Genomic DNA, 127,211 nt, shown 5'->3' on the forward strand with positions numbered 1-127,211 from the left:
AAATCAAATCGTCATTTGACCTCGTGCTGCTATTTGATTTCGCCGAAATCATTATACATTTGTATTGTACAATGTACATTTTTCTCAGAATACATGTTTGAAATAAAAACTTAATATTCAATTATTGACAGTACAGTCATCCCACAAATTTGGATCAGTTTATAAAACATTCAATGCTTAAAAATCATACGAAATCGACAATCGTTCAATTGGTATACGAGCCGACATAAAATTAAAATTTGGTTTTTCAAAAATTCTGTAGAAAACTGGAATAGAAAAATTAAAATAACTTGTTGTTGGAAACGTAAAATTAAGAAGTATTCTATCCCAGAATACATATCTTTAAGGAACAATGATTTGAAAAAGCCGATGAAACCAATGCATCTCTTGTTTTGTATACTGCCCATGTTTTCATAAATGTCTCATATGCAAAAACAGCAAGCTTAGAAAAACACAAGGCAAGTTTGTCCCACACATAAGGCTACGTGGTAACTGACCCTGATCGCATAAATGTCCCATATGCAATTTCATCGCTTTTGAATTATTGATGCAGTTTGGTTCAAAATCATATGTTCTTTCAGAAAAGCCTACAACATCCAGTATTTTTCTAGAAATCAGGAGGAAACTTTACACGTAGCCTTATGTATGGAACAAACTTTAAATGCGTTTTTCTCAGCTTGCTGTTTTTGCATATGAGACATTTATGCGAACATGGGCAGTTTTGTTTCTATGAAAAAAACTGGATTTCTTCTTGATTTCTAATACAAAGTAGGGGAAATTCTCGTATGTTTGGCAGGTTAAGCACTCGCTCCTAACTCCATCCAATTTGCTCATTTTCACTTTTTAAACAAATAATATTGCAAAACTTTTTATAGAAACTTGCATGCTCACTTCTTATTGACTTTTTTATCACTCGATTTCAGTTGAAAACGCTTTTAATGAGCTGTAATTGAATGTCAAATTGCTGATATGGCAACATTTGAGGCACGCTGGAATTAGATGCTGTTCCCCTACTGAATGTTTTAGGCCTTTCTGAATGAGCACACGATTTTAACCCAAAAAGCATCAATAACTCAAAAGTCATGAAAATGCATTTACTGGCTTTTTACATCGAATTCTCGTAATGTGACCTTGTTTAAAAAAAAACTTTAGTGGTTGATTATTTGAATATTTCATCACCGCCATCTTATACTTTAACAATAAAAATCATTTTAGGGTAGTTTTGGGGTCATACTCGTCCTCAACAATCAAAAATAAGAAAACTTTTTTTTTTGATTCGATTGTCCGAAGATTTGATTATCATGAATGGTATTTTTCTGTAAATATTTTTTTGTGAAATTCAAACAAATAAATAACGAGGACGAATTCATTAAACATCTATTTGCTCACAAAAGATTCTTGCGACCATTCGAAGATTGGAACAAACCTCAAAACTCATTAAAAAAGACAGTCGAAGTGGCATAATAACTTAAATAATTTGTTGCATCACTTCGTTTACTATCTTAAATGTTTAACTATTAACATTTAACCCTTACGGAGATGACCTCAACTCAGCTGCTGTATCGTCCATTAACATCCGTAAACTGACATTCGCTTGCACTTTGTCTGCAAAACGAACAGCCGAGGCTGGCTTGTGCAAACATCGGCAGCGATTATAATACAATATTCAACGCATTACCATAAAGTATTGAAATTATTTACAATGGCGATCCCACTTTCCCGCTATTCAATCGAACGTAAAATATATCCACCTATTAAAATTGCATTCGATTGGGCCGAGGAGCGCCATAAAATTTAAATACGCTTCGTACTCAATTAACTTGCGATCATCCACCACGCTGACTGACATTCGCTGTCAGGGAGCGGAAAAAATCTTTATTTCTTCTGACCATCATTACCCTGCCTGGTTGTGCAGAAAACGGTACGGCCAACAAAACATTCAGCAGCAGTTGCGTCGGGGTGAAAAAGCAAAACATTATAGCAGGAAAACGATAAAATATGTATAAAACCGCCACAAGCCGAGGACGCAGCGCAGCCTCCACCGGAGAAGAAAGAGATTTGCTGTGTTGTAAAAGACGCGACCAATCATGGCCAATAAAAATTTACAATTCGCGTGCCCGACTTTAGCCGAAGTTGAGCCGAAGTCGGAAAGCCGAACGCACCCGGTGCCGTGGTGCGTGGCCAACCTCAATCTCCAGGTCCTGGGCGAAGGGAATCGGTGGTCCCCCTTGGGGGTATCTCCAACAGAACGGGTTTCGAGCGAGTCCGTGAAGGGGTCCCTCGCACGACAGTGCCGGTGGCAGAGCAGGTGCGTTTTGAATTCCCAACCACAAACAGAACCGGATCGCGAACCACGGCTGCTGGGCTGTCCGTCAGAGATTCATCTTGTCGAGAGATCATTTAGCCCAGCATCCGTGACTGCACGCCACTTGCAGAATTTGCACTGTAAAGTTGGTCAAACTACTTTACTACTTTTCAATTTTGAAAAAAGAGCCATTCTTATTCAAATATTTTTATCGGAGGAAAGATTATCCAAAGTTTAACATAATAATAGTTCTTCAAACTTTTTTGTGAATACGAGGATTTTCATAAGTTTACATAAGTTTTATTGCAAATCGGTGCAATAATCTCCGTGCTTTGTTGTGGCTGCAATAATCAACTGTTAAGCTTGTTTGAGCCATCTTAGCGGTAAAAACTGTGAGCCGAGTTTAGTTGGTAAACTGGTCAAAATGGATTCACATCTGATATAATTTTCCTTGAAGTGAGACTTTATAAATTGATGCATCCTGTTTTTAACCATTGAAAATCCACTTCAATTCCATTTCTCTGATTTAAATTTAATTACGTAGCATTTATTTTTGATGACTTTCCTTCACGGAGAAAAAATAGTTCCCAAAATCGTGAACAAGCGTTCATGAAATTCGGAACCACGAACAAAGTGTTCAAATTCCATGGTACGATTTTGAAAAACGTACCATGAAATTTGAACACTTTGTTCGTGGTTCCGAATTTCATGAACGCTTGTTCACGATTTTGAGAACTCATTTTTCTCCGTGTTAAGTAATTATGAAACCCTTCACCTCAAACAAGAATTGAGCTTTGAATGAAAGGGTTTCAAAATAAAATAAAAACTCATCATTGAGATACTTAGAAATGGCAAATTTGGAAAAAAAAACCATAATTTTCTCGAGACAACACCTGTTTCACTTGGCCAAGTATACACATTTGCTCCACTGTGCAGTCCATCCTGCGCACAAAAAAACGAGGATAAACGGGGCACAAAAATCAGCCAGAACCGTCGTCGCGGCGCGCGGTCATAACTTCTTAAGCGTGGCTGGCTGCCAATCGCACGAATACAGAAGGTAAGATCAGCCCATGGTTTCTGCTGCTGAAGCTGGCCACAACGAGGAGAGGAAACTCGCTCGAGATGAACTGGTCCTGGGGCTATAAATTAAAGGTTTTTATGCGAATTTATTCCAACTTCTTGTGTTGTTGCTGATGGGCCGCAACGACGACGACGATTTCAGGCCGCGCAGATCCTGCTGAGGAGCGAGATTTGCCTTCTCAGATTGCTCCCATTCTGTGGCTTTTCCCTTTGTTTCGTTACTGCCAACAACAAGTCCGAGGCTGGCCTGTTTGCCTGCCTGCGGTTGAATTGGATATTATAGGGAGAGCGGGGTTAGACGACGACGTGCCACCAGAGCAACGATACTACGATACTGTTGACTTTTTAGCTTTAACTGTATTCCGCATGATGTTAGCACAAAATTCTACTAGATACCATTTTACCCCACTGCACCCAAAGCCATTTAGTCTCCGAGATGGAGCAGGAAGGACGAAACCTCACTCAGGGACTGGATTCGTTCGCGTGCACGCGAATCTTCGCCGGCGCGTGTGTTTATATTTTGCGGCTGTATAACACTAGTTTCGTTTTGATTGGCACACCAGCAAAACGAGATGGGGATGAAGAAAGCAGCAGCATCAGCTTTGGAAGGATTTCGAGATTGGCTTTTTGTCTTAATTCTGTCCCAGAAACATTCCGCAGAGAGCGTGGAAGGATTTCATCGACGACAACCCTGTTGAGAAGTGGGAACCGTTGCGAGCTGATTTTGTTTCAACAATTTTATTAAAATTCATTCGATTGAGGTTACTGATAAAATCCGCTCAGCACGGTAGTCTGCGTGGAGCTTTAGATCGGTCGAGGGGTTCGACAGGAGCAGCAGAAGTAATGGTGACTACGCGCGAGGGGGCTTACAGTCTGCGCCACAGCTGAGCTGCGTGTGACAGACAAATCCTACTGGTGGTTTTATTGCCCTCTGCCACCGCCTAATGAAGATGTTCTCGTGGCGAGCGAATAAGCTGCACGCAAAAAAGTCCGTTCGCGTAAACGTGAACAACGTACCATGAAAATGGAAACAAAGCAAATTTTATGATAAGATTTTGCACCGTGAACAAATGCATGTTTGCAATCGATTTTCATGAACGTTTGTTCACGAAAAACCGTAACGCCTGGTCTGGTTACGTTTTTCTAGTTCCCGTAATCATAAACTTCGTTCATGGTATTAGTAAACAAATCATATCTTGACTTTTTTTTGATAAGGTCCTATAAACAAAAGTAAACATTGAGTGTATCCCGCTTACTCCGATGGACTTTGACATAAGGTGTGAAAGGGATACACTCAATGTTTACATTTGTTTATAGGACCTTATCAAAAAAAAGTCAAGATATATTTCTAGAGTTTTTTTTGATTAGGTCCTATAAACATATGAAAGACAATAGTTTATTGGTCCTTTTCAAAAAAAACTCTGGATTTGTTCACGCTCATGCGAACAAAAAACATGAAATTGTGGGCGTAGCCACAGCTTTGAAACAGAGACGAAGAACGTTCAGAAATTATTTAACGGGAAAGTGACAGTTGTAGGGTATCATTCACTGATTACGTGACGAACTATTTAATTTTGGCTCGTGTACGGATGTAGTTTTCTACAGTCAGTTATTCGGATGGCAAAATTAGATAATTTAACCGATTTTGGAATTTTTGGCCGCAAATGACAAATACCGGGAACCTGCCCAATTCGAGGGCAGCTAACGGACCCTGGACAAACCTGGCCACTCCGGAACGGGTCACCGGTTACCGGTGGCCACTTGGGGACACTTCGGAATTTGCAAGGAACCGGGTCATGTGACGTATCAAAATACATCAAATTAAAAACTGTGACCGTTTTAAGTGAAACCAATGTCCTCTGGCCCAACCTGGCCACTCCGGAACGGGACACCAGTTACCGGTGGCCACTTGGGGACACTTCGGAATTTGCAAGCAACCAGGTCATGTGACGTATCAAAATTCATCAAATTAAAAACTGTGACCATTTTAAGTGATACCAATGTCCTCTGGCCCAACCTGGCCACTCCGGAACGGGACATCGGTTACCGGTGGCCACTTGGGGACACTTCGGAATTTGCAAGCAACCAGGTCATGTGACGTATCAAAATTTATCAAATTAAAAACTGTGACCATTTTAAGTGATGCCAACGTCATCTGGCCCAACCTGGCCTCTCCGGAACAGGACACTGGATACCGGTGGCCACTTGGGGACACTTCGGAATTTGCAAGCAACCAGGTCATGTGACGTATCAAAATTCATCAAATTAAAAACTGTGACCATTTTAAGTGATGCCAACGTCATCTGGACCAACCCGGCCACTCCGGAATGGGTCACCGGGTTACCGGTGGCCACTTGGGGACACTTCGGAATTTGCAAGAAACCAGGTCATGTGACGTATCAAAATTCAGCTAATTAAAAACTGTGACCATTTTAAGTGATGCCAACGTCACCTGGACCAACCTGGCCACTCCGGAACAGGTCACCGGTTACCGGTGGCCATTTGGGGACACTTCGAAATTTGCAAGAAACCAGGTCATGTGACGTATCAAAATTCAGCTAATTAAAAACTGTGACCATTTTAAGTGATGCCAACGTCACCAGGACCAACCTGGCCACTCCGGAACAGGTCACCGGTTACCGGTGGCCATTTGGGGACACTTCGAAATTTGCAAGAAACCAGGTCATGTGACGTATCAAAATTCAGCTAATTAAAAACTGTGACCATTTTAAGTGATGCCAACGTCACCTGGACCAACCTGGTCACTCCGGAACGGGTCACCGGTTACCGGTGGCCATTTGAGGACACTTCGGAATTTGGAAGAAACCAGGTCATGTGACGTATCAAAATTCATCAAATTAAAAACTGTGACCATTTTAAGTGATGCCAACGTTCTCTGGCCCAACCTGGCCACTCCGGAATGGGTCACCGGGTTGCCGGTGGCCACTTGGGGACACTTCGGAATTTGCAAGAAACCAGGTCATGTGACGTATCAAAATTCAGCTAATTAAAAACTGTGACCATTTTAAGTGATGCCAACGTCACCTGGACCAACCTGGCCACTCCGGAACAGGTCACCGGTTACCGGTGGCCATTTGGGGACACTTCGAAATTTGCAAGAATCCGGGTCTTGTGACATATCAAAATTCATCAAAATAAAAACTGTGATCATTTTAAGTGATGCCAACGTCACCTGGACCAACCTGGTCACTCCGGAACGGGTCACCGGTTACCGGTGGCCATTTGAGGACACTTCGGAATTTGCAAGAAACCAGGTCATGTGACGTATCAAAATTCATCAAATTAAAAACTGTGACCATTTTAAGTGATGCCAACGTCATCTGGACCAACCCGGCCACTCCGGAATGGGTCACCGGGTTACCGGTGGCCACTTGGGGACACTTCGGAATTTGCAAGAAACCAGGTCATGTGACGTATCAAAATTCAGCTAATTAAAAACTGTGACCATTTTAAGTGATGCCAACGTCACCTGGACCAACCTGGCCACTCCGGAACAGGTCACCGGTTACCGGTGGCCATTTGGGGACACTTCGAAATTTGCAAGAATCCGGGTCATGTGACATATCAAAATTCATCAAAATAAAAACTGTGATCATTTAAAGTGATGCCAACGTCACCTGGACCAACCTGGTCACTCCGGAACGGGTCACCGGTTACCGGTGGCCATTTGAGGACACTTCGGAATTTGCAAGAAACCAGGTCATGTGACGTATCAAAATTCATCAAATTAAAAACTGTGACCATTTTAAGTGATGCCAACGTTCTCTGGTTCAACCTGGCCACTCCGGAATGGGTCCCCAGTGGCCACTTGGGGAAACTTTGGAACTTGCACGGAACCATGTCATGTGACGTATCAAAATTCTTCAAAATAAAAAAATATTTCCATTTCAAGCGAAGCCAATGTCCGCTGGCCCAACCTGGCCACTTCAGAAAGGGTCACCGGTTACCGGTGGCCACTTGGGGACACAAAAATACAAAAATACAAAAATTCAAAAATACAAAAATACAAAAATACAAAAATACAAAAATACAAAAAAACAAAAATACAAAAATACAAAAATACAAAAATACAAAAATACAAAAATACAAAAATACAAAAATACAAAAATACAAAAATACAAAAATACAAAAATACAAAAATACAAAAATACAAAAATACAAAAATACAAAACTACAAAAATACAAAAATACAAAAATACAAAAATACAAAAATACAAAAATACAAAAATACAAAAATACAAAAATACAAAAATACAAAAATACAAAAATACAAAAATACAAAAATACAAAAATACAAAAATACAAAAATACAAAAATACAAAAATACAAAATACAAAAATTCAAAAATACAAAAATACAAAAATACAAAAATACAAAAATACAAAAATACAAAAATACAAAAATACAAAAATACAAAAATACAAAAATACAAAAATACAAAAATACAAAAATACAAAAATACAAAAATACAAAAATACAAAAATACAAAAATACAAAAATACAAAAAAATTATGTATGTATCGTGAACAATCGCCATATCCACCTCATTTTCAAATGTTTGGCTAGATAATCATAAAGGCCGCCATCTTAGACCCACAGACCCACAAAAAAGTGGGTACGCTCTGTTTGCATGGGAGCAGTCAACTTGTTCCCGGGCTGAGTAAATCACTCACATGTGCCCGCATGGCAACCCCATGTATATGGATCTCAATATGCATAGACATCAACCCCCTGGCACCGCACGCAAACGCGCACCACCGTCAGTGTACAGATGCAGTCTGCAAACCCCTTGTGAACAATTGTCCTAACTTACCAGAACAATTCGAACATGCCCCCAGAAGAAAACCGCCAGAAATCTAATCTTACTTCCACTTTCACTCACAATTTGAATGGCGAAACTCTGACTGAAAATCATTAGCAAACACACGCAGTCTTCACACAACTTCGCTCAACAGCTGGCCAGCACGTCAAAACAAGTTAGCTTTTCCATGCGTTACTGGTCGAATTCAAAAAAGTAACGCAACTTTTCTGCCTTGCACGTGTATCACAACTTCGTGAACTAGTTCATAACATTGTGAAGTGCATATCATGATTTCATGATTTTTGTACCATGATTTCATGAATTTGTTCACGTTTCCATGAACACGCTTGTTTGCTAAATTCGTGATTTTTTGTTCATGGCTACGGGAACGCTTTTTTTTGCGTGTGGGACTGACTGACTGACGTTACATTGTATTATATGTGGCAAACGTAATGGATTTTTACCCGCTGGAATCGATCACTTTTCGAAATGGCGTTGTAAACCGGCTATAAATTACGCTGAATTTATCACTTAAAACAAGCCATAATTCAAATGGAAATGTCAAACAATTCCGGGGATTTGATACTGCAGCATCGACAGATTTTACGTTGATTACATGTGCTAAATAAAAAAATTAAACCATGTGTCACCGAACTCAGTTCAGTTTGACGAGTAGTGTTGTTGTTCACTATCGCTCCTGCTTTTCCTCCTTTTTCGGCCGACAGCACTCCAATACAAAAGTGCCGTCCTTCTGCCAAATTGATCCACCTTGTTGACTCGCGCTGATTGAGTGGAAGAGTGGATGCTCGATCACTGAGCGGAATGGCGTGGTGGCAGATTTGGGATGGTTTTTTTCACCCTCACCACTTCACACCTTTGCAGTTATCCTGCGATCGTGGAGGCTGAAAGTTCTTCGATTTACACCAGGGATGCTCTGTATACTAAATCTGAAATATCCACAAAAGTGGCAAAGTGTTTTACGGAATTCAAAACTATTTAAACAACATCCCACCCGTGTGGATCAATCGGACCGCGCACTGGACTAACAATCCACAATCAATAATATTTTTTAAATCATAAATTTAACCTGACAAAGTTTCATTAAGGGACATATTTTCAAGAAGACTCCTTTGGCACGTGGATCTGCCAGTAACTTCATCTGGGTGAAATTCCAGCACCCCTGCCATATTCTGAGGCACATATGCACACTAGCAGCTTCCCATCCAGCCAGTGATGTCGATGATAACGTTGTTTGTTTATCCTCAGCCCCGAAAAATAAGAGATAACTCCGGGATATTCTGGCCACTAGCACACCCTGACTGGCTTCGCTCGGATGGTGGGGGAGGACCGACGATGTCGATGTCAAGTGGCACTAAAAATATTTTTCGACAAGAGTGTGTCCTGTTAGTTCTTTCGCTCGAGCTTGACTTTGGCCCTTCTGGTCTGCTGCTGCCCTTCGAAATATTCTTCTTCTGGCAACACAACAGAGGAGTGTCGATAGTATCGGACCAACGGAACACGGGATGGCGCTCAGGACTGCCGAAGGATAATCAACTCAAGTGGCCGTAATTAGATTTGGTGATGAAGATGTGCACTTGGTGTCATCTCTTGTAAATGGATATTAACCAAGAGGATGAGGATGTGTACAACACAACGCAGAAAAACCGAAAAAGCAAAAGGACACAAGAGGGTGAGCGCCTGATAAGTCCTTTGAGGGAGGAGAGAGAAAGAGTGAGAGTTCTGACCAGGGCCAGGATAACAACGACGCTGTGTGATAATATTTTATCGAAACTTTGTCCTTGTACCACCATTCCAAGGAAGAAGGGCCTGGATTTGGATGAGCTCATCACACCAAACTTGCCTTTCCTTAGCAGTAAGTAGTCCAAGTCTCTTTTTGGGACGAGCAGAAGGAAGGAGGAGGAAAAAAACAAGAAAAGGGCCATATGTTTGTTATTTTAGGACTTTCGAGCCAATGTCATAATCGCAAATCATATTTCTTTGCTTCGTCGTTTTGTCACCATCTTCTTGCGGTTACCAGCTCCGGGTGGACGTGCTGCTAACCAAGCTGGAACGATGTCCTGGTCACCGCGTCGAAGGACCACGTGTGACTGTTGGCTGTTGGTGAGAAAATTCAAGTGGTTTGAAACTGCAGTAACAACAGATCACAATGTTGAATTGGATTGGATTTGGAAAACTTTCCATTGCACTGCGTGTGTGTACGTAAGTTCAGGACGAGCAAGCCAAGCACGGGTAAATGTGGTTTATGGTTGCAATTTATGTGTACCGAAGGCTTTAGATTGTCGGCAGGAAATGGAGCAAAGTGTTTAGTTGGTGAATGTTGACGGATTAAGTTTTCCATAAATACCACCGGTGATGCAATGCAGGCCTGGCGTGTGATTAATTATTTTAGCATGTTCGGCGAAATTGGAGGGATCTTCCCGTGTTTTCTCGACAAACATTGGAAGTACTTGAAATTGTATTACATGAACGAGCTTGTTTAAATGCGGTGCAATGCAAGGTAATTTAATTAATTTTGGTTTGTATTAGCTTTATTTCAAAATAAACTTCACATTCCAGATCCAAAGATAAAAATATTCAAAGATTCACTTTAATAGATAGCTTTGGTCCCAAATGCAATCATTCTGATGACTACAAATCTTTTGTTGAATTTGTACCAAGTTCAACGACGTCTTCCACGTTTGCCGCAATCTAATGTCACTGACTGGCGCGTAGAGAGGTACACAACTTTCCCAAAGTTAAGAACTTGCCGTCCGTCCAACAAATGTGGTCATTAACAAATTTCTAGCCGTAAATCATTCCCAGCGAAGGGATTAGACTCTTTTTGTGCACCAAGATGGAGAAGAGAGTGGCGTCTTTTGCTCTTGCATGACTCCCACCATAGTGCGAAAGTTTCCGGACTTTTTCCATTTTTCCTGGGGACAAGTTTTCACCTTTTTCACTCGGTAGCTGTTCCCACGGGAGATAACAAGCGGAATCTGGTCTCGTAGGAAAACCCTGTGTCAAAAACGGGGGTGGGTCGGAGAGGTGCGTTGGAATGTACTTTGTTTGACTTGGAAAGTTTTCCACTTCGGGGAGAGGTCATATTTTACTTTGATTTGGCCTTGCTTGTGGCGGCAATGTGTCACTTTGGTTCTAGTGTCTTCGACAGAACGCAACTGAGGGTTTAAGTTGGATACGCCTGGAGAGATTGTTACAAAACTGCAACCGGTTTGTTGGATCGATTGAGACTTGCGAAAAGGAGCGTCGTTTTACTGTAATTATATAGAACGACCACGAAACAGGTTTAGAGGCTCTTTCGGGCAAATTATAGCTAGGAATTGTGATTGGATGTTATCGTATCAATTTTGAGCGCAGCGAATTTTATGTCATGTTCTGTTTTAATTACAGCATAGCTCCAGCTAGCTAGACCAGTTTTCACTCCCAGGCTGATCAATCGACAGAAGCACACAACATAGACTACGATTCTAGACAACGTGTTCCACTTTACTATTGCATAATTTAAGTGTGGGTTTCGATATGTTTGCCAAATATCCTTTCTTGTTGGCATATTTTACAAAAGCATTTTCTTAAATGAGCTTATTATTATTCCCGAATGAATTTCCATAATTATTTGAATTGAAATAACACAAGCATTTTTTTCAGAAACTTTTTTTATGTGTTTATGTGCACATTTGCGTTAAACCTTTTTTTTAAACTGGTAAGTTGTTTGAAAGGTCTGAATCCAAGTCTATGACAGCAGATTTCTACCAGCGTTCACGAGAAATTGAGTGCTTCACAATAAGCGCCAGCCGTCCAACCAATCCTTTCCAACTATGGGCAACCAATCGATCTCCACTAGTGGTCTAGTCTAGGCTTGAACTTGTCGTCGCCGCACTATAATTACTATCGGCGCGAACCAGTTCGCTGCCGCAAAATTGTATGCAAAACGCTGTGGGCATTGTTAGATTGAAAGCTTTGCGTCTGGACCAACTGGTTCGTTCCGCAAAAGTGCAGGTGTTTTGCCAATCTCTGGCCACGAAGGTCAGCCAAAGGCGACGCAAATCCTGGACGCCTTAGGAGTGACCTTTTTCGTCAAAGTGCGCGCCGTCTGGTAACACTCGGGGAATGAATTTGCCGTTTCTTTGTCTTCCGGCCGGCCAACAGCAGCAGCATGATCTGGCAAGAAACTTAGGGAGAGCACAAAAAACGGCACAGCGCTCGAGGATCGAAAGTATTCCGACTTCTGAGGCACATTTATCACGAATTATCATATTAATATCTTGACGTTATCTGATTTGCTGCCTTTATTGAATTTATAATAAAATCGTACTCTGCTTTCCAGTAACTGCTGCAGACTATGGAGGGAAAAATACCACTCCTCAGTAGATTGTGGGAAGCAAAATTCAATTGATTGGAACAGATGGGCAGGCAAAAACACGCATGCCACACGCCAGTGAGACCAGAATTCTCTTGGTTGAGGTCACTCTTATTGTTTTTCTCTTCATCTGTTGTGGTCAAATGAAATCCAGAGAAATGATTTAATAAATGGAATTGTGCTAGTTACGATCATATCCTAGTGAGCAATCGTGATTGATCTTAGAATCTTCAAATCTTCACGAGTATAAATCTTGTTAGGATTAGCTAACTCTATGTTTTTGAATTCGTAAACACTCATTTTTTCCAAAATCGTCAACATTTTTCTCGATTTCACTGCAAATGTTTTCAAAATCGATAACATTGTTGTTCAAAATCGAATAAAAAGTTGACGATTTTGGGAACATTTCCATGTTGTTGAATCCAACAACACAGAGTTACAGGATATCTTTCCGTGTTTGAATCTTTGAATCTTTGAATCTTTGAATCTTTGAATCTTTGAATCTTTGAATATTTGAATCTTTGAATCTTTGAATCTTTGAATCTTTGAATCTTTGAATCTTTGAATCTTTGAATCTTTGAATCTTTGAATCTTTGAATCTTTGAATCTTTGAATCTTTGAATCTTTGAATCTTTGAATCTTTGAATCTTTGAATCTTTGAATCTTTGAATCTTTGAATCTTTGAATCTTTGAATCTTTGAATCTTTGAATCTTTGAATCTTTGAATCTTTGAATCTTTGAATCTTTGAATCTTTGAATCTTTGAATCTTTGAATCTTTGAATCTTTGAATCTTTGAATCTTTGAATCTTTGAATCTTTGAATCTTTGAATCTTTGAATCTTTGAATCTTTGAATCTTTTGAGAATTCGTCGTTTTAAAAGGAACTCTTATTTTCAGAACAAACGCTACATGTTATTCTAGGAATCCATTGTTGTCATCGTCCAGCACTTCTATGGGAAACGATTTGCCAACGAATAAAGCTAGATTTACACTGGTTGAGGTTGTTCGGGTCATAAAAGCGTTCCAAATACCTGTCACGAATATAAATATCCTGAAATATGCCTTCTTTCGTTATTAATTTATTTCAATCTGCGCACAATAAGCTCTTTAATATACTTCGCCGGGGCATCCATTAAGGAGCCTCTTATAGCGCTTAGGAAACAAATTGTTTCTCTCGGGCGCGCGGGCCTACAGCCAACAAGGCAGCAAAAGTGTATATTTGCTTGATGGCACACACATGGACGCCGAGGCAGAAGGCAAACCCGAGCAGGGGTAAATAACACGGGAATACCAAATTTTGGTATTACTTGGGCAAATAACAGCGACCAAAATGTGCTCTTGGTTGCCCAGTAATAGATGGTAAAATACCATGAAATCATACCAAAATCTTGTATGTGGAAGGGCACAATAATACCAAACCATGTTATTCCAAAGGTAAAATAATAGCACAAAATAAAATCATTTCAATACCAACTTGAGGTCTTCTGGATTTTTGAACATTGCTTGAATACCAAAACTTGGTATTGCCATAGTTTTAATTTTAGGTATTCCCGCGCCCTTGGAAAGTCATATTTTGGTATTCCTGTGGTGTTCCACAAACATGATTTTGGTATGATTTCATGGTATTTTACCATCTATTACTGGGCAACCAAGAGCACATTTTGGTCGCTGGTATTCGCACAAGTTATACCAAAATTTTGTATTTTCATACCATTTTTAGTGCAGCAGTTGCAGTTAGTGAAAAAAACGGAAATGATCCATATGCAACAGCCAAATCTACTCACCTGATGATTCCATGTTGTTCTTAGTGATATTCTTCACCACACCGAATGCATTTGTCATTGATGAACGGCCTGTGCTTGAAGTTCTTGAAGCTTCTGAAAAATAACAAGATTGAAAAATAAGTATTATTAAAATGAAACTGGATTGAAATTCACCAAAATTCAATAATATGTTGATTGACTCGTTTTTCAAAGTATTTGGTTATCCCGACTTAGAGAAATTTCAACGCGTTTGAAAATAATATTAGTGGGTATATCACAAAAAAAAATTAAATCAGATTTAACATTTTTGGGTTTCAAGTCCTTTTAGCGCAAAATTAATTATCAAGTCAAAAATTAAAAAAAAATCCATAGTTTCAGAGAAAATTAATGAAACCTTTCAATACCAAAATAATACCAATATGTGGCATCCTGACTTAGAAAATTTTCCACAGTTTCAAGTCATTGCTTTAGGGGGTATATCAAAAATGTTTAAAATCAAGTTTGAAATTTCCGGTTTTCAATGAAAGCATTCGCTTTGAGACATCATTTTAGCGCAAAATTAATTATTTTGTCAAAATTGGTCAAAATTTTCCCATAATTTCAGAGGAATTTGATAAAACACTTTAATACCAAAATAATACCAAAATGTGCCATCCTGACTTAGAAAATTTTCCACAATTTCAAGTCATTTCTGTAGGGGGTATATCAAAAATGTTTAAAATCAAGTTTGAAATTTCCGGTTTTCAATTAAAGCATTTGCTTTGATACATCATTTTAGCGCAAAATTAATTATTTTGTCAAAATTGGTCAAAATTTTCCCATAGTTTCAGAGGAATTTGATAAAACACTTTAATACCAAAATAATACCAAAATGTGCCATCCTGACTTAGAAAATTTTCCACAATTTCAAGTCATTTCTGTAGGGGGTATATCAAAAATGTTTAAAATCAAGTTTGAAATTTCCGGTTTTCAATGAAAGCATTCGCTTTGAGACATCATTTTAGCGCAAAATTAATTATTTTGTCAAAATTGGTCAAAATTTTCCCATAATTTCAGAGGAATTTGATAAAACACTTTAATACCAAAATAATACCTAAATGTGCCATTCTGACTTAGAAAATTTTCCACAATTTCAAGTCATTTCTGTAGGGGGTATATCAAAAATGTTTAAAACCAAGTTTGAAATTTCCGGTTTTCAATGAAAGCATTCGCTTTGAGACATCATTTTAGCGCAAAATTAATTATTTTGTCAAAATTGGTCAAAATTTTCCCATAGTTTCAGAGGAATTTGATAAAATACTGTAATACCAAAGGAAAACCAAAATGTGGTGTTCGACCATTGACAAATTCTGCAATTTTGCAATATCAAAACAATACCTTAAATTGGTATGATACCACATTTTGCTCTTGCATAATCCTCAAGACAAATTTTAAAGGGTCCAGGAATACCAAAATTTGGTATTGATACCAGAGAAAGGTATTATTACGCATTTCCCTTGTTATTTACCCATGCTCGGGAAGGCAAAGCTTTCTGCCGTGTGCGATGCCTTTTTCGAAGAAATCCGCCCACGCATGACCTATAGTCACCCATCATCAGGCCCCGGCCCAGGTTCAGCTCAGTCAGCAGGCCGGCCTGGTGTTGATCCGTGAAGAACTGGTTTTCTGGTGGTAAACAACACACAACGACACCCATTTTTTTCCTCGACACATGATCGACTAGCAGCAGCAGCCGCGGCAACGAGATGTACTTAATCCAATGATTTGTTTCGTCAAAACCTTTTTCGTCAACGCCCGATGGATGGATGGACGGATCAGCGCGGCCGGTAACACCAGTCAACACAAAGGTGCGACCTGAAATATAAAAAGGTTTCATTAGGGTGATTACTTAATGTCTCGAAATTTGTATTTGTCCCAATACAAGGTAAAACAAATTGCATACAGACATAAAACTACGTTTGACTTGTGGAGTTCATTATACGACCACCCTAACGAAGCGTGCTTGGTGCGCAAAAAGCGTTCTTGAGAAATGTTTGCCGAAAAGTTTGCCCTGCAGCTCCACCATCAGTAGCGCGGCAAGACGGTTCCAAGTTTGTCGTTCCGGGTGTCCGGACATCGGCACGGGTTCCGGACAGCAGAGCGCGGTTTGCGGTGATTGACACACACACGCACCATCGACCGTGCAACCATAAATGTAAATAAAGGCTCAATCTCGGAATATCTCGCTCTCTCGCATGTGACGACCGGTTTCTGCCTGGAATCTTCCTCCGAAACGCGGTCGACCACACCTCTGAGGCATTCCGCGGTGCGTTGCGTGATATATTGGTTGGTGTCAGTCCGGGCCGTGTCCCGTCCAAAGGCGGAGGTTTTGAAGGATCTTAATTCCTGGTTGTCCGATGTGTGATTGCTGCTGGCGCTTTCGGCACGAGATGGGTTTGAGAGATTAATGCGCCGATTTGGATACAGCGAACAGAACGGACGGAGCACAATCCAAAGAGCAAGCCGAGCGAGCTTCGTGGCCTGCGGATGCAATTTCCAATTTGCCAAAGTGTTTGGCGCTCAAGTTGTCTGGAAATTTCTGGGAACTCTAAAATAGATGATTGGTCCTTGAGGGGATGACACGCTGAGAAATGTATCCATTCCATGAAATCATTCAGGAGATAACAGCTGTACATTAGATTAGATCTTGGTATGAATTTACTTTAAATCTATTTTAATAATTAGTTTTCAAAAAATCTTGTTGAGCTCTGGAAGAGTCTCCACCAAACTGTCAAATTTCAAGCATTTTTGGTTATTTTCGTTTTAAATGCCATCTTTCAAAACTATTTTCGAAAATAGTTCGTTTAAATTCAATCTGGTTGAATGATGCAAGCACGATCAAAATCATTTGAGTGAATTTCACTCAGAATTTTACGGAAACAGAGTGACATTCACCCGGATCTGAGTGAAATTCACTCAAATCCGACAGATGCCCCTTTACTCATTTCTGAGTAGGTTCGGTTTTGATGAAAACTGAGTGATTTTGAACGTGCGTGTGGATTATTTTTCAATCCATGACTACTTTATTATTTGCCGGGAACCGTGGTGTAGGGGTAAGCGTGATTGCCTCTCACCCAGTCGGCCTGGGTTCGATCCCAGACGGTCCCGGTGGCATTTTTCGTCGGACGGGAAGTAAATGTTGGCCCCGGACTAACCTAAAAGATAGGTCGTTAGCTCAGTCCAGGTGTAGGAGTCGTCTCCCTGAGTCCTGTCTCGGTGCAGTCGCTGGTAGAAAGTTGGACTAACAATCCAAAGGTCGTCAGTTCGAATCCCGGGGTGGATGGAAGCTAAGGTGTAAAAAGAGGTTTGCAATTGCCTCAACAATCAAGCCTTCGAACACCTAGTTTTGAGTAGGAATCTCGCAATGGAGAACGCACGAATATTTTGATTTTTTTTACGACTTTATTTGATTTTATAAATATTTAGATATAATGACATATCATGCATCCCACTCACTCAGTTTTTGTGCCGAACTTCTGCAGAATTCTGCCGAAAACAGAACAACTGAGCGCTCGGCAGAGAGTTCGGCAGAAAATTCATTTCCTCGGTGAAAGCTGCAAATGAAAGACTCTTCAGATTATCTTTTCACTAACCGATTTTATTAAAAATGTTTACCTAGTTTTCAAGTAGAAATCCTGTAGAAATTCGAGTAGAAATCCGGATTAATCCAAAAAACCAGAACTTAGCTTAGCGAGCACTTCTCATATCGAAAACAAATATGGCTACCTCAACATCTACCTCAACATCACTTTCTAGCGAATTTGACAGTTGAATTGCCGAACTCGGTAGGTTTTGGACATGCCGAGATTTTCGTTAAAATTAACTGACGAACTTCGGCATTTTGCTTAGATCTGCCGAACTATCGGTTAAATTTAACCGAGAATATTGGAACAACGAATTTTCTACCGAGATTTCGGCAGAATATTACCTTGCCGAGCACGGTCGGCAGATATTTCTGCCGAAGTCGAAAATTGATTCTGAGTGTGCACTCTTATGCATGTTACGATTAAATGTATGATGCCCATGTTCGCATAAATGTTCAATATGCAAATACAGCAAGCTGAGAAACACGCATTTGAAGTTTGTCTCACACATAAGACTACGTGTTAAGTTTTCGCGAAAAAACTGGATTTCCTCCTAATTTCTAGAACAAAGTATTGGATGTTGTAGGCTTGTTTGAAAGAGCATACGATTTTGTATCAATCTGCATCAATAACTCAAATTTTGATGAAAAAGCATATGAGACATTTATGCGATCAGGGGCAGTATAAGAATGGGATTTGAGGTTTTCCGTCATTTATAAAACGCGCTAAAATCGTTTAAACAATTATTTGAGTTCAGATTACTGGACGAAGTTAATTATATTGTAACCCAGCAAAGCTTTTTTGCAAAATCAATTGTATTCAATGGTGCGTAAAAGTACAGTTCAGTTAGAAACACTAACTTTTTTTAATTCAGGGGTAATCTCAGATTTTAATTTCCTAAGTTTCCAAAATTTTACTGAAATATTTATTAATTTGAGGCTAAGTAGAAAATAGAAAAAGGTAATTAAAAGCCATATGGGTCATTCCACCTGAAGCGGAACACCATTTGAAAATTACCATCTCCGATTCTGCTCAAATTTGGCAGAGCTGTTGAGACTATCAAAACATGCAAAAATCCCGAATTTCATCCAAATCGGACCACCCCCTCCATTTTTGTACCCTCCCAAAAAATCGACTTTTTGGCGATTTTTGAGCGAAATCCCTATCTTCAAACGACGATAACTCAGGAACCACAAATCTTAGAGGGTCGGTCTTAGACTCAATTTTGAAGGAAATTGGACGTAGAATCCATTTCCGTGATCAAAATTTAGATTAAAATATTGTTTCTACCTGTATTGCGCAATTGAAAACTTTAAATGGCCGTATCTCAAAACAGCCCTGTTTATTTTTTAAATTTGACCTCACCATCGTATTCCCCGTCCGATTTTACATAAGAATCACTTATCGACAGAAAGGAATATTTTTCGTTCCAGAGATATCGAATTTTAAAGTTTTAAGTATTTGAAATTACCTATGGGTCATTCCACCTGAAGTGTGCAAGAAAAAATGCAAATTTGAAAATTACCATCTCCGATTCTGCTCAAATTTGGCAGAGCTGTTGAGACTATCAAAACATGCAAAAATCCCGAATTTCATCCAAATCGGACCACCCCCTCCATTTTTGTACCCTCCCAAAAAATCGACATTTTGGCGTTTTTTGAGCAAAACCCCTATCTTCAAACGACGATAACTCAGGAACCACAAATCTTAGAGGGTCGGTCTTAGACTCAATTTTGAAGGAAATTGGACGTAGAATCCATTTCCGTGATCAAAATTTAGATTAAGATATTTTTTCTACCTGTATTGCGCAATTGAAAACTTTAAATGGCCGTATCTCAAAACAGCCCTATTTATTTTTTGAATTTGACCTCACCATCGTATTCCCCGTCCGATTTTACATAAGAATCACTTATCGACAAAAAGGAATATGTTTCGTTCAAGAGATATAGAATTTTAAAGTTTTAAGTATTCGAGATTACCTGTATTTGCTTTATTTGCCGCATCTGCTAGAAGCACTCGGGCGCGCTGATCAATAACTGCTACCTGATTATTTATTGAAATAAGATTTCATCCCAAATAATCATTAGCAAATTAGGCAAAAATTGAATGTACACCACTGTAGGAAACTGCTGTATAATCTTGAATAAAAAAAATACGGTGATTTTGTGTGCTAGCCCACAGGACAGAGCAAGAACGACACGCAATACAGGGCACAATGAAATTCCCGCAGAGCTAGCAGCACTTAAGAAAAAGTGTACGATACATTATCGTGTTAAAAATTATGAATTAAAATGAATAAAACTCTCGTAAAGCATGATTATGATTAACACCTAAACTCCCCAGCTCGAGAAAAGGATTTTCCATATAAATTCCCCCTTTTTCTCAAGCTTGGGAGTTTGGGTGTTAAGGAGGAGGATTTCTGGAGTGTATAAATGTGAAAAATATAAGAAAATCACAAAGATTAATCTGATTTATTATCTGCTTAAGATCAAATTCAGTTGTGTTGATTTCGACACCGTCCGAAAAAAAAATCTTTTTTTTTGTTTGTCAATCATTTTGAAATCTTAGAAGACGATACAGCTGCTGTCCTGTTCCACTGTATCAGAAGTATATGTTTTTTTTTTTTTAATTAAATGTACCAGAATTGAAAAAGATCATCAATTATTCAGATGAAACTGGCTCACAATATAAAAATCGGTTTAATATGATCAATATTTCAAACCGTAAGGCAGATTTTGGGGTTTTTGCTGAATGGCACTATTTCGCTACCGCACATGGCAAAAGCTCTAGAACCCATGTGAATTATTTCATCTATTACAGCTAGCTCTACATTTGTTAATAAAAGAAGAAATAAAAGAAATAATGTGATAAAGTGGGAAGAAATGAGGAATTAGGAAAAATATGAAAATTGTATTGTAAAAACTCTGTAGCATTTGCAAATAAATATAAAAAGTTAAAATTTTACTTAATATGGTTCAATGACACTGAGATCAGGAAAAACAGTGCATTAAAAATTACCCAATAAAAATTCCTTAAACCAAAAATAGATTGTTCAAGGTATTGATTATCTCAAAATCGTATAAAATTATAAAAAAATATTCATCTTACAGAACACCAGGTAGTAATTATTGATCAGCACGACTGAGTGCTTCTAGCAGATGCGGCGAGTGTAGCTGATGTAGGTAATCTCAATTACTTAAAACTTTAAAATTCGATATCTCTGGAACGAAACATATTCCTTTTTGTCGATAAGTGATTCTTATGTAAAATCGGACGGGGAATACGATGGTGAGGTCAAATTCAAAAAATAAATAGGGCTGTTTTGAGATACGGCCATTTAAAGTTTTCAATTGCGCAATACAGGTAGAAAAAATATTTTAATCTAAATTTTGATCACGGAAATGGATTCTACGTCCAATTTCCTTCAAAATTGAGTCTAAGACCGACCCTCTAAGATTTGTGGTTCCTGAGTTATCGTCGTTTGAAGATAGGGGTTTTGCTCAAAAAACGCCAAAATGTCGATTTTTTGGGAGGGTACAAAAATGGAGGGGGTGGTCCGATTTGGATGAAATTCGGGATTTTTGCATGTTTTGATAGTCTCAACAGCTCTGCCAAATTTGAGCAGAATCTGAGATGGTAATTTTCAAATGGTGTTCCGCTTCAGATGGAATGACCCCTATAATATCTACACTCGCCGCATCTGCTAGAAGCACTCAGTCGTGCTGATCAATAATAACTACCTGGTGTTCTGTAAGATGAATTATTTTTTCAATTTTATACGATTTTGAGATAATCAATACCTTGAACAATCTATTTTTTGTTTAAGGAATATTTATTGGGTAATTTTTAATGCACTATTTTTCCTGATCTCAGCGTCATTGAACCATATTAAGTAAAATTTGAACTTTTAATATTTATTTGCAAATGCTACAGAGTTTTTACAATAGAATTTTCGAAAATTTATCATTATTCTATTATTTTTTCTAATTCCTCATTTCTTCCCACTTTCTCAAATTATTTCTTTTATTTCTTCTTTTATTTGAAACGAGAACAAATGTAGAGCTGGCTGTAGTAGATGAAATAATTCTCATGGGTTCTAAAGCTTTTGCCATGTGCGGTAGCGAAATAGTGCCATTCAGTAAAAACCCCAAATTCTGCCTTAGGGTTTGAAAGATTGATCATATTATGTATCATGTATCAGAAGTATATGGTATTGCTTTTGAAATTAAATGTACCAGAATGAAAAAAAAAATCATCAATTATTCTGATGAAACACATTATAAAAATCGGTTTAATATGATCAATCTTTCAAACCCTAAGGCAGAATTTGGGGTTTTTACTGAATGGCACTATTTCGCTACCGCACATGGCAAAAGCTCTAGAACCCATGAGAATTATTTCATCTACTACAGCCAGCTCTACATTTGTTCTCGTTTCAAATAAAAGAAGAAATAAAAGAAATAATTTGAGAAAGTGGGAAGAAATGAGGAATTATAAAAAATAATAGAATAATGATAAATTTTCGAAAATTGTATTGTAAAAACTCTGTAGCATTTGCAAATAAATATTAAAAGTTCAAATTTTACTTAATATGGTTCAATGACGCTGAGATCAGGAAAAATAGTGCATTAAAAATTACCCAATAAATATTCCTTAAACAAAAAATAGATTGTTCAAGGTATTGATTATCTCAAAATCGTATAAAATTGAAAAAATAATTCATCTTACAGAACACCAGGTAGTTATTATTGATCAGCACGACTGAGTGCTTCTAGCAGATGCGGCGAGTGTAGATATTATAGGTAATTTCAAATACTTAAAACTTTAAAATTCGATATCTCTGGAACGAAAAATATTCCTTTCTGTCGATAAGTGATTCTTATGTAAAATCGGACGGGGAATACGATGGTGAGGTCAAATTTAAAAAATAAACAGGGCTGTTTTGAGATACGGCCATTTAAAGTTTTCAATTGCGCAATACAGGTAGAAACAATATTTTAATCTAAATTTTGATCACGGAAATGGATTCTACGTCCAATTTCCTTCAAAATTGAGTCTAAGACCGACCCTCTAAGATTTGTGGTTCCTGAGTTATCGTCGTTTGAAGATAGGGGTTTCGCTCAAAAATCGCCAAAAAGTCGATTTTTTGGGAGGGTACAAAAATGGAGGGGGTGGTCCGATTTGGATGAAATTCGGGATTTTTGCATGTTTTGATAGTCTCAACAGCTCTGCCAAATTTGAGCAGAATCGGAGATGGTAATTTTCAAATTTGCATTTTTTCTTGCACACTTCAGGTGGAATGACCCATATATATGATATCATTCTTGAAAATTCATATTTTTTTTACAGAACATTGCATTGCAGTAGGAATGGATCTTATACGATATTTTTTGAAGTATAGTTTTCGAAAAGCTACTCATAAAATTCCAAATTTTGAAAAATCGGATTTAATGTTACACCTCCAACGAATTATGGAATAAATTCTATTCTTTAACAATCACCTGAAATTAAAATCAATTCTACGCAGTTCACTAATCCGGAAGTCGCTAATTCGGAGGTGAACTAGACTAAGGTTCTTTATTTCACGTGTGAGAAACTCACACCAGAAATTGATTCCGATTGGTTTCCTATCATCAATCCCCCAACAGTTCAAACTGTTGTAAATCGAAAATTGAAGCAATCACGCCGGTACAGGTCGCACGATTCCACCGGCACCGTCGTGATGCCCACCTTTCCGATTGATTGAGTGAAGATCTCACTCTCGGTCCAAACAACTCAACAAAAGTCTAGTAGCTGGCTGCTGTGTTAGGGCCTTACGACTCAAGCTGCTATTCTGCTGCTGGGCTGCTGGGAAGGCAATAAAAAGATTATTTCAGCCTTTAAGAGGTGGCCCTAAACGCGGGTGAGTGCGAGCGAGCGCGCGAGGGTGGGTGGGCGATAGATGCCGGATTTACTACCGAACCGAGCTTTCCTTGTGGTCCCAAGCGCGATGGATAGATGAATGGCCGAGGTTGAGGTCGATGGAAGATTGAAGGGAAGGTCGGGTGGACGTGGATCGGGAGATGCTGGAGAATTAATAGTAGGCATCTGCGCTGAAATAGATAATTGAAAGAAATACAACCCACGTCCTCTTCCTAGGTGGGAGCAATAAAAGTAAGCTCAAACGAAAGACGACGAGGAGAAACGCGCTTCTGGAATTTTTTGGCTACCGAACCAGCTGCCAACACACTGCTGCTGCTCGTACACGTTCGCCATGAGGGATGGGGCTCCCCATAATGAAGCTGAATAATAGTGTGGCGGTAGTAAAAGAATTATCTCCGATGTGTTCTTCAGGGATTTGGGCACTTCTGGTTCACACTTCGGCCATCACGCGAGTGTTTGCTTTATATCTTATATCGATACTTTGGGAGTAAACTTCTGGCAGCTTCTGAGTTTGTTCAGCTTAGATTTTATCACTTTCGTGGGAGATCCACTGTACATAATTTTTACGTTTTGCTCTCTGTTGCTGTTATAGCTTTCACTGATCACAGCCGTTTTTTGTTGGAGGTTCTTATTGAGTTATGTTAACATAAACTCTGTAACGTTCGACAAATTTTTATTTTGTAAAAATTATTCTCCTTTTTTATATTTTTTTATATTAGTTTTTATCTTTTAAACATTTTTTTCATTCATCAAGACTCTCTGAACTTTATTGTTTTCATATATCATGTTCTCTACTCATAAACCATGTAGCAAGAAATCTGTTACAAATCAAAACAAATGTCCTACTGGGAAACCCCCTTCTCCGCCCCATAATTCCAGGTGGAGATTCACGCAGAGACAACGATGATTCCACGGGACAACCTGTACGCGCGCGCTCGTCCCTCTGTTGGCAGCTGTAGTGCCCAGTTCGCACTCCACAGGCCACTTGGCTGGGGTCTATTCCTGCGTCGCTCGCTTCGGCCATTCGTCATCCCATCAACGCACGCCGAGGGGCCCGGAAATCCAAGGGAAAAATATAAAAAATCAGCATGATTAAAAGAAATGTCGGACCGAGCAGCCCCAGCTGTCCCGGCAGCAGCTGGCCAAGGTTGGACCGCGGCCACCGCCTGGGGACCGTCCATAGTAATGTAAATCAGACACTTTCTTGCGCGATCTTCTTTTTGGACTGGAAGGTTGCAAGGAAGTAAAACAAACCAACCGACCAGTTGGCAATAAAACGTGGCCGCTCCACGGGGCCACGCCGAGGGAAGTGGCAGCGGAATGTCAGCGGAAGTGGCCGGGGCCAATGGCTCTGATTATCAATCGTGTGGCTTCGATTCTGGTCCGCCACGAGTTCATCGTCGTTGATCAAAAGAAATGCTTCAATAAATCATGCTAAATTAAGGACGGAAAAAGATATTGATTTAATTCAATTTATTCCGCGGCGACCGCGCGGCTGATAATCCGGTTTTTATTGCTTTGATTGGTAAAGTGGACATTGGGGAAGAAAGAGTGACATCTGAAACGGGGAGAGGGGTGAGGTTGCTTCCAGCACTGCTGGCTGGTGCTGATGGGAAACATTCATTAATTAGGCACCCTTACGCACCCAAAATGGGGGCAGAGGGAGCGGCGAGCTGTGATAATGCAGAGATTAGCATATAATTTCACCGCTGAATTCAGAAAATAATTGACTGAATTCGATTTTCTGGACAGCCAAAAACTGAAATGTTCAATATAGAGGCTCTCTGCTTCTTGGTCGAATTTCGTAAATTGATTTTTAAACTATTTTTTGAATCAAATAAAATAGACCAAATTTTGGTATCGCTTAGGTTTATAAAATACTAAAAACAGTTTATGAAAGAAAGTACAACTTTTTCACATTAATGCGGTTTAACTTGTAGTGTCAACTAACACAAATCTTCAAACGTGGTATAGCCTTACCACAATTTTCTATTAGTTTCAGAACCATCACTCACCGTACATTCGTTGAGTACTCCCTCAGGCCATCATTTTCTATTAGTCATCACCTCCCCCACCCTAAACAACTAATAGAAGGACTAGGCTACAGTTAAATAGTGTTTATGCCAGCCAGCCAGCCCGTGAAATAAAAGTATGCGTCATGCATGCTTCCGTGGAATAGTTTTACGACTTGTGGCAGCAGCGAGCCGCGGAAAACAAGGAATCGTCCCCTTGCTGTTGCTGATGCTAAAATAGTAAAATGCGAGGGTGCGAGTCTAAGAAATGCAGAGCAACCGCCAACCCGCGAAGGCCCACAGCCAGCAACTCAGACTCATGGACACGGACGACGGCGAGTCTTTCGTTCTAGGCTTTTATTAGACTTTGCTCCAAACAACCAGAGGGGAGTGCGATCATTAGGGCCAGCTGGGGTGATGTTCAGCGGAGGACATACTTCATTTATGGTAAGAATAACGTCATGATTCGAAATCCAGACTCTTAGTATATTTTTAGTCATAGCTAGCCTTTTATAAGTTGAAAATGTATAAATATCATCAGGATGTACTATGAACAAACCATTTTAAGAGAATGCATGCAAAATATGTCTTTTCTTACAATTTTCCATCATAATATTAAAATTTAAAAAAATCTAAATCCGGACACGTTTGCTTCAAATTCCGGACACTCAAAGCAAAGCAATCCACCCCTGGATTTTTTGTGGTCTCTGTTGCAAGTTTCATTTCTAGGCGTCCGAAGGTTATGTGTGGTGAGCCACTCAAAACCTCTTTTACGCAAATGGACCGACGTTTTACTTCCCCATCCGATAGAAGGCGTGATCAGGCAAATCTCGTCTCGAAAAATGCCACCGGATCTGCTGGGGTAAGAGGCTACCACGCTAACCACTAAACCACCGGACCCGGTCGATTAACATCACAATAATCAATATTTTGAATAACAATTTGCACAGATTTAAGGAAATAAGAACCATAAATTTCTGCTTTGCTTTCCCGTTGCTGCATAGGGAAATGAAACGTTCTGGAAGATTTTTTTGGAAGTATTTTTTTGGTGCTAGCGCGTTTCTTGTACCGAACAAGCACAAACTTTTAAATTTAAATAAAAACAACAGTTTTACAGTCTTTTTGAATGTGTCTTTCTTACATGGTCTTGTTGCTCGATTGGAATTTGACATTTCGATTGAAAACCCTGAGAGTAACATTTCGCCTCTCCATATAGGCTCTCTACTAAGGACGTCTGTGAAATGTTTTACATTTGTGGTAAACTCATCTTCCAAATAAATTTGAAATTTAATTAAAGTTTACTGTTTAAAATATTCAATTTAAAAAAATCATTACATCACATTAAAATGTGAGCTATAACAAACACTTAACAATTTGACCGATTTAAAACACCACTTTCAAACATTTTTTTCAATCATTTTCCGAGCGATTTTCGTCGAACCTACAAATTACTTCTAAAGATTGCAAAAATGTTGCTTCGTTCTAGAGAAATCAACGAATAAAAAGATTTTTCTCTGTATTTAATTTCATGGATTTCATCAAATTTTAAAGAATGTTTTACATTTAAACAAACTGTTATCATTACAAGCCTCCGAGTAGGCGCATATACTTAACCAAATGCTCCTTGAAAATATCGGCAAGAGCGAAATCAAATGGACATTTGGATTAAAAATCGAATTTTCTATAAGTAGTGACTAAGGAAAACTTATTTTAAGACGAACTTTTCATCTGCCACATCGATCACTCCGTGACGTTGCAACGGCGTGAGAAATAGCGAAATTTCGACCCTTTTTGGTTTCATACAAATTAATAACTCATGTCACATTTGTCATTGTTAATAAATAAATATTAAATATGTTCGACCTATCAGCTAAAACGTGTTGTTTTTGTCGCTGTGAGAATGTGTCAATGGCATTTTAGGCGTCGCGAAGAGGAAGCATATCTTTTTTGCTAAGGCCGATTTAAAAAAGAAACGAGCTTTGAAGGCTTTATTGTTATTTTTATTAATACTTGTGCAAGGCTCTTGCCGAAACGCTATTGGTGTTGTAAATAATCGCAATAGTGGCTAAAGTGTCTTAAATACTTTCATTTATGAAAAAAATATTTTGACAGGCCAAATTCTAATCAAGCTCATACTTGGAAGTTGGGCAACGTCCGTCGGAACAAGCCCCTGAATTAAAAAAAAAACTCATTTTTTACATCCTATTATATCAGTAGTGAATTTTCAATAGGGCGTAACCTTGGATGTAAACAAGCAGCCTATCCCGCTCACACTCAATGTGAACTGTTTAAGTTTAGGATTACACTCATTTGAAAAGTCACTACGGATATTTAAACGTTTTTTTCCAATCTTTTGTTCACAATTTTGAAATTTTCAACAAGTTGAAAAAATAGCTAAATAAACTGAAACCAGAAAATAATATTTAGAAATTAAATCGCTGACGATTCAATTTCAGTTCCCAGGTGATATTCAAAAAATATTTTCAGACGATATAGTTCCACCCCACTGGAACTACTTAACCGCACTAGTCTATATTTGCAGAGCAGAGTACTTACAGCGAATGTGTGTTAGTAAGAAAAGCCACCACAATCTCCTAGTCGTCCATCTCACGTTGGAACTACCACGCGGGAGCAAACACATTTGAATTAATGACGAATACGACGACAACAACAGCAAGAAAAACACGCCGGGAAATGCGGTCGCCTCTGTCTGTACAAATACATATTGCCACTCTCTCCCCCCTGCTCTGCCTCTTTTCCACCCTCCTAATGATCATTTCCCATTTGGGTCTTATTTGTTTGTTTCACCCCTGCCTCAGCCACGCCGCGTCGTAGACGACTTTCCACGACTGACTGATGCCGGGAAGGACCGCGGACCGGAGGATTTTTCCCCAAGACCGACAGTCGCGCGCGCGGAGGTTTATTTATATCGTGTAGGTCATTAACTTCCATTTTTACTCTTCCCGCGTGGTCCCCGTCGGCGGCGGCCGCTGCGACTTCCAGCAAAATCATACACCAATGACACAGCACAGACGAGAAATTGGAACTTCCCTAGAATTTCGAAGGCTCCCTCAGAACGCGAGTTCCACATGTGAGCCGTTCTCTGGGAATTCGGATTTACAAAATAATATTATTTTTTTAGTTAAATCATAATTCAGTTAAACGTAAATCTTTCTTTTAGAGTCAATTAACATACAATATAAGTACTCATTATTAGCCTTTCTCTGACCTTTGCAGATTGTTTCAATCAAATCACTTTCATGAAAAGTCAAGAGAGACGGTACATTTTGATAATAGGCAGTTCTTGACATAAAAATTGTTCTTTTTATCTCCTCCTCTTCAAATATCTCTAAAAAGATATGTAAACTAAAAATGTAAAATTTTATTTTTGCGATTTATTTCAAAAACGATACATTAACCGTGTTGTTGAGGTTTGTTTGAACTTTAATTTATTTTTGAAAATTTTACGAAAATTGAACATTATTGATGAGCTAAATTAGAGTTTTTTTCAATTCACGAAAAGTACCCAATCAAACACAATTGAAAAACAAACTAAGGTATGATGTTTTAATACTATTTCCAGAGAATTTTTCAGCAACAACAAAAAAGCGAGAACGTCCGTTCCGTGATTTCTCCAACCGAGTGAGAAAACGTTCTCGGCGTGGTTCTCGCTCTCTTGGTGTGTGCATCCGATCCGAGAGAAACAAGAACCGAAAATGGAATGCAATATTTAAACGGAAAATTAAAACAATTTTCTTCCCTTTTATGTGTTCTACACGGCAATAATAGGGCCAGAGGAAGTGAGCTCCACGAAGACGACGATGACGACGAAGACGACCACCGGAGCAGAAACCGATTCTTGGCTTGGAGCTTCTTCTACTCGAATGTGTACACCTTTCGGCCTTGGCATCATTTGTTTAAATCAAAATTTTATGGGAATGAACTTCTTCTCCCACCGCAGCACGGTTGGTCCAGGGTTGATGATGCTGGACGGCGTTGTATGTTGGGGTAGATCCGGAAACCGGGCCACTTTCATCAACAGGAAGACATTATTCCCGGTGAAGTAATTGGGTTCTTTTGAAACGGGGAGAACGGCTTGATTGCAACAATGAGAAAAGACGGATCTTTTCTGTTCTTGAGCGGATTCTCATTGTGAGAAGCGTCACTGGTTTTGTCTTCAATGGAGTATACTTCTTGAAAACTAAGTCCAATTATAGCCCACCCACAAAAACATCAAATCCAGAAGAACATGTCATAAAACATACTTAATAATAGTCATATAAACATACATTTGAGGCTTGACTAATTGAAAATCTATTGGAATGTAACAACATCTAGATTGATTGAAAATGAAGTGTATTATTAATTTTAGAAATATTAAAACAGAGTTCATTACCAACCTTATCCGCATTATTTAACACATAAAAATTCGTTCAACAATGAAACAAATGCCCCTTTTCTGCAACCATTCAGCAACAAACCACTAAAATGTTGCTGTCTACTACTACAGTGAAAACCCAACTCTTTGTTGTTGTTCCTTGTTGGATCTCGTTGAAGCCTAGACTCGCGACGACGGTGAGCGTGCTCAATAACAAAAGTGTCTGGAAAGTAAGTGCATCGTGCCATTCTTAGCTTTTCACCGCGGTGCAACGAACAGTCGAGTGGCGTCATGTATGGAGAGGCTTTGGATATATTCAAACTACACACATGTATTGTTTCGTTGACATTGTGATCTTTTGAAGCAACCGCAATTTTAGTATGAGAACAGAACATGTTGGTTTCTTGATTAATTTTTAGAACAAAATTCAAATTTTAAAATTTCGCAAGTTTGCTTAGAATTTGAAACATGAGGCTTTGTGGCATAACACTGACAACAATGCCGTTGAACTGCTACTGGCGCTATAGCTATAATAACATTTACCCTTGTGATGTGTATTTATTCAAACACAATAGAGATACTCTGATTGATAAAGTGTCGCTGGCTTGCAGTTTATCTTATTTATTTATTTTGTTTATTTTAATCTTGCTTAAGTAAAGTTGGTTTTTATTATATTTGGAAACTTTTTTTAAAATAAAATCTAAAGTTATGCATCTTTTCAAATAAACAAGTAGCAAACATAAATTTTACTTAGGTTTATTCCACATAATGATAATTGCAGCTTTCTTTAACTATTCATAACATCAAAGTAATCTATATATATAAAAAATTTCGACGGTTTTGTTCGAACGCGAATCAGTTCACTACGGAGCGTCGGATCGAGGTGCTTTTTGTTGCGTTGGGTTCGTATAAGCTCAAGGAAGGTTCTTACGCTAACTAATTGACACTTTGGCCACTCTGCACAGCAAAAAATCCAATGGTAAAATCGCATGCAAAAGCATGCACATCACCTTCGTCAAAATAAACACTTAATATTACACACTGCATGTACAATTTTTGTAAACACAAAAAAAGTTGCAACCGACGAGACTCAAACTCAGCACCAACAGTACGGACTGGCGCCTTAGCCCGCTCGGCCATCAGACCGATGAAAAATGGAATGGATAAACGTATATGTGAGCTTGACATTTCGGTCAAGTAGGTTTCCCATACTGATGGGCTACATATTCCAGAGTGTAATATTACACAGAATTTCATAAAATAATGCAACATTTATTTTACACCCAGGCCTTTTACACGCAGCTGGATTACTACTTTATTTGCTGTGTGGAACCGATTCCGGAGCATCGGCAAATTGTATGGAGAAAGTTACGTAAAATCATATTTTGATCACAGGAGGCTGAATAAGCAAAACATCAAAAAAACGTCAACAAACGAAAAAAAAGGCAGAACGAAGTTTGTCGTGTAAGGCTTGTTTTCTATAACATTGATTAACTGTATGTTTTAACAGTACCGAATATTGTCCAGAGACATATATGATGTTAATTGTTTAATTTTATTGCGAAAACCAATTAACGTTAAAATTAGGATAAAAATGTGAAACAAAGTAGATCGTCAAATCATCAGAAATATTTGCTATCGTGCATATCAATTTCGCAATCAAATTTGCATAAGGAAATTGAATCATCATGTTTTACCTTCTCTTTTCATCCTCAATTAACTGTTTGTGGGAAAGCCTTATTTACCAGAAAGGCAAAACTCTCCAGATATACAGATAAATCTGCATTTGAAAGATTTTTCGATCCCAAAAATCACAAAAATCGTATATACAGATTTTTATAAAATGATTATATTTGAGAATTTCAACAATTAAGTACCGTAAACTGGGGTGACTTTGATAGCCCGGGGTGACATTGATAGAAATTTGATTTGGCCACTAATTTTGATACATCCAGTGTAACAGTCTCATTTATGCATATATGTTCGATAATAAGCTATCCCTTGATGCTTACATACTCAAAATTCTCAAAAATGATTACATATTTATTTGACGGGCATTTGAAAAACCTATCAAAGTCACCCCGAGCTATCAAAGTCACCCCAGTTTACGGTAATTGAATTGAGCATGAGCATGAGCATGAGAGACCACCCAATTTTAACAATTAAGTAATTGAATTATGCTTTAACCCTTTCGAGCCTGATGGGTCATATATGACCCAAATATCAAAATTTTCAAAACTTGCCTATAATTTTCGTATTGTCTTAAGAATACAGATAAAATACAGATTTATTTTTAAGAAAATACAGATCTGTCATAAAATAATCTGGCATCGCTGGTCCTAAGTGTAATATCTTATTTGTGGATAACACTAATTCATTAAAAATATTAGACTGTTCGCTGAGTTTATTAATCGTGAAGATTAGGCATACCACTTTGCTCAATTATTGCAAAATTTCATAAATCCTGGTGGGTCAGCTATGCTTTTATGGACATTCTAATGAAATGCTGAAATTGAATCAAAAAATCACACTCGCTCAGAAATATTGCCCAAATCTATTGTCCAATCAGAGTCCCAAGTCTAGAGCACTGAAGGAGAAGGCAAATATTCCCCCCATCTCCTGAAATCGGCCAAACTTTGATTTTTATTGCAACCAACAAATCGGAACCGGAGCCACCCCGGAAAGACACTCCGCTCCGCACAGACGACATTGGCAAAATAAAATGCTAATTACTTTAGACAAGGCCCGCTTTGGCCAGCCACCATTTGCCGTTTGGGGCCATGTTTCGTGGGGACAACACAGCGCCAAAGAGAGCCAATTTCCAATCAGAGAGCATCCCGCTGGTATACGGTTTGTGTGCCGGTTTTTATATATATACAGATATTCGAGATGGGCTCCAGATTTTTTGGCAACGAAATTAAAAAGTAGGTGGTACTACCCAAAAATGCCCAACGGGACACGGACCAGGACCAGCTCGGATTCCGGCACATCGTGTTGTTTGTTCTGAACACAACCATCAGCATCCAAAACAATCGGTGGAATGGGAGCCCAATTAGAAGTGATTCGATTTGAAATTTCATTAACAGTATTCGTTTTGAGCAGTTTGGCCACTGGCCGCAAGTGGTCCTGGTGGTCGAATTTGTGGTTTCCCAGAATGTTCGATGGTCGTGTTTGCGTTTTGTGACATCCGTTATTTGTCAGCTTTTGTTCGTTATTTGTTATCGCAGTCCAGACCAGTGCCACGTGGTTCGTTGCTAGTGAATAAATTCGCATTTTGAGAAACGCAATTGAATTTCCCCGAAACGAAATTGGTCTTGACAGAGGTGATCTGATTGTAGCTGAATGATTCCGATTTGAATTAGAAGTGTTTCTACTTTTATTATCCACAAAAGTTCAAATATTTGAAAAAAAAACCTGTGAAAAAACAGCTGCTCAAAAACCAAAAAAGGAAATATGAATTTTGAATATAATATAACTAAAGCACAATTCTGGTACCTGAAAACGAAATTCAAAATGGATAATAGGTTATAACGCCAATGTTCGCTTAAATTTCCTATATGCAAAACAGCAAGCTGAGCGAAATGCAAGGCAAGTTTGTTCCACACATAAAGAACCGTGTTAAGTTTTCACGAAAAAACTGGATTTCGTCCTGATTTCTAGAACAAAGCACTGGATTTTATTTTTGTTATTGTATTATTGTAATGAAAGGGAGAAGAAGAATCTATTATCTATTGTTTATTAAATTAAACTTATTCCTATAAAGTATAGTTGATGACTTAAATTTGTTTTTCGAATGCTTGATATTTCATTATTTCTATGATTTATTTATTCTTTCAGAAATATTTCCATCCCTATACAACTCCAATAATGGAAACGCATTGTTTTCATTGGTTATTGTTTTGTTTGCCATTTGACCACGATTTAAGAATGTTTTTTATATTTCATGTACGCATTAATAAATAAGATTGGAATAAAAAATTACTCTGCATACTTAATTTGGACAGCAAAACCCTGGATAATTGATTAAAAACATGAGAAAATCTTTCCAGAAAATTCTATCTTCCAAACAATGTATTGGAAGAGGATTATTCCCTAGAACTTTAAAAAAAATCAAATTATTCGCTCTACAGCATTGCCTTGGCGTTCTCGATTGCGAGATTCCTACTCGAAACTAGGTGTTCGTAGGCTTGATTGTTGAGGCAATTGCAAACCTCTTTTTACACCTTAGCTTCCATCCACCCCGGGATTCGAACTGACGACCTTTGGATTGTTAGTCCAACTGCCTACCAGCGACTCCACCGAGACAGAACCCAGGGAGACGACTCCTACACCTGGACTGAGCTAACGACCTAACCTTTTAGGTTAGTCCGGGACCAACATTTACTTCCCTTTCGACGGAAGGCGTGATCAGACAAATCTCGTCTCGAAAAATGCCACCGGGATCGAACCCAGGCCGACTGGGTGAGAGGCAATCACGTTTACCCCTACACCACGGTCCCGGCAACTTTAAATGAGTTTTATAAAGTTTCACATTAAAATGTACCAAAATCAATCAAAAACACATGATAAACATTTAGATTTTAATATCTATGGTGATATATTTTAGTATTCTACCAGTTTTTATATTTAAGCCATTACCATATCCAAAATTTAAAAAAAATCAACCATCAAAAGTGGCAAAGTCATGTCACTGCCCTCGACGAGTGCTCTCATTCATCTGTTCTTATGTCACCAGACACGCCGCAGCAGCAGTTGGAAAAAAACGAAGGAATAAACTACCACTTTCCGGTGCATTCACAACCAACCGCGCATCATCTTCAATTTGATCTGTGAGAAAAATATGTGCAGTGCATCATCATCCACCAGCAAGCTCAACGGCTCAACCCAGACCGGACAGACATATGGCGGCCAGGTTGGATTTTCACTCCATTTTTCCAAGTCGTGTTTCAGCTTAGCTCAGCTCATTCTCGGAAACAGGTTCAATTCATCTTGTCGTCTGTATTTTTTTTAATTTTTTATTCTATTTTGCTGCCGCTTTTATTTAATTACAATAAATCATACCTATTGCCTTGAACGTGTCCGTGCACGGTGTCGAGCAAGAACCGTTCCGGCCTGGAATGTCGGTTGCCATTTGGTCGGGGTCGGAGTCGGTGCGCAGATCGCTAGCTATATCCGAGCAGAAGGCTAAACCATGATGCATTTGAGTGGTTTATTCGTCAAGCATATGTAGACTACTTACAGTTTTTGTTACTTCTCTCTTACTCAAACTTGATAAAGTACTATTTGAAAAAATGTTGTTGCAAAATTCGATTTTTTCAGCACTTATCGTATTTATTAAACTCGGCAAAGGCTCGTTAGACGACTCAAACTGAAAAAATGTTCATTATGCAACTCAAGTAAGGTAAGGTCAAGAAAGGCCAAAATTGGTTACTCCCATATTATTTTCCCCGACTCAGAAAGAGGATGTCTACCACGCGGCCTCGACATCACTTCCTCTAACTTTGCTGTGCTGCACGAAATGCTGGGAATGTTGTGTCGCTTTGCAATAATGCCATCTGGATGATTGGCTGCTCTGGCTGCTCAATGAAGATGGCTTAATTATTTAGCCGTGTTTCCTTTCCTGCCCGAAACTTCCACAATTCGAGCCTGCCTTTACTGACTGTCACCGGCTGCTGTTGTCACACATATGTGTGAAAGCTTATCGAGTATCGGGAAATAGTGAATAATTAAACAACGGCGCGCGCTAAGGCTCGACTCCGCAAGACATCTTCCAACACTGACGACTGACGGCTGGTGTGAACGACCCATCAAGGGGCTGTCCTGGCTAGAATATTCATGAAACTTAATCGAATGAATGTATTTTGACAATTTGTGCCTTGTTCCGAGCGCACCCTAATTTCGACCGGGTGACGGGTCCTGAAGTCCTCTTTGCCTGAGCTAGAAAATGGGTTAATGAGTTTATAGGGCTCCTTCAACGGCGCGGATCAAGGGGACACACTTACAAGCTTGTGAGTGTGTGGACTTACAATTTCAGGGAACAAGACCAGGCATGAAATTTAATTTGGATCCTCCAGACACTGGTGCTAATTGGGCTGAGAAAGACACATAATCATTAGAAAGGATGTAACTAATTTGTTTGTGGTTTCTACTTTATGCGTGATTATCTTCTTAAATACAAGGAAGAGAGGAAACCTGTTGAGCTTATAATTCTGCCCTGTGAGAAAAGAAACTTGAAAAATTTAAGTATTCACAAGAGAAGAAAAAGACATAAAAACTAAAACTAAAACTCTAAAAGTAACTTTAGAATCTTCGATTAAACAAAAAACTAAGTACCGTCATTAGGGAGAGGGGGCGGATGGGGGAGTTAGATTAAGTCATTTAAATTTCGACATTTTTGTATGACCCAATCTCACCTCCAGACTCAATGTCACCCCAGATGACGGTATCCATAAGTATTATATTACTCACAGCTATTTTATACACAGAAAAAAAATCAGGTAATCTTCAAACTTCCAAAATTACAGCTTTCAAATTTACATTATTTTTTTACTGTGTAGTTTAAACTAATGTTCAAAGAAACTATATTTTAAAAAGCTAAACAAATGTTGGTCTCGACAATCATTTGATTTCATAAGCACCATTTTTGCAGGCTGAATTTAAATCATTTGAGATACATTAGAAACTCATACAAATTCAATATTCTTAAAAATGAAAGTTATCGATGTAAAAGTGACATTATTTTTCAAAAACATAAAAATAGACTAAGACCGTTGCAAATATTTTTTGGAGTTTATGTCCCTCGGCTCTGACCAAAGTCGAGGGGGGGCAATAAAATAAAAAATATAAAAATTGAAATTACAAGCCTAGGTTTCAACATTTGGAAAAAAAATGTTTTAAAATGCATTTTACAGGCGTACAGTTGCTTTCCAATCATTAGTTTTAAAAATATCGAGGTATCGACGGAATTTTTTTTTCGCAAAAAAAAACTTCTCGTGGGACTGTACATTTCATTTCATGTATTTCATGAAAATTTAAAGTGTTTTCAAAGGAGTTCATACATGCTAAATGATTATAAACACGAGGAAATGCACTTTAACTGGTTTTCAGTTTTGGTTGTAGTGGCAAAATAAAAGAAGAAACCCGCCAATGTTATTACATAATTGGTAGGGTTAGTGAAATTTCACGATTTCGCGGACAGCGTGAAATCCGCGAAATTTGGCTTTTTCCGCGAAATCCCGTGAAATTTTATGTTTGTATGAAAATGTAACGATTTTTCATAAAATAACTTATCAAACTCAAAAAGGAATAAAAATAATGTCATGAAGTACTGTAGAATTAAGCGAGTGAATACCCTGGTTTTATTACTAATATAAGGTTAATGATTTTTGACGGTTTCGTAGACGGCGTGAAATTCGTGAAATTTATCAATTTTCTCGAATCATTGAATGCAAATATGGGCAAAAAAAATAAAAAATATAAATATTGAAATAACAAGCCATAGTTTCAACATTTGCATGGAAAAAGGGTTTTAAAATGCATTTTACACTAGTTCAGTAGTTTTGCAATCATTAGTTTTCAAAAAATGTAAGATCTGACGAAAACAAAAATTTTAGCAAAAAAAAAAACATTTTGCGATAACAAACATCGAAAATTTTCAAAAATTCGAAAGATTTTTAAATCAACCCAAACATTCTTAAAATGATCCCAAACATTCTAAAAATGGAATGAAAAACGCAGGGGAATGAATTTTAAATTTATTTTAGCTGATCCATTGAAATGTTTAAGTTTTTCGAAAAAATATTTTTTTGTCCCCTGATTTTTCGGGCCAACTTCGAAGGGATGGGGAGGGAGGGGGGAGACAAAAACTTTTAATAAAATTTGTACTAGCCTAACAACTTAATAAATATTTCACCCAAAAAGAAAAGAAATTTTATTAGTTTTCAATTAAAAAGCTTGATTATATATGTGTGTCAAGTTGATATGAACCATTTGAAGAAATGTTGAGATTTTTTAGTTTTTTAGAAACTAGCAAAATTTAGTAATATTTTCATTCGCTGTACTAAAAATTTTAGTGCTATTTTATTTGAAAGGTATAGTTTTGAAAGAAATTAAAAAAATCAAGGTTTGTTTTATTCAAAATAAAATTAAGAGTATTTTTTTATTTTTGGAATCATATTTTAAAAACATAACAATTTTTTTTGGGCCTGTTAAATTTTAACGATATTTGTTTATTTGGGTAGATGATTCCCTTGAAAGTTAAAAAATACTCCTTTTTTGTTTTCTCTTCTCATTTAGAATAAAAATTTAGATTTTGTTAAAAATTATATTATTTTTTCAAAATGTTTATAAATTTAGTTTTTGAAAAATGAGCTAAAACCCTTAAAAAATATGTTTAATGGGCTAAATGACGCAGAAAATTCAATTTATTTTACTCATTTTGACTGAACAAATCTAGCTTTGATATGAAATTCAATAAAATGTAAAATGATATAACAGAAGCAAATTAGCGAAAACATTTGAGCTTTGTTAGTCGAATATTAAAAGAGCAGTTCAGTAAATGAGAATACGCGTGCCCTACTCATTTTGTTTCAAAAAATATATAGAGCCCATCCAATAACCAGGAGGATTTTTTTTTAATTGGAAGAATTTTTTTGTCGCATTCAAATTTAGTAATTTTTTTTTACATAATAATACATAATGAAGCATAAAAAGTAGTTTCTGTGATTTAAACATAGGATTTTCAGAGTTATTTTAACATTTTTCAAGTTCCGCGAAATTTGCGTGAAATTTGGTGTTTTGAAATTGAGGTCCCCGTGAAATTTGCAATTTTCGAGCGTGAAAAATCACTAAGCCTAATAATTGGAAAGAAAATTGATTTTGCTACAAATAAATATCACGTACAATGAACCATTAAGTACCTGAGCATCAACTGAAATGATAATGTTACGTGGCAGGACAACATCAACTTTTGCTCTTCTATACATTATCACAAATTGATAAACGAAGGTATGGCACGGGAAGAGGGCACCGAATACCTATATTACCACTAAGAATTTTTGCGTCTGCCTCGGGATTTCAACCAGCGACATCTGGATTGTGAGTCCAGTGCGCGGTCCGATTGATACACACAGGCAGAAAAAAACTCCTCTTCCATTCAATGGCTTGCAGACCATATTTGGTCAATATTTTTGGCTCTTGAGGTAAACAAACGCATTTAAAGCACATTGAATCATAATAAAATGAAATCTTTCATATAAAAACTAACTTAATCCACCTATGTGGTTGATGCCTTCCTCACTTATTACCAACAATGGGTAATATGAGTGGTTTGGACACATATTTCAGCTATTTTTTTAGGTCCAGAAAAATAAGTACACAGATATAACTTAAGTTGTCATAACTCGACACAGGGTTGCCAGATTTTCAATTATGTGGACTCGTTGGAAAGGTCTCTTGATTACCTAACCAACGATGGGTCGGATGATGGATCTGGACATCGTTTACATACATTTAAGTGAGATCCGGCTTCAAAAAAGTACATAAATATCACTTAAGTGGTCATAACTCGAGACAGGGTTACCAGATCTTCAATTATGTGGACTCGTTGGAAAGGTCTCTCGATTACCTAACCAACGATGGGTCGGATGATGGATCCGGACATCGTTTACATGCATTTAAGTGAGATCCGGCTTCAAAAAAGTACATAAATATCACTTAAGTGGTCATAACTCAAGACAGGGTTACCAGATCTTCGATGTTGTGAACTCATTAGAAAGGTCTCTTGATTATCTAACCAACGATGGGTCGGATGATGGATCTGGACATCGTTTACATACATTTAAGTGAGATCCGGCTTCAAAAAAGTACATAAATATCACTTAAGTGGTCATAACTCGATACAGGGTTGCCAGATCTTCAATGTTGTGGACTCGTTGGAAAGGTCTCTCGATTATCTAACCAACGATGGGTCGGATGATGGATCCGGACATCGTTTACATGCATATAATTGAGATCTGGATATATGTGAAAACACATTTTTATACATAAGTTTTGAACTACTTATCGAAACTTCAAACAATTCAATAGCGATGTATGGGACCCTAAACCAAGTCGAATGCAACTGGTTCGATCAAAATCGGTTCAGCCAGTGCTGAGAAAACTTGGCAAGATTTTTGAACACATACATACATACACACACACACACACATACACACACACATACACACACACACACACACATACACACACACAGACATTTGTTCAGTTTTCGATTCTGAGTCGATATGTATATATGAAGGTGGGTCTTCGAGCTTTTAATAAAAAGTTCATTTTTAGAGCAGGATTATAGCCTTACCTCAGTGAGGAAGGCAAAAATCACATTGAAAATTGAAAAAAGTAACATTTTGGTGTAGCTTCGTTAAGAATCTGTCACTAGAATATAATCTATATATATAAAAAAATTCGACGGTTTTGTTCGAACGCGAATCAATTCAATACGGAGCGTCGGATCGAGGCGCTCTTTGTTGCGTTGGGTTCGTATAAGTCCAAGGAAGGTTTATACGCTAACGAATTGACACTTTGGCCACTCTGGAACCGATTCCGGAAAATCTGCAGATTGTATGGGAAAAGTTACGTAAAATCAAATTTTGATCACAGGAGGCTGTATAAGAAAAAAATCAAAAAACGTCAACAAACGAAAAAAAAATGCAGAACGAAGTGTGTCGGGTAAGGCTTGTTTAATAATATTTATTTTAAAAATCATTTGAAAAACACTAGGCTGCTTCGCATATTCATATACGTCCCCGTCATAACTCGCTCCAAAGAAAACAAACAAATAACACCTTCCGAACCCATTCCGCTCACACCTTCAGGGGCACAACAGCATCAAACAAACAACCACAGTCCAGAAATCCCCCAGTCTTGACATCAATTCTCGCGCGCGCACTTCTTCAATCCATCCGCCCCAATGCAGCAAAAATCCCGACCAAGATCATCCAACGGACATGTTCACGATGCCCACTACTTCAACTCCATTCCATTCGCATCGACAATCCCAGCAAAAACCGGTGTGCGTTTCCTCATCGTCGCCCTCCTTCCTCACTCGTAGCTCCGTAATTGGTCACATTTGTAGCGCCACCACCAACTATAATACTCTGCCTCAAACGACAACAACTTGGATGCAACATATTTGGAAGTGACACGCGAACCGCTCATCCAGCAGCCGCGCGCTGTGTTCATTCGTCTCTTCCTCTGCTCCTTCTTCGTTCCCCTCGCGAGCGCCATCACTGAGCTGGTTCACGAGGGACGAACGCTCATCATCGTCATTAAACGTCATCGTCATCGGAGTCAAGTTTAAAAGGCACACACAAACACACACAGCCTGCTGCTATCTGAGATTAAAGTCAAACATATTTCTTCATTTTCTCACTCGCGTTCGTCGTTGCGTTTTATGTTGCTCGCGCTGCCCATGGCATGCTCTTCGGCTCCGAGCCTGCCACGCGCAAGCTCCGAACGGCCGCTCTTCGGGTTCGCGTGGCACGACCCGAACGTTACAGCGCTCGCGAGAGCGCCGACCACTCGGCTCGACTCTCGGGTCTCTGGCGGGAGGGTTGTCGCAGTGAAAAATCTGGAGCATAATTTAGTTAGCATACAACAGCCGTCGCAGTCGTCGCGTATCCTCCGCACGTCGTAACGCACTGCTCCCGTGCTCGTCGTCGTGAACGAGCATTCACGAGAACCTGGAAAGATTTTGGTTTTGTCGATTTTTTTGGGGATCCCTGGCGGACCCGCGGGCTGATTAGTGACTGCTCCCCACTTGAGAAACGTTCTAGTGAACGCAGTTTCGTGAAAAACGCTCACGCCGATCGATTTAATGTTTTTGTTTACGAGCCAGAGCCAGCGAGCTCAAGACTCGTGAGTGTGAAGGAAAGCTTGGTTGGTCGTTTTTGTGTCTGTGTCCGTCCCGGGACGACGACCCGCATGTGTCACTGTCAATATTTGCCGTCAAGAGACGGTCACGGCTTACTACGGTAAAGTGGAGAGAATTTTCCAAAGGGCACCAGGGCAAGGATGTGCATCGCTGGTGAGGAAGAGCAGCAGCAGCAGTGAGGAGAGCAAACATAGAGGCCAGAAAAGTCGAGGAAAATTCTCCAAACTGTGGAGGGAAATGAAGAGTTTGGGGAAGTTTGCATCAAGGTGAAACGCGGGAACAACACGGTGGGGGTGAAAAGTTAGACATAACCTACAAAATTTGAAGGTGAAAATTCGGCCGCCGCAGAGAGAACAGAGCAGAAGAACGAATTTAAAGTTTTTCCCAACTCGTGGACCGTTTTGGGCAGGTTGAATCCAGTGCTGCAACAAAAACGCCGGGAAAGAAGCTCGACACTGCTCAAAAGAAAATTCAGCAAAACAAGAAAAGAAGTGTTTTTGAAGGCGCGTCAAAGGGGGGAAAATTAAAATACAACACGGCGCGCAGAAATTCTGATTGGACGCTTCAACTTTGTGTAGTGCTAAAAAAAAAAGTGAGTGAATTCTGACGTGAGTGGTTCGCAACGAGGAGGGCAAAGGAAGATACAAGTTCGACAACAGTGAAACTGTGCCAAATGTCCCTCAACTGAAAGCAGCGCCGAGAGTTGATGTGAAGTTGTGGTGTGCCAAAATCAAACGAAACACACACACAAAGGAGCAGCAGCAGCAAAGAGAGTGTGAATTCAAGTGAAAAACCGGAAAATTAAGTTTAGAAGCAAGCAAAACACAACATCGCAACGCTTAGCCACGTGGAAGAATAATTGGATAATTGAGTTTGGAGCCAACGAGACAGAAGAAACGAGCAAAGAAAAACAAGGAGAAGAGTACGACAGAGTTTGAAGGATCTTCCGGAGCAGCGCTGAAATCGATGTCAAGGTAAGACCTTAAACTGGCGCTTTTTTTTCTTCTTTTAACTTGTCAAAGTGAAATTCGCAGTGGGTGGTGGATTTGTGTGATGTTGATCCTGGGAAATTCCTAGCCTTCTTTGTTTGCCTTTAACGCGTTGCGGTAGCTCCTCGTTATGAGGCCTGTGTGGATCCTTCCGGGAAGTGAACGTATTAGCATGTCAGTTAAAATATCATCAGGTCGTCGTCGGTTGGTGGGTTGGTCGTTGTGTTGTTTTGATTGGAGGGGGTTGATGGGTGTTTTTCCTTGTGCAATTTCTGCCAAGCATTGGGTTGTGTCCGTCTACGCAGTTTTGTACAATTTTAAAGGGTAGATGGTGAATTAAAGTTATTTTTAAATTTGCTTTAGCAATGAAGTTAAACTTAATTAAATGAAAAATATTTTGTTTGGTAAACTAATGTTCCATTGTCTGGTAAAGCATCATCGGAGAAGCAAACATAGAGAATGCATTGTGTGATTTAAGATGGTAAGATGCCTTTTACTGTCTTATTTTACCAAAATTAATTAATTATTTAATTAATTATTTTTTTATTTTTCAAATGATCAAATTAAAATTCAAATGGATGAATAATTTTAATTTTAGTACAGACAAGAATAGGTATGGAGGCTTTATTGAAAATTCTGAAAAATTCAATCAATTTTTTTGAAGAAATCAGGGAAAAAATATATGCGGAAAGGAATCATTAATGAATAATGTTCGTTAAATTATAAATAAACTTCATGTTAAGTAATTGTTATAGTCAGAGTCAACTATTTAGAGACGATATTTTACGATGCATCAACGGAACAACAAATTGAGAATAATTCAAGGCAAATTTGTCCCACACAAAAGCTAAGTGCTAAATTTTAATATATTTTAAAATTTTCTGGAAGTGCACATGATTTCGAACCAAGCTGCATCATTACCTCAAATGTGATAAAAATGTATATGGGACATTAATGTTAACAGGGGCGGTGCGTCAAACAAAATACTTTCTGTCAAGAAAGACCGCGAAGTTGATTCTTAAAAAACAATTTTAAAATCCAGTTTATCCCTTCGTGGACAACATAGAGTTACCGGATTAGCTTACAGGATTTCTATCCATGTAGCATTAACTTGCAAATTATGGCCGATTTTGCGAACGGTTAAACTGCATAATTTGCTCATAATTTATTTGCTGTAAAGCTGCAATTCCATGTCAGAATCTTGAGATTACATTGCTTAGCAGCATTTATAGGTTTGGGTCTGCCAAATTTAGAAATCAATATGATTTGTTAAATTGTCTTGATTGTGTTACTTTGTCCCTAAACCAAAATCATTTCACAATCACGATGATATGTCAACATTTATATCAAATATCAAATTTTCATAAAATATTTAATATCCCAGAACAAAACAAATTCCTGCACAATTAACCGCCTACCAGCCACACTTTCAAAACAAGTAAACATCAACCTGGAGCCGCACATGTTTAACTTTGCTTTTTTAAACATAAACAGAAACCTACACTCTCTCACACGTCAAGGAAGTTAGTTTTTCTTCTGTCCTTTGTGTGTTGTTGCCACCCTCGGCCAGGGTGCGCGTTTCGTGGAAGCCGAGCCAAGACACGAAAGAAGCCAGATCGATAACATTCCCAGGTGTGTGGCACTGTGCCACACGTGTGCCACTACCCACCCCCATGGTGGGGGCGACGAGGAATCAGAAGATTGGGCGCCTCCACCCCAGCGGAAAATGCTATCGGCCTGACCCACAAAGTGCTGGGTCATTCCACTCACACAGTGTGGAGCTGAAGATTCGGTTGTTGGACACTGCTCGACAGGAAAAAATATTTAAGGTTTGGGGAAATTTTAAAATTTAGAATGAATATTCAATTTAATATATTTAACTCAAAATAGACAATGTCAGCTTGTTTATGTTATACAAACCTACTCCAGGAAAACTATTTCACAGATTTTAAGTTAAATCACCTTAGAAATTGGACCAAATAGATCCATAGTGGGTACATTACCTGAAATAGGGATAAATAACCGAAAAATCACCTCAATCCTGTAAATCAGAGGGTCATACAATGCAATGTTACAATGTTTGTCTAAACCCGCCAAAAAATTCTGTCGCACAGTGTAGAGAGTGAGCTTTTGGTTTTGTTGAAAACGATGTTGTGGCTTTGAATTGAATTTTCCTGGAAACGCCAGCGCGCCTCGGTCGAGGACGACGACGTCACGGTGGAAAATCAGACAGCTGTTGCGGGCTGGAAGGGGGTGGTGACTCCCAGGAGAAGTGCGGGTGGTCAGGGGGGAGACCATTCCGATAAGGGTGGAAGAAAAAAAAAAGCAAGCTATAAAACAGAACCGGACGTGAGCTTTGCTGCGTTGGCTAATATAATAACCGAGAATAAACACGGGGCGCGCGCGTTCGTTACAGATATATCGTGGTCGCATGTGAGCTTGTTTCGGGGAGCTTTTTTGGGGGTGTGGTGGTCGGTGTTAAAATGATAATTTGCTGGTGATTTGCTCTGTTACACACACATCACGTCAGGACGAGTGAGTAAGTGGGGAAAAGGGAAGGGAAGGGTGGATTTTAATTCGACAATAATGCTGGCATTTCAATTTTATCAACCATTGGAACAAAAGCGAATTTGTGTACCGCTTCGTATTTATTCTATGTTGTACAGAAACGATGGCTATTTGAATTGCAAGCGGATAATATTACGGGAAGTCCTTGTTTTTGTGTTCATTTTACACAATGAGTCAATTCCTGTTATAGACCTGTTTTGAGCTTTAAGGTTTCCCAGAATAAAACCGTGCAAAAGAAAATTCCATGAAATTGATCTACTAAATTTTTAAAACTTATTATATTTTCATTAGAGTTGAGCTTATTTTTGCTTTCCCAGCAAAATAATATTATAAATGAAACAAGACACGAGTATGATTTTAATAAATCACAATGATGGTCTCAAATACATCCAAAAAATATTTTCAATTGTGCTGTAAACAAGTTTGAGCTCGAACCCATTGTAACTAACCATTTTCAAACTTGTTTTTTTCGAATGGTTTATATTCATATTTTTCTTGAATAAAACTTTTGACATTGACTTAACTACGTATCAATTTGAGGATTGGTCCATAATAAGCCGATATTTGTCATAGTTTTCGTTTGTAAAAGATATAAGTTCTTAGCAGCTTTTGACACTTTTATCATACTTCTTTTCAATGCTTTTCGAAGATCAAAATTGGTTGAAAATTAGTTTTTACACCTTTTAAGATCGCAGCCCGAGGCGGGATTGTGGTTCAGAATCGCATACGTGTAAGAAAACGAAATCATATAAAATTTTGAACAGAATTTAATGTTTTGAAACGTAAAGCAGTTAGTAAACTGTAAAACACTTCTTGCATTAATTTGGCGTTTTTGCTGAAATAAAGGTAACTGATTTTCTGCGAAAACGAAATTGAACTTTAAGTGTTTCATAAGATGCTTTTAGGCGAAATTCTCGCGTTCGCAAATATCATGATTCTGAGAACGTATCATTAGTTAAGCTGACATTTCTCGAGCATGGTTTTCAAGAATCAAAAATGTTTATGCGCAACAATAAAAGTTCACTCCGCTCCAACAGCAAACTAAAATCCATTTGTCTCACTTTGGCAACCTGCCAGCACAGCACTCATATAGCCGCCCTTTTGCCCATAAATACATCAAGTTTCGGCTCCCCCGAAAAATACCACCGCCCGTACTAATCAACCTCGATATTTGTCTCCGCGGAGGAATTAGTCGAATTAAGATTGAGATATGTCGAGTCGAGTGCGCGCGCCCGCCTAGTCAGGGCCGCCGCGGCTTCTTCTCTGCGCGCGACTGACGGTCGATTCCGAGCGCAGATGAAGACAAATGATCCCCAAGCCAATTTCGTGAAACGGAGGACGGCTCGCGATTCCGAATCGAATCGGGGTGGAATTTTTCTACTTTTTTTTCGCATCAATTTACCGATCTATCAATCGTCATCATCTTCGGCAGTTCGACACTCAAGGGAGAGGGAGAAAAGGGGAAAAAACGAAGCACCGTTGTCATATTTGAAGTCCCTTTGGCAGCTTCCGATTAATGACCACCGACACTCCGACAAGTGAATGGTCGATAGGGTGACGAGGAATTTCCTCAACTTTTCAAAAAAGATCTTTTAGTTTCTCAGGATCAGCTCAATGTAATTTCAAGTTTTTTTTTTTTTCAAGTTTGAGTAAAATAATAAGCAAATTTCAAATTCTCCCAGTCACTCTAACGCTCACTGCTGAGATTATCGCCACTCTTTTCTCATCTCCGGCTTGAGTCGCCGCTTCGCGCGAGCGCATTTCATCACGAAAATGGTTATTATTAGAAAATGAGCGAGACTCGTCCGTTTTCCTCGGAGAAGACGGGGGAAATGAAGATGATTAGAATTTTGTTTAATGACGAGGTTATTTTACATGTGGTCGCCGGTCGGCCGACTGGCTATGCACCGAATTCAGAGTGTGTGCGTGCTCTTGACTTGACATGATTGGACATGGTTTTGTGAGTCGCACCAGACCGGCGGGCCAGAGGTCCATAAAAATGGAATATGTTGTTTATGCCCCTCGACCGCATGGTTGCGTCTAGAAAGTCATTATGACATAACCAGCAGCAGCTAAGCCTCGACGTTGCACCATTCTAATTAGACGGGGTTTTCCATTTCTAAGCGCAGAGCAGAGAGCGGCTAATCACTTCACTTGGATCTTGGGGCTTGTTTTCGTCTCAACGATCGAGTTTCATTGAATTATGCACTTTTTGGACGGGCGCAATGATTGAAGACATTTTGGGCTATTACGAACATAATGTTTTGAAAGAAGGGGGAACACTTGTTTCGTTTTACACCAGCGATTCTTGGGAAATCGTAAATTCTTCTACAGTAACAGATAGGTCCAGTAAGGGCGATAAAAGAGATTTCAATTTGTTTTTGGAGATTATATTGAGTGGAACTAAAGTTCTTTACACAACAAATTCATTAATTGTATAACAAACCAATCATTTTTTACCCTAGTCGAAATAAACAATTTCTTTTAAATTACATAGATATCAATAAGTCTTTCAATTTTGAAACAAAGAAACTATAGAATTATCACGAAACAATTTTCATCACAAATTTATTGCACGTGAATTGAAGTATTTGTTAAAAAAATAAAAGTCATCCTAATCCATGATTCAAATAGAAAGTTTAATATTTATATTCTTCTAAAAGAATTGAGACATTTGATTTGCATGGTAAAAAATCTAATCCGACAGTATAATTGATATCATGATAATATTTGTTACTTCAATCTTTCTATTTCTAGAATTTTTTTTTGTTTTGTTCAGAATCGTTTGAACCATACATTATTGATAATGTTGTATTCTTATCATGAAAATGTGTGTTTGGTTAGACTTGTAGAATACATTTGTTTCATTTTTATCCAACTTTATGTCAATTTGTTTAGATCGATTATTTTTTGAAATAAAAGTATTACGATTCAGCAATTTGAAACAATACTTGATTAAGGAACTACACTCAAATAGCATCAAAAATTGTAATATTTTGAGAACTGAACTGGGAGTACTGTAGAACAACAACTCCCAACTGACCAAATTTGAGGAAAATGTTGTATTTGAGTATTGTTCTAATGTTCCTTCAAACGAGCGTAGGTTAACTAAAAAGCATAATTCAATGATTTTTTTTCAAATTAAAATTTCATTTAAAGTCGTTTTCAAGACCCGCGTTTAATTAGAAAAAGAGGTTCCTTTACAGAAGAATCAATGGTTTAAAAAAACACTTGTTAAATAAAAATGAACAAAAGTACAAACAATTGGTAACATTGTTTAAGAACCTCCAGGATTAATTTTATTTAACAAAGCTTTAATGTTATAAGTTTTATTTAAAGTTGTGAAAATTTATCGATTATCTTGGAAATAAAAAAAAGTACCCATGAAGTGTATCGGGGCCGGCATTTACAAAGCGGATTCAGTGACAGTTTATTAATCAACTTAATGTTAACATGTTAAGGTTAATGTTAACATTCCATAGGTTGTCTTCCTAAGGTGTCTTCGCTAAGGTCCAGTTTGTGACGATACACTACCTTCCCTTTACTAAGCAATCGAATCCAGAAGGGAAAAGATCGCCAAATAGGAAATAGTTAATAGTTAATTAACTTTACTTACGAAACTGTTGTTCAATACGATTTTGTCAATATTCCTAAAGAGTTTTGTTTTTTTTTCATGAAAATGAGTTGAAATTAATAAAAGAAATATATGAAATCTTCAGATTGAATTATTTTCTAAATGGTTTTTAAATGTTTTCTTTTTTATAAATTCATATATTTCAAGAATGTTTAATATTGTAAAATATTCTGTAATGCTTTTCAGACTAGGAATTACATTGGAAAATTTCTTACTCCAGCATCTTACACAGAATACAAAATCCGCAAACTTTATTCCATTTTCCCCCTTCAAATCTTTTATCTAATCAGTCCTCCAATTCCCTTTCGAAGCTCACGCAAGTCCCAACTAATTTTCATCATTTCTGCCCAAGCGGACACATTATCTGAGATGAAACGGCAGGCCCAGTCAGAAGCCAAATTTGGACAGTATTTCGAATTCCGGAGGCAATAAAAACCACTGCCGGAAAAGCCGCACCACCATACTAGTTCATACATTCCGGACGGGGGCAAAATAGATCAAACCGACCATGTGTGTAAAAATGTGTGCGAATTTTTGTCGTCTCCCCTCTTTATTTTTAGGAAGTTTTTCGAGAGGCCAAACGAGACAAGACAAGGAGTAAAAAGTGACACTCCGATGGTTATTTATGATCTTCCTGTGCGAGATCTTGGCGAATCTGCTTTTTTTTTTTGCTCGGCGCCGCCGGAACGGAAGTCAAGTGCTGTTTTGTAGTTGGATTGTTGTGGTGGTGTAGGGAATGTCAAAATAACGGATGAGTCACGCGTTCAATGAACTTCCGATTGGTGGAAATTGAGAAATCGCGTGTAACAAAGAGTTTTTGAACGTTGAACATTCATAAGTCTTTTTATTTAAATTCAAGCTTTAAATATTTTTTAATTTAATATTGGTATTTACGACGTAGTTTAAATTCAGCTAGCGCAACTTCATAGAAATGAACATTGTTGGGTGAAAAAAATGCAAATGCAATTATGTTGGAATTCCATTGCCTTTAAATTAAAGCTCAATTACCCGTAAAGTCCATTAGCCATCAAGTTCGGTGACATAGATGAAAGCGGTTAGAATCACTCATTCAAACACTCACAGCAAAAGTTCCCCGAAAAAATCCGGGTTCTGAAAAGCTTTCAGCACCATTTTCCGCCCAGCCAGCCGGAGATGCACACTCATTTGCAATTAGGCTTCGGTTCGGTTGGCTTCCACTGGCCATTAATTCTTCAAATTGGCAACCAAAGCGCCGGAAAAACGCTACTTGAAAATTTAAACCCACCGCACACACACACAGGCACACAGCGCTGATGCTTTTTTCCGCTGCACCGAATTTTCCGGACATTACCTGATTGCATCAGAGAGCAGCAGCATCAGCCTTTTTTCCATACCACTGCAACCGTATCGGCTTAAAACTACCCCAATAGTATTAAAACTAATGAAAGTGACATGTTCTTGTTGTTTCACTCAGTGAGGCCCGTCGGTCGTCGTCATCGTTGGAAATGGTTTTCCCACCCCAAACCTTGTCCCTTTTCCCCCAAAAAATCCTCAAATGCTGCTGCGCTGGACCATATCGTAGTGAAATTTTATTTCAACCGTCCTAGATTTTAATCCTTTACCGTCCGTGTCACTGCACTGCACTGGAACCATGTTTATTTTTTCGGCCCCGTCCCACCCCGGCCAGAGTTGCGCCAGGTCCAGGTTTACCCCCGCGCGCGTAGTACACCAGAATGCTGTTAAATTTTTATGTATTTTATTTTTCGGTTTTATGCTCTTGCCACGGTCTCAGCCTCCAACGTGCACGTGTCTTTTCGCGGGAACCCTGCTCCCCGGCGCGTGGTCTTTGACCCTTTCGGACGTCGAACGGGAGCCCCAACAGGGACCAAATGTTGCACGGTGGAAAAGGGAGAGGTGGACAATACTTTGGGAAAGTAGGATTTTCGACTTGTTTAAAAGGTCTTTTTAGACTTGTTATAAAGGTCTTTTGATTACATATCCAAGAATTGGTTGGATGACGTATTCAGACATAGTTTACATGTAGATTATGCTAATTGACACCAGCATAGTACATAAATATTACTTAATTGATTATAAAATAATATAATATGATTTTTTAGCCACAAATGAAGAAACGCACTAATTCTCAAAGTGCCTAAAATCAATAAAAATAATCACAAAAATATGAACTTAAAATTAAAATTGTTAAAATTGCATAAATAAAATTAAAAGAAAACAATACTCAAAAAGTTAATCCTTACATTTTGCAATGGTTCCTTTCCTAACTTGCAAATTAAACTTTTTTAACCTTTATTTTCACTTTGATTCAGGTCCAATCCCACTGTGCCCCAGCATCAACAGTGGCACTTGCCTGCTCGTTGCTGGTGTAACCAATTTTTTACGGAGCATCAGGGACGCGGCCGCGATAAAATCAGTCAACCGTGAAGTGGGAAAACAAATTACACCAAATAAAAATAAGCCAATGAAACATATGAGCCTGAACACAATCTCTCTCTCGCTCGTTTCGACTGATAAAGTTGCTTCGGCACCACCTTACCCCCTGTTGCCCCATTCTCGTTGAGGTGACAGGACAGGGAGGTCTTATCGCGCCCACACGTGTGCGTCGAGGTCACACACCAGGACGCGCGCAACAGGGCAACAGGAAAGGGGCGGCTCTGCTGACAACGTGTGTGACAGTTTGTTGTGTGCGTTGTCGGCGTCGTCGTTGACGGATTTAATGGCCGACCCATAAAGTTTAAAATGAACACATTGCTACGGGATCTGGTTTGTTATTAAAGCTGGATGCTGTAGTTGGGATTTATGTTGATTCCTCGGAGATTCTGAACCAAAAGTGCAGTTGTTACACATAAATCGTCTGGATTGGAAGCCATTCGAAAACACTCAAACCCTCTGAATATTGTAGACCTAGAATTATCGATTCCCCCCTCAAGCCGTACCCTATCATCAGCCGGATCAACTACTGTATCATTTTGGGAGGGAATTCATCGAACCGATATCACTTTCAAGATCAGCAGCCACCGCCGCCGGATAAGGTCGCCGGGATTCCGGACTTATCCCGCCTCCAGGCTGCGAAAATTAGGGTACAAAGCGAAAAGACGACAGCGCAGAAAAAATCGCCCCGAAATTGGCACTCATTAATAAGAACAAAAACAAATAACACCAAATCGGAAAGGGATTTCCGTCTCATCCACGCCAACCGACCGTAACCGTTCCGGAGTGGTAAGGAGGGGGGGGGGATCCCAAAGCGAACCGGGAAAGATCAATAAAAGTACAATTTCGGAATAAAAGGATGGGTTATTTTTTTCGGTTCAGACGACCGTTGAGCCGTGATTGGAATTCCTTTTTTGGGGGGTGACTTTCGAAGCGGACCTGTTGAGGAGCTGTTTCGACCCCTTCCCAGCCCCAAGGATCCGATGAGAGATGGGTTCCCGATAACGACTTTACAGCGGTAGGGTCGTAAAATTGACGGTTTTCCGCCATCATAAAACCATTCCACCGATCGTCCGGCTCTGGACGGGTAGCATCGCAGAATAATTGAGACCCCTTAAGCTTTAGATTTGGGCAAGTGATGCCAAACACATTGAAAACGACATTGAGTAAGCAGCAAAAGGTTCCGGATGCATTTATTGTTGTTATCCTTCGGGAAGAGTGTTCTCTTCCCCGAAGGAGTGTTTGTGTTTGTTTTCCCAACTGAAAAGCAATTCCAGCGCCAAAGTTTCAGTCCGGGGAACGTGCACCGATTCTCAACCCGGTCTAGCCAGCAGGAGACGCAGGGAGAGAAAATGATAACACAGTCTGTGAGAGCTTCAAAGACATAACGGCCGCAGGGCGAAGAAGAACTTTTCGAATTGAAACCTAATCCATTCGAATATAAACAACTCGGTCTGACTTCCGGCCCGAGGGGGTCGATCTCTTGCGCCAGCTCGTCCCCGCCATCGGATCCGTAGAACAGATGACGGTTATTTATCTGGATGTTTGGGTTTGCATAAATGTCGAGCACTCTCGAAAATGCTCCAACTATTGAACTTTCTCTAAAGGGGTTTCCGAAGGGAGTGGAATCATTTCAATCCTAATAACTAAACCGGTACAAAGATGATAATCTTAGGCGTTTGGCTACGAAAAGTCAATAACGAGTTTATGTGCTAATGTCAAATTCAGAGTCTTGCTGCAACATCACTTCTCTTGTTTCCGACCAGGGTTGACATAATTTCGGCAAGATTTTATCTGTTTGCAGCTTAGTTCAAATAAAAGTATTTGTTAAAACACTCCAGCGTCAAATTTGATTCCGCCAACTCACACGTCAATTGCCCCGATTTGCGTGAAACTTTGTCTTAAGGGGTAATTTTTGTCCCTTATCTGAGCTCAATTTTTCGATATCTTGTGACGGAGGGGCGGTACGATCCCTTCCATTTTTGAACATTTGAAAAAAGCCTTGTCTAATATGGTGATGGCTTGTAAATTTGGTATCAAAGTGACTTTATGTAAAATTGGACTCCCAATTTAATGGCGTACTCAGAATAAAGAAAAAGATGTATTTTTCATCGAAAAAAAATACAAAAATAATTCGAAAAATTTTGCCTGTTTTCTTTATTTAACTGTAATAAATATTGGCTTATGAAATTTTATAAGAAATTTAATGTACTTTGGAATCTGCAATAACTTATTTTTTTATTTAGAAAAAAATCATTTGCTGATTTCTCGTTTTCTAGAACTTTAAAAGAGTAAAAATATTTTACGAAGTTGTAGGGCAGACAATTCTAAAAAAATGACCATCACGAGTATCGCGATTTTTGGAAAAAAAAGTTACTTTTTTCTCTTTGCTTCGTCGTTCGTGTCTGTAGCGGGTGATCAACGACGACCAATTTCATAATTTTTACAAGCAAAATAATGGAGCTCGGATTCGTTATCAGGGACAAAAATTACCTCATAGGGCAAAGTTTCAACAAATCGAAGAAGGATCGGGGCAACTTTTTCCGATTTCGTTTGAGTTGGCGGAGAATTACCCTTATCTTAGATATGATAGATTAGTGATAAAATCTGAGTAGATTCCAATCTCCTTATTCAAAATCTTATTCAAAAAGATAAAGCTGTTTGTTTTAATTGGAAGGAGATTTTAAACCAATTCAGAACCTTATTCGGGATTTCGAAGTCTTCAATTTGTCTTTTAATTTGCGTTCAAAATTGCTGCACAATAATTCAAACCCAACAGCCCCGTGGCGCTTTTCGGAAAATCAGAACAACCAACACCCCGGAGGATATTTCCCAAGAAAACTGCAGCAGCCGCTGACCTTCCCGCAAATGATGTCCAGTTCTGCGCGCAAATCGGGGTCCGTTTTCCCTCGCGGGGACGTTTATTTGTGTTTCCTAATTGCCAAACAATCCCCCCGGCGGCTACTCCGTGTGCGCGCACCAGATTGGTCACCCTTTGGCCAATCCTCCCCTCTCCCCACCGGGTCCCTTTCGTCCCGACCAAGACGCAAACTTTTCAAAGGAGTTTCCACCAGTGGCTATTAATTTCCGTCTTCGTCAAACCATTCATAATTAATTTCTTTTCATCTTTCCCTGAGCACTTATTAAATTATTTCTTCCCGCCCGGGGGTGGGCTCTCTCCAAGGTTCCCGGACGGCGTCTCATCTCGACGACCCGTCGTTGACAGTATTCATTTTCCATTTACCCTTCCGTTTGCTGGCTGGTGAACGCAAAGAGTTCTAAAATAGCTTTGGGACCGGCTGAACGCGGAAGTTCCATCGTCTCTACCGATTCTGGCAGATAGGCTGAGTTCCGGAAGGAATCCTCCTCTCAAAGGATGCCAATTGGTTCTTGAAAAATCGATCTGCGACTCAAAATCATCTAGTTGTAACGCCATTCGAACCAATTGTATCGAAACGTCTGATTCAGACGTCAGAGGCTCGATTTCGCAATATAATTGGGCGTGCAGCCCAATTCTGTGGCCTTCCGCGCCAAGGGTCACTTGGCACATTTTGTTTTGATCTTTCACTTTCCAGTTCAGTCGGTCGTCATTCTCCATTCTCTCTGTATATGGGTATCACTTTGTCTTCCAGTTGGTTTGATCGACTGTGCTGCACTTGCTGCAAAACATTCCTCTGGCAAGGCCCGAGCCCGCCGACACAAGCGAAAGCAATTTCACTCTTTTATTTTACGCTCCATGGAGTCGCTCCTTCATCAACCGTTGGAAGCCAGGCCGCGCAGTTGAGGGAGGTGCTGTTTTATGCTCAAGTTTCGCATGATTGCTGCTGCCGCCGACGTCGCCACACGACGACCTCCGTTGGGGGAGGTCAACCCAACACCTTGCCCTTGATTGTTCGACCTACCGATGAACTAGGAGCGACGAACCTGGCCCAACCCCGTAGAGTCATAGCAATTTGTCGCTGCTCCCCAGGTCGGGAGTCGGTGCACGTGTGGTCATATGTATAAGGTTTCGCTGATGTGACGGAATTTTGCTGAGGTTTTTTTTCGGTGAGAGTCAGTTTGGTTGGGTTAGGGTGATCAGATGTCAACTGGACTCATTGAAAAAACACAATATAAAATCTGTTATCAGGTACAACTCAAGTTTCAATTCCGGAATCTGGAACCAATAGAACATTAAAATTCAAAAAATGCCATGAATCTAGGAATTAATCTGAAACTCAATACAGAATTTGAACCAAAGCTGAATCTTCAATATCTATTTCATCTCAAATATAGAAACCACCCTACTCTTTGCTGTCCATTCTGGTGCATTCTTCCGTGGAGTTCAGGGCGGGAGGGCATCGCTGTACAATCAATTGAGGTATCCCACCCACCCCACCAAACTCCCACACGCTCTCTCTCAAAACACCCGATCCCGCCCCAACGATTGGCGTCATCCCGACAGCGGAGTCGAGGGGTAGTCGACGTCCGTAAACCGAAATGAGATGTTGCTGCAACAACGGAAAGTGTCGCATTCGTCGCCCCCGGGACATTGCGCTGGACAGACGGACGGACGGACCGACGTCCAACTGTGTGTGATACGCTTTGAAGCCGTGCACAATCGAAAAGGACACCTCCGTGTATGTGTGTGAGAGAGAGTGCGAATTGCTTTTTTTTTGTTTGCTTTTGTTGCAGCGTGTTTGTCTATATGTGTGTGAACGCTTTTCCGGAGTTAATTGGAAGGTGGCGCCGGGGGTTTTGGGAACCTTCTGACGGGACAAACTAGTCTGGGTCAACTTTGATAGCCCTCTATTTTATTGAGGTCATCGGACAGATGCAGGTTGGGGGCTTTTCAAACTATTGCCAGAATCTAATACGAACATTTTTGCATCTATCGGAGATTGGAGACACACTAGAGGCTCTAAAATTCGAAGGTTGGCGGATATTGTTCTGTGCTCGAAGCTCCGTTTGACATTCACTCCAGACATTAATAACTTCATGCTTTTTACCTTCCTACCTTATGCCGAAATTGTGATTGGTTCCAATGCAGATTCCGGATCCAAATTTTAAAAATAGTGGTTCAGATTTCAAATCAAGCTCAGTTTTAATAAGATTTAGATGTTTGGACTGAATTGCGACTGTTATTTCGACTGCGATTAATGTTTTGACTCTTGTTTCTGGAATCAAACCCGCTTTATGTTGGTTTGATTCAATAGAAATGTTGTCAGTTGATTCCTGATTTGGTTCAAATTCTGAAAGTTGCTCATGGCGATATTGTGTATGTAATTCTGACAGTTCTTCAGATGTGGTTCTAGAATTGATACCGGATTTGGCTGAGGTTCGATTGGATGTTGAACTTATAAATAAACCTAAAGCCGCTTCGGATTCTGAGATGGGCTGTCACTGAAAATGATTTCGAGATCTTATTCGATATTTTCCGAGAGTTCAAACTGTTGTGAAGCAAACGGAAATCGATATTTTCCACAAGTTTCAAGAAAAGCTGATTAACGTCATGATTCGAATTCCCGGACGCTTCGAAACCCGGACACCTCATCTTATTTTATCAATTATTTGGATATAAGTTCGCATTATGAATGTCAAAACTGTGTTATTTGATGAATTCTAACATCAACTTTCATTTAAAGTTTGTTTGAACGCTGTAGTTAATGTCAAAACAATTAAATAAAATAAAATTATAAGATTATAAAAAATACGAAACTTTTCACGTGAAATATTTCATAGGCGTTCGAAGCACCGGGAAGGCAAAGCAGAAATTTATGGTTTGGATTTCTTTAAATTCTAGCAAATTTTTATATAAAATATCGATTGTTTTGATGTCAACAGCTTGTTTGGGACCTAAAGAATGCCATTCACTTACATTTCAGTCCAAATTTGTGCGATTCATTAGCAAAAACGAGTGTCCGGAATTCGAAGCAAAAGTGTCCGGATTTCGAATCAGCTTTTATCAGTGTCCGGGATTCGAAGCACAACAAGTCATTTTAATTTTCAAATTCTAATGAAAAATTGTTAGAAAACACATATTTTTCATGCATTCTCTTAAAACTGACTCTTAATACTACATCCTGATGATATTTCTTCATTTCTAACTTATTACATGATTTTTTGTCAGCTATAACGAAAATGATATGCTACTAAGTGTCCGGATTTCGAATCATGACGTTACGCATGCAAAAATAATGCATAACCAATAACAACCAAAAATCAAATATTGGCCCAGTATCGATTCCTCACTCCCCGAGTGAACTTGAACGCTCTCAACCTTCGATGGGCCACCCAAAAAGGGCACACCACCGTCGCCGCCGGCTGCCACAGCCAACGCTGCTGCACCTGACCGACTTTGAAGTATCTGCTCAACATTAAATCACCCACAAATACCGCAATTTCCATAAAATTCCCCATATGTGCGCCGCCTGTGCCACGCCGCGATATGAACTCCCACCAGGGTGGGAAGCCACTCTGCAGCTGCCAATTTCAATATTCACACCCAACCTCAGGGTTGAGAGAGGCAGGGAGGGATACCAATCAGACTGGGCCACACTTTCGCTTTCCAGCACTACCCAGTACTGGTGGGGAAGTTCCAGCAGGCATCATCTATGTGGAAATTGCGGAACAACAACCGACTCTCTCTCTGGAACGACAGTTCAAGGCCTGGGAACCGTGGCCTTCGTGGAATGTATGAATTCATGTTTTTTCAGCACGATACTATCAGAACACCATCGGCGTGGCGGTGCCAAATGGTGACACAATGCGTCAAATTCACACCGAGTTGTTCCACGATGACGGGCTTCCGGGCGGGGAAAAAATGAAGTTTTTTCTACATTTCTAGGAAACGTTGAAAAGTTGTGCACCCAAATGAAACTTTGTCACCAAGAGGTGCCGCTGAAACCGTACAAGTATTTGTCGTAGCACCTAACTGAGAGGGAATAGCTCTCAAAGTGGTATTCAAATGATAAAGAAAACGAATTGGGAGGATAGAGCAGCGTGATAGCGTCTGGTAGTGACCCTAATTCTTGACTTGCATCCCTCTTTTGAGTGCACACCAGGCTCAGAATAATGTTTCATAATTTGAATCGATATTGGTTTCCAATGTCGGGAGGGATTCTGTCTTTTTTCCCTCCCGATATCTGTCCCGACGAATCCGCCCACAACTTTTCCACTGGACTCTGGTGTCGTCGATAGCATGCCGCGCATGTTAATCAAACGCGCGCTGCTGCAGCACGGGGGCGTAAATATTGCGATATGGTGTCAGATTTCGCGCGCCCTCTCCGGCCAGCACCAAATGCGGGGGCTATCATCTCCGCTCCTCCGAGGCATTCTGGCGATTCAAACGACCTCGCGCCGATTGGATTCGCAGAACCGGTTTCGTTGATTATATATTGTTCTAAGAGGGGGAAGATTCCTCCACATCTGCGCTTTCAAACGGCTAATTAACGTGTCCGCTCTGCATATCCCTTTCTAAGTGTGCCGAACTTGCCGACATAAATTACATGTGAACCGTCGCAGGCAAAGTCGCAGGAAAGTTTCGAGAACCGAAAAAAAACCGAAACGAAATTCCAATTTAATCCTTGAAAAAGTTTCTCCCTGCTGTTGCTGTCGTGTTTCACAAAGTGCCAACCAAAAACGAAGGTTCGCACGTTTGGGGAGCAACAATTCTTGCAGGATTCTCGCGAACTGCAAAGCTGCACTGTGAAAAGTGTTTTGAGATTATAGGATCAAATGTAGCGTCTGGTAACGTCTTCAAACGACTGACAGCTTCTTCAAACGTCTGACAGCGTCTTATAGCGTCTGGTAGCATCTTGTAGCGTTAAGTAACCTCTCTCAACGTCCGTATCAGACTAGCGTCTTTATTTTTCACTGTGCTCCCCGGAGCTCGCCACAAGTGCATCTGCAGCACCTTCTTCGAGTGGGTGGTATAGGTGGGGCTGCCTCGTTCACAACCCACTTCTTGCGTTCTCCTTTTAATGAGAAAGAAGCGGTTCTGCACGTAAGATAAGACGTTCACTGCAGCATGGTGTAAAGCAGGAGTCATCGTCGTCGCAACCACTTCTTTGTCATTTAAGCTGTTCACTTTTGAGAACGGAATCGGGATTGGCTGGGGCTAACCAAGTCATAGCTCAAGGGATACCCACTTCCCCGGCCATTTCCCGTTCTTTTTCTCTAGTTTGGAGAGGTCCAGTTGATGGAGCTGGACTGGCAGTGCTGTTTCGTTGGGATTCAAATTTATTGCACGATAGATCTCGGTTTTTGGGAGTTTCTAGAGAGCCGGGAAACCCCAACCCGGGGGTCGGGCCAGATTTGAAAGTTTCGAGTTGTGGTCTTATGCTTTGGTTCACATCACAGTCCGCTCCATATGATGCGGATGATGAGGATGATGATGAAACCGAGAGTGAAATTATTCGAACATTATCTAAAGTGGTTTATGCTGTTTTGCCTCTCGGCTTTTGATGTTGCATGTTGTTTTTGGGAAAAAGAATCTCACTAATGTAGCTGAGTGTTTGTGAGTACGTCTTGTTTTTTTTTTCGGGTGGGGATAGCTAACGATCCCTCGTCGTCCTCCGTTAACCCCAGAAGCTTCAATTAACCCTACAGAGAGCGAATCGACATCGCATAGCTCTTGCATCAACAGCCCGAGCTGAAGTGGAAAATGGTTTACATTTGAACTGGGATGGTGTGCACGCCCTGCGATGATGATTATGATGATTGCAGCAGCAGCAGGGTCAATTGATGGCGTGCATTTCGAAACGGCGCGAAGTATATGCTGCAGCATCGTTCCGCCTTTGATGGTTATTATGTTGGCGGGACGGTTCTGTTGTTGTTGATGAAAATTTCGGATTCATCACACACCCGCGATTTGTACGATGATGGCAGCTGTTGCCTCAATATGTTATTTCGACAATCATATGGCGGAAATTGATTTTTTGACACTCACGAACCAGTTTTAAAATCATCGTTGAGATTGTTTCTGGTTAATGTGAACCTTTGTCCCACATTATTGTTTCATTTGTATCACGGCAACCATTTGAGTATGATATCTTGATATCCTGAATTGTAAACATCTTAAACAACTTGTCCCAAAAATCAAACCATCCACATTAACGACCCCCGGGTCTTTTGTGGTCTCTATTGCAAGTTTCTTGCTCGAACCTAGGAGTCCGAAGGCTTGAATGGGGAGAGCACCCAAACCTCTTTCTACTCCAAGGAACCTTCCACCCCAGTGTTTGAACTGACGACATTTGGATTGCGAGTCCAACCGCCACCAGCGATTCCACCGGAGTAGGCTTGGTTTGGTGTGTTGTTTGTACTTATGGCATGGGGACGACGACTCCTACACCTGGAATGACTTAACGGCCTAACAACCAAGGCCGGGACCGACATTTTACTTCCTCATCCGATGGTAGGTTGGAGCAAATGGGAATCGAACCCAGAATCATCCGCTTACAAAGCGGACAGCGCAACCATTCGGCCACGCACTGCCACTTGTCACAACTTGTCCCACATCATTTTATTAACTCAAGGTGACAAATGAAAATCTTGTCTCATCTTTAACTCACTGTTGGATGTTAAAAGAACAAAGCATGACTCATATCTGAACTCAATGATGACTTGTCTAACATTTTGAATTTATTTAATGCCATTTCCAAAGAGTCAATTTTGTCTCATATTTTTTAACGTGTATCTAACAAAAAAAAAACATTTGAAAGTTTTTTTTTCTCCTGGGGATTCCAATCAAGCAACGTAGAAGAAATTATAATTTATAGAATCATTGTAAATCGAAACAGTCGACAATTTTTAACGAACTTTTTTCCCCTCTTTCCAGGTAAGCAACGATTCAAAGTACCCACCCGCCTCAAAAATCTCAACGACTCTGTGGGAATCATTAGACGGGAGAAATGATCCGATCATCACCCCATCGAGGACGGCCTGCCCTCCCAAACAGTCAATTCCCAGCGGTAATCTAATTAAAATCTCTCCTCTCCATCTCTCTATCGAAGCTCGAGCAGAGGCTCGACAGAAGAAAAACATCTCAATAAAAATCCTTCTTTTTGACCTTCGTGAGCGCGGGAAGAAAAAAAAATCGATGGGTGGCCCTTCCCGGGCTTTCACAAGGCGGTAGCCCGGCTCAAACCCTGGCCCCGACGTCCCGCGTCGGCACATTGTTAATGAGATTTAATATTTTCTGAAGACTCATCGGATACGCATTATCTGTGGCCTCTTCCTGAAAATCGCTGACTCGGCTTGGAGGCGAAATCCAAGTTTGAAGTTTTCGAAAGCTGTTGAACCTTGGCACCTCAGAACTTTACGCGCGTGTGTGTGGCCCTCGGCCGGGTTTTAAAGACTCGATTCTCGTCGGCCAACAGCAAAAACCCGGGCGTCACAAGTCTCGTTATGTCTTTACGAAACCGGCCACACCAACGTTTCGCGGGGCAACAAACCGCTATAACAACATTTGACACCCACGCACGAATTCCAAGGTTGCGCGAATAAAAGATTTCTATCTGCCGTGTCGTTGCCGTGTCATGGGGCTCCGGCGGACAGCATCCAGCATCCATCCATCGTCACCGGGCACGTCCCGTGCGCGCACCCCAATCAAGTTTGAAATTTATTATGCATGCAAAATTAAAGTCCAATTTAATGAAAAAAAAAATAAGCCCAGCGCCAGAGTTTGGTAGTTTGGCGTGGCGGAGCCACCGTCGCGGAGGAGAGCATTAATCATTTTAATCTCGAAAACCGGCCGCTCTTTCACCTCTTTTTTCCCCCTCCCGGATCGGATAGAGTCGGGACAGAAGTCGGGAAATAGAAATTTGCCTCCTCCATCGATAGGCGTCAAAAAAGTTGGGCTCTTGCGCTGAAAAACGGTGAATTTGCTGTTTTCAAAGAGTTTGGGGGCAATTGGGGTGAAACGGGAAACTTGTCATTGTGTACTACTCGAAGATATCCAACGAGCACCACTTGTCTCACAGCTTTGTTCACAGAGCAGATATCAACGATTATTTTTAACTGGCAATATTGCTTTATGACGTTTCGTGTACGCACACTAGCGCACCATTTGGTTTTGCTGGCTGACAAAATTTAACCTCACTTTATTTTCGTGTACGTACACGCAATACATACGCACGTAGATTACTCTATGGCCAAAATGCCAAACTTGTCTCAAATCTTCATCTTACAGGTGTTTAAATACTGTTTAAATCCCAAGAATATAACTTGTCTCAAATGTCAAATTGACTGATTAGTTTATAAACATAACTTGTCTCAAAATCTTTTACTACGATGGCTAATGAGTACATCTTGTCCCAAATCAACAACATTCTGGTTCTGACCAAAGAGCAGATCTTGTCCCAAATCTTAAAGTTACCTGCTGTTGGCTTCACCCCACTGACCCCCCGCTCAGTCCAGCCATGTGGTGACACCCATCATCGCGTGTCTGACTCCTCGACCCGACTGTTTGCGGAACACTTGGCCAAGACCAGTTCTTTGTCAGAGCTGGTGCCCAGGAGAGGGCCCGACAGAGAGCGCGCGCGTGGACACACAAGCTCTCTTCAAGGAGCCCCCTGTTTTTTCGTCGATTTGTCTATTGCCTAGACCAAAAACGGCTGCCAAAACGGTAGACAGTGCGCCTGCAAAAAAAAAAAAAAATCTCGTGACAGTGGCGCCGTCTGGAACAGCTCCGTTCGTGTGTGTGTTTATAATGGCCGTAAATAAACAAATGCTGTTTTTATAATGCGCGCACGCTCCCCCTCCCCCTTTTCGAGGGGTTGTAGTGTGCAACAGTTTTACAGAAAACCGCGGACAACAATAAATTACGCGCGACCCGCGAAATATGAATAATCAAAATCTGGGCATAATTTCTTAATCGTGCGCATTTGAATTTTTAAGGCGCACAATAAAGTTTTACGGCCAAGCGGCCTCGGAGTAGTAACAAATGGGGCTTGTAAATTAACAACAAATGTCCATTAATGGGCGAAATAAGCGACAATTGACAGGTGGACCAGCAAGACCGCCAGCCAGCTGGCCCGGATCGGATTGATACTAACGAGCCGGTTTCTCAGCGGATCTTAAGGGTCGATGCTTGTTAGCGATGTTGTGATTTTATTAAATGACCCCACCAAACTTTTTATGGGCGATTTATTGAAATCCAGATGTGATCAATTAACATTTTCGGTCAAGCTGATTTATAACACACACGGGATTATGCATGTTGGATTTTGTAAGTTTTCTGGCTCCAAATATCTAAAAAACAATATCAAATATGAAATCTTTTTTTTTATGTCAATCTATAACAACTTGAGGTTGCTGAGCTGTGCTTCCAGTATGGTAGAGCTAAACACGGGATGGTACTCTACGATTACACTCAGGATCGGCATGACGCTCGAGATTTCCTAAGCCAAGAAAACACTGTGTTGCCTAAGGGAAACTACAGTTTATTTTCGGTTTCAGTCGACAGGTTTATTCAGGGATCCCTTCCTCTCCTCTAGCACTTATCTCCCGTCCCACGTCCTTACATTCTATCTCCTACCTCACTCGTCCTTCTTCTTTCTTCCTTTACACTTCCGGTGCACCGTTGACTCGCTCGGGGCCCCGTATCGCCGCTCTGCCGTCGTCGCTGCTCCTACCTGCTGACGTAGACGCTCCTCCTGTAGTTCGCCAATGGGGGGTGGCCTCTTGTCAGTCGGATGGACCCTCCGACGCTTCGGCTGCAGCCTTCGAGGACCCTCGCCTGCCGTCCGCGCCCTTCCTGTGCTTGGTAACGGGCAACAGGCTTCGACGGCGTCCAAGGACTCCGTCGGTACAGTCCGGGTTTCGGGTCGCGGAGTTGACGGACACGGCCAGGCGCACGAACAGTGTCAAACGGGGACGCTGACGGTTCGTAGGGTGGTTCACCGGTCCGGAAATAGCACGGCCAGGGTGAAAACCACAAGTGTTCACAAAGTGAACCGTTAAACACAAAGGGGTCCTACGCGGGACAAAATGGCGGTTAGATTGCTAATGCTGGGGATCGGGGCTCGTATTGGGATGCTTCTGGGATGGCACATTCCTACCTGGATGTCCAAAACACACGAGTAGCTCCTGCTCTCGTCTCTCCTCGGAACGTAGCGAGTTCCGGGCGCTGTCCTGATGGTATCAGGTTCCACTGGTCCGTCCAACGGACACGCTACCAACGCTGGTATTGCGGGTTGGTACTAACTTGGTTGCGGACAACCGTTCGCAACTTGATCACCGGACTTTCTGATCCAGCAATCGCGATGGTGGTTCCCAGAAGCCCCCTTTAACCTTCACGTGCCAACTCATATCACCACCCCCAATGGCCGCCCATGCGATGTTCTTTAGCGGCGACATCTAGTGGTGACTAGCGGCATCAACGCACGGTGTGGGACGTGCAGCTACGGGTTGCTGCCTTATTGGGAGACTTCCTCGTTCCCCGTCGACAAACACAACGTCTTCTTGGCAATATTTACACAAAAAACTATACAAAACGCGACGATTCACACCGATATTTAACACTACAAACACACTGGTTACAAATCTTAAAGTTTCCTATATTCGCATAAATGTCCCATATGCATTTTCATAATTTTTGAGTCAATTCTTAATCATGAAAACTTTAAAAATTCCCCTCCCACTAACATTTACACACAAGATCCTCTGTAATTACTCTTAGCTTTAAGAAAAATGTAATAACAAAAGCCGACTCGGTCCTATCAGGCCCCAGTACCGAAAAGGACCTAATAAAAATAATTTTATGAAAAAAAAACTTTAAAAATGAACTTCTAAACTTCCTAATTTAAAAAAATGAAGCGAAAAGTGTCACGAAATGCTTTTTTCCCATAAAAGTAAAAAAAGTAACGTTATCTGCCTTTTTCCTGACTTCGATTCCAAAATTCAAAACTTGTAAAAAGCCTAAAAGTGCCCTGATAAAAAAATACAAAAATATGCGTGATAGAATGCATTGTAATTGTACAAGTTTTTTTTCAATGAAAACTTCGATTTTTAACAACATATTTTTTTTGTTTTGCATCTGATTTTATGGGATTTTTTTTAAGGGGGCATAAAATATGAATAAAATATTGCATAAGTAAACAACATTGAAAATTAAAATTTAAAACATAACTGTGAACGTTGATATCTGGCAGCCCTGCCATAAGATATCAATACTTAATTGTTTTAAAAAGGGTTTTTTTACAATAAAACTATGCAGTACAATTTAAGGTAAGCATTCTGAATTCTATTCGATTGAGTTAAGGTTTGCATTGAAAATCTGACAACACTGAATAACTCTATGACCATGAAAGTAAAAATTGCATAGGCTTCCAAGGACAGATATGAAAATGTGTACAGTTTTAAGAAAGCTTTCAGATACGTAAATGATAAGGTTTGTATTTATCACTGCAGATCCAATGCGTATTTTATCGCTCTCAACTCGTCTTCCCTTCACTTTAAGAACAACTTATCTCACCAATCAATTAAAGCGCAATAATGTTTAATTTATACAAATACATCACGTGCAGTTCCATTCACAAAAAGAAAACAGCTCCCGATGTTTTCGTTCCCAGCATCATTACCAAGATAAGACGACAAGTGGGAAAGTTTGGGCAAGGAGGGGAGGTGGTTAAAATTAGATCACTTTTATCTCTGTCGTTGGCAGCTCGGCGACTTTGCCCATAAAAAACGAGAGGTGATGTATATTTTGGAAACACAAACCCTCTCACACACAGACACTGAGGGCAAACACTTTTTGTACCCTCTTCCAGAGGTCCAGAGGCCGGCCGTTTTGTCGCCGTGAGTGTGCTGTTCTAAAAAACCATAAATTACGTCCCCCGAAAGCACTTAGCGTTTTCTGGGTCTCACTCCTTGGTCGGGTGCACGGTGTCGAACGACGAACCCCGAGAAGAGAAATGATTCAATTAATTCTCCATCTTTATTTTAAAATTCATTTAGTTTTATTATTATTTCTAACTTTATTTCCACACCGCCTCTCGGTCTCCGCTTTGTGTGTACCACGGCTGGAAAACCTGAAAGAACCGCACCGAGAATGAAACGAAACGACCTTTGATTCGGATGACCGTAACCGTAAGGTGAGAAGCAGGGTCCCAACAAAAACAACAAAAAAACGGCCGGGTTAAATTAAGATATCTCTTTCGGGGTATTCCCTTAACCCATCTCCGTCCCTCCCCCTCATCCCTTTCTACCTGCGTTTCAATTTGAGTTTTATTTCGCTCTCTACCAGCAGCATCACGTGAAGCAATAACAACAAAAACATCACCGGACTCTTCTTGGCTCTAAACGAAACAATCTTGCCCCGCTGCTGGTCGCCTTTGACGTTCTTTTCTTAAAGATGTTGCCAACCAGTACCGAAAATGCAGCAACTTCTTCCAAATGTTTACACACGTTTCACAGTCAGCGTGTCACTTTTAAGACGCCGCCGCCGCTGTGCTGCTTTGGCTGAGCGTCAATTCACTTTTTACGCCACTTTGAACTGGGTGGAGGAGGTGCTATCGTTTTTGGGCCACCCTAACTGATGGGATATTTCAAAAGGTGGCTCAACTTGAGAGGAAAATGATCCTAATTTGGCATGAATTTAGCAGATTTTTGCTCTTAAATTGGGTAGATATTAATTCGCACATTTTTATGAGTAACTCTAAGGATCATTAAAACACTTTAAAAAATATAAAGAACAGGTCTCATAACCGAAGTTTCACTGTAGCAACACCAGAACACATTGCCATCACCCAGTGAGAAGCGTTCAAGTGATTATGCTCTTTTTCGCTCGCTTTTTCTTCATTCCATCGCGTTTGTCCGTTCCGCTTCCGGAGGATGCTGCCCTGTGAAGTTGAGTTCTGCTCTGATGCCCCAACGTCGAGAGATACTGCAGCAGCAACTGGATCCTTGTCTGAATCAGATTTTATCTTTGAAATTTATATATTTGGAAAACTTCTTTTCACAGCCAGACAGTTTTCCCCGGGACCGTATTTCTTTCACACTTTTGCTCGGTCGATTTTCCACCGTGCGCCATCACAGTTTTATGTGAGTGTGGAAAGTGGTGCAATTTCGGCGCAATTTTAGTGCCGCGCTTCTAAAAGCAACTTTATTTCCAAAATCACTACCCGATACCCTAAAGATAGAGCAGCACTTGTATGGCCCTCCAAACAACCCGTTTGCTGGTTTCGTCCTCACCCCCAGACTTAATCTTCTTCCAGTTGTCCCGAGAAAAGAAGGGGGTTTAGAAACATCAAACTGACACTGAAAGTGCAACGCGCCCGCTCCTGAAAAGTGATACTTTGTTGCAGTATCACCATTACCCGAGCGGTCCAAAAAACAACAACAAAAATCTGATTTTCGCTACGGATTCCATCGAGCCAAATTAACCGACCAAAAAACCGGCATCACTGCCAACCCGAGCAGTGTGAAGCCCAAGAAGGCAGCTCGGCAAAATCGTTTTATGGCTTCCTCTTAGCATGTGTGTATATGTGCGTGTTTCGAAAATTTCGAACCTTGTTTTTCTCTGTTGTTGTTGTTATTTCTCCGTTCATTGAAATTAAGAAGATATTACAAAAAGGTTGGAGGAAAAGAACACACGAAAAAATCCAGATTTTCGATAAATGGATCAAATTTCCGATCGACGCGGCGCGACAGTCAAACCGTCAAACACACACGCATGGAAAGGGCAGAGACAAATAGATGTGAAACTTAGTGTTTCTAAGAGTTCAATTCAAACTATGTCATATCTTATTTAGAAGTTTGTCACTGGAAAAGATGATGCGAGTTTCTCATTCTGCAAATAAATTTGCTGAACCAGCAAAATTTTAGCTATTGTATCATCGATCTGATTGTCTGTGATTCTGGGAAAATTGTTTGTTCCAGGACCTGACTTCAACGTTTGAGCAGCAATCGAAAAAGAAAAAAAATGTCATTAAAATAGAATATGTGTGTCTGAAGCATGTGCACCCCCAACTGGATGATGATGGGAGAATTCGGGACAAAAAAGGACCATGATTCCTTTATCTCGAGGATGGCGTAGTTTAATCTACCTGTTTCCAGGGGATTTGATTTGAAAATATTTATGCCTTTATGACTTTGAATAAATGAAAGCGGAGAAATAAAAACAGATTGAGATGGAATCGGAGACGAACAAACAAAAAAAAAGTGGAGTAATATATTCCCGTCCTTTATCTAAATTGTATACGAGTCCACTTCATTATGTGGAGCAATTTTAGATATCGAAACTCGAAACAGGTTCCTCACGTGGAGTGCTGCACGACTATGGAGCCGAAATCGGGGAAGGAGCTTCTGTTTGGGTTTGTGGGTTGTGTGTGGGACAATGTTCAATCGTGACCGGGATGAATTCGTCGTTCTGATTTGAGGATCGATTTGGTTTGTGCAATGCGGCGAGCGATTTCGAGCGGGGAACAGGTGAGAGCGTTGCTGCGACTGGAAAGTTGAAAATAACTCGATATTAAGAATTCATGGTTAGTTGGAAATCGTTTTGCTGTTGAAGCGATTTGTTTTGAAGAGATATCAAATATTCAGCTTGTTTTGCTAAATGAATTGTTAGAATTTGAAGTCGGATTTGCTTTCAAAGAAACGTTGAAACTTTCATTATTTTGACTTTTTGAAAGTCTCAGTAGGAAAATCAGATTAGGCTAACCTCAAAACTTTCACGTGAAAAAACTCGACTTTCAACCACCTGATCGTCTCTTCGAGTCCCAGCTAATAGCTGCTCATTAGGTCTAACATCTTACTGCTAAAAGGTCCAACCCATCCCATATTACCGCTGACTGTGAAAAGTCGTTCAAATCTGCGCGGCCTGCTTCCGGAGTCTGACCACATCTTCATTATCAGCACAACCTGTGTGCGTACAAACTGGGTCACCTAGGCTTGGCCTGATTTTGCTCCCAGTAGTTCGAGCTGTTTTCTATCCTCGGGTTCCGGATGTCGAAGGTAGTAACAGGGAGCATTCTGATCATCTGTTTTTCTGAAAACTATGACTTGTTTGTTGTTATAGTTTGGTGCACTGTAAAAAAGTATGTTCATGATTTCAAATGGAGCGTGTTACATGTTTACTGGTATTACTACTCAAACGAAATATACAGTTAGCAGAAAGCAAAGCGACAACCGGATGGAAAGTAGAAATGTCCAAGCTCCACGAGCAGAAAAAAAAACTTCAAATCCTCTGCACTTGAGATCATACGAAGTTCCACACAAACATTCGCCCCTACAAACACAAACACCCTGAACTGAAGCATGAAATTTATAGCGGAAACATATGCCATTAATGTGAGGCTGTGACTGCCGCCGAAGCTCTGGCTTTCCTCTCCGAACACACACACAGGTTGCTCTGCTCTGCTCCGAAAAAAAACTTGTTCATAGATTTTGTGAAAAGCTCCCCATTGCTTAGGGTGGTGCGGTTGCATAAATTAAGCCCCTCCTGTTAAGACCTCAAACGAGCAGCATGGGAAGACTAAACAGCTTTTTTCGTTTCCTCTCGGCGTCTGTTACGCACTTTCCGGACTATACGTTTCGGTACACATTCCACGAGAGCTGGCAAAACAGGAAGACAAACATTTCCCCTTACAACGCACTGTAGATACCTGTCTTTGCTGGTCAGCTGATGTTGTTTTTTCGGACCAAACGGTCATAACTCGGTGAAACCGAAACTTCCGTACGGTCTTAAAATCCAATTGAGCTAACTAGCTAGCCGCATATTTGGCCTAAGCGCCCCTAATCTTATCGCCCTCTAAAAGCAAAAACCCCTCAGTCAAACTGAGACTCATGCCCAAAAGAATGCGCGAATCCAACCAAAACTAGCCCGTGTCTGTGCTTAGATAACTAAAATTGACATGATCCAAAGTGCGGCGGTCGCGGTGGTGTCGCCAGCGATCCGCTGTCCACCCCAATTTGCTAAGTAATTTCATTAATCTGCGCCTGGCCCGGCTAGCCAGCGCCACCTCCTCGGCAACCCTGGGGCCGTCTGATCTGGTCTGGACGAGGTACTGACTGTACCAGACTAGTTCACCTGCCTCGATGGCGACAGCGTGGGCGCTTGGTAGATTGAGTTTTTTTTTGCGAGCTCGAGACGTTAAGCTAGCGCAGTTGAGAATACTTGAAGCTGGCTTGAGAGCACGTTGTCTTTCTTTATAAAGGATTTGATCTGTTGAGAAGAACAGTATTGCTTTAGCTTGAAATGTTGGTCAACTACCGCATAAGATCTTCAACAATATTTGGTTATCAACAACATTTAGTCATCAACAAGTGTTGGTCATCAACTACTGTTGGTCACCAATAACTTTTAATCATCAACAAATAGTCATCAACAACACTTAGCCATAAACAACATTCAGTCATCAACAACTATTGGTCATCAACAACTTTTGATCATCAACAACCGTTGGTCATCGACAACTTTTGGCTTTCAACAACATTTATTCATCAACTATTTTTGGCCAACAACAATATTTGGTCATCAACAACATTTGGTCATCAACTATTTTTGGCCATCAACAACTGTTGATCATCAACAACATTTGATCATAATATCTTTTTTTTTTCTATTAAAATCCATCAATAAATGTTTCTCAAAGAATGTGAAAAAGGTTTCACACACTGCTAAGTAAAACCACAAATTTCATTTCACTTCTCCGTCACTATCAATATGCGTCAATTTGTACGCACAAAGAACCAACTACGTTTTGCGTACGTTCATATTGTGTCTGCACCACGCTAGTTCATTACTTTGCGGCAAATGGACAATAACATAAAAGCGCGCACCACCATCCATCGCTAGAAAAATGCGTTGCCGCGGTCGTTTCTTGTTCTTTTTCTCTCCTCCCTCCTAAATTCAATTCTGCGTCGCAAGAAAACGACAGAAAAAAACCTCCCGCGGAAAGGAAATGAGGTAGCACCAAAGGAATGTCAAAAATGTCACCAAAGTTTTCGTTTTCGGCTGTTGGTCACCGCTGCCACACCTCGATGACTTTGCGCCAAAGTTTTTGGCGGGCGCCAGCTCCACCGCGGGTGAAATATGATTTCGAATGCTGACAAGTGTTACATCGTGTGCTGGTGGTGCTTACAAAAAAGCATTGAGCCGTTTGACAGATTACATTGGCGCTGACAGGCGTGTGAGCCAGGTGAACGATTGGCTTTTGGGTGGTGGAAAGCTAATCTAGGGATTGGGCTGGGGTCTGAATTGCTTACAGCATAAAAAATGTGAATTATTTTACGTAGTGTGAAATTAAATTTAGACACTAGTCAGTCACACTGTGCCCAATAGATGTTTTCGGATCATATTCCTCCTAAATGGGTACTAAAGCCCTATGTAAATTTTTATGTCCAACGGTAAAAAACACTATTAAAAACCATTTCTGATCATTTTTTTTTTCATTTTAATGCAATTTTTTTTTTTGACAAGACAACATTTTTTCGATGGATCAACTATGGTCCTTTTGGAACGAGCTGTCAAGTAGGAGCTTTTCTGTCAAGAAGGACTGCGAGGATAATTTTCCAAAATTCATTTTAAACTCTTTGTGGTCGTACAAAGGGTCATTGTTCTCAGAAAAATAAGCTTTATCGCTGTAAACAATAATATCAGCAATCTGAGCTTCATTTTAGGACCCAATTGAGGACGAATCAGTACAAATTCGATGCCCAATTTATTCTCTGCGATAGACACCTATCAAAGATCGCGCCTGTCATGCTGTGGCCGTCGGTAATCAGATCCCCCAAGTAACAAAAAATATCCCCAAAACCGAAAACCCACTCAACGAGTCAGATCTGCATGTCGAAGAAGTGTGGTCGAAGCGCCCCCAGACGCAAAAGGTCAGCATCATCGTTGGGCTTCGCCCAAAGCCGGCCGGTTCTTCACCGCAGCAGCAGAGTCGAGATGTAATTCAATCTGACTCTTCGATTAACTTTTACCTCACTGTCCCCGTCGTCGCAATCTACACTCAGATTCATAATAAAGAATACATTCTTAATAATGATTAATAATAAAGTGAAATAGAAATTCATCATATTTGGGTTGAAAACTTTCAGTAGACATTTTAGAGTCGCTAACTTCAAGTGCCTTACGCTAACTTCAAGTAGTTAACTTACAGTCACCTACTTCGAGTGGCTAACTTTGAGTAGACTTCTTTGAGTCGCTAACTTTTAGTAGACAACTTTGTGTCGCTATTTTGAGTGTAAATGCCGTGGAATCATCTTAAGCAACCATGCGCACCCATTTATTTTTGCTGCCCCCACAGATAATTGTGGGTGCGCATGGTTTCTCATTGATTTAAAACTGAAATTTATAATTTCACTAAAAATCAATTTGGTCTATTGGAGCCCGCTAAGGGAGCCCAAATCTATCATACCTTGACGAAACTGAAGCGTTCACTGACATCAACTTAAAAAGTGTCGTGTTGTGATATCAAATCAAGTTTTTCAAATACTGAGTGTTCCAACGGGGATGAGGGATGTTTGTGCGTAGCAAATAACTAACTCTCCCTGATGGTAACGATGCACGATGCGGTGGCTGCTGAAGCGGTAAAAGATTGACTTGATATCACTTCTATTTTTTCTTCAGAACCCCCTCCCTCCTATTTTGTGTCCTACAAGTAGTTTCGAGTGCCACCCAGCGACATCGAAGGCGTCACTAACCACATCCAGGGGAGGACGAGCGACGACGATGCCGTCGAGATAACTGGACGACCTAGTCTGGTCGGATTGGTCTGGTTTCGGGGGATGTTGTTTTAATTCGATCGCATGATTGAAGCCCCTGCAGCTTGATATGCTGCTGCTGCCAGAGACCAAAACCGCAAACTTTTCGAAACAAGCCCACCTTCCCTGCTTCGCCTGCCAAGAATGACTCGATTACACCTACCGGGCGAGCTGGTCGCCGCAATTGGAGTTGGAAAAGTTCAAGAAGGATCCTAGAACGAGACCGAGGGGACAGCAAAGATTGAACACCTCACTCTGGTTAGAGAGCCTAGCATAATTTCGAAACCGCAGCTTCTTCGTCAGTTTCATCAGAATCAAACGACGAGCACGGGTGACATTCAGTGCATGTCTGGCTACGAGGCGGCAGGGAAGCCAACGGATTCTCCAGGGGTTGTAGAAGGAGATCCTGCAGTAACCGCAGGAACCACTACCGGTATTTTGAAACTCTGGCTCATCCGGGATATCTAGGGAGGGAGAGAGGAGGTGCTCCGATTGCACTTTGATTGTAAGAAATTTAATTACAGCTCATGGTAGGAACTATTCGCTATGGAGTAACAATGCAGTTGTTCAGGGGATTAAAAGTTGATGGTTACACGGGACCGTGGTGTAGGGGTAAGCGTGATTGCCTCTCACCCAGTCGGCCTGGGTTCGATCCCAGACGGTCCCGGTGGCATTTTTCGAGACGAGATTTGTCTGATCACGCCTTCCGTCGGACGGGAAGTGAATGTTGGCCCCGGACTAACCTAAAAAAAAAAGGTTAGGTCGTTAGCTCAGTCCAGGTGTAGGAGTCGTCTCCCTGGGTCCTGTCTCGGTGGAGTCGCTGGTAGGCAGTTGGACTATCAATCCAAAGGTCGTCAGTTCGAATCCCGGGGTGGATGGAAGCTAAGGTGTAAAAAGAGGTTTGCAATTGCCTCAACAATCAAGCCTTCGAATCTCGCAATCGAGAACGCCAAGGCAATGCTGTAGAGCGAATAATTTGATTTTTTTTTTTGGTTACACAGTTTTGTTCGGTGCTGGTATCGAGGACAAGCAAATGAAAAATCAATGACCATTAGTTGCTGTTGCGATGGTTTGGCTGAACTTTCTATTTATCTAATAGAGTACCATTCAATTCTTTCGTAAAAGTATGGTCGCAAAAATACAAAAATACAAAAAAACTATTCAAATCAACAACAAAAATTGGACTGGCAGCTTCGAACTTTGCAATTGATAAATTTAACATATACTCATACAAACTTTAGATATTACTACTTACCGTGATCGAAAACACTGTTTAATGAGCTAAATTCAACATTCAGCAGTTTTCTACGTAAATACAGCATTGTTCAAAAACACATTCACAGAAACTTGGCACCCACCGCAGCCGTCAGTTAAAAGATAGTCATTAAAGTAAAATCAGTGCCAAGCCATTTGACCAACTTTCCTTTGTCCTGCTTTGCTGGCAGCACTGTTCGATAGCCGTCGCGGTCACTGTTGTATCACCTCCCCCAAAGCCTGCCAGGCACATGTGTGGCAGCAGCAATTTGTTGTCGATCGATATTCGAACTAGTAGGTTGAGGTAGTTGTGTATCAATTGCCCCTCGCGTGGTGTGTTCAAACGGACCGGGTCCAACGGGCCGACGGAGAGCAGTGCGTATGATTATCATCATCGAAACCAAAACCTCATCATCGCTAATAAGCCTTAAACAGTCCCGAAAACAGTAGCACTAATACAGCACTAACAGTTGAGGTGGAGGAAAAAGTACGGGGAGCCTGAAACAATCGAAGCCCAAGCTTTTAAGCCACCTAATAATACTCAATTTCGAGACAAACAAAGCTATCAAACGTAATTGATATATACAGACCGTCGGAGCGTTGTTTTTGGAGCCACTCCGGGTTGGGAGGAAATGTGCCCTCTCGCGTAGTAGGACAGAAGTTACTCTGAACGATTGTTGGTTTGTTGGGTTGGTGGTTGGAAACTACAAGAAATGACCGTTTATCTTGGCGGCCATCCGGTCCGAACTCATTTGCTGTCCCGTATACAAACGGACACCACACGAGAGTAGAGTAGAGAGATAGGAGGGCATTATTCCATCGGAATTGATTTCACGCCCCTAATGATTGGGGCTTGTGTCTGCCGTCGGTCGTCGTTGTTGTAGAAGGTAGACACGGGCGCGTGTGAGACTCCGCTCCGCGCGCACATCAACCTGTAAGAGCTGTGAGATCGCATGTGACCACTCTCTTCTGAACGTTTCCTTTCATGGCGGCCATGCGCGCAGCCCTCTGATTAGGAGATTAATTCTCCAAGTGCGTCAGCCAACGGAATTGATTTGTTGCGGGAATCGGATAAATGACAGATCACAGGCCCGCAAGACTTGCGTGTGCTGTTCTTGGGAGGGTAGTTCGGTAGCGGAGCAGCGATCCGCTAACGGTAGCACGGCAGCAGTGTGGCGGCCACGCGAATCGAACCTCCAAGATCTGGAGCCCTCACCGAGAAGAGAAGGTATACGTTAAAGGGAAGCAAGAAACGATCAAAGAGAAATAATAACGTTAACGTACATGTTCAGATCGCGCAGGTCTTGATCGGGAGATCGAGATGCTGGCGAGCTACCGCGCGCAAAGTGTGCGGTAAGACCTCTTCTTCGAGTTACAACCCCAACCCGTTTGCAAAAACGAGCCTCGATTCTCGCCTGTACGCCGGTCCTCCTATCTTTCCAATAAATCAACACACGGAGCCCAAGTTATTAAACACCAAGAAATTGAACACCACAACTCACTGCCGAGGGTGACCTTTTCGAAAGTTTACCCAATTCTTCGACGCGCTCGTAACATCGGGGCAGGTGTTTGGTTCAGGTTCTCAAAAAAAAAAAAGCCGGAGCCTTGAAAAGCAACAAACACAAAAAATATCTCAAAACAACAACAACAACATCGCCGTCTTCGACGACGGACGGGCCAGAGATAATTTTGAAATGAAAGTACCCCAGGCTCCGGCGGCCGGGATGGCGCAACCGAGTGGAAAACAAAATCTTTTGAAGTTTGATGTGTCTTTTTCGTGTCCCCGGCCGTTTGGCCTCCGGGCCGATCCGAAGGTTCTTCAGCGTTTGCGTTGACAAAGCTTCGGAGACGACGACCACGACGACGCGGACGCAAGATATTAAAAGGCAATTTTTCAAAAAGCGTCAACAAGTTAATTTCCGGATGCTGACAATTAAATCTTCCTGTCCTCAAAATAATAATGACCAGGCGCGCGCTGCGGAGGGAGGAATGCGAGAAACGTAGCGACGGCTTGGAAGAGTGTTATAAACGTTCCCCCCGGGGCGATCCCCGGGATTGTGAAGGTTCGGTTTGGTGAGATACACCTTGACAGCTTCCGGCCCGGCGCGGTGTGACACTACGACTGTCCCTTTGTTGAACAGCATTGCGTAGACGTAATGGCTACACCTAAATGAGCAAACCTGAAACAAAATGTCGTTCAAAACCTTTTTCGAGATTCAAGAATTTTGAGTGATTGTTTTATACAATTTGGAACTTAAATTTCTTTAGTAAAGTTAGTGTCTCAAAAATATCTTTAGGTGACTGAAAATTGGCGAATCGAAGTAAGCGTCTCAAAGTTGTGTAACCAAAATAAGCGTCTCGAAATTCGTTCTGAAAACGAGGCAACTCAGCAAGCTTAGTTCAACAGAGCTCAGAGGCATTGACTATTCAACATTTTGTAGATTGTTTATGCTTTGTCTTCTTCTATTTCATTTGACGGATTCTACAATAATGGTAAACCATTTTTTCTCACTCAACAAGAACCAGATATCTGGAACCCTACACGTGTCTCACCGGCTACGGCGGCGACAATTTTTCAAAAAATTCCAACAAGCCAAGCCGCAGAATTCAAATAGCCTGTCAACCGATTATGATATGTTCATGGCAGCAGCCAGAGTGACTCGTAAAGTTATGACATTCCACGGGGAAAGCCTAGAAGTGCAACACACTCTGCTACGTTTGCTACCTTCTGCTTCTGCTATACGATATCGGTAACGTTCTTGTCGTCGCGAGGACGTCGTCTTCATTGTTGGTTGGTCGGCCGGGGCCAATTCCGTGCTTCGGAACCATCACTTCTTTGTTTGCCCTGGCGGCGCAAGACAAAACGTTTTGAAAGGCACAAATCTTCACTTTTCTTTCCCGCCAGCGCCCGGCGCAGATAACGAGAAAACGAGCTACACCAGCCGCGCTCTGGGGAGCGCTGCCTTAGACGGTAGCAGCAAGTACTTGCATATTAGATTATACTTCTGGGCAGCGCAGTGTCATATTTATGATGTACTTACATCATAATTCCTGAGTTGATTCCGTTTGGTTGTGCGCCTCTTCCGGCGCCCTCATAAATGGATTGCCACGAGACCACGGGAGTTGCCGCAGCAGCAGCAAGACCAGAATCCTGGCCACGCCGTATATTGGATGAAGATGCTCCACATATAATACGACGCGGGCGCCCCAATCCTCCGAGGGTGTTGTAAGTTTATTTGAGCTCTTCTGCGAATGGGCTTACCAACTCCGGAAAGAGCCCCCCTTTCACAGCACAGTGTACGAATATGATAATTTGAGCAAGTGGCTTTGCTGGGAGTTTGGTTTCTGCCGTTGGAAGCATATTGGTGCTAGTCCAGCGCGACATACGTGAGCTGGGAGCATAGACATATGCTCGGTGTGTGTGTAAAGACTACGATAAATTGACAAACAATCACGAGCCACCCCCGCTGGGAGATTGCGGGGTCGGGTCGTTGTCGTAGATCGGCAGTAAAATTTTAACAACTTGAAGTTCCCTTGGGAGCCGGCCCCCGGGAGCTCTGCGGTGAAAGAGTTTGATAGTTGTGTGAGCTTTTGTGGGGCACACACATAATTGTTGCCCAATGTTGTGGTTCTGATCGAACAGTTTAAAGGTTTTATTTTATTTTCTGGTTTCGATTGTCTCAAGCTCGTGAAGATGACCTAAAAAAAATAGGCGTCTCAAAGTTGATAACTCAATATTGGCCTGCCAAAGTTGGCGTTTCAATGTAAATTTTATGTAAATGACGCAAAGTTGTCATCTCAATGTAAGCGTCTCCAAGCTGACGTTTAAAAATTTGCAAATTTGCATCTTAAGGTTAGTTTCTCAAAGTAAGCGTCTCAAAGTCAGTATTTCTTAGTTGGCGTCTCAAAGTTATCTTTCCAGTGTCAGAATTTCTCAAAGAGCTTCTTAAATCAAATGTTTATAAGACAGTCTCAAACAAAATGCACGTCTTAAAGTTAGTAACTTAAAATAGGCGTCTCGAAGTAAGCGTCTCTTAAATTCGCGTCTCAAAGTTGTCGTCTTTAATTTAGCGTGTCTATGGTAACATTTCAATGTGGCGACTCGAAGTTGTCGTCTCGATGTTGTAATTTCAAAGTTAGCGTCTCATATGTATCGATTCTGAGAGCTCACAGTCTCTAAAATAACAAAACTAGTTAAGGTGAATTTGACACGTATTCAAATCGAGTGAATGATGATTTTGTCTCATAGAACATTTTATTGAATTTCACCTCATTAATTCCATTGCAATTAGGACAAATTTCACCGATCGATGACCGTTACCCTCCCCGATCAGAAGAGAAATTCCAAAAACTGCACTCTCCTGCACGCATTTCCTGACCTCCATTACGCGGCGCGAGCTCGAGTTTCAATTATCGTCATCCGTGCCCTGGCCAGGCCATCATCGCGTCGAGGGCCAAAACCGTTGCGCGCGAAACGACGGGGACGGCCAAGTTAATGCGCGTTCGCCATTTATTAAGTGAATAGTCATCACGCGGTAATGGGATGTCTCTCGAACCCGAGCTCTTCTGTCCCCCTGGCTGTCCTCCGGGCTAGACGACTAGTTTCGCAGAACTGCGATGCACACCAGCATTGACATGTTATCGAGCGGTGTGCATCTTCATTACAGCGGATGCTGCTCTCTTTTTCCTGCGAGGCACAAACAAGATTAACCACATTTTTGCGCTCGCGACACGCTCGGACACTGCGCGTCGTGTAATGTAAAACGTATCGAGCGACATTTACAACATTTCTGCGGCCCTCGGCGGGACTAGATTCGCACCACAAGACTGATTACGTCCTCGTGTGCGGTTTGAAGTGAGAGAACAAAAAAAATGCGCAAGAAGAAGTCCTTTCGCAACACTGTAATTTATCACCGACGGACGTTCGACGACATTCCACGGCCAACCGGCTTAGGGCAAGAGGGAAAAACGCACCACCAACAGCAGCCACAGCATCAGAAATAAGAGAGGTGATTATGAAGTGTAATGACAAGCTTCAGCAAATGCCAGCCTGCCAAAGTGCCGAAGGATTAAATTGAGCGCAAAAGCACAAATCCTGTGTGTGTGTTGTGCAAAGTTTTTTTTTCTGGCGGTGGTCCTCGGAGGTCAAAATCCTTCAATCATTAAGTGCTCTCGTGGTGAACCTCGTCGAAAACAGGACTCTCGGTCGGGATTTGGGGCGATGTTGCGGGAGCAAGCAGTGCATGCAGCTGTGCGATGTCAAACCAATCAGAAAGGTTTCTTCCAAATCGGGAAAGGAAAGAAAGGGGGACACTCGAAAAAAATGGCTGAATCCACTTGTAGGTGGTTGAGGCTTTTCTTACATTGCTATGGAAGTTTTGCCTGAAATTAAAAAAAAAACATTATGGATAACAATCTGGATAATGCAAAAACTGTCTGGATAGCGCGGATAACCATCCAGACAAGGTTGATATCTATTCGGATAGTCTAGATAATTATCTGGATAACGCGAATAACTATCGGGATAATGCGGATAATCGTAAGGATATTGCGGATAACTATGCACTTACTGAATATCTCGATATCCATAAGGATATATGATTGTTTTGATGTACGGATAATTCAATCCATTTTTTAAGAATTTCACTGCTCTCTTCAGCAAGAAATGTAAAAAAACTTTCCAACAACGCTCGCTCGACGCGAGATGAAAAATTATGACAATGACGCTGAGGGCCAGAGACTTCAACGGACAGCGAGACGCAACGAGCAGTACAAAAAAGTCATTACCATCGGGATTGTAACGTGTAATCAACTGGATGCAGGTTATTTTAATTCTTTCTTCTTGTTATCCATTTTCTCCTCGCAGCGAATAACCTGATTTTTTCCACCTCTCCTCCTCTTTGCGGAGCCTTTTTTCCTCCTTTCTTTCTCGCTCGGAAACTTGAGACACCTGCCAGAAGTTCTCACAGTATCCTTCTTCGGGGGTTTTCTCTTCGGTCGTTCGATTATTACTGCACTGCGTTTGCTGCGAAGCTTCTTGAATGTGCCCCGAAGGGCTCCGCCGCTGTTGCTGCTGTTGATGATGATGCTGCATCCGCGAAGCCCACAACAAAGGACCACTTCGGGTGCTGATGTTGATGCTGGTACCTGGTCAAACCGCTTCATATAGGGGAAATCTACCCTTTCCAATCAAACACCTATCTTCGTCATATGGAGAGTTTGATGCTCGATTAAAGCTCCAAAAATACTATTTGGGCTATAAACTTACCAGCAAAAGCACCGCCTCGAGTAAGCACGCAAATGTATGCCACTTACTGGCCAAAAAGATCACATTTAATGCACTTTTGATCATAATTTGTATTTTGCGAGACCACTTCTCATCATTTTGTTGGCACACACAGTGACACACACGAGAATCCCTCAAACGCTTAATGAATATCGCCAAAATTAACTTTTCACTTTCGCTTAGTTTTTCACGGCGCTTAAGATATGAAATTGCTTCCAACTACCGGCAACATGTTCTTTTGATCATTAGTAAGGCACTCACTTGAAGAATAATCCCGAAAAATGTAATAAATTAGCAAGCGCCATCAAAAAAACAAACGCGTCAAGTCGTTTGACGTTTCAATTTTCACTTTGCATTCCAACCGAAGGCTGAAGAAAACCGAGCGAGAGACGAAGGCAAAAAAGAACAAAGGCTGGCCGTCAACACCACCAACAGCACAGCGAGCGATGCCAGGAAACTTTCCCTATAAATGCCACTTTTCGTGAGTGTTCGTTTGAACTGTCAGCGCAAATGGCAACACTCGACAGAGTGTTGGAAGAAAAAAGAACTAAGCCGATATTAGAAAAATGGGCGTGGCCCAATGCATTCGCCTCGATTAGAATACCCTTGGGAATTTTTTTTTGTTAAATGCTTGGTAAAGAAATAGAATAACTTGTAGTGAAAGTGAAAATAAACAGAAATGTTCACAAAAACTTGCTCTACTCGTTGGTGTACTTGGTTTTAGTAAAATTCAAGGGAGACTCTAGATTATCCAGCATCATTCAAACACGACCGCTTATTAGGATTAAAATGGGTAGATTTCCCCTAGGTGTGTATTTGCGGTCAATCCCAATATCAGGGGAGGTTGGTGGCGCGCGCAGGAGGAAGCGTGGACGGAGTGGAAAAATAAAGTATAATAATAATAAGGCTGCTGCAGGGGAGAGAGAGAGCAAGTGGAAATTTTCAACCGATGAGGTGGAAAACAGCCAAGAAGACACCAAGTCGAGGACGACGACGACGGCTATCACGGGTATAATCACGAAATTAAGAGCAAAGTGTACAACACCACATACACAAAACGACACACGCAAGTTATATTTTATACTTCTGGGATGGAGCCACACTAGGGTGACGAAAAAATGATCTAAAAATATGTTTATAATGGAAATCAAAATTTTAAATTCTTAACTATTTGTATTAATTTTGAAGATAAGGTTTGGAATATACGCATTGAAAAATTTGAAATTAAATCCTAAACAACTTTTCCGAAGAGCAGAAAGTGATCCGAGTTGGCCCTCGTCAAAGGTCCAAAACGTTTGGTCACCCTATGCGACACTTGAGCTCACCACTCTCCGTGGGCTTGAAGGAAGCCTCGGCGAGATTGAGTCCACGAGAGTTGTAGTAGTGTGTGTGTGTGTGTGTGTGTGTGTGTGTGTGTGTGTGTGTGTGTGTGTGTGTGTGTGTGTGTGTGTGTGTGTGTGTGTGTGTGTGTGTGTGTGTGTGTGTGTGTGTGTGTGTGTGTGTGTGTGTGTGTGTGTGTGTGTGTGTGTGTGTGTGTGTGTGTGTGTGTGTGTGTGTGTGTGTGTGTGTGTGTGTGTGTGTGTGTGTGTGTGTGTGTGTGTGTGTGTGTGTGTGTGTGTGTGTGTGTGTGTGTGTGTGTGTGTGTGTGTGTGTGTGTGTGTGTGTGTGTGTGTGTGTGTGTGTGTAGAGATCCTGTTTTTCTGGTTCATAATTCCATGCAGCGCAACGACGCGCGGTGACGGCGCGAGGACGACGGTAGCACTAGGTGGGGGGATTAGGGACGAGGTAGGATGCTGCTGCGAGGTTAATTTTCGGCTTATTGATGCGATTGGAGCGATTTCTCTGGCGTGGTGTGTGGTGGTAGGGTTTGCAATGAGGACTGATTGAAAGTATTCTTCAAAAAAGGACATTTTTATTTATGTTTTCAATTAAATAGTGACACTTTTTAAGGGTGTACCCCATTTGGCATAATGGACATTTGGCATAACGGGTTTTCAAGATGGACGTTTGGCATAATGGACGTTTGGCATAATTGGTCCAAGACATCAGGGACGTTTGGCATAATGGACATTTGGCATAATGGACGTTTGGCATAATTCGTTCAAAAACCATCTAGGACGTTTGGCATAATGGACGTTTGGCATAATGGACGTTTGGCATAATGGACATGATTATTACTAGCTTGTTTTTTTTTGTTAATTATTTGTCATTTTCACGAATGAAAATGTATATTTTTTACCTTTTTTATATTACTTTAAGAGATTAACATTTTTTTCTATAAAAAATTAGGTATCTCTATATTTTTTCCCAATAGTAAATTCTTTCCATTTTGAATAATTCACAATAAATCTTTTCAATGAAATTTTGATATTTTTATTAAATAATTAACATATCTCTTGTAAGCTTAAGATTTTTCCCCTTTCAATATAATTAGGAGTAATTTTTTAAATGAAATTTTCCCTTCTTTTATATGAAATTCATGATGAGAAAAACCTCTTCAAATCTTCGACAATTGAGCTTTTATAATGCAATTTTCCCTTCTTTTGATCAAAATTTTACTTGAAGAAGGAAATTTCTAAATAAATTCACATTTTTCCCTTCTTTTTCGAATATAATCTAAAGAAACCCTAGAACTGGGCAGCACTCATCCGACACGAGACTAGCGGAAAGATTCACTGACACAGAGAACACAGTTCTACATGACCGAGAGAATTATGCCCTCGAGTCCATTTTCAAGAAAAAGTTCATCCTTCAAAACAAAAAGTGTTCTCTACGGGAACTGAACCAGAGACTAATAATAGACTAACTCAATGACTAAACTGCCTTGGCCACAGCAGCTTGGTGACACAAGATTAGTCAGATTTCGATGTATGACTCTTGTTGCAGATTTACTGTTTCAATTAATTAATTAAATTAATTGTTTTACAGGTATGAGTTGGTACCATTATTCTATCGAGTTTAGCATTGAGCTCTCTATAAATTTTGATGGAATTATACTCTCGATCCTGTATTTTGGGTGAATGGATGTCGATGTTGCTTTTCTTTAAATATTTTGCAATTAAGTTTTTTAATTCAATTTTCCCATCATTTTTTATATTTAACTTGAAGAAGGGAAACTCTCTTATAGATGTTGTCTTTAAACATTTATATAATTTCTGCACATTTTTTCTCTGTTGGTTTAATTTTTGCAATAAAGTTGTTTATGGAATTTTCCCTTCTTTTATTTATTCAATACTAATCTTAAAGAAGGGACAACTGCCTAAAAAATGCTGATTAAATGTTATTTTTAAGAGAGGTAGGTGAAAAACATAAAAATATTGCGATAGTCAAACATTTAAAGAGTGTCAAAATGTGAATCTTTAAATTTACTTTTCCTTCCATAAGTTGAATTTTATATAAATAAATATAAATTTTATAAAAAAATTCATAATCGAAGTTTATTGTCAAATATTCGAAAAGTATTGTTTTTAGAGATTTTCCCTTCTAAAAGTTGAATTTAAAATAAAAGAAGGGAAAATTTCAAAACTCATTTGTCAAATATTTAAAGAAAGAAAACATGTACATCCCTTATTAAGGATGAATATTAAAGAAGAAAAAATTGCATAAAAACAATGATTGCAAAATTTTGAAAAAAAAAACAAACTGCACATTTTTTGAGAGATTTTACCTTATTTGAGCTTTAAAATAAAAGAAGAGCAAATTGCTTTAAAAAATTTAAATGCATTTCGTTAAATAAGAGCAAAATGTACATACATTCTTTAGGTTGAATTTGAAAAAGGAGGGGAAAGGGTAAACAGTATAAATTTTTTATTGCTAAATTTCAAAGACTGGCAAAACTTACATCACTTTGTTAGGTTGAATTTAAAATAAAAGAAAGAATAATTGAATACAAAAAAATAGCTGCAAAATATTTCAAATGAAGACAAATCTCAATATTATATATTTATGAAAAAAAAAATGCATTTTATATTTATGAAAAATTGCATTTTAAAGATTTATTAAGAAAAAAAGGAAAAAAATTACATCTATTGGGAGAAAATGACAAAGATATTGGATTTCTTGAAAACAAAAATCATTTTTAAAGTAAAGTTATCTGCTAAGAAAAAAGAAAAAAAAAACCTATAAATTATTATTCTTTACAAAAAATAAATACTTATTGAACAAAAAAAAGCTAGCAAAAATTATGCCAAACGTCCATTATGCCAAACGTCCTTGATGGGTTTTGAACGAATTATGCCAAACGTCCATTATGCCAAATGTCCATTATGCCAAACGTCCCTGATGTCTTGGACCAATTATGCCAAACGTCCATTATGCCAAACGTCCATCTTGAAAACCCGTTATGCCAAATGTCCATTATGCCAAATGGGGTACACCCCTTTTTAATTTATGAGATTTGTTTAGGTTTTTGCAGTTGTTTTAAAAATGACCACAAAAATTCATTAAATCAAATGTGTTATCAGTTTTCAGAAAATTTTAATAGTATAGGGGAGAATGGGGAGACTTGATCCCCTTTTTTTGTATCGCATATAACTCTGTATATTTCTCATAAAACTATGAACTTTTTGCATGAATTGAAAGCTTAAACATTCAACTATGTTTGGCTGATAAGAGTATTTCAAGAGATGAACTCTTCGCATCATGCCAAGCGTTTTTAAAAAATATTTTAAACCGGCATTTTCAAAACGTTAGGGGTAGCTTGATCCCCCTTTCAACATTTTGAAGAAACCTTAAGCAAAATGTTCTTTATTCATCCAAACTTTTAATTTTCTATAAGCTACAGCATTTTTATATAAAACCTATATGTTTGTGTTCAAAATATAACGAGCTTAGTATTTAAATTGTTTAAAAACTTAAAATATTCTTTTTTAGACCAAAATTGAGCATGTTTATAAAAGCTGGTAATTTTTGTTTACAAAACTTTTGAAAAATTGTTCGAACTGCAGTAAGTTATGTACAACTATACTAAAGGAAACTGTGTACGAAAACCCAGCCCAATTAATTAATCTTGACGCTGATTCCAGTGACTGTAAAAATGCAGGGATGGGAGACCTGACGCACTTTTTTTAAATAATTGATTGTAAAAATAGTATGACAATAAATTTAACGTTAAATGCGTAAGGGCTTCCTAGTTGATAAGTTTATCAAACAACTCATGTATAAAAAAAGTTTTTTTTGAATAAATTTTTAGTGTATTCTATACATATCAAAATAAAGAAAGAAGATCTCTTGGTGGTTTTTTGCAGCACTTTTTAGAAAAATGTGTGTAACTCAATCTAAACATTTTTTTAATTTTTTTCTCTGTTTTCTACAATGAGTTTAAGTCAATTTCGCACAACTTTCTAGAACCAAGCTAATTGTTTTACCCACATGCTGACGAGATACAGGCTTGGGATCAAGTGTCCCCGGGGATCAAGTCTCCCCACTCTCCCCTATGTCGTTTTTTAAACTATTTTTTTTACTAAGCAAGCCTTAACATTTAATTTTTTCTGTCACAAGAGGAAAATTAAAAATTGTAACTGTTTCGAAAAACGTTCAAAATATCTCAGTATTGAGAAAAAAAATCACGAAAAAAACATTTTTGCGGTACGGAAATTTACAAAAAAAAACTTTACTTAATCCACCTTTAGGTGGTTGGTGCCTTCCTCATATTCATAAAGTCAATACATTCAGTAAAAATAGCAACATTCCCCCCTTAACAAATCAACTTTATTACTCATTTCTTTTGATATGGTTCGCAGACCATCAATATTTCTGGCTCATCGGCAAGGTCTGATAAAAAAACCTATCCAACGATAGTTCGCATGAAAGATTCAGACAATATTTTTATCACAATATCTGAAATCAAACCTTTAAAAAGTGTATAAATAACACTTAAGTGCCAATAACTTTTAATAGGGTTGTCAGATCCTTGATGTTTTAGGCTCATTTGAAAGGTCTTTCGATTATCTAACTAACGATGGGTCGCATGATAGACCCGGACATCATTTTTACTGAAATATCTGAGATCCGGCCTCCAAAAAGTGTATAAATAACACTTAAGTGCCAATAACTTTTGATAGGATTGTCAGATCCTTGATGTTTTAGGCTCATTTGAAAGGTCTTTCGATTATCTAACTAACGATGGGTCGCATGATGGACCCGGACATCATTTTCATTGAAATATCTGAGATCCGGCCTCCAAAAAGTGTATAAATAACACTTAAGTGCCAATAACTTTTGATAGGATTGTCAGATCCTTGATGTTTTAGGCTCATTTGAAAGGTCTTTCGATTATCTAACTAACGATGGGTCGCATGATGGACCCGGACATCATTTTTACTGAAATATCTGAGATCCGGCCTCCAAAAAGTGTATAAATAACACTTAAGTGTCAATAACTTTTGATAGGATTGTCAGATCCTTGATGTTTTAGGCTCATTTGAAAGGTCTTTCGATTATCTAACTAACGATGGGTCGCATGATGGACCCGGACATCATATTCATTGAAATATCTGAGATCCGGCCTCCAAAAAGTGTATAAATAACACTTAAGTGCTAATAACTTTTGATAGGGTTATCAGATCTTCAATGTTTTGGGCTCATTGGAAAGGTCTTTTTAATACCTTTCTGAAAATGTATAACATGACAGGGTTTCTTACAAAAACCACCCTTTTTACAATCTTCCGGACATACGCCAAAATCGTTTTTTTAGCATAACTTTTGAAGTACTTTACTAAACTTCATAATTTTCAATAGGGACTTATGGGACCCCAAGACAAATCGAATGAGACCAAAACGGTCCAAATCGGTTAAGCCAGTGCTGAGATAATCGAGTGCATATTTTTTGGTGCACAGACCCACATCCCTACACACACACACACACACACAGACATTTGCTCAGAATTTGATTCTGAGTCGATAGGTATACGTGAAGGTGGGTCTACGAGGTCAAATTAAGAAGTTCATTTTTCGAGTGATTTTATAGCCTTTCCTCAGTAAGGTGAGGAAGGCAAAAATAAATAGAGCCCAAACATGTCAAATATGCTTGTTGCATAAACTACTATTTTTGTCTTAGCCAAATTAAATGTGTTTTTACAGTTAGATGTTTTCTTAATTTTTGTTCACAAATCGAAAAAGACACAATTTGACAGAAAATTATTTTGATGATTTATCAGACATTTTGCAATTTTTTAAGGTTACTTTGCTTTTATTGGCATTATTTTTTTAAAGTTTTGTGTAATGAAGCTTGATGAATCAAATGAAGATTTTCGAAGCTAAACTAAGTCTTGCAATCCCTATTTAACGAAAGGAAGGATCTCCCGCCATCCCCATCGACATCTCTGGCGTGTCGACCACTTTGCTGGCTCACAGCCGAGCCCAGCGCGACTCCTCTTCACCGCTGCTCCATTCTGTGTTTACCTTTAATTTATACCACGGCGAGCGCATCAAATTAAACCACCACACTTGTGTGCGTCGCCTCCGCCGTCGTCGTTTGCCGTCATGTATTGATTTTCTCCCTTCTTCTGGACTGATGCTCCTACCGTGCGCTTCTTGCTTGGCTGGTTGCTGGTTTGATGGTTTCATCTTCTTCAACTGACCGCCCCATTCTCCTCTGCTCCCCTTCCGCGGATGTTGTTATTAATATGACCCAGCAGCAGCATCCTGAGGAGTCTCGAGAAGAGTCGCGCGACCAACTCTCAACGGGTGGGGAACCAGATTCGAACTCAGGCTGTGTGTTGCCCTCGGGCGTGACCCAAAGTTCGACCCTGCGACAACCGACAGGTCTTCAGAACGACCTGCCGCCACCGCGTGGAACCTTTGACTTTTTTTTTTTTTGCTGATTTTGCTGCAGATTCACTCTCTTACACTTTTTCGCGCTATTGGTCGTTGATGTTGTTGGTCTGCTCTGCTTCGAAGGCGATTCCAAAATTTATGGCAATAAATAATAACCCACTCTCGGGGGCCTATCATGTAGAGAGAGAACAGCAGCAGCAGCTGCTACTGAGGCTGGAGAAGTCGGCCTCTTGCCGTGTCGAGTAATTGGCCAATTCCAAGATTGAGAATAATTTTCTAGCGAAGCCCGCTGAAGTGAGAGCGATTGGCGTCCACGGGAGGTGCAAAGTGGACCTCACGACCACGACCCTCAACGCAAGTCGGCGATATTGATGAACAAATTTGGCGCGTTTGGTCGCCGAAAAAGGTGCAAATTAGACTAGAACGGCACGCCGCCAAGGCAAGTCCCTGGAACGCGCCACTAATTGGACCGACGATCTTCCGGTGACGGTGACTGTGGTATGAGATTTCAATACCGCTAGATTGCCGCAAGGGTTGTTCAAACTGCCCACGGGCCAGATTCCTAACTGTGCGATGGTCATGCGGTGATCGTGTGGGCAATTAGTATCGATTTAAGCGGTATGGTCGCATCGGTGGACAATGTCACCAGCAGGGTGGGAAAAACAAGTGCGTTGGAATGCAAATAATTGCCGGGTCGATGATCGGCGCGCGCTGTCTCTCTCTGTTCGTCTAGGACATTAAAAACTGGTTCAGGACCTGTTTGGGTAAGCGGATTTCATCCTGATAGTGCAGCCCCTTGAGGGGAATGTGGAGCGCACCGAGTTAATGATCGCATAATTTAAACTTCAGAAGATGGCTTATTCACAATGAGTGCTGGCTAAGTAGCTCACACGTCAATTTACATTTAAATTTATTGCATTACATTAAGCGTTCCTTGGGAAACTTCAATTCAGTCTTTTTAAAACGTGCCTATATTTTTTAAATGTGGCTTTTTTCAACTGTATTTATTAATTTGAGATGGATTTTTGGCTTGGGTCTCGTGGGTCTCGTGGCGCAGGGGTAGCGGCTTCGGCTGCCGATCCCGATGATGCTATGAGACGCGGGTTCGATTCCCGCCTTATCCACTGAGCTTCTATCGGATGGTGAAGTAAAACGTCGGTCCCGGTTTCTCCTGTCTCGTCAGAGGCGCTGGAGCAGAAATCCCACGTTAGAGGAAGGCCATGCCCCGGGGGGCGTAGTGCCAATAGTTTCGTTTCGGATTTTTGGCTTGCAGCCAAAATATATTTTTTAAATTACCTATAAGTCTATGAAACTTAAATAACGAGAAAGATTTAAGAGTTACTTTTTCTCGGTAATTGTTTCAGAATTCCCTAAAATTGAAAATCATTAATTAAATAAAAAGATTGAAATTTCAGGAATAATAATATGTCCCAGAAAAATTTCAACTGTTTACCAGCAAATAATTATCATGTAATTCGTCAAGTATTTTTACATGTCTTAGAAACACGGAATGTTTTTCTTTATTGGATCTGATGAAAAGCAAAATGCTCATGTTAGTTTTCGAGATAATTCAGAATACTAGCCAAAACTGCACCTTTCAATAACAGACGGTAGCTGTGGATTTTAGTTTTTGATTTCAAACTCCACTGTCCACACCCCCCCAAAGCCCAATCCGTGTCTCGATTTCAATTGCAACTGTGCACAAACCCCCGCAAGCACGCACGAGTTCCTAATTAAAACCAAACATCATAATCCCGCGCTCGCAAAATAGCCTCCGGGGGAATAATAGACAAACGTCTGACGTCATCGCAAGGTTGCAATCGAGTTCTGGCCCACGCCTGAAAACACGCGAGAGCTCATCCTCGTCGAAAGATCAAACGTCCAAGCTGGACGCCGTTGCATTGCTCTAGTAGGACCTGCTACTCTCTTTGCGGTGGTGACCACCGATGCGTGGGAATCGACGAGCGCAAGAACCAACGCAATTAGCCAATATTCCACCCCGTTTGGCGCTAATTTACGATATCCTGGGGAGACTTTGCAGTGCTCCTCGCAGGATCACGCCACGTTCGCTTTGTGGCAGACCAAAAGTGGCAACCCTGTCCCATCTGTAACAGCTCGCTTGAAACCGCAGTCAACGCAAGTGGGACGATTTTGCGATCACGAACTAAACCTATTCCTCAGCACTTGCACTGCTCGCACTGTTGCAACGCCAACTTGATGACTTTGGGTGAGGAGATAAAAAATGGCGCTGTTAATCCTGGTGGAGGTGGCGCCACCAATCCGGCACGATCTAGTTTCCGTTGCATTTTTTTATCGCCCCGAGACGGTCATGGCCTGCTGTGGAGAGCAGTCAGTGCATCGCAACCACCCACAATTAGTACCGCCACCACCGTGGCCCCAAGTTAACCGGAATGACCGACCGCTGCATGGCCGTCGCCTACCCACTCGGGCGGGGAGGAATTATGACACTATTGAGAGTGCAACCCTGCTTGTTGTCTCCGACACCTCAAACTGTAAGCTCTCTCTATTGGAGAAGTGGAGTTAAAATTGTCGCAGCTTTTTGCCTTGAACAACCTTGAGTGGGCATTGAGCTGGGGCAGTTACGCGGTAAATTATGATTGAATTGTTTTAATTCTTATCGTTTATTTAATGATTCGACGTTTCCTTAAAAAAGCTGCTTTTCTTTATAAATGGATTTCAAGCAATTTCGATCAATTCATCGAACTTGGCACTTATCTAATTTCGAGGAAAGGTTTTGCAAACATCACAGTCCAACTACAAATTATTGATTTCATTTGTACCATTTTTTTCAAATTTATTCAAATTTGGTTGTGTCTTGTTATTTTTCAGGTGGAGGACAAACATATTACATCCCACAATATTTGCTAGCATTTCTACGGATTTCATAAAAATCTTCTCAAAAATGTTTTTGTCATTGCAGATTTCACATGTCGAAATAACAAAACATAAGGTTGAAAAAAAACTTCCTAGTGCCAATGTGCATACAATTCAGGCTACATTTGAAAACAACTGCTTAAATTCAGTATTCTTAATTTTGCATTCAAATTGCCTTACAAAAATGGCACAGAAAGCCTTAAAAAGGCATAAATTTGTATAAGCAATAAGTTAGACTGAAAAAATAATTCGTAATTTTGAGTCAAATGGATTGAAGCAAGGCAATAAATAACAGATGTAATTCGATACAGATTATACCGAGGGGCGTGACAAAGGCCTTAATATATTAATTTTTGACATTTAATACATTAAGGAATTAAATTCCTCATGTCATTTGACATTTGACAGCGCCACACCTGCTTTGAAAACATTGCTTTGCTTCGTTTCTCTTTCGCGCACTCGATTGTCAAGTTTGTTTTGGTTCGGTTTTTGGAAAAAAAATACGTCGATGTACGATCGAACATTTCTGGAGTTTTTTCAAAAGGCCGCTGATTTCTACATATTGTTGGTCGCGGCGGAGCAAAAAAGGAAGAAGGGGAGGAGAATGCGGGGCAGGACGACCCAAACGTGCCATTGGCGGAAAAGTTGCAGCCGGCGGAGGGTGTTGGCTTGCAACAGCGATCCCTTCAACACGTCGACACCGGGGGGGAAAGAAATCGCACTACGAGCTCATCTCCGCATCTCTGACCTGAGTGCACTCAGGCTCGAATGCTGGAAGGATTAATCCGGCAAATGATTCGGATAGCGTTGCTACTTCAACGCTGGCAGGTTCAGGACCGGATGACAAGGAGTGGGACCAGTTTAATAAAACGATTAGATGTGATTAGATATTGTTACTCGGAGTGGCGGAGTGATTTTATTGAATAGTGAAAAATAAAATAACCCAACCTTGTTGTTCAATTTATTTCAAAACTTCCACACTTCTGGAACCATGTTGAGTTTCTTGTTGCGGCGAGGACATGACCAAATACACAACTTTCTGTTCCCGGGAAGTCCTGAGTCCTGATTTCGCTCAATCGGCGATAGCTTTTCCGCCGGGCTCATGGTAGTACCAATGATGGAGGTCGTCACGGGACTAACGGACGTCGAAGACTTGGCCATGTAGCGGGTGGCAACGTTAGCGACAACATCGAGGGAAACCACTTCTAGTTGGCCGCGCTTAACTTATCCAGCTGTTAAGCGGGAGGGCCGGTAAAGAAGCCGGACCAAATCCACAGGAACATTTTTGACGAAATCTATGGGTGGGAAGAATCGGAAGAATAGAATTAGGAACTGTTTTTCGCCAGCTTTTCAATCGACTTACCTTCATTGTGGCGTTCGTCGAAACAACGGAAGTGAGTATTTTGACCACCTCGTCGCTTCTCGTTCAATCTCGATGCAATCCGCGCCGCATGTAGTTTGTGGAACCGAATGATGGTAATTGATCTCGAGGATTCGTTTGAGCAATTACAGCATCAGGAATGTCTCAATACGCCGCTCGAAGGCCCTTTTCCAACGCATCTTCCGGCCGGACAAGCTCCGATATCAGCTTGTCCACTGCCTCCGGATCATCGTCCTGGAACCTGGATGGCGCTACGCATCGTTGTGTGTTGCTCCTTTTCCAGTTCGTCTGCCCCGTGCTGGCACTTTGATGTCAGCTTGCTTGTTGAGGACACAAATTTTGCACCAAACACAAAAACAAACACGCGTCATGTCAAACTGCCAAGACAATGTAGTGTAAAGAGAGGTGACGATGTTTCGATCGTAAACAAGCGTTAATATATTTAATTCCTACCGTTAATTAATTAAATAATTTAATTTCTTACTATTGTCGCGCCCCTCGGATTATACTCATAGGCAAACATTAAAAAAATATGTTGAAACTGGAGCTTAAAAAAATATGTTTTGGCAAAATGAGCAAATATGATTGAATTTTGTAATTAGAAACATTTTAATGTAGCGTAGTTCAAAAGTGAAACACATAAGTGCGAATTTGAAATCATCCATTAAAACCACGTGAATTATCTGTTGTACCAAACTTTAAATGTCATCAGCGCTGATTACCCAAAAATTTATTCAAATTTAAACATCACACGCACACTCCTCCCTCAAAATCCACTCCACATCAGCTGATTTCCCGCCACATGGACACATGTTAGCAATGAAAACTTCCTCTTGCAACGTTTGTGTTAGTACCTATACCTTCAATTTGTGTATACACAGAGACTAGACAATCCGGACCGGCAAGGATCCATAGCAATTTCCACCAACACCACCGTCATTCCAACACCAGGGTGAAAAACAGTTAACAATAGTTTTATCATTCATGACGCCTCCCATCCCCCCTTTTCCTCCCAACGCAGCAGAGGAAAACCCCAGTAAAGGATGGCCCTACCCTTAAGGGGGGACGCGCAGACGAAGTAGACGAAGAAGAAGAAGAAGGTGTACATTGTGTGACAACTGTTTTTCCGGCGCCTTCCATTGGAGCGGAAGCCTCCTCCGCCCCGCAGTCATACCCCGGCTCTGGGTAGGATGGGGACCAGCAGGAAGGGATGCTGTTTGCTGATGCCGTTTTTGATGTTTGTCCACCACTCCACCGCTTGTCGCATGCTGGCGGGGGTGGTGGCGACGGCGACGGTCGGTACCCGCAAGGGATTGTTTCTCCAGGATTGGGAAGAGCCGACACCAACACACACCAGCAAAAGTTGATGTTTAGCGCCATTTAGCCCGAAGAGCACGTGTGTGTGTGTGGGTTTGCGGGCATGTTGGTCCTATGCATCATCGCTTGGGACGGGACATAGGACAGGGCAGTTGGTACAACACAATGAATTTTGCTTGCATGCAAGTTAAGCGACGGCGGCCCTTCGGGCGGCCAATTGTTGTCCGTGCTTTGGCTTACTGTCTTTACTCCTTCCGACAACGGGATCCACCAGCTCCAGCACACGAAACAGTACTAATCGGCTTTATGGGAAAACTGCTGCCAGCCTTTGTTAAGGGTGTAGACAGAAAGAGGGGAGGAGGGGGTCTCGGGTTGGGGACCGCCCCTTCGGAAAAAGGACAAAACAGCGATTATCACGCATCGATTATCTGAAATTAACGTAAACTAGGGGAACAACAAGAAAACGAAGGGCGCCCGCCTGGGAAAACGTAAACGTGCTGCCGCCGCAGGGATTTCATCCCCAATTGTGTCGTCGGACAAGGGGGCCTGGATCCCTGAGCTTCCTGTAAGGTGCCAATGTGGGGAGCGAAGGATGATGGATTGCTGGTTGGCCCCTCGAGGGGTGATTACAAAGGTGTTTCTCACGACCGGGCTGGTAGGCAGATTATCTGCGTTCTTACGGGGATAAGCCGATGGCCATGTCCACTGTGTAAAAAAATCCGTGTCATTTTTCTAAATTAAGTAATCCAATCGGTCGATTTTTGTCTTTTTTTGCATATTAACAGTAAAATTTCAACCATTTGCTTCTTTTATTGTTTAAAAAACCTCCACAAATTTTAACCAAAAATCAATGCAAAAACCTTAGGGAAAAATTCAACAGGATTGCTCTGTGTATGCTATGTTCGTCGTATTAGTTCGATTCCAAGATTCAAGATGATCAATTGTTTGAGAAAAGTCCTTATAAAATTCTAAGAATAACAATCTGAAATTGCCATCAAACCACATCTGCTCAATACCATTCAATTAGTGCCCATCAAGTCTAAGTGACTCTTCCCGTATCAAAACATTTTTCAATCACTTACTTGTGCTCTTTCATTGCCCTCTCAAGTTAATCCTTGTCAAGGTTTTTTGCTCGCCCAAGCAGTCCACAAACATCCATTCCAATCGTCATCGTTCGATTTGCGCTCGAAAGGTTTCACTAGAAATTAGATTTTCGTCAATTGACATCCATCCAAATTGGTTCTGAAGCTGATGCCCGGGGTCCGTCCACCCACAAACAACGCACCGACTGGTCAGGGACTAGAAAAAGAGGAGCTAGATGGAGGTCAAAGAAACACCTCAAGTGGATCGGACTCACACTTGCAATTCAAAGAACCTTCCTTGGGGTTACACTCGGAGGTTTGGAAAAATCAAATTGAAATTTCCCTTCATTTTGAATTTTTGGTTTTTGATTCATCTTTCCACCACTTGTACAATTTAGACCTTATTGATTCTGACGTCTTATCCCAAATTTATTACACCGGGGCTTTTTTCTTACTAATCCTCCTCTGCCGAAGTTTCTTAACCTTACAATCTTGCGATCCATACGATAACACAAATCGAATATCTTTGTATGGTTGATAAAATAATGATTATAAACGTTTGTTTACAAAGCATTTTAGAGCGCCCGCCGTGGGATTCGAAACGGCGACCTCTGGATTGTGAATCCAGTGCGCGGTCCGATTGATCCACACGGGCGGGACCACCACTTGTACAATTAAGACCTTATTGATTCTGACGTCTTATCCCAAATTTATTACACCAGGGCATTTTTCTTACTAATCCTCCACTGCTGAAAATTTTTTAACCTTACAATCTTGCGATCCATGCGATAACACTTAACAATATATTTGTATGGTTGGTAAAATAATGATTATAAAGGTTTGCTTACAAAGCATTCCATTGAACGCATTTTGGGCTGAAAGCTTGCTGTTGTCAACCAGGTCTATGTATTGCTACGCGGCGTAAACTTGTGCGCGAAAGCTTTTGATTGTGCTAGCAGCTTGGTGTTGATGAAAACTCCAAAAATTGCAAGATAATATTGGAAAAAAAACTTCTTCTAACAAATTTTAACTTATTTTTCACAAGTAACTGAGTGTTGTTTAGATCCCCGCTGCAACTTCTCCGCTTTCCTCAATCGAGACGTAAAGGATGATGGACAACCCGGACGGGAAAGTCCTCCGTCCTCCGTCTGGTGGTCACTGACTGACGACTGTCGTGTGGTAAATGTCCATTTATTTGGAAAGCAGCTTACGGAGCCGTTTTCTCCTCCCACGTCCTCTGCCGGATTCTGCGGTTCTGTCCGTTCCGGCGAGCGAAAAAAGGATCATTTTCCTACAAGTGCTAAGTTCAATAGAGGAAAAGCCAGTAAGAAGCTTACATCGCTCAGGTATTTTGCTGATTCCGTCGTCTTGTGCAACGTCTTCATTGCGGACGGGATCTTTCCGAGAAGACAAGGGTTCCGAGGAGAAGAAATCTCGCACGACTCGGTGAGTGATGGTACTTCACCCCCGGCTCAGATTAGGCTTTTAGCCTGTACTCTGTGGAAGCATGCGTGCGTGTTATTTGGGCTGGAAATTGTCGGAAAGCGGATTGGGCCTGCCCTCGAATTATGAGGAGGCGTTCGAGGGGAGCACGATATCGGGATGTCACCAAGCTGGGTTCGTTCTCGCTCCCTTCCAAAAGCTGTTGGCGTCTTGACGTTGATGGCGAAAAGATGACAATTCATTATTATCAGATTAGGGCGCGGTTGAGGGGGGGGTGTCCTTGGGAAGGGGTGTCACCAACATTTCGACACATGAGCACCGTTTTTATTGCTCGTTCTGGATGGAATTGATAGAGAACGTTACATTAGGTGATTAAAAGGTCATGAGAGCTTATAAGCTGACAGCTCATTACAACTGGAGGGAGACTAAAATAACAAGGCAAAAAGGCGATTTTGGTGGATTGCAGACTGGACTTCGCCATGTAATGTTATGATTGTCTAAGATTGTCTGGGAATTAATATTTGAAAATAGAAATAATTCCACCTGAAGCAGATTCTCACCAACATGATGGCAGTTCTTTGCCGGCCGTAACAATCTCCATCGCGCACCAGGGACAAGAAAATGGATTTGGAAGACGAAAAGTATAAATGCTCCGCTTTTTTAAGGGGATAAGGGAAAGTCTCCACTATACCCACAAGTAAGTTTCGCTTGATGGAGTATATTTCCGTTTAATATTTTTTTGTTTAAATCATTATTTCCAAGGCATACATATGATGTTGCTGTCGAGACACATTGAAACACATACTTACAATATACCTACTTGAAAAGTAATTTCAAAACTTTAGTCTTAGGTTAAGACAGTTTCAAGACTGGCTCAATAAAATTTATTAATAGTTTTAGTATACGCTCAAAACAGTGTCAAACAGTTCTTCAAGATGAAGTTATGAATGACTCAAAATAAACCTAACATGAGATGAGAGATGAGAAAAGAGAAATGAGAAATGAGAGATGAGAAATGAGATATGAGAAATGAGAAATGAGAAATGAAAAATGAGAAATGAGTAATGAGTAGTGAGAAATGAGAAATGAGAATTGAGAAATGTGAAATGAGAAATGAGAAATGAGAAATGAGAAATGAGAAATGAGAAATGAGAAATGAGAAATTAGAAATGAGAAATGAGAAAAGAGAAATGAGAAATGAAAAATAAGAAATGAGAAAGGAGAGATGATAGATGAGAAATGAGAAATGAAAAATGAGTAATGAGAAATGAGAAATAAGAAATGAGAAATGAAAAATAAGAAATGAGAAAAGAGAGATGATAGATGAGAAATGAGAAATGAAAAATGAGTAATGAGAAATGAGAAATGAGAAATGAGAGACGAGAGATAAAAATTTTAATTTCTCGTAAATACAACATCCTTCCCATTCCGTAACCGGGTCAAATCTTAACCAAATGTTAACCGACATGTACAAAGTTTCGCAATCCGTCAAATAATAAAGACCACCACTCCAGCTTTTCACCCTACCCCACAAAACCACGTCAATCGTCCACGAGTAAACAGCACTTCAACTTGTCAAACTGTAAATTTCCCCCAAACCGCGCACCGCACCGCAAACCCCGAAAAGAAAACCCCCCACCTTCTCTTAGTGCTTCGCTCTTCAAAAGTAAACCGTGCAATAGTTTCTGTAAACTTTCATCCCGGCACACAGTTTTTTTCGTTCTCTTGTTTCAAGAACCAACCACGACGACGTCGACGACGACGACTCCTTCGCGAGTAAAGAAGCCCTTATCTTTTGTGCTTAATTAATTGCGTTTTCTTTCAATTCGCTCGCTTGGAGGACGAAGCGAGGTGGGGATAAGTTGAGGACGCAGGACTCAACTGAGGATAAAGTGAAACAGAGTGAAACTGTTCAAAGTCACCCCCTCGGCACCCCCTTAAGAGGGGGCGGGTGGCATTCCACTTGAGTTGCTGCAAAATGAAAAGCAGATGAAAAATAAACACGTTTGTGCACCATGAGAGCAGAGTTTTACCTCCACCCGCCATCCTCTCCTACCTTCGCTTAATTCCAGTAGCCAAATGAGTGAGTGCAATAAAGTTATGAATGTCACTCGGGCGTGAATTTTCTTTTGGGGTAGTCGGTCTCAATCCCCTCGCCCTCAGCTGGTGGATGATGATGGTTATGCATCAAAGAGAGGTTGATAGCGTAGAAAGGGGGCAAGGGGGAAGCCCCTGAACGAATTTCAGACGACGATTGCAGAGAAAGGTTAATCTTTGATGAATATCTGCCTGACGAGGATAATTAGTTTCTGCGATGATGCAACAATTTAGGCTGGTTCCAGGTTGAAATTCTGATGAAAATTCGACAAAAAAAAAGTCTCAAAAAGATACTGACAAACGTATTAAAAGAGAATCTCATAAATATTGTACACTCAAAAAATTCTAACCAAGAGGAAAAAGCACTCAAACGGGTTTACAAGTTTGGGAGGATTTTATTCCCAGGGTAATTTTGAATAAAAGTTACAAAAAATAGAATTGATATAATAATATTTGATTTTTCAATATTGTATCGTGATCGGAAGTTTGAGGGTAGTACCTCTCAAATAAATCGAGATAATTTTACACTTGACTGCATGCTGTGGGTGTTGCAAATCTTGAAAATGCTGAATCTCTGGAAGGTCACATCCTATTTAGTTTCGATTTCGAACAATAATGCTCAACACAATTCCTAAAATGTATTTTCTGTGAATTCAGAGGTGTTGTTTTTAACTAAATTCACCTCTAAACTTCTGGACCAACCTACCGCTCACAGGTCCCAAACGAGGGTTGTTGTCCCTTTGAAAGTTTATCACCTCCAATCAAAGTTCAAACAAGCCATGCGTGTCAATCACCTGCCGGCATCGTGTCAGTCCTATATGTGTTCCTGCGCCCCCCTCCCTCGGCAGGAACAAGTGGTGGCGCACTTCCAGTGTCTAAAGCGACAATAATTGGACGTAATTGACTGTGTGCTATAAAGTTATTCGACACCCTTGGATAAGGCAGTCTCGAAAGCGCGACTCGCTGGGAGCAAAAGGGGGGCAAATTCCGATCAAATGCGCAATTGATTTCTACTCCCGGCTTCGTTGTGGGGGGCGGATTCAACGTTAGCTGCTGGATTTTACGATGATGTCTTTTTTTCTGTCATTCTAGCCCGCCATAGTTGGACCCCTCGCGGGGAGCTCGCGGCATGTAAATTTCTCCAACGAGCCTCGAGTTTTATGACTTTTCAATCGAACTTTAGGATTTTTCGTTCATGTGTTTGCTTTAGCAGGAGATTTGATTTTATGTTCTGACGAAATTTATTCCACTTTCGTTGGGGAGGTCTGGATTGGAGAAAAAGAGCACTTTTTATGACCCTCGGCCCTATTGTCTGTGCCAATTCCGTAAAAACGACCGAGATCTAGTCGTATTGTGTCGTTTGAAATTTGATTTACCGCTGGTTTATCCATTCTTAACAGACCGTGTTCCTTATGTTGTACGACTTTACATGGATTTAGGAGGTTATGTTCTTGGAGTTCATTGCCAGAATCTCCCGTGATTGGCTCAAATTATCAATTTATTCCATCGTCAGCCGAAAGCAAGCCCAAATTCAGAGTCTCTCGTTGATTGAGGCGTTCAAACTAATCCATCACATTGATGACTTTCAACTAATTGATTCTCAATTTTCTCCTGTTCCTCTCCCACAGACTGGCTGCGTACTTCTCGGAACATGATGCACGATCTGAGTCACTAATCGATCGTCGATCTGCTACAACGCCGCCCCAAAGCGATCTGCAATGTCGCTAAATCGGTAGCAGATCCATCCCGATAAGCACTACTCTTTTGAGCACCCACACATCTGTAAACTTTAATTAACGCACAACGCGAGTCTGGTCCGAACCGTGTTCCGTAAAAGGAATCGGATCATCGAACCTAAAACACAACCAATTTCTCCGAAAAAATGACGACGGTACGAAACCTCATACTAGTCGCACTGCTGACCATGATCCCCGCTGGACGGGGTGCCAAGGTGGTCCACACCGGAGTGCAACGATTCGCAATGGAACCACAGGATCAAACGGCGATCGTCGGGTCCAAGGTGACCCTGCCCTGCCGGGTCGAGTCCAAGGTCGGTCAGCTGCAGTGGACCAAGGATGACTTTGGGCTCGGCTGGCACCGCAACCTGAGCGGCTTCGACCGATACTCCATGATCGGTAGCGACGAGGAGGGCGACTACTCGCTCGAGATCTACCCGGTGATGCTGGACGACGAGGCGCGCTACCAGTGCCAAGTGAGTCCCGGAAAAGATGGTAAATTCGTTGTAGATTCCCTTTTGTTAGTCCCCAAAGTCACCCTTGCCCCTTCCTCACAGGAACCCCCGGAATACGATCGCGTTTCGCTTCGATCACGATTTTGGTTCCTCCGGAACCCCCAAAGATCATCCAGGGAGATTTCCTGGTAACGACCGAGGATCGCGAAATCGAACTCGAGTGTGTCTCGGTCGGAGGCAAACCAGCTGCCGAGGTAAGATCCCCTCTCAAAACCCCCAGCCCTCCTCGTACCATCAACTAATCCCGCATGTCCCGAACAGATCACCTGGATCGACGGTCTGGGTAACGTCATGACCAAGGGAATCGAGTACGTCAAGGAACCCTTGACCGATACCGGCCGTTACACGGCTAAATCGATCCTGAAGCTGACCCCCAAGAAGGAGCATCACAACACTTCGTTCACTTGCCAGGCCCAGAACACGGCCGATCGGACGTACCGATCGGTGAAGCTAAAGCTCGAGGTCAAGTACGCGCCCAAGGTTAGCGTTTCCGTCATTGGCGGAGCGCTGGCCGGTGGTCGGATACCGGAGGGGGCCGAAGTGCGCCTGTCCTGCCACGCCGACTCCAACCCGAACGACGTAAGCTACAAGTGGTACATCAACGACGAGCTGGTCGTTGGAGACTACACTACGGAAATGGTAAGTCCAATACTTCTTTCACCCTTCTAGTCCTAACCTCAAAATCCCCGTTTAGATCATTCACAACGTGTCGAAAAAGTTTCACGACGCGGTCGTAAAGTGCGAAGTTCACAACGCCGTTGGCAAAAGCGAGGAGAGCGAAATCCTCGACATCAGCTACGGCCCCACGTTCCGATCGCGACCAAAGTCTGTTGAAGCCGATCAGGACCGACCGGTTACTCTTTCCTGTGACGTCGATGGAAATCCCCAGCCGGAAGTCATCTGGATCCACGAAGAATCTAACAGAGTGGTTTCGACGACCACCAACATCACAATCGTTGCGTCACGAGAAACCGCCGGAAACTACTTCTGTAAAGCTAGCGTGATGGGATTCCCGGAGATCGAAACCGTAGCGTCGGTTTACCTCAAGGGTCCGCCCCAGATCCGATCGCAACGGGCGCAGTACGGTGCCGTCAACGACAACTCCCAAATTCAGTGCGAAGCAATCTCCGTGCCGAAAGCCAAGCAAATCATCTGGACTTACAACGGGCTGGAAATCACCAACGAAAACGACTACACGATCCTCGAAAACCACCAACCGGAGGGCGTACGATCGACGCTTATCATCAACAACAGCCAGAAACAGCACTTTGGCGTGTACAACTGCACCGTGATCAACGAGTACGGCATGGACTCGATCGAGATCGACTTCAAAGTTAGCAAAGGTTAGTCGTTTAACGCCCTGATCGTCAACAGCCAAACTGATCACCCTCTTTTCCCCTCATTCCAGACACAATCCTACTGCCCGTGATCATCTTCGGCTCAATCGGAGGCTTCATTCTGGTGATCATCATGATCATCATAGCGATGTGCTTCTGTGTCAAGAAGAGCAAAAAGAAGCTACCGCCGGCGGATGTAATTCCTGAGGTAAGATCACCACCACTCGATCATCTCGGACAACCCCGAAACTAACGATCAACCTGCCACGTTCCTCTTTCTCACCCACCCACAGCAACACTACATCACCGAGAAGGCGTGCAAGGAGAGCGATCGGTCGTCGAACGTGAGCGACCTGAAGATCGACCGCGACCACGAGTACTCGGAGACGTGCTCGGGCACGGACAGCATCGCGACGCGGCTCGCGATGAACATCCTGGGGTCGTCCAGCGGGGGAAGCAACAACAGTGGCGGCAACAATGGTTCCGGCGGCGGCGGAGGGGTTCCGCTGGCGGGACCGGTGCGGATTCCGAGTGATTATCGGTGAGTGTTTTTTTTTTTTGGGGCCAGTATTTATTTGATATTCGAAACTATCTGAGTCTGACTGGCAATATCAAATAAAAGAACACATAAGCGAAATCCGTCAAAATGACATTTAGACAAACAATCGGATAGTGGAGAGTCGAGATTTTCTTTTGGAATAATGGATGTTCAGATTTCATCCGTATAATTTCCCAGTGTAAATTCCGGGCATCATGAGATTTGACAATTAATAATCATTTAAAATGGCTTATCCTGCTTTTTATCCACATTAACAGTTTAATTTAATTGAACTGAAAAATATATAATCCGCAGTTTTAGTTAATTTATTATCAAAACGGATACCTAACACTTAAAATAACACTTTTTAAATATTATCCAGATTGGAGAGTTTGGATATCCGAATTCAGAAAATGACCTTAGGGAAGTCTATGTTTTGAATAAAGATGGATTGTAAAGGGTGTATACTTGTTGTTTATACTAATTTAAACCAAATTGTTATCCAGTATGAAGGTTTCGCGTATCCGGACAGGACAATATTTGATTCGACTTCAAACTCTATTTAAAAACAATAAAAGATCGTTCCAGGAAAGATTCAGAATAACGAATACGGTTCAAATTGGATTATCCGAAGGCCTGGGATTTTTTGTTATTATTGTTAAAAGTTAGAAAATATATAAAAATTTAAAATAAATCTACATGATTTAAATATCCGAAGACGCATACAAACCTTCGGATAATCGAACTTCTGATAATCCAAACTTCGGATATTCGAGTCTAGACTGTATTCAGATGTTATCCAGATAACTACATAACAGAGACATGACATTAAATATTATCCGGATTCAATGTCTTGCAAATACAGACTCGTTATCCGATATCGTGTGTCAAACTTTATAAAATGTTGATATTTTTTAATGAAATTTGTTAGTTCGAATAGTTTCTCAGACTATTGGATTGGATAACGTTTTTTTGTGCCCGGATAATAGCTAGGATAATCGGATAGCTCATAACGTGCACGTATAGAGAAGAAACTAATTAGGACTTTTGTTGGCACAGCTACTCCGGCGACTTCACGGACGGTCTCGGCACGCTCCAGTCCAAGATCGGCCAGAGCAATGGCGGCTACGTGCCGTACGTTGACTACGCGCACGACTACAACATGCCGCTGCACGTAAACACCAGCAGCCAGAGTCACCACCAGATGCCAAACGGGAACCTCAGCCTGACCCGGAACCGGCTTGAGCTGCGGCAGGACAACGGACTGCCTAGCATCGGCAACGGTATGGGCTCGCTGTCCAACAGTCTAATGAGTGAGTAGTTTTTCGACGATCGAGGAGTGGCTGATGACTGATTTGGGTCTTTTTTTTTGTTTTTTGTTCAGATACTTCCCTGATGACTGCGCCGAGCATAGATCCGCGGTACAGCGCAACGTACGGCAATCCGTACCTGCGGAGTAGCACGGCCCAGCTGCCGCCACTTCCACCGCCGAGTACGGCCAATCCGGCGGTCACTCCGGCCCCGCCACCGTACAGTGCCGGTCGCGGGCAGCAGAACTCGCTGCTCTCGATGGGTGTCAATCTGGGCGTCGGCAACGGCCCGTTACTTAACAACGGTGGCAGCATAGTCGGCATCACGTCCGGCCTGACGAGTCCCGAGTCAATTCGGTCTTCGTCTACAGCGGCGGCCAACTCCAGCATGGATCAGACCTCCCAGCAGAGCAGCCAACCAACGCCGACACTGCCCACGCAGTCCGGAGCGAGTCCCGGCCCGGGGCAGTTTATTCTTCCAGCTAACGGGGATCTGCGGAAGGGTGCCCTGGCGACCCACGTTTAGCGTAAGCGTCGCGGAATCCCGTCGTTATTTACTGCCTCCTCAGCTTAGGTGTGTTTTATGAGCAAATTTCCCCCAAGTCAAGGACGAGCGCCCGCGAGGGAGGTTTCAATGTGATACAAGTAACCTAGGATTATCCTCATTGTTTTTATTTATTATCTCTCTATCTCCTCATTGTTACTGCATCACGTTCGAAAGCGCAGCAAACAGACATCCATGCAACCATTTGCATTTTCATGTTATTGTTTACGTTAAAGATGACAGCTCTCTTCTGCGATAGCAGCGTCTCAAACGGACTAACGTTGCAACTTTCCAAACAAGTAGGCTGTGGTTCGAGCTGGGATGTCTGTTCTCTGTTGCTAACATTTCCAACAACAAAAAAAACGAATAGTTAACACTGAAACGTACTTTACAATTCCCAGAGTAGTTCCTTTTGTTGTTACACAACTGTGTTGTTACTAAATTCATAGCAACAAAGTCTAACTTTTAACACGTTCTACGCGAAACGCAAAAAAAAAATTAGATGAAATCGAAAGTAAAGCTCGCCGATGTCGCTCGTCCTGTCTGGAGTGGAAAACAAAACTTGCTCTACTGCCCCTCTTATTCATGCTGCCCCCCTCCACCTTGTATGTATGTGTGATCCTCACCCCCTCCCAACCATCCGCAACGCTTCGCCTTCGCCAATGTCGCCACCCCCTCCGTTCAGTGCGCGCCGCCCTCCGTTTAAAGAGAGAGAGACAGACGTAACAATCTTCTTCTTCTTGTGTAAAAGAGAGACGAAAATGCGTGGCCTTATTAATCGAAACAAAGAGAAAATTATATGAAGAAACGTGAGAAGAAGAGATAACCAAAAACAAAGAGAAAAATTGGATAGTGTTTTATCTTGAAACTTGTTCTTAGCGAAGTCTGTATTAATCGAAAATTCGAAATTTTATCGTAGCTTAATGACAAAACAAAATTCGGCTTGAGCTTTAAAACTTTGTAGCAGAGATATAAAAATACACTCAACGGAAAAAAAAGAAATTCGCTGTATTATGAAAGTATCGGGAAAATCAATCTGTAATGCATTTTTTAGAAAACGACACAAAATAAAAAAAAACTCAGCTGAGATAGCGCGTACGCTTGGAAATTGTTATCGATAGTGAAGCTATTTTAACACACAAAAAATATCCTTTTAAAAAAGGGCAGAGAAAGCGCCGAAAAAAATGTTGCATTTGTGGTTTGAGCTTTTAAAAATATTGCCAGAGCGTAAAATTGAACGAGATTTAGCAAAAAAAAAAACTAGAAACGAAACCGGTGTACGACAAAGTTTCCACTTAAGAAGCAGCTCCCCTGCAGAGGACGACGCTGTCGGGAGATAAGATGTAGAAACAAGATTTCATATACGTATTAAGTTTTTGCCAACGCTCCCGCACTACTCCCACGCCCCTACTCCTCCTCCCACTTAACAGATAAAAATCCCTTTTAAAACGAAAGCATTCAGCTCTCACTCTCGCGAAACGACGTCGAGTACGCTGCAGCAAAGCGTCGCGACGGCGATGGAGACAACGACGCAGCGTTACACACAGACACACACATACACAAGGACACACTCAGTTGAGTAGGAAACGATTGTTGTTAATTTCGTTCATAAGTTGAACTAATAAATAGAGAACATTTAATTCGATGCAAAATCATTTGAAATGGATAAATCAAAGTAAATAATAAAAATAAAAAGTTCTTTGACATAAAAAAAAATCAGAAAAATCTTCGAAATGTAGATACAATTTGACCATTCACATTTTTCTCAATTCGCTAATCAATTTGATAATTTTTGTTTTCTTACCGTGAAAATTGATGGTCAAAATGATTTTTTTCTCAAGTTTGAAAAAAAAAACATTTTTTGCCTAACTCCACATTGTTCCTTACAACGTTCAATTTTAGAGATTCCAGGTGGACCTGCCTGCGCGTCTCCCTCGCCCGCCGTTCGTAGTGGAGCACACACAGAGCATCGCTCAGGTACAATGCAATGTGCAGCTGGGCAGTATCAGCAACACACAGCAAGCACAGGGTGTTCAGTGCATCTGATTTTCCCTTCTGCTGGGAAACTCAGCAGCTCTCAGAAGAAAACGAGATGAAAACTCTGACAGTCATTGCATTTAATGTGCAGAAACAGAAGCAGCAGAAGAAGAGTTGAAACCACGGTGGAAATTGAAGCTAGCATTACAAAGATGATTGAGCATTAGGCAAAAAAAGAAGAAAAACGTACTCCGAGTTTGCGAGTGTGTAATATACCAAATTATTTTTTATTATCGTTTAAGTTTTAGACAAACCAACAAGAGGAGAACACAAACACAATTATAAGAGATATTACGAGATGAGAGCAAAGATCCCCCTTGACTGATAAGTAGTTATTCTTTGAAGGTATATATATACATAGCTAGTGGTTTAAGTACTTAGTTAAAATATTATACAGTTTTCGCTGAAACAAGTATAGAAGAAAAGAACAGAAAACAAAACAAAAATATTGCAAAGAAACAGAGAGAAAAGAGTATATCAAATCTATATCAAAACCCCCCTCTATGGAATTGTACATAAAGCCGAGATTTTAAAACACGAAATGCAAATATTACTTCTAGTGATCTGAGATACTTTTTAGATAGTGCAAGTAAACGAATCTTTGTAAAAAAACTGAACCTATACTTCATTAGAGTTGTAAACCCCTGTCAATTGTATATAATAAACAAACAGAATCTCTCTATAGGCCATAAGGATTTGAAGTCAATTGATTCTCATCTAGATAAAAAGGAAAAAAAATAAACGAAATGCTGATTTTGACGAAATAAATTCTGAGTGGCTTTAACTTTCATCATATCCGAAACTGTATTCCTTGTGATTATTGATGTTTTTAGTGAAACATTGACAACACAATACCATCAATGAGCTAAATCGGGTAACCCATTTGAACGGTGTGTTACTGATTGTGGGTTTAAAATTCAAATTAGACATCTACAGTATGGTCTTGCATTCTTTTGACCACCCTGCCATCAATATCTGTAACATGGTTCCAGTTGACCAATTTCGGAAATACCAAAAGATCATATTATGTCGGAAGCAATACTTGGCATTTTTCCTAAAAATAGTGCTTCGAAACTATGTTATGGATATTCCGGGTTGATGGCAGGGTGGCCAAATGAAACTAGTTCATACTGAGGATGTCAAATTTCAATTTCTGAGTCGAAATGCGTGTTGATTGACATGTCGGAAGTCATATTCATGTTCTCTGTAGTTAGTTTCGGAAGGGCTGCTAATTCAAATTCGGTGGTCTGGAACTAAAATAGCATGCTAAATATTTCCAGAATATGTCTTTATTTATAAATTACAAGCTAACCCCGACAAACTTCGTCTTGTCATTTTTTCACTTCTTGACGTTTTTAGCCTCCTGTCATCAAAATTTGATTTTACGCAATTTTTCCCATACAATCTGCAGATCTTCCGGAATCGGTTCCGGAGTGGCCAAAGTTTTCACTCTTTAGCGTAAGAACCTTCCTTGGGCTTATACGAACCCAACGCAGCAAAGAGCGCTCCGATCCGACTGTCCGTTATCAACTGATGCGCGTTCGAACAAAACTGTCGAAATTTTTTATATATATAGAAGATAGATAGAAGAAGAAGAAGATATGGTTGATTACATGTTGATAACCATGACCTGAAAATTGGGTTGTACAACCCAGCCAAAAACCTACCCCAGTAGGTTCCAAAATGTCTCCTTTACCAAGTGGCCAATCCCGGATTTCTTTATAGAATCTGAAATAAGACATTTTTTCCGAATCTTTTGAGGGGTAAATGAACTTATTTGGTCAAAATATTTAAGTGGAACCAAAAGTGTATGACCAAAATCGCTTATTTCTAATTGCCGTAAATATCATTCCAAACGGGCGTAGCTTAATATCTTTACTGTTTGTTTAATGTTTTGAATAAAAAATCAGATTCAGAAGCAAACATTATTATCACATAATCATATAGAATCATTAACCTGACCATTGAGTTGAAAGGTTAATACCTCGTGTAATTAGTAAAATCTGAGATATTTTGAAAATTGGCTCACTCAAATAACTCGGCATTGGAGTGTAAAAATTATTATTGAATGGAAATTGGAAAAAAAATCCCTATAGGTTGCATATTACAGTCCAGACTTAGATTACCCAAAGCCTCGATTATCTGAAGTTCCGATTATTCGAAGTTCGATTATCCGAAGGTTTGTATGGGACTTCGGATAATAAAATCACGAACAAAAAAAAAGTTTTTTCGTATATTTTTATGTTCATGCTTTAAATATCAGATTCGAGTTCTGCGACACCATTTTAGCCAAGTTTGAATGGATGATTGCCTTTTAAATTATAAAATTCATTTTTTCAAAAAATCATTTTCGTGATCCGCTTATCCGAAGTGAAATTTTGCCAAGGCCTTCGGATAATCGAGTCTGGAATGTACGGGTAAATTTTGCGGGCATTTCAGGACATGATCCGCTAGGTGTACTGAGCCCTAATCCCAAGTATAAGATTGATTGGTTTGCTGCGTTGGTAGCGTTGGTTGCGGCTTCCCGTTTGACCTTAAAATTTTTTTATTGGTTTCGGATGTTTGGCCAAAGGTTGGTTGAAATTATTTACTTCAAATGATATGTCTCAATTTGCGTTGTATTGTATGTTTGTATTTTGCTCGACAATCACGTTTTAGACCAGTTTTGAGAACAATATGTCTTTTTTTAGGCAAGCAAGCACTATTTTCTACCCGGAAAAAATATAGAGTACCTTCCATAGCAACCGAATAAAAGGCCGATTTTAAAATCGTATATTTTTCATACAATCATATTACACCCTAATGTACATTCAACAGTTTTCAGATTTCCTGGAGTCTTGTCTTGTTAATGAATTAAAACTGACATGCTTTTTTTAAAGGCAATAATCCCACACACAAAGCTACGGATTAAGTTTTCGCGAAAAAACTTGATTTCCTTTTGATTTCTAGAACAAAGCACAGGATGCTGCAGGTTTTTCTGAAAGAGCATACGATTTTACACCTTAGGAAGGCATTAACATTAACCTTAACATGTTAACATTAGTTGAGTTAAAAACTGCCAGTGAATCCGCTTTGTAAATTTTAAACCAAACTGCATCAATAACTCAAAAGCGATGAAAATAAATCTGGGACATTTATGTGATCAGGGGTAGTGGTGTTTTTACAAATAAATTTCAGTTTTGTCTAATGATAAGTGTATACAAAATTGTTATGATAGCTATTTTCATATATTTCATCGCTCGTATTACTATTTTTAACTGTGAAATATCGTACAAAGCACATGAAGGACACACGGGTTCATAACCATCACGCGAGTATCACTGGCAGCCCCAAAACACTCGGGAGAACACATCCCCGAGGTCCTACCTTGGCACCATACCAGGTTTGCTGTCTGTTCTCAGCGTGGAAAACTGCTATTGGTGGACTCACCAGCACCGACCGGTGCATTTCCCATTCAAAACGATGATGAGCTGTGTGCTGCACCCAACGAGAAGGAGTTTCCACGAAAAAAAGATGCACTCTCTGGTGGATCCAGTGCCAGTGCCAGTGTGTGGCAGTACCGAGCTCGTCATCGTCATCATGTATGCATCAAATGCTTACTTTTTCATACAAATTACGATTATGATAAGTTGGATTATGTGGGTGGATGATATGGACCTGGTCTGGTCTGGTCGGTATGGACATATGGAATGGATAGTCAGTTGAGTGGAATAAACTTGAACCAGTATGAAGGTAAATAGACGAGTAGCAGGAGCAATGATGTGCATTGTTGCGTTTTATGGTTTCACCACCTTTGTTCTTCTGGAACAAAAATTATTTTTTTTTTTTTAATTTTTTTTTTTTCTTCACAACTTATTTTTATTAGGTCCTTTTAGGTGCTACGACCAGGTTAGGACCGAGGATCAAGAGTACAACAAATAATAAATAATAATAAAAAAAAAAACTTTAACTGAATTAGATGATCATTTTCTCGTGCCATGTGTCAGCAAGTGTGCGATCACGTCAATCTGTTCCTCGGGTGTCTTGCACTGCGTCAAGCGAACTCTGTATTCTCGGTAAATGGCCCACAGCTCCGACTCGGTGTACAGCATCCGTTCACCTTGTTGCTCCTTCGGGGTCGCACCGGCGCCGGCGCCAGTAAAAAAAAAAAAAAAAGGTTAATTTGCAAAAGTGTTCTTGTAAGCTTAGTTTATTTTAATAAAATGTGTGATCCTTTGAGCAAGACATTAAAATTAAAGTTCCAGTATCTATAAATGGTATTTTTCAAAACTAATTTAAGAACACATTGATTGATTCAAACAAACAAAGTTTGTGTTCTTAATGGTTGGAAACAACATTCGAAATCTCGTCCGTATTTGTCCCACATGATCACAATTTCTGTCCTTCTTTAAATATTACCCACAATATTGGAGAATAGCCGCGACGCTCCAACTTCAACATTTATACAAAGAAAACTAAAACTGTTGTAATTAAAATTTGATTAGTATTTTCCTATGAATTAATTAATACTTTATATTTATTAATTGATACCAACTGAACAAAACCCAAATTTTAGGTTATTCTAAATATTCTACAGCTTTAACCCTTTTTCGTATTATTTTATCAAAAACGGCTTCATTCATGAACGTCCCAGTGCAGTATTTTTATACTTCCACTCATTTCGGATTTGAGCCAAAGGAGTGGTTGGTCGAGCCCGAGCATCGTTCACCACGAAACGCTGAAATGCGGAAAGTAGAAATAATATTTATTTAATTCTTTCCTTTTGCCAGACTTTTCATTCACATTAAAACAATTTGCTGAAAAATATCCAAGTGCTGCCTGCCATCCTGTGCACTCGGTTTTAGCGAGGAGTGGCCAAAGTGACCAAAACCCGGCCTCGGTCTGGAACAATCGGCTTGTTTTGCCGCTCCAACCCCACACTCTCACAGGAAGCATGAGCTGCCGCAATTGTGCCGGACTGTGCAGAATGGTGTGGCGGCTGGCACCATTGGAAAAACAAAACAGTTGAGCTGCGGAAGAATATCGCTGTTTTTTCAAGCCATCGGCCATTATTATTACTATACTTTTATTCAAAAGTGTTTTGAATAAGAGCTTTGGTTCTAAAATAAAACTGTGCGCTTTTGTGAGAAAGTATTATTGTTTAAGCGATCGTTGTGAAGGATTTTCTCCTACGGTGATAAGGTTTTATGTATTAAAGCCTTTGGTGCAAGTGGAAACATGTCTGTTGGCAAGTAAGGCCGTTGCAAAAAGTTTATGTCGCCGCCAGCGCGCTCCTTAATTTCTACTCAAAATACTAAAACTGACCGTATTCGAAATTTTTGCCGGCAAATATTTTGAAACTCGGCCCAGAGGTGCAGAATGGTCCCAGAAACCATGTCCAATCATTGTAAAAAGTAAGTAAATCTTTCCCAGTCCCTGAGGGGAACACCCGTGAAGAGTATCGGGGCCGGCATTTACAAAGCGGATTCAGTGGCAGTTTTTCACTCAACTAATGTTAACATGTTTAGGTTAATGTTAACATTTCATAGGTTCCCTAAGGTGTCGCGATAAGGTTCAGTTTGTGACGATACACTACCTTCCCTTTAATAAGCAATCGAATACAGAAGGGAAAAGATCACCAGTTGTGTTGGTCCGAGCCGGGATTTGAACCCCGATCTACCGCTTACGAGGCGGAAGTCCAATCATTGGTTTGGGTGGATTTTTTTTTCATAATATCGGTCTGTGGGGGACCCGTGGACAACAGACAACAGACAACAGACAACAGACAACAGACAACAGACAACAGACAACAGACAACTGACAACAGACAACAGACAACAGACAACAGACAACAGACAACAGACAACAGACAACAGACAACAGACAACACACAACAGACCACAGACCACAGACAACAGACAAAAGACAAACTTCTTGGCAAGATAGCACAACCAGAACGCAATTGTAAAGAAAAATGACAACATTGCACGAGGTTTTTACTGTTTTTGTTGAAAGGTAATATAGTTGCTCAAAATTTTGTACTTAAGGGTGCACAGCAACCAAGGAAGCTGTTGTCTTCTTATCCTAAATTCCGATGGTAAAAAAATCAAACTTCGTTGTTAATAACTTTGAAGACAGTAATTTAGAGGGAAAATAAAAAATCATATCGATAGTACCCGTACTTTTGAAGATACTAAAATATCTGTGACAAAAATCTGGGTGCAAAAGCTCTGGTTGATGTGTACCGTTAACTCAATTTGGCCCTAAAATGCACGTGAACAAGATATCACAAGCCCGACGATATTATGATTTTAAAATATAATTGCTCATAACATTGCGAAACTAAAACTGATCTTAAAGCTTCAAAAAGCTTTTAAATTGGACCATATTCTATTTTTTTTATTGATTCATATGTTTCCTTAAAAAAACTTATTACAAATCGTATGCAACCGGAGCATTAAAGTCCTTTAAAATCCGCCGCAATATTGGCTCTTTAATAAAGACACAAACCGATTTCTGAGTATGAACAAAACATGGTTTCCGGCATTCAAAAATAAGCTCCAGCATGTCAAAAAAGTGTTATAGGAGTCATTTATGCATTAATTCTAAGAAAATTATAAAGGAGTTGCTGCTAACATGGTTACCCACAAAATATATATTCCTTTTAAAACCGGCTAAGTACCAAAAAAATAGAATAGATCTTACCACCACAAAAAAGAACAAGAACGTCCAAAAATCGCCCTTCCGCAAAAAATGAGCGGCCTTCCGCTCGTGGAATTTGAATTTTTATTTTTTCTTTATTGTAATCCCAAGCTCATTGTCGAGCGAATAAATTCATAGAGGTAGATTATACTACCGCGCTGGCGGCGGCGCGCACTTTTCCAGCGCGCGCAAAAATAATTTTAAATTATCTAATCTTACGACTTTAATTCTATGCATAACGTCCAATTTATGCATACGATGGGGCATCATTATCATCCTCATCGTCGGTCGTCTTGTGCTGGGTTAGAAATGAAGACAACGTTCGCGGGCATCATTTTCTTCGCAGATCCTCGACACTTCTCTTCCGGCTAACGCCACACCATCACCACGAAAAACGGTTCCCGAGAGAGGATTTCAACCTGACGTCGTCGACGGTGACTGTGACTTGTGCCACTAACGGGAGTCGGAGGAGGAGAAGAAGCGTGGAGGAAATAGGTCTTGTTGGCTTGGTGTTGGCCAGAGGTCGTACCTTTCCACCTCATCCCACACCCCCACAACCTGAGGTGACTATGGAGAAGAAGAAGAAGAACACACACACACAAACAACTTCCGCATTGCAGATGTACAATTCGTCCTCTTCCTCCACCAGAACCTACCCTAAGATGGTTTGTTTGTGTTTTCCACGTCGAGCTTTGGAACGACCACTATCGCACCTCTAGTTCTGCTGCTGCGTCCTCCTCTCTGTGGCACACTAGGCCACAGTCGGTACACACGGTCAAGGGGGAAGAAGAGTTGTTTCTTTGATCTTCCACATTAAAGGGAGCGTATAATTTTAGGTGTTAACGAAATAGTGTTACTGTGTGCCGGTTGCACTGTGCGGTCCTTTGGACAAGCAAACACTTCATAGTAATTTTAAATTTGTATCAATGTACTCATTGGTGCCCAAAAAATCCTTACTGTAGAATTAAGTTGAATTCTAGATTCTGTAACGATGTTCAAAAAGTGTTGTATCCTCTTTTGAAAATGTTTTCTTACATCCACAGTTAAAGACCGAGCGGTAAGTCCTTCCGAATTGAAACGAGAACCTCGATTCTCGTCTAAACGGAACACATCCCCATTTTTGGACCAAGGAAATTGTTATCTTTTTATTCCAAAATTGTCAAACTTGCGGACCCAACCCGGCAACAATCAGATTGTAAAAAGAGTGAAACTTTGATGTAAAATGTGTTGTAGATTTTACATTGGGGGATGAGCATGAGCATGAGCATGGTTGACTGCCAATCAGCTGCTACTCCGTTATTGACAGATCAGCTGAAGTTAAACAATGAATCAAAAATGATCAGTGGGAGCCAGTGGTGTCACGGTTCGCTCACTCGAATCGTGGTTCAAACGATACGTCCTGACGCTCAAGTGTGGTTCGCTCATGATTGCGAACCAAGCACGAGCGAACCACGATCCGAACGCCTGCCGTGGTTCGCATGAACTCTGGCTCTCTCATCGCGAATGAGAATGAGAGGGACCATCAATGAGCGGTTCGCAAGAAGAGCTAAAAAAACAGCACTCAGAGAAAAACATTTCATGATTTTGACAACAGAAGGTGACTATGAAGGGCTACAGAGCATGGCTGCAACAACTCATTGGGATGTCCTGGGTTTTCCAATGACTCCCTGGATTTATTACCGGTGGGTTCACCGCCGTAACAAGAAAGAGGTCTGCGGTTTATAACTGCGGATCATACCCGCATAGCTCCAGTGAGTATGGTAGACTTTTTTATATTATGTTGTTATGTCCTGGGTCAACAGAGGACTCCCTGGTTCCTTGGGGACCATCCACAAACGTGGACACTTTTTTGGAAATCTCAACCCTCCACCCCCCCCCCCCCCATCGTGGACAATTTCCATTCAAATTAAATCTTTTTTCTATGGAACGTGGTTAATCGCCATTGCGTCCCCCCCCTTATCCTCAGATGTCCACGTAGTTTATGGATGGTCGTTAACAAATTTGAACAATTTTGTGGGAGTGAAGAATAAAAACAAATAAGTTTTTCTATCAGTGCCTACATTCTCCGTTGGCGAACCGTTCGCTGAACACTCTCTTTACTCCGTTCAGAGCGGAGCGGCAAGCGAGCAGAGAAATGATGATCGAAATTTTGGTTCGCGAACCGTTCAAACCCGCCGCTCTCAGCGTTCGATAAGCGCTCACCCGATAGGTTCGTCGATTGAGTGGCTATGATACGCTCAAAAGCGAACCGTGACACCACTGGTGGGAGCCAACCATCCGTTCACTGTTTAACCTCTGAAGATCCCTACTTTATTAGTCAATACCGGCGCCCTCACAAGAAGCCTGCAGTTCAACGAAAGGGAGGATCCAAATTGTCAGTGCGTCTTTCGATCATTATATAGAAATGGCTTTTTCACCGCAAATAAATAAAACCTCGAAAAATTTAAACACAATCCACCCGATGCCGTGCCTTCCGATCAACGATGATATAGGAAGGGCTTTGAAAATCACAAAACAATAAATTAAGACACACACAATTCACGACCAAAGGCACACAAAAAAATCACTTTTCACTCCGAATATTTTTTACACCACCTTTACAAATTATGCACTCACCCCATACAAACAGCGACACATAAGCACACAAAAAAAAATTTACCTGAATAATCAAGGCTTCGCGTCCCCACTTCCAGCGCACCAATGATGCTCTGTAGATTTTACATTGGGGGATGAATCAAAAAATCTATCTATAATTTACGTAATTTTATAGATATTAAAATGTGGATAACAAAAATCTTGGTACAAAAAGCTCTGGTTGATGTGCACCATTAAGTCCTTATTTTCGAACTGCATTTATAGCTCGTGTTATATTTTGGGGTTTTCTGACACATGAGTTGACATCTAAGATGTTTCGGGTATTGATTGAGACTTTTCTAAAATAAATAGTTCAGCTCAACGAAAATTTAAATTGCTAAAATATAACCCATAAAATACATCATTTACAGCCAAAAAAACTTGATTTTAATGTTTTCAATAAACTAAATTCGCCTAAAATTATCAAACATCTTATTGTATGGTTAAGCCATTACAAACACATTTTCTCGCACGGTTGTATGGGCTAAGCGGTTACAAATACATTTTCTTGATAAAAAAAAACGAAACGAATGTTTTGTTTTGCAGTCATAAAAAAAATATTACACAAAGCTTCCAACTTAATGAAAGTTTTTTACAAGAAACACTCATCTCAACTATCTGATTGAACATTTCACCGCCGTTTTATGAAATAATTGCATCTTTGACAGGATTGCACTTGAGTTAGACAGACGTCGATGAAAAACAAATTTCCAAGAAACTTCCTGCATCAAACTTGCTTTTATATTCGCTTGTAAAGATTGTCTGCACTGTAATGAATACGAAGAAAAGCTCTGCCTATATAGCCGTGTCCAATTGAACATTTCTTCGCACAGTGTCTTTTAAACCTTCAATATTGTACATGTTGCGGTTCAGCGTGGGAGTATTGGGGAAAGCAGGGAAAAAAAGTTTTTCATTTATTCCCTTGACAGTCAATATTTCACCGGGATGCAATATTCATATTTCTTGCTGTTACCACCACCCTACCACGGGAACTTTTTCTCTGATCACACTCATACGTGTTACAACTCACAATAATGCTGTAATAAGAAAGTTTCCCTTGAAAGTGTGCTGCAGCTGAGGAGGATCCCTTGAGAAAAGGCAGTTTCAGGAAAGCGAGCAACTGTACAGTGTATCCTGGTGATAGTTTTAGATGTGGGGGCTTAAGTTATAGAAAGAAAGTCAAATGTGACCTCAACAGTCGCTTCAGTTTGGTACTGATCCTGTATGGATATTTCAAGACATTAAATAAACTAAATCAGTCAAAGCTTTGTGAAGCGAACTTTTCATAGTACTTTTGTAATATTACCTTAATTGGAACCTTAACTTGATCAAAATCATGAGCCATTTCATCACCATTAGGCTTAAAACAGTGAATAGTCACAACAACTTAGTCCTCGCAAGTATCGGAGCTAATTAACATAATTTATAAGTGAAAGTGACTATTCATGAGGTATTAACTCACTGTTCTTCTTGTCAAACTATGTTTTGTGGCGAACTCTGTCTCTTCCTAAGAGATCGTCTCGGGACCCCGACGAGAAACGCAGCCGCTCAGATGGTGGTTCATTTCCATGCTAAGCTAAATATAATTGAACACATTCAGGGCCAGAACGTTTGCAGCAGCTGTTTGTCTGCCTCAATTGCTCCGGGCCGATTTACCGAGCAGCTAAAGTGAGCGAATCTCCGGTTTTGAGCAGCTCCACGCAGTGTACTTTGTAGTCTGTACTTTGAAGATTAGGTGAATATTAATGGACTATTACGTCTGGCAAATGCAATACCAAGCATGGTTCTCATGTCTCTTCTTGGCTGCGTGGTGCGTTTCTCTTCTGTTCTCTGCTGGTTGGTGCAAGATGATTAGCTGGTTTAGCCACCAAAGCTCTAATAATCGAGGCTTCTTGGACGATATCCACTAGCCATTTTGAGTGCAGAACGAATGAGGTTGAGTCACTTGTGCTGCTAACGGGTTATCACCCGATTTGCAGTCTCACAGGATAAATGTGAAAACATGGGGTACAGATTCGAATTCATCGTGCAAAGATATTACACAGACAAACATACCTACACCCAACCGGCGGTCGCATGATTGTGATACATGGCGGCATGAAAGTATATCAGAATCTGCATGAAATCTGTCCTCATGCATTTTTTGCGTTATAGGGGTATGACATTTTTGCCCGTTACCGACAATTATCGACATTACCGACGGCAGATTGATTGTATCGCAGAAAAAAAATCTTAACAGAACGAGGATTGAACCGTCAACTTCTAGGTTGCTGATCCGACCCGCTACCATCGCGCCATGGACGCTTGATGAATTGTGAGGGACAGAGTGCGATCATAATGTTCTCACCACCTGCATTATATGTGTTGGTGAGAACTGCAGATCGCTGACGTGTTTACACGCGGGCAAAAATGATCTACGGGCTTGCTGCAAAAAATGTAATAAAATATTACATTTTCTGCAGCAAATCCGCTGTTGCAGATTTTGAGATATATTTTCCCTTTGGGTGTATATCATTGAACATTTTTATTAAATCCATCAATCGCTTTTGCCGTAGCGCTGCCGGTGTACTCGGCGAATGATTCTGGATTCTATTCACATCTCTCTCATCAACTCTCAAGTATCGGTTTAACATTCATATTCACTTCGTTGTGATCTTGTCACTAGTTGTAGCCAGTGCCGGTATTGAGCTGCATGATATAGGCTTTAATGAAGTTGTAGATAGACTGGTACCCACCTTTCTCCTGTGGTCCATGCACAGTAAAAAAACATGGTAAAATTACATCTAAAAAGGAGTACATCTTTTATGTCAGAAAAAAGCTTTAATTTTACCTCTTATAATGTGTAAATTTACATCTGGCAGACGCTAGGAAAAAATATCTGTAATCCTAAAAAAATATCAAACCGGCGAAAGTTATATCTAGCTTACTAAGTCCGCGCCCCAACCCGCACGGCTAACTCGCCGCTGTGAAAACTGGACGATCAAAGCCAATGTACCTCTATGTACCGGATATGCAGTAAATACAGTATACAATGTACGGAGCACATAGAGCTACATTGGCTTTGATCGACCAGTTTTCACAGCGGCGAGTTAGCCGTGCGGGTTGGGGCGCGGACTTAGTAAGCTAGATATAACTTTCGCCGGTTTGATATTTTTTAAGGATTACAGATATTTTTTCCTAGCGTCTGCCAGATGTAAATTTACACATTATAAGAGGTAAAATTAAAGCTTTTTTCTGACATAAAAGATGTACTCCTTTTTAGATGTAATTTTACCATGTTTTTTTTACTGTGTGGAGCATTGTTTTAAGATCCTTATCAGTAACAATTACGGGGAACCAACACCAAAATCCATCAATCGTTTTTCATACATCCCTTCCACTCAATAAATGAAAGCTGACGCCTAAATCCATAAAGTACGTCCAGCTCTAGGGGAGCAAGCGTGAAAAAGTGTGACAAGTGGGAGAGGGGGGTCCGTGAGACCGTGACGTCACGCTAGACTATTTCCTGAATACTGAAAATTCAGTCAAAGAATATACCTAAAAAAAAAAATTTATTAAAATTTACTCATAAATCAAACACGACACAAGGCTTTAAGAAACAGAGTTTTCGATGATAGATTTAATATGCTTAAATCATTAGATTTTCAAAAAAAAACTGTTGATGGTGATTTCTATCACTACAGCATTCAACAAAATAAAAATCTAAACACAGCCTGTAAAATTAAAAACTATCTCTATTGAACTCCGAATTTATAAATAATCCTATTTATAAATCATGTAATAATTATTTAAAAAATCTATATGGAGAGGGGGGGGGGGAGGGAGTCAACAGAATGTGACGTACTTTTCGAAGGGGGGTTGGAGCCATCGTGACAAAGGTGACATAGGGGGAAGGTGGGTTTAATTTTGGCCGATTTTAGCGTGACATACTTTATGGATGACGCCTTATGGCATTTTGATGTATATGACGATTAGATAAAAGCAAAGTAATCCACTTTAACGACCCCCGGGTTTTTTGTGGTCTCTTTTGCAAGTTTCTGCTCATTTCTAGGCGTTCGAAGGTTATGTGTGGTGAGTCACCCAAAACCTCTTTTACGCAAATGGACCGACGTTTTACTTCCCCATCCGATAGAAGGCGTGGGCAAGCAAATCTCGTCTCGAAAAATGCCACCGGGTCCGTCTGGGATTGAACCCAGGCCATACTGGGGTTTAGAGGCTACCACGCTAACCACTAAACCACCGGACCCGACCACGATTAGGTATATTTTTTAAATAAGAACTTGAGCAGGTTGCCGTTCTTCTTTCATTCAAGTATTTTTAGCATGATCAGATGAAATTCAGAACTCAAAAAGGAGTAAACATCGTTTTTTCAGTGAGGTGGATTTTAAATTGCCATGGTGATTTGGCGTTGGATGTAACCCTAATTGGCAGTTAAATAGTTGATTAATGTATTTCCAAAATAAAATCAATTCTGTTTGTCTGTGAATATTGGATACGGATTGCCTCCAGTTCTTCTTATGTTATGTTTGAGAGTATGATAACTTGATTTCGCTGAATCCAATTCCAACTTCAAGCAAAACTACAAAGTTCCTGTCTCACTGTTTTAAAACTCTTACGACTCCAGCTATGCCTCCACAGCGCTGATGGTCAGCGCAAAAACAGCAGCAAACATGTAGGTTTAATATTAGATTCTTTGCTCTCACAGGTTAACCTTCTCTACTCGTAACTTTTCATTATACCCACTGAATGAGTCCGGGAACTGCAAAGAATGTTTACGTTCCAATGCAAACTTCGTTTGGAACCAACTTGGAGTCCACCTCGTGCAGTGCAGAGTGTACATCAGACGGCGGCTGATGAAAGAAAAATGCAAATTATGATTATGTTGATTATGCCCCTGTGCTGTGTATATCGAGAGGGGGGGCCATGCGACTCTCATGCGACATTTTCCGGAGGTGCTTCGTTTTCTGAGGAGCGAGTTTTCCGCCCTTTTCCACTGTCAAGAGTCCGCTTGCTGTTGGACTGTCGTAGTAAATCATGTATGCGTAAGAGCGTTGTCACTCTCGAGCATGTGCCGGCACTTTGTCACGTTTTTTATTTCAACCCCCTCTCTTTTGTGACTGACGTCACGAAGGTACTGAAGCGGCTCAAAATTTGACTCCATTTGTGCAGTCATCATGCATCACACACTAAGGTACCAGCATGCTCGCCACTTGGGAAGTCGTTTTGGTTTATGTTGCAAAGTTGACATACTCTTGGCTGTGCGGCGTTTGATGGGGCTGAAATTATATAGCTAGTACGGCGAATATTCTCTTAAACTTTTCTTCTGATCATAAAACATCACACAGCGAGTGGTTGGGCTAAACTTTTTCCCAGCATTTCGTCTTAGTTGCCATTCACCCATATAGAGACGTTCTAACTTGAATCAAGATAGTTCGATCATAACGATTTGATATTGCATCGAGCACCACACAAAAATAGAAAACCCCTGATCGTTACGGTTATGTTCATAATTTTGGGAACCACGGGAAAAAACATAATTTTTTTATCACACTATTGAAGTGTAATAAAAATACAAACAGACGATCATCCCCGAGCAGGGGTAAATATACAGGAATACCAAATTTTGGTATTACTTTGGTATAGAACAGGGTGTGCCCTTGGTTGTCCAGTAAGATGGTGAAATACCATGAAATCATACCAAAATTTTGTATGTGGAAGACCACAAGAATACCAAAACATTTTATTCCAAGGGTAAAATAATACCTCAAAATAAAAACATTTCAATACCAAATTAAGTTGTTCTGGATTATGGAACATTGCTTGAATACCAAAAAATGGTATTGTCATGGTATTATCTTTTGATATTCCCACTCTCTTGGAATATCAGGTTTTGGTATTTCAGTGGGTTTCCACATACATGATTTTGTTATGATTTCATGGTATTTTACCATCTGTTGTCTGCTGTTATTTTCAAAAGTAATTCCAAAATTTGGTATTTACATGCCATTTTTCCGGTTTCGGCTGCCGATCTCTAAGTTGCTATGGGGCGCTGGTTCGATTCCCGCCTTATCCCCCTGGTCTTTTATCGGATGGGGACGTAAAACGTCGGTCCATTTGCGTAAAAGGGGTTCTGGGTGACTCACCACACATAACCTTAGGACGCCTAGAAATGACCAGAAACTTGCAACAGAGACCACAAAAGACCCGGGGGTCGTTAAAGTGGATTACTTTGCTTTTTTTATGCCATTTTTTTAGTGCAGCAGTTCCAGTTAGTGAAAAAAAGAAAATGATATCACAATGCTCCACATGTAGCAGCAAAATCTACTCACAAGATAATTCCATGTTGTTTTTGGATATTCTTCGCCACAACGAATACATCTGTAATTGATTAACGGCTTATGCTTGAAATTATTGAAACTTCTGGCAAATAACACGATTGGAAAATAAATGTTATAAAAATTAAACTGGATTCAAGTTCACAAAAAAGTTCAATAAAACTATCAATTGACTCGTTAATCAAAGTGTTTGATTATCACGACTCAGAGAAATTTCAATTATTTTATAATTATATTAGTTAATTAAAAAAACACCTTTAATTTTTATGGTTTCAAGTCATTTACCTTGAAATTGGTCAATATTTGCCCATAGTTTCAGAGGAATTTGATAATACACTGTAATACCAAAATAATACCAAAATGTGGTATCCTGACTTTTCCACAATTTCAAGTCATTTCCTTATGGGGTATCAAATCAAATCAAATTATTCTTTCTACCACATAGCCTTGGCGTTCTCGATAGCGAGATTCCTACTCGAAACTAGGTTTTCGAAGGCTTGATTGTTGAAGCAATTGCATACCTCTTTTTACACTTTAGCTTACATTCACCCTGGGATTTAAACTGACGACCTTTGAATTGTTAGTTCAAGTGCCTATCAGCGACTTCACCGAGGCAGGACCCAGGGAGACGACTCCTGCCGGTACCTTCTGGGATCGAACCCAGATCTGGTTGAGAGGAAACCACGCTTACCTCTACACCCTTATGAGGTATACTGCCCCTGATCGCATAAATGTCCCATATGCATTTTCATCGATTTCGAGTTAATGATGCAGTTTGGTTCAAAATTGTGTGCTCTTTCGAAAGAGCATATAACATCCAGTACTTTGTTCTAGAAATCAGGAGGAAATCCAGTTTTTTCGCGAAAACTTAACACGTAGCCTTATGTATGGGACAAACTTCAAATGCGTTTTTCTCAGCTTGCTGTTTTTGCATATGGGACATTTATGCGAACATGGGCAGCAATCAATCATTGAAAAAATAAAGTTTGAAATTTTCGGTTTTCAATGAAAGCATTCGCTTCAATTTAGGGTTCAGAAATACCAACAATTCATCCTTCAATTTGCATGATGAAAACTTCACAAAGGCCATTTTGAATTCATCTCGGACCATTCACACGCATTTTACAGTTACATGAAATTGTGCATGGTTAATTCCACCTCAATCGTGCACAGAAAAGTGCAAAATTGAAACCAACATTTTCTATTCAAACTCAATTTAGATGAGGCTGTGTAATTATTAATCTCTTACACCCAAAATTTAATATCTCGATCTAAAAATAAAAACTTCCGCAAAATTTGCTCAGGAACACGATGGTGATGACAAACTTTAGTTTGTTGTCTAATTTGTTTTTTTTTTTAATGAAATAGAATGGTTCAGATGCAAATCCTATTTTTTTTTTGCAGTTTCGTTTTCAGTGTATGGGAAAGTGAAACTGATGGCAGATTTTCATTAGGACGATGCACATTATAATTTAATGTTACCTTTATTTTTAACCACTATTATATTTCCAAATAATAAAAACAATAATGGTTTTGTTAAACATTGATCTTTAATATATTTTAATTTTTCCCATCACATTTTGAATAGCCTCAATTAAATTATCCCCTTTTCTTTCATTTGAACCTCCAGACAGCAGAGAAGCCGCTAATCCCGAACAATAGCCCAGCGGATTTACGGTTGTTGCTTCCTCGCAAAAAAACGCCTCCTACACCGGAAGTAAAGATGAAAGAGTTGGAACGACGAATAAAAACACGGTCAAAACATGAAATAAATTTCCGGGTAATTTATGATGAATAAATTTCATTGTATGTATATATGAGGGACGCTATAAATATTGTCTACTGTGTCTCGCTCGCTCGTACACACTCGATTCCTCAAGTGGCTTTCGCTTGCTCACTCACTCACAAACTTGCTCACCTTGCGCTCGTCGGAACGTCCTTCACGAGCTTGGGGGTTCCGTGAAAAAGGAGTTCGAAAGGAACAGGCAAACTCTTCCTTGATGCTGTGAGCGAACACTTTCGTCAGGAAATGGGAGAAACTCACCATGTTTACGGAACTTTTCAGATTGCAAGTGTTGTTACGGTTTTACCCGTTGGCGGATGGTGAAGCACAACTTTTGAAATGAGCCGAATCATTTATGTTTATTCGAGTTTTGTTCTGTCGGGTCGTTCGGTGGTCTGAGTCCTGTTGTGGTCAAGTGTGATTATAAAGCAACAGATACGGTCGTTGTTGTTCAGTATTATTTCTAGCATTTTGGAATTTTGTTCGTTTTGGTTTAGTACTGTCAGAATGCAAAATACAGATTCATCTGATTTGTTTAGATCTTTGTTTCCAATTATTTAATCAAACGATTTTTTTTATTTTTTTCAAATACCAACAAGATGATGTTATGAAATAAAAACACAGTCAGAATTGAAAGAGAAAACTGGTACTGATATTTATTTTTGCTTAATCAATGTTTGACCGAGCCACGTAGCCCAGTGGTAGCGCTTCCGCCTCGTAAGCGGTAGATCGGAGTTCAAATCCCGGCTCGGACCAACACAACTGGTGATCTTTTCCCTTCTGGAATCGATTGCTTAGTAAAGGGAAGGTAGTGTATCGTCACAAACTGGACCTTATCACGACACCTTAGGGAGGCGACCTATGGAATGTTAACATTAACCTTAACATGTTAACATTAAGTTGAGAATGAAACTGCCACTGAATCCGCTTTGTATATGCCGGCCCCGATACTCTTCAAGGGTGTTCCCCTCAGGAACTGGGAAAGATTTACTTTTTAATCAATGTTTTGAGCTTAGAGCTTGTACATTATCAACATGATCTTAAATTGGAGAATTTTCACGTGTACTTTTTGTTTCTGACGATTGAATTCATCAATTGCAATTCAGTCGAGGACAGATACTTTGAAACTAACCCTTAATGGCTTAACTCGTACCTTTTTGTTATGTCTTACCTTTCCCAGAACTAATTGAATAATTTTGCAATTCTGTGCTCACAAAAGTTACAACCGCTCTTAATCAATCAGCTTCATTATCGGGATGAATAAAACAAGATAAATTTCAGTGACCACCAAGAGATAATTTCAGTTCCTGTTCGACACTTCATTCTAAGGAGTTCTGACAGTAAAGTGCACTCGCGTTTCCTTCCACTCGCCGGATAAAGTCGCATAAACAGATAAAATTTATAAACATACACCTTCGTCGATGCATGCACGGTTGCAACATGGTTTGCATTGAAGGGAACAACCACGCCAGCTCCTCAAACACACACAAGAAGCATAACTGAGCGAAGCTGGTGCATAATGTAAAACTTTGTCATCTAACAATGTTATCCAAATGCACGAACAGAACGGATCGGAACGGCGTGGGAGGATGGTTGAGTGGAGTTTTTCGCGAGCACCAAGCCAAGACGAAGGAAAAATGCTGCTGAATAAATAAGGATTAAAGAAAGGCAGGAACATACACCGACGACACCCTCGTGAAGGTTAGGGCGTCAAGAATACAAAAATACAAAAATACAAAAATACAAAAATACAAAAATACAAAAATACAAAAATACAAAAATACAAAAATACAAAAATACAAAAATACAAAAATACAAAAATACAAAAATACAAAAATACAAAAATACAAAAATACAAAAATACAAAAATACAAAAATACAAAAATACAAAAATACAAAAATACAAAAATACAAAAACACAAAAATACAAAAATACAAAAATACAAAAATACAAAAATACAAAAATACAAAAATACAAAAATACAAAAATACAAAAATACAAAAATACAAAAATACAAAAATACAAAAATACAAAAATACAAAAATACAAAAATACAAAAATACAAAAATACAAAAATACAAAAATACAAAAATACAAAATACAAAAATACAAAAATACAAAAATACAAAAATACAAAAATACAAAAATACAAAAATACAAAAATACAAAAATACAAAAATACAAAAATACAAAAATACAAAAATACAAAAATACAAAAATACAAAAATACAAAATCTAATCTAATCTAATCTAATCTAACACAAACGCAGCCAGTCCGATGAAAGCATGCTGGAAAGTCTTGTGATTAGATTACGCCACAAGCACTTTTCTTGTCATTATTAATAATTGCAGTACATCCGAGAACACCCGAAAATGTATTGCAAAAATTAAAGCGGCCAGCCCTACTACGTTGTGTTTACCGCAGAGAGGATTCTGAGAACGGATCACATTTCACAGAATCTACAGGGAAGGAAGGATGCGTGGACATACCGTACCAAACGCTCCTGTTTACAGTTTCATATGTGTTTTGTATAATGTGTAAAGTGTAAAATATAGTGTGGTTATATAATCAATTAAATATAATAATGCAATATATTGATCATTTAATAAAATCCCTTCACCTATATATAATAACCAAGCACCCAAACACAAAAACAGCGACACAAAAGAAATGAAAATGAGCATGCAAAAACAAGACAGCGCGTCCCC

At 40.4% G+C, this 127,211-nt stretch overlaps 1 protein-coding gene across 1 annotated transcript; it reads left to right on the forward strand.

Annotated features, from left to right (window-relative positions):
* The first annotated feature begins 41,901 nt into the window (after positions 1-41,901).
* Positions 41,902-107,836, forward strand: LOC120420407 (irregular chiasm C-roughest protein-like). Its single transcript, XM_039583424.2, has 9 exons — positions 41,902-43,180; positions 100,680-101,282; positions 101,345-101,496; positions 101,564-101,941; positions 101,997-102,645; positions 102,711-102,847; positions 102,933-103,180; positions 104,237-104,490; positions 104,562-107,836. Exons 2-9 carry the CDS (start codon positions 100,934-100,936, stop codon positions 105,011-105,013), a joined length of 2,619 nt encoding a protein of 872 aa, XP_039439358.1. The 5' UTR covers positions 41,902-43,180; positions 100,680-100,933; the 3' UTR covers positions 105,014-107,836.
* Positions 107,837-127,211: the final 19,375 nt, after the last annotated feature.

Source organism: Culex pipiens, chromosome 1, assembly GCF_016801865.2.
Source record: "Culex pipiens pallens isolate TS chromosome 1, TS_CPP_V2, whole genome shotgun sequence".
In the NCBI taxonomy this organism is placed as follows: domain Eukaryota; kingdom Metazoa; phylum Arthropoda; class Insecta; order Diptera; family Culicidae; genus Culex; species Culex pipiens.

What these genes read in the sequence shown, in the direction of transcription:
- LOC120420407 (XM_039583424.2), top strand. Translation starts at nt 100,934, where the DNA reads ATGACGACGGTACGAAACCTCATACTAGTCGCACTGCTGACCATGATC. An exon ending in GAGACTACACTACGGAAATG is followed by an intron (nt 101,942 to 101,996) that starts GTAAGTCCAATA and finishes ATCCCCGTTTAG; the next exon opens with ATCATTCACAACGTGTCGAA. An exon ending in GCTGTCCAACAGTCTAATGA is followed by an intron (nt 104,491 to 104,561) that starts GTGAGTAGTTTT and finishes TTTTTTGTTCAG; the next exon opens with ATACTTCCCTGATGACTGCG.